This window comes from Ictidomys tridecemlineatus, chromosome X, assembly GCF_052094955.1.
Source record: "Ictidomys tridecemlineatus isolate mIctTri1 chromosome X, mIctTri1.hap1, whole genome shotgun sequence".
NCBI classification, from domain to species: domain Eukaryota; kingdom Metazoa; phylum Chordata; class Mammalia; order Rodentia; family Sciuridae; genus Ictidomys; species Ictidomys tridecemlineatus.
The window spans coordinates 37,753,750-37,897,928 of record NC_135493.1 but is presented as its reverse complement, the minus strand read 5'-3'; the positions used below and the strand labels follow the sequence as shown (position 1 = coordinate 37,897,928).

At 37.5% G+C, this 144,179-nt stretch overlaps 1 protein-coding gene across 4 annotated transcripts; it reads right to left on the bottom strand.

The window, feature by feature from the left end:
* Positions 1–31,580: 31,580 nt before the first annotated feature.
* Chrdl1 (chordin like 1) lies at positions 31,581–143,897 on the bottom strand. 4 transcript variants are annotated; one of them, XM_013357738.4, is made up of 12 exons: positions 143,517–143,897; positions 139,783–139,931; positions 120,551–120,663; positions 117,468–117,561; positions 77,859–78,004; positions 76,294–76,387; positions 58,370–58,437; positions 50,675–50,843; positions 46,764–46,958; positions 39,805–39,972; positions 37,457–37,546; positions 31,581–33,938 (listed from the first exon to the last, which is right to left on the bottom strand). In XM_013357738.4, the coding sequence occupies exons 1-12, from the start codon at positions 143,663–143,665 to the stop codon at positions 33,808–33,810; spliced, it is 1,566 nt and encodes a 521-aa protein (XP_013213192.1). In that variant the 5' UTR covers positions 143,666–143,897; the 3' UTR covers positions 31,581–33,807. The 4 variants fall into 4 exon arrangements, with proteins under 4 accessions (XP_013213192.1, XP_005323412.1, XP_005323411.1 ...); XM_005323355.5 differs by having other exon boundaries at positions 77,859–78,001; XM_005323354.5 differs by having other exon boundaries at positions 46,749–46,958; positions 143,517–143,896.
* Positions 143,898–144,179: the final 282 nt, after the last annotated feature.

Here is a 144,179-nt window from a genome sequence, read left to right as displayed (position 1 = left end):
TATAGGATATATAAAGAACTCAAAAAACTTAACACCAAAAAAAACCCCAAATAACTCAATTAATAAATGGGCCAAAGAAATTTAGATGAACAGTCTGAACAGACATTTCACAGAAGTAGAAATACAATTGATTAACAAATATATGAAAAAGTGTTCAACATCTCTATCAATTAGAGAAATGCAAATCAAAAACTAAGATTTCATCTCACTTCCGTCAGAATGTCAATCATCAAGAATACAGGCAACAATAAATGTTGTCAAAATCCCCCCAAAACAAATGTCACATGTTTTCTCTGATATAAGGAGGCTGACTCATAGTGGGGTAGGGAGGGGGAGCATGGGAGGAATAGACAAAGTCTAGATAGGGCAGAGGGGTGGGAAGGGAAGGGAGGGAGCAGGGGGTTAGCAATGATGGTGGAATGTGATAGACATCATTATCCAAAGCACATGTATGAAGACATGAATTGGTGTCAACATACTTATATACAGATATGAAAAATTGTGCTCTATATGTGTAATAAGAATTATAATGTATTTTCTGTCATATATAAATAAAAATATTAATCAAAAAAAGAAATTGATCCAATAAATAGAAGATTCTAAAAAGATTTTTTTAAAATGTTGGTGAGGATGTGGTGAAAAAGGCACACTCATACATTGCTGGTGGGACTGCAAATTGGTGCAATCACCATGGAAAGCAGTATAAAGAAGGCTGATTCCTCAGAAAAACTTTCTGAGATTCCTCAGAAATTTGGGAATGGAATTACCATTTGAACCAGTTATCCCACTCATTGGTTTATACAGAAAAGACTTAAAATCAGCACACTATAGTGCCACAGCCACATCAATGTTTATAGCAGCTCAATTCACAATATCTAGACCATAGAACCAACTTAGGTATCCCTCAATAGATGAATGGATAAAGCAAAATGTGGTATATATACTCAATGGAAAATTACTCAGCTTTAAAGAAGAGCAACATAATGGCATTTGCCAGTAAATGGTTGGAGGAGAATATCATGCTAAGAAATTAAGTCAATCCTACAAAACCAAAGGCTGAATGTTTTCTCCATTATGTGGATGCCAATTCACAATAAGGTGAGGTTCAATGGGGAAAAATAGCGTTACCTTAGATTAGGTAGAGGGAAGTGATGGGAGGGGTGGGGAGAGGATGTGGGGATAGGAAAGATAGTAGAATGAAATAGACATTATTACTGTATGTATATATGTGACTGCATGACCAATATGATTCTGCAACATGTACACTCAGAAAAATGGGAAATTATATCCCATCTATGTATGATATATCAAAGTGCACAAATGCATTCTACTGTCATGTATAGCTAATTAAAACAAATAAAAAATTAAATAATGTCATATATAACATTTTTGAGTGTATGCATTGTTTCTTAGTTTCATTTTCTTTAGTTAAAAATTTCAAGTTGTTTACAAATATTTTTAAGGATATTAAAATTGGTTCTAGAACTCCTAGACCATTTCTTCAGAATCTTGGAAAGAAACAAAAACATTTACCTACGTCAGTGTTTTCCAAACACCACTCATTTGCATATCACCTTTACTAATTTTGCTGTGTATATAAACCACCTGTTCCATTATTGACTTATATTTTTTTCAAATCAAGTCACTTTTTAAAAAAAAGTTGCCTCTTGAGTGATCCATTGTACAGTATGGTTACTATAGTTAATAACAATCTGCTGCATACTTGATAATTGTTACCAAGTGTATTTTAAATTTTCTTACCACAAAAACATATGTGGACATATGGAAATTAGCTCACTTTAACCATTCCACAACATATACATGTATCAAAATATTTTTAAACCATAAATATATACAATTTTGTCATTTAAAACATGTAGCTTCATCCTAAACAATATTCCTGAAATAATGGGTTTGCTACAATAGGTGTATTTTTCTAATTCATGTTAAAATAAATATATAAATGTTTTTAAGATTAGTCAGTTTAACAACTTTCATTTTGCACTCACCTATGGTAATAAATATCATACCTGTAGAAATTATTGTTAACAATCCAAATAAATCTATTTGAGTTTTTAATATGATTATGTGATTATTTTTTTAACATTCTGAATTACATTTTTAAGAAAAATTAAAAATTTTTAATTTTTAATTCAGAAATTATAGTCATACATAATAGTTGGGTTCATTTTGACATATTAACAAATGAATATAACATAATTTACTCCATTTCATTTTTTGTATTTTATTTGTTCTTTTTAGTTATACATGAGAGTAGAATATATTTTGACATATCTTACATACATGGAGTATAACTTCGCATTCTTGTGGAGTCACACTGGTCATGTATTCATTTATGAACATAAGAAAGTTATTTCTGATTCATTCTACTGTCTTTCCCATTCGCTTCTCCATGCCCTTTCCTGTAATGTTCCCTGTCCAATCCAATGAACCTCTCCTCCTCCTTCCCCCCCTGCCTATTGTGAGTCAGGATCTGCAGACTGGAAAAAAATTCAGCTTTTGGTTTTGGGTGACTGGCGTATTTCACTTAGGATAATAGTTTCCAGTTCCATCCATTTAGTGGCAAATGCCATAATTTCATTCTTCTTTATGGCTGAGTAATATTCCATTGTGTATATGTACCACATTTTCTTTATCTATTAATCTATTGAAGGGCACCTAGGTTGATTCCATAGCTTAGCTATTGTGGATTGAGCTGCTATAAACATTGATGTGGCAGCATTACTATAGTATGCTTATTTTAAGTCCTTTGGGTATAGACTGAGGAGTGGGATAACTGGGTCAAATGGTAATTCCATTCAAAGTTTTTAAAGAAATCTCCATACTGCTTTCCAGAATGGTTGCACCAATTTGCAATCCCACCAGCAGTGTATGAGTGTTCCTTTCCCCCCACATCCTCACCAACATTTATTGTTGCTTGTACTCTTGATAACTGCCATTCTGACTGGAGTGAGATGTAATCTTGGTGTAGTTTTTATTTGCATTTCTCTAATTGCTAGAGATGTTGAACATTTTTTCATATATCTGTTGACCGATCATGTTTCTTCTTCTGTGAATTGTCTGTACAGTCTGTTCAGCTAAGTTTCTTTAGCCCATTTATTAATTGAGTTATTTGGGGTTTTTTTGGTGTTAAGTTTTTTGAGTTCTTTATATATCCTGGAGAATAATGCTCTATCTGAGGTGCAGGTGGCAAAGATTTTCTCCCATTCTGTAGGCTCTCACCTCATGTTTTCATTTGTCTAATTTGTTCCATTTCAATCCCCAATACTTTCCCTTTCCTCCTCTCTGCAACTGATCCCCTGCCTCTATTCTACTTGTCTACCTTCTATTTGTCTATTTTTTTAATTGGTGCATTATAGTTATATATAAAAATGGAATTCATTGTGATATAGTCATACATGCACATAGCAGAATTTGTCAATTTCACTCCACTGTTCCTCCCCTTTCCCTTCCCTCCTCCCTCTCCCTGAATTATCTTCCTCTACTCCACTGTTTTCCCTTCTATTTTTACATGATCTCCTTCGTTTTATTCCTTATTTCTCTCTGTCTTCTATATATGAAAGAAAACATTCAACCCTTGACTTTCTGAGTCTGGCTTATTTCTTTTAATCTGAACTAGTTTAATTAACTAGTTTAATCAATTGTTAATTGATTTAGTGTCATTTAGAAACATCTTAATGCTGTTATATTTTATTCAAAATTGTCCTGAAAAACCACGGTGTGTGTAGAAAGGGGAAACAGATTTCATATGTAGAATGGGGCATGAAAGTTATTAAGATGTCTTGAGATTCCAGGCTTTAGGTTTTATACTAAAAGGAATCACAGAAAAATTATGTGGTAGTAGTAAATGACTTAATCTAAGAAAGTAAGAGTTTAAACTGTACTTTGTCTGGACCAGCCACAATGCAAGGCTGTCATTTGTAGACAGCATAATTACATTGGTTCTTTGGTAGGTAATGAAGAGTGGGAGAGACAGAAAGGAAGTAACTTCATTATAACTTAAGTGATACTAATCATGGATGCTACAAAAATATTTTCCTGATTATGATAGGTCCAGACAACTAATAATTTCTAGGGACAGCCCTATAAAGGGGACATGTATAAAAACCAGAAACTTTTTGAAAAATTTTCTAAGAAAAAAAAAGTCCCCGTCCATATTAATGTCCAAGTTGTCAAGTTTCTCATAGCATAAGTCCTCCTCAGTTCTTTTGTCCAGCTCTACAACAGATCAATAGCAAGAAACACCTGGGAAACAACCTGGAAATCCAGGAGTTGGCTAGTTCAGTTACCTTTTGATTTTGCCCTGTTTTATTCCACCATATGGAAGTCCCTTACCACACGTGACATTTGATGGAATGATATTGCAACATGATTCTTGACTATTCCTGTCTCCCTCCATCACTGATGTATAAAGATCCTTCAGACCAGGCAAGAAGACTGTGACCAAACAAGAACATTTTCTTTGACTCTTAGGGACCAAAATATTGAATTAAGAATCAAGAGAAAAGGTAAATGTTACCTTGTTACTCCAACTTCTCAGGCTTCGTTGTTTTGGTTTAGGCAAAAAATATTTCCCATTTATAAAGAGATGAGTTAATTCTGAAACCTTGTAATGTTTTAGTCACTAGGTACTTCAAGAAGGGACTTTGTCTTACCATGTGTGCTACTATTACATAGAGAAGGGGTTTCATGGACATCAGTTAAGGAGCTCAGCAAAAAAGTAGCATTTAACCTGTTAGCACAAGGATGTTTGTAAACCTGAGAAATTTCAATGAGAAATTTCAATGAGAGAATGGATAAATAAACTGAGGTACATTCTTGCAATGAAAAACTATAACCATAGTGCAAATGAATCAACTTTAAGTACATGTATCAACTACAAATCCAACTTGAAAACTTATTTACTATATTATATTATTAATATAAAAATTAACAAGATGTGCCAAGTATGGTGGCACAGGCCGGTAATTCTAGTGGCTTCGGAGGAGGAGGCAGGAGGATTGCAAGTTCAATGCCAGTTTCAGCAACTTAGCAAGGCTCTAAGCAACTCAGTGAGACCCTGTCTTTAAATAAAATACAAAAATATATTTTAAGTTTTAAAGTAGTAAGGGTTGGGGATGTGGCTCAGTGGTTAAGTCCCCTGGATTCAATCCCCAGTTACCACAAAGACACAAAAATATCAGGATGTAAACAATACTATATGTTGTTTAGGGATATATTCATAAGCAGTAAATGTATAAAGAAAGGACATAATTGTCTTCAAGGTAGAGGTTGCCTCTGGAAAGAAAGGGAGGAAAATGTAATCAGGGGTGGGTATACAAAAGGTTTGACTGTATCTATTTTCATTTATTAAGCTGAGTGATGGGGAACATAGGTGTTCATTATATTTTTCTCTGTATTGTTATAATTAGTTTTCATTAATTAAAAAACATTAATCAAACTTGCTAATTGGAACAGTCCATGTGACAGAGATCCACCAGTTCCAATGGTCAATCATGTGGACTGAGCTATTCCATTCACTTAGAGCTGGAAGTTTTACAGACCAACAACTTGTGCTGACCCCACCAAATGAAGGTCATTTAATGCCATACCCTCAAAAGTGGGCTTTCAATTGTAAATTTTCTGGAACATGGAAACCATTAACACCTTATAACTAATTCAGACAGCCACGACAGCTGGATGATAGGACAAAAGACATGTTGACTGGTTTTGAGGAGGACAGAGATTGTACTAGACCAATGGCCAATAAATTCTCTTTAATGGGGTTCAGTTTAGGAAAACAATAAAATGTTTATTAGACACCTTTTCCCCTTGAAAATATCTTTGTTGAGTTCTAACCTATATTATTCACATTAGAGGGTAAAATAATACCAATGAAATCATTAGTTCTGCACTAAAAAATTACTATCCAACCATATGTGAGGGATAGCTACCTGGAGGTACCTCTCTAATATTTCATCTAGAAATTAATTGTGAATGTATCATAAGATTGAGTGGCCATGTGAGGCCTGTGTTTTGGTGGGAAGCTTATCACGGGTCTAGAACAGGGCATGAAAAACTACAGCTCATGGGCTTTAGCAGGTCATGGTCTGTTTTGAAAATAGAATTTTATTAGAACACAGCCAATGTTTATGCATTGTCTATGATTGCTTTTGCATTACAAAGGCACAGTTGAGTATGAGAGAGACTAATTGGCATACAAAACCTAAAATATTTACTATGTGTCTTTTTTGAAATTTTATCAATCCATGAACTAGATTGTGAGGGACTGATAAGCAAGACAAAACTGTGTGGGGAATGGAGGTAAGAGATGGAAGAAACAGAGGAAATGCAGCTCAGCTCCCACTTGGTCATTTCTCCAATCTACCACCAAGAGCTCTATCTCCAGTGATTCTGAGGATGAGCCACACCATTTTCCTCCATAACCTATCCAATAAAGCCACCAGTTGCTACCTGTTTGTTTTTCCCCATGCTTTCAGACCTAGGCAAATGCAAATCCATTAATTATAAAACTCTTGATGTCTTCCCACCTCTCAAACACACTCCTCTACTTACGTTTGCCATCTCAGATGGTAGTAATTTGAATCTTCCAATTGTTCAGGTCAAAAGTCTTGCAGTTATTCTTTATTTCTTTTTTCTTTATTTTTTTTTTTTTAAATATTTATTTATTTATTTATTTATTTATTTATTTATTTATTTATTTATTTATTTATATGTAGTGCTGAGGATCAAACCCAGGGCCTCACACATGCCAGACAAGTGCTCTTCTAACTTACAACCCCAGCCTTCTAACTTTTTTCTTTTATTTTTAATTTAAATTGACAAATTATAGTTGTATATATATATATATTATGGGTGATGTTATGATTTATGGAAACAATGTAGAATAGTTAAGTCAAGCTAATTCACATATACATCACCCCAAATACTTATTTTTACAGTGAGAACATTTGAAATTTACTTAGTGGTTTTGAAATGGAAAATACATTATTTAAAAAAATATTTTTAGTTGTAGATGGATATAACACCTTTATTTCATTTATTTTTATGTGGTGCTGTGAATTGAACCCAGAGCCTCAAATATGCTAGGCAAGTGCTCTAGCACTGAGCTACAACCCCAGCCCTATAAAATACATTATTATTTACTACATTCACCACATGTGAGTCTTATAGAAAAACACCACCCATTCCTCTTGTCTAATTGAGAATTTCTACCCCTCATGAGTTGCCTAGCAGCCAGATATAGAAGCAACCTAAGTGTTCATCAGTGAATGAATGGATAAAGAAAATTGGTGTAATTTGGAACACTATACAACCATGAAAGTATGAAAACCTGTCATTTGTAACCACATGGATAGAACTGGAGATTGTTATGCTAAGTGAAATAGATCAGGCACAGAAAGACAAACATTGCATGATCTCACTTACATGTGGAATCTTAAAAAGTAAATCTCTGAAAAAGGAATAGAAAAATGGTTACCAGAGGCTAAGGGGATAGGGGAGAGGCAGGGAAAGGAAAGATGCTGATTAAAGGGGACAAAGTCTGTAATTTGTCTAAAGGAATAAGTTTTAGTGATCTGTTGACTTCCAACTTTCTTTCTTTACATCATACAGGATCAATATATTAGCAAATATAGTCAGCTCTACTATCCATATATATCAGAATTTGACCACTTCTCTTTTCCTTATTGTTAACTTCCTGGTCAAAATCACCATACACTTTTGCCTTGATTACTATAATTCCATCTTAATCATCTTCCCACTTCCTTGTATTCTATCCTTTAAGTAGCAGCCAGAATGATCCTTTTAAAACGTCAGTAACATTATGCAATTTCTTTATTGAAAACTTTGGCCTCCCATCTCACCCATAATAAAATTCAAATCCTTAGCTTATAAGGTGATCCACCATCTGGTCCTCTTCAACCTCAACTTTTACAACTCCCATTCCTTACATCATTTTGGCCATACTAACCTCCTTGATATTCTTCCATCATGAAAGGCCTTACCAGATGACCTCCCCTTTGCCTGAGATAATTTCCTCAAAGTTCTTCACCTAACTCAAGTCTCTGCTCAAATATCACCTTCTCCATGACAACTTCCCTGATCTGTATAAAATCATAACCCCCCACCAAGTCTAGGACTTTCTATTCCTTGTAGCTTTGCTTTATCTATTTTTCTAACATCCATCATTCTTTGATACAGTATTTATTTACTAAATTACCTGATTTATGGTCTGCCCCACCCCCATTAATATATAAGCTCAAAGAGGGTGAAACTATTTGTCTGCTTTTTCATGGAACTGGCCTAGGACAGTGTCTGGCACATAGTAAGCATTCAAAACTATTGTTTATCAGGGACCAGATTCTAATGGGAGCCCTATGGGCATTGAAAACCTCTGAGAACGTTTGATAATGCAATTACTATATTTTTTCCAAAAAAACATGCTTGCCCTACACATCTCTAAAAGTGAACATGTAAGAAACAGCCAGAATTTGGGGTTTCTGGGCCAAAGGCATGGTGGTCCTCTGGCATTAACTACTTTAGCTCAAAGTTAATGCTTGGTTTTGCTTAGCTTCTAGAGTGGTCAATTAGTTCCTGGGAGCCTATCTTCCTCCCTCTGCATACTCCTTCTCTCCAAGCTGGAAAGTTATGACTCAGTTTACTTCCTTGGTACACTCTGCCTCATTCAGAGTAGGTGGGGAAGTTGTTTTCTTTTTAAAAATTTCTTGATTCTATGTGAGCTTTCCCCCATCTAGTGAGTTATCTGAAATCATTTGAGAAGCTGTGGTGGCAATGGCAGTGACAGCAGAACACCAATGCAGTTCATTAGGTTCTTTATTGTTTTTTGTGTAGTGCTGGCGATCAAACCCAAGTCCTTATGACCACTAGGAAAGCTCTCTACCATTGAATTCCACTCCCAATCCATAGTAGGTACAATGAAAAATTTCCCCTGGAGCCTCATCTGTCAACCTTAGTCTTTTCTCCCTCCCAAGGGGCACGCTCTCTTTTATTCACCCCAAGACATTTTCTGGGGATAAAATAATCTGGGACAACTTGAAGTTGAAGCCAGCATTGAGGGATGAAATAGGTTTAAAATAAATATGTGAGGCTATAAACTCTTAATGATCTAATCTTTCAGCAGCCCTGAGATGCTGGAACAAATCCAGTTCGAAACCTCTACTCTTCAGTTGCCAATTCCATGGAGACAGTGGTCTTTTCCCCCCCTCCTATCAACCTGAATAAGTATGCTGTAGTAGTTGGGTCCTTTCATGATTTCCTTCCTTTAGAATCTCCCAGGATCAAGAGTAAGTCAGATGAACATAAAGGGTTCACTTGGCCTTTTCCACCTCAGAGCATGTCTTGCCCTTTAGGAATGATTGTTTTCAAATACAGTGGCTCTGATCAGGAAATGCTTAAGACGCAATGGATCTCTTGCTTCCTGAGGTTTTCTAGCATCAAGTTCATCATCACCATTTGCTGAGGAGATTGGATTGGTAGATTAATGACTTAGAACCCTGGGAACCAGAAGGAACATCAAGATGCCATGCTGACCATTCTCTTGCTTGTAGAGTACATGCAAATAAAAAAATCTGCTATTCAGTACTATTAAAAATATTATTATTATTATTATTATTATTATTATTTTGTGGTACCAGGGATTGAATTCAGGGGCACCAAACCACTGAGCCACATCCCCAGCCCTACTTTGTATTTTATTTAGAGACAAGGTTTCAGTAAGTTGCTTAGTGCCTTGCTTTTACTGAGGCTGACTTTGAACTCACAATCCTCCTGCCTCAGTCTCCCAAACCACTGGGATTTAAAGGTGTGTGCCACTATGCCTAGCTAAAAAATCTTGCAGGCAGTAGTAATTGTATGACCTTCTCTATTCCTGTGTTGAGAATTAAAAGTGTCATTTTCCTCCAGTATCAAGTATTTCAAACCTTTAGAAATAAGTCTGGCAGGTCTACTTTCCACTCTTTGCAAAGTCCATATAAGGTAACCTCCTAGCATGTGAACATCTCAACCAAAGTCATGAACTCTGAACTTTGCTGTATGACAATTATATCACAAAGTCAAGGTGCTATTGGTATCACCTTGTTGATACTTTTGTAGAGATTTAGAAAGCTTGTTTTCATGTCCCCTGGAGGATAGTTTTTAATCTGTTTGTCCATTCATTTACTCACTCAATATTTATTAAATATCTACTGTGTGTCAGGCATATTTTTAGATGTTAAGAAAATTCAATGGTGAGGATAAATTGACACAATTCCTATTTTTACTGAGAAAGACAAATGTTCATTAATTATATGAAAAGTATAAATTTTATGCTGTGATAAGTGAAACAAAGTTTCAAAGAAAATACTTCTTAACATAAGTCCTAAAAGATGAATAGGCATTAAATAAGTAAAGAGAATAGGAACAGGATCTCAGGCAGAGAAAACAACTTGAATAAAGGTACTGTGATGGGAGGGAGCATGGTAAATATGAGAACCTGGAAGAAATACATGTGTCTGGGGTGCATAGAGCCATGGGGTTAATCGCCCATCATGAGGTTGCAGAGATACAGGACAAGGTAAGCATCTATGGTACCTTCTGAGATGGCCCTCAAAGACCTCTACCTCTTGGGATTTGAACTCTTATGTAATCCTTTCCTTTGACTATAGACCACTGTTAATGATTCAATTCTAACAAATAGAATATGGCAGATGTGATTGTATGTTGCTTCTGACAATAGTTTTTTTTTTTATGGCTTACAAGAGTGCTCTCATATTCTCTTTAAAAAATAGTCATTGATGAACCTTGGTATTTTTATTTCTATGTGTTTCTGAGAGTTGAACCCACTGCCTCACACATGCTATGCAAGTGCACTACCACTGAGCCCCAACCTCAGCCCTCATATTCTCTTTTGGGTTACTCACCCTAGGGTAAGCTGCTGTCGTTCATGAGGCAGCTCTATGGGGAGGAAAACATGGGAGAGTTTAGCAGCAGATATTCTAAGCCTGTTAATAGCCATGTGAATGTGCTTAGTAGTAGGTCCTCCCTCAGTTGAACCTTCACATGAATGAAATCACTATTGACACCTTAATTGCAGCCTTATGAGAGTTGCTGAACCAGAATCATGTGGTTAAGTTTTTCCTGGACTCCTGATCCCCAGAAATTTTGTAATGGTCATTGTTGTATCAAAGAACATTACCAAGAGAGTTAAAACCAAATCATTGAATGAGAGAGAACATTTGTCAAATCATACATTTAATGAGGGGCTCATATTTAGAACATATAAAGAGCTTTTATAGTTAAATAATCAAAAAAAGCAAGCCATCCACTTTAAAATGGGTAAAGGATTTAAATAGGAATTTCTCCAAAGAAGCTGTACAAATGACCAATAAACACATGAAATGATGCTCAACATCACTAATCACTAGGGAAATGAAAAATAAAACCACAATGAGATATCTTTTCAACCCATTAGGATGATGATGAGGAGGAGGAGGAGGAGAAGGAGGAGGAGGATGATTATTATTAAAAACAAGAAAGTGGCTAGGTGTGGTGACACATGCCTATAATACCAGCAGCTTGGGAAGCTGAGACAGAAGGACTGAGAGTTCAAAGCCAGCCTCAGCAATGGCAAGATGCTAAGCAACTCAGTGAGACCCTGTCTCTAAATAAAATACAAAATAGGGGTGAGGATGTGGCTCAGTGGTTGCATGCCCCTGAGTTCACTCAAAAAACAAGAAACTGAAATAAACCTACAAAACCTCAGTAAATAACAAGTGTTGGTAAGGATATTGAGGAAGTAGGACCCTTGTACACTATTTGTGGGAATATAAAATGGTACAGCTATGAAAAATATTATAGTGTTTCCTCAAAAACCTTAAACAAAAGTGTTAAATGGTTAAGCAATTCTATTTATATGTATATATCCGAAGAACTGAAACCTGAGAACTGCATAGATATTTTTACACTATTGTTCATAACAGCATTATTCATAGTAGTCAAAAGACAAAAAACAACCCAAACATCCACCAATAAACTGTGGTCTAGACATCCAATGGAATGTTATTCAGCCTTAATGTTATTCACATTGACACATGGTACAATGTGGATGAACTTTGGAAACATTATGCTAAATGAAATAAGAAAGACAGAAAAGAACAAATAGCATATGATTCACTTGTGTGAGGTACCCCAAATAGTCAAATTCATAGAGACAGAAAGTACAATAGTGGTGGTCTGGGTTTGGGGAGGGAGAAGTGGATAGTTATTTGATGGGTACAGGGATTCAGTTTGGGGTGAGGAAAATGTTCTGGAGATGAATGGTAGTGATGTTTTCACAACAATGTAAATGTATAAATAACATATATTTTATGTTATGTGTATATTACCACACTAAAATCTTTCAAAAAAGTTTTCCATCTGCAAAAGTGTTTCCATCTTGGCACATTTGCATTGGTCTTATCCCAATATCCCACTGCCTAGGATTAAGCAGCCTCCTTCCAGTTCTCTCAGCTCCAACCCAAGTCAGCTAAATTGCCATGACACCAAGCCACTGGAAAGAATTTCTTTGTAAGGCTAAGTTTCCCAGAGATTGGAATGTCTGTAGTGACGCCACCAAGAATCAGAGCTCTATAGTCTCTCTGCAGACCGAAGAATTCCTGAATGTCCCCTAGCAAATCTCCCTATCTCCTCACATCCATTTCACTGTTCATTAAAATATTCATTTTTACCATTTGCTATTTGTATGGCATTTTAGATCGCACACAACACCTTCTCACAGAAATTTTTACATTTGGTAAAATCATCAATATTGACAAAATGAATATTTTGTTACTCCATTTATAGGTGAGGAAACTAAGGCATCCGTTCTCAAACTGACCTGCTCAAGTTTTCATGCTAAGTAGTAGAACTAGTATTTCTTTAATCCACACTTCTAGCCTGAGAACCCTTCCTCCTTAGCTGTCTTGTGAGCACATGGCAATCAACATATTGTAAACTTACCTCGTCAACTCCTCCCTCAACTTCACCTCTCCTCCTGTGCTACCCATCTTTGTGAATGGCACCAATATTCTGTCCAAAGCAGAAACACTGGGGTTTTCATTGATGCCGTACTCTCCCTCATTCCCAACAGCCAATCTGTAACCATGTCTCTGGAGTCTATTTCCTAAACTGATTTTTAACACTTATTCACTTATCTCTACCACCTCACTGCCACCTCCCTAGTGTAATCCACCATCTTCTTTCATCTAGGGCCCTATGTAGCATTCTAAGTGAGATCCCAGAAATTAGTCTTGCCTATTACAATCAATTTCCATGTAATATTCAAAACGATCTTTCTATAATCAAGTCTCATCATGGTTCATCTAGAGTTTCTGTTTGTATTGTTGGCAGTAAAGATTTTAAAATATAAAGCAGTATTTAAATAAACCCCTCTATCCCTCACCCCTTCTGTGTGTGTGTGTGTGTGTGTATGTGTGTGTGTGTGTGCGTGTGTGTGTGTGTGTGTGTGTGTGTCAGGAAAAAAGCAGAAGTGTTCTCACTGAAGTGACAGCCAGAGGCCTGGATCCTTGAATATTTTGTCTCCCACCTCCCCAGAGTACCTAGGGTTCTTCAGAGCAAAGGTTAAAAACCACTAACCCTACAGGATAAAGCCTCTTAGCACAGCCTAAGAAGTTAATCCTGGTTAAACCCTTGCTTACCTAACTTCATTCCTTACTCCTGCTATTTACTCTTCCCTTCTGCATTAGTTAGGTTAGTTAGTTGCGATACTGCAGCAACAAGTGAACAATTCCTAACTTTAGTGGTATAAAACAATGAAGGTTTATTTCTCACTCATGCCAGTTACCTATTGCCAGACAGCAAGGACATCTGCTCCACCTCATCATTCTGAAACAGACTGATGGAGCCTCCACCATCTGGAGCCTTGCCTGTCACCATGGCAGACCGAATATAGCCTTATGACTCTCATTCTGGCAGTTACATTCTTAGACTGGAAATGACAGGGATCATTTCACCGGCCAATCCTGGACACAGGGGAACCAGGAAGTACAATTTTACCAGTGGTCAGAATAATAGGGGAGGAGAGAAATGAATATTTGCTAAAAAGCATGAAAGACTGCCACACTTTCCTATCCTTATTTTAAGCCACAGTGAGCTATCTAACTTTTTGCAGGATGGGGAATGTATGCATTGATATTCTTTCTTTCCCTCCTCTCACTCCTTCTGGCAGGCTTCTACTTGATCTTATAGTTTCAGTTTTTACATCTCCCAGTTTTAGGTCAGTCAGTATGCCTGTGAGGAGCTTTCCTCTTTTCTCATCTACTCTTTTTTCTCCTTTCCAAGGAAATGCCATTTGCTCTTCCGCTGGGCTCCCTGTCACTCTGTGCCTCCTTTCAGCATGAACCTTAGCACGATCTCTGATTATAATTGTTTATACAATGAGCCTTTTTACCCATAAGACTGTGTATTGTCTGATAGCAGAGACTGTATCCACACTGTGTAGAATGTTTTCTGGCACATGGTATGAATGTTTGGAGCTTCCTCTTGATCCTAGGCCTTTGTCTGTTTGGCATACCAAACTGACTAGACCAGAGAAGGAGACAAAGCTAAAACCTGTTCCCCACTGTGGGCTAAGAGGATCTGGAATAGACCTATAAAGAAAGGATATGACATTTGAAAGTTAAGTTTAATTCATGAACTAATTCTGAGACATAAACTTCTGTTGGGTATGTAATATAGGGCTAATGAGGAAAAATGGCTCTTCAGACAGTTTTATGTTAAATAAATGAAAAAATCGCATGGGATTTAGACTTCTTCACCAAGCTCAGTTAAGGAGCTCTTCATAGCCAAGAGATACACAATTCTGGAAGTAAGATTGAAACTGATGTTCAGAATTCTTTTTCAAAATATTTTTAGTTGTAGGTGGACACAATAACTTTATTTTATTTATTTATTTTTATGTGGTGCTGAGTATTAAACCCAGTGCCTCACACATGCTAGGCAAGCCCTCTACCACTGAGCTACAACCCCAGCCCTGTTCTGAATTCTAGTTATCTTGGATTTCATAATTTTCTTTGCAAATTGGACATTATACAAACTTGTTCATGATTGTTTTTAGCTAGTCATGTGAATGTGCATCTTGGAGTATTTGTTTGGGCCTCTCTACTAGTACTCCATTTGCCTTTTTAGTCATAAAGAGCTCACCTCCAAACATAGGACTTGAAAAAAATGAAATCTATGAAAATGTGCTTAAACTCATTAATAATTTGATAAATATGAGTTTAAGAAAATCCAAGACTGGCAAAAATTAGAAAGCTGATAATGCCAAGTGTTGATGAGGATACAGGGGCAATAGAACTCTTATGTTCTCCACAATGTAGGCTGGTTCAAGTATACTCTGAACAAAAATATGGCACTATTATATTTCTTCAATGAATATTTTTTGAGCAGTCTTCATGTGCCAAGCACTGTTTTGTGTGCTTGGGATATAAACATTTGAAAGAACAGACAAAAGTCCTTGCTGATGCTGTCTACATTGTACTGGGGGAGACAAACAATACAAATGATAATGTAATAAAGGTAATATATTAAATGTACAATTTATTAGTTATAAGAGCTAAATTTAAAAAAATTAAAACAGGAAAGAGATTTGAACTGTTACCTGGGAGTTTAAATTGAAGTGTGGTCAAAGAAGACCTATTGGCTTGAGGGTAACAACTTAGATTAACTACAACCCAACAGTTTTATTCTTGAGTATATATATCTAGGGAAATGCTCACACAAGACCACAAGGGGACATGTATGGATATGTTTATTGAAGTGTCTTTTTGTAATGGTGCAAATTAGCAGAATTCTATTGGGAAACCTTGACTGAAATAGTAGATAGATGTATGTCAAAGAGTATTACGAAATAGTTGGAAGTAACAGATGAAATATATGCAAAGTAACATGGATTACAATAAAAATATAATGAATTAATAAAGAAACAGAATTTGTTGTATAACATGTACTACTTACGTAAATTGATATATGCACATGAAACCATACACTATTTGAAAGGACACATCCAAACTAAAATTCTACATGTTATGTAGATTAGAAAAGCTGAAGGGAGGGGAAGAAAGAGAGGAATAGGAGTGGGTATTGGGTTAACAAATTAGGTAAGATGAAAAAAACAAAATATATGAATTTGGTGTTTAAAGAATCTAGAATTCTACAACCTTAGAGTCAAATGTCTCTAACACTATGCAACAGTGCAGACATCCAAGTCATTTGACTCACCTGGGCTTTAGTTTCCTCACCTACAAAATGGAAATATATTCAGACTTGGCTATTCATCAGGGTTATTTCAAGACTCTTGTGTGCTAATGGATATGAAAGAGCTTAGATAAATTTAAAATTAACATACTTAATATAAGCAACAATTATTATTGCACAAAGTATACATTTGTTGTTTGCCTTTCCACCAGAAATTTCCACTTTCTCCCTTCTCAAGAATTCTGATTCAATTTGTGAAATACTTGTACTTTTGAGGTAGCTGACTCATGAACTTGTGGGACACATATAAGAAAATAAGGCCAGGCAACTCATTTTATCCCTTGGATCTGTGATTGCTTTGGGGTTCATATATGACCCAAGCTGTTCAATCAGACTGAATCTCAAGCCTTTTCCTTGGAACCCTGCAGGGGAAATGGTTTTCCTTGTTTCACATGAATGGTATATTTCATATTCTAGTGTAGTCTGTCTTTGAACCAGAAAGAGAGAATGTACCTGAGAATGGAACCCTCACCAAGGAAGTGAAGTTAGGAAAAAGAGAAAAAGAACAAGAAACTGAGTAAACAAAATAAACCTCACCCAAATCTAGGTTCCTTCTGAATGATGAAGTTATAATTTGGAACAGGTTTTCAGAGTGTTGCAAAAAAAAAAAATCCTAACCTGTCACTACATTGTTTATTTTTACCTAGTTTCTTACATATGAGCAAGAAACCTTTTAAATGTAGGAAAGAGGTATTCATAATGAGTGGGTCCTGAGGTTAGACTGGTATACATCTCTATACAGGATGGAAATATTCTCCTGAAAGTACCCTGAAATGGATTATTCAGGGTTTTCAGCAGTTGCATACTGCAAATGATGTCAGCTGCTCCTATTTTGAAAGAGGAAAAAAGATATCCGTTTTCATACATTTGTTTGCTGATCCGTAGTTGACAAGAGAAAGAAACCTGGAAGTAAAATTGTTGCAGGTGGCTGATGATTCCAATCCTTTAGCCACATGTGATGAAATGGAGATCTTGATTTGTAAAGAATGTCCCTCTAGAGGATCATGGGTTTTAGAATTGAACATTGTGAGGACGCATGAGGAGCCTCAGTCCACAGTGTCCTCTCAGCATAGCTCCTTCAATTCCCAAGGCTAGGTCTGTGGAGCAAATGCCTTTGAAATGATACAATAGCCAAAATGCTAACAAAGAGAGTTACATTCATCATCCAAACTGCTGCTTCCCTTCTAGAATGCCTTGTCTTCTATATAGAATATTTTAACACCCCCAAGCATTATTTTTTTTTCATTAGAGCATTGTAGTTACACATAGTAGTTAGGTTCGTCCTGACAGACTCATACACACAAGCATTCTTTAGACAGTTGGTCTGTGAAGATTTTCCCTTATTTAGGGTAGTCAGGTAGGAGGAGAGTAAGTCTCCAGAGTGGTAAATATTGCTACCAACGTCATCAAACTTGTCCAGAACACTTATTATGGGTCATTGCCTCAATCAGTGGGCATGATGAGGAATACAGACGTTTGAGACTTGGGCCATGCCCTCATGGAACACAGTGCTTAATTAGTAAGACAGAAAATACAGTGTCACTCATCGTGCGCCTTCTCAAAACGTTTTTTGCCTAATATACTCCTGCTTATTCTCAGCTCAAATAGCATGTCCTTAGAGGTGCCTTCCCTGGTCAAATCCCTATAATACAAACTTTCACAGCCCCATATAAACTCCTTTGTAGCACAGTCCACAGTTGGATCTTACATTTGTTTATGTGCTTTTTTGATTAAAGTCAGTTTCTCCCACTAGACTCTAGGTTCCTTGGAGGCAGAGATGGTCCAAGTACTTATTGTTTAACAAACAGTTATATAAGTTTTACTATGTGTCAGGTTATTTCTCAGTAGTTTACAAATGTTACCTCATTTATTTATCATAGTGATTCTATGAAATATTGTTATTGTCATGCATATGGAAGAAATGAGACACAGGCAAGTAACTTGTTCAAGTCCACATAATGAATAAGTGACAAAGCCAAGATTCAAACTCAGAGAGTCTGGTTCCAGAGTTCCATCGTTCTTGACAATTATGTTATGCTACTTTGCTTATCATTATATATCTCCAGTACCCAGCACAATCCTGGCAAATATTACGTACTCAATAAACATTTATTGAATGAAATAATAGATATTGTCCTTTGGAATTCTTTTTTAAAAATATTTTGTTGTAGATGGACACAATATCTTAATTTTATTTATTTATTTTTATGTGATGCTGAGGATCAAACCCAGGGTCTAGTACATCTAGGCAAGTGTTTACCACTGAGCCACAACCCCAGGCTCTTTTGTAATTTTTAACAACCTAAAATAACTTCATAATATCGCACTGACCTATAATTCATATTAATCAAATTTACACCTCATATATGATAAGTAAGTCATAGCCTCCTATATTTATTATTCAACATTTTACATATTTCTCTCTTTTCTTCTATTTTAAATTTTATTAATTTAAATTTCAATTAATGTGCAACTATTTTAAAATTAATTAAGTAAAATAAAATATTTTGCATAGTACTTTCAAATACTTGTATGGCCAAGTAAGCTCCCATCAGATTTAACCCACTTGAAAATAACAGACTAGAGTTTGCCAAACTATGGCCCATAGGCCAAATTTAGCCTGTCACTTGCCTTTGTAAGTAAGGTTTCATTAGAAAACCACCATACCCACTCATTTATATATTATCTATGTTTGCTTTCATGTTATGATGGCAGAATTGAATAGTGGTGACAGACTTTATGGCCCACAGATCTTAAAATATTTATCTAGCCTTTTACAGAAAATTTGCCATGAAATGCTCTAGATAAAATACAGCACAAGGTTTGGATTGTAAGAGACATCTGATCTGGAGTACCAGAGAACAGAGTTCTGGGCAACCACAGGGAGACTGACACAAAGATGAGGACCATTAAGTTCTAGCCAAGTCTATAATTTACCTGTGAACCTGTATGTGTGAGGCATATGCAAAGCAGAACAGCCAAATAATCAATCAGCCTTGGCAGCTTGAGTCCAATCAAGTTAATTTACTGCTAAAACAAAACTGTGAATACCTCTCAGAAGAATAGATGAGAATCTATTCAGAATGTTCAGGTTGCAGTACATAATTTCTTAATACATGAAGAACCTTGAAAATACGATCCAGTTTTAAAAATCTAATTACATCTATGTTAAACTTCTAGGTATGGTCTCATAGGACCCTCATAAGACTCAGGGGAGGCTTATTCAACATTATTTCTCTCTTTCCTTCAAATCAAGTCATTTTTTGTCACTCCCTATTCAAATTTACTGATTCTTTTATCTGTCATGTCCTCTATGATATTAAGATTATGCATTGTATTTATATTTTGTATAAAGCATTTTTAATTCTAAATTAGATTTCTAGAAACAGAGAAAAGTATGGGTGGGAAAATATTTGAGGACATAATGACTAAAAACATTCTAAATTTAGTGAAAGTGCCAATAAGCTCAGTGAACCCTACTGTAGGGTAAATACAAAAAAAAATCATTCATGGACACATCTTAGATATAATTCTAAATAACAAACTCTCATGAGATGGATAGAAAATTATACTAGAGGGAAATTGGGATATTCAAGAATGACAGAAGAGTGACAGAAATAATCTCTGGGTAAATATAATACACTATTCTTAAAGTTTGAAAAATCAGTTATAATGGTTGAAAATAAAAATTATAATGCAGATGGGGTTTCAGTATATATAAATGTTTTATATATATATATATATATATATATATAATACAACATATCACAGAGTTTAGGGGGATCATAAAGTGGTAAAATTTCTATATTCCACTTGAGGTGATGAAATATTAATTCCAAAATTAAAAGTTCTAAGTAAACTAGTTCTAAGTCCCTATAGCAATCACTAAAGATATGAGATTTCTTTAAAATTAAATGAAGCACAATAGTGAAGAATACCCAAATGATAGAAATAAAGCTGGAGGGTAGAAGCAAAGCACCAAACATAAAAATAAATGAAAATTGTAAACTAAATCCAAACATTGCTAATCATACTAAATGCAACCGATACAAAAGATACTAAACAAAAGATAGAAAATCAAGGTGACAAACACTCTTGTGATAAAAGAAACTGAAAAAGACAGAAAGAAACAGATAAAAGTAAAAGTATCTAGTGTTCATGATTGGAAGAATTAATATTGTTAAAATGTTCACAACACTCAAAGTGATCTACAGATTCAATACAATATCTTTCAAAATTCTAATGGTATTTTTCACAGAAAAAGCAACCCTAAAATTTGTATGAGACCACAAAAGCTTCCAAGTAGCTAAAGAAATCTGGAATTTTTTTTAAAAAAAGCTGGTCTGAAAATCTACTATAAGATTCTAGTAATCAAAACAGCACAGTACTGGCACAAAAACAGACACATAGGTCAATGGAACAGAGCAGAGAGCTCCAAAATAAATCCGTTTGTTTATATCCAACTGATTTTGACAAAGATGCCAAGAACATACCATGGCAAAAGAATAGTCTTCAACAAATAGTGATGGGAAAACTGGATATCCTCATAGAGAAAAATGAAATTGGACCCTTATCTCATGTAATACAGAAAAACAACTCAAATAGATTAAAAATTTAAATGTAAGACTTGAAACTATAAAAGTATTATAAGAAAATATAACATTTTAAAATATGCGTGCATTTAACAATAGAGCTTTAAATACCAGAACAAAAATTGTTTGAAATAAGGAGAAATATACAAATCCACAATTATTGGTAAAACTTCAGTACTCCTCTGATAGTACCTGGTAGAATGAGAATACAGAAAATACCAGAAAATACTATGAAAAACTTGGAACTAATTGCCATTTATACAACACCTCACTGAACATCAGGAGAATACACATTCTTTTCAAATGTGTGTGGAACATATACCAAGAGGGGGCATATTCTGGGCCATAAAACAAACTATGAGAAAATTTAGAATAGAAATCATGCAATGATCTTAAGAAAATTAAACTAAAAGTCAATAACAATGATATTCAGAAAAGAAAGAACTCATTTCTACATAACTCATGGGTCAAAGAGTAAGTCTCCAGGGAAACTTATTTTTAAAATATTTCAAGCTGAAAGTAAAAGTGTAGCATGTCATAGCTCTGAGACACAATTACAACAGCACTTAAAAGGAAGTTAATAATATTTAATGCTTAGAAATGAGTAAGGTTTCATTTTGTTAGATGAAATAAGCCAAACTCAGAAAGTCAAGGGTCATGTGTTTCTCCTCATGTATGGAAGCTGGAGAGGAAAAAGAAAAGAAAGTTGGGGGTGGTAGGGATCTCATGGAAATCAAAGGGAGATCAGTAAAGGACCAAAAGGTGGGAATCAGGAAGGGAGAGTGGAAGTGCTGGGGATTGATATTGGCTAAATTATATTGTTATATTGTACATATGTATGAATGTTAAAACAAAACCCTTCAATGTGTACAACTATAATTCACCAATAATAATGTAGGAAAAAACATTCACAAACCATTGAGGATTTTTTTAAATGGTAGAGCCATTATATTTGAGATTGCTGGTTCCATAAGTAGTGTTTAATCATGAATAAATACTATCCATGTAAACTAAGAAAGAAAAGGGAAAATTAAAAAGGAAAAAGAAATAAGCAAGGTGTCAAATCAGTATTCTAATATCCATTTTGAGAAACTAGCAAAAGAATAGCAAACTAAACCCAAACAAGAAGAAATGACAAAAATAAAAGCAGAAATCAATTGAAACTAAAACTTGAAAAGCAGATGAATATCAACAAAAGTAATAGCTACTCCAAGGAATATGAAAATCTGCCTGTGGACAAGGTGTTGTTCTCATTTTGAAAATAATATATCTCACACATACATTTACTATTATTTTTCAAGATAATATGAGTGCTATTCCAATTAATAGAGCATTAGATCTTTTAAACATATGGCTGAATTCCTAGTAATTTTTCATTGTATATATTCTCAATCAGTAAACACTAGAAGTACATCTATTGTCATGAAATAATCACTGAAAGTTTTGATTGACAAAAGAAGTCATGTGTGTGCAAAAAGTTGAGAAAAAACATTGAATTAAATATAGTACACAATTTCCTCACTTGGTAAGGCATCAATTTGTTAGCAATAATTAACAAATTAGTTTGAATTAGTTGGTTTGCTTCAGGGTAAGGTGTTAAACAATTCCATTCTAAAAGCAAAATGGTAATCAGAAATAGTCCTTAACAGTTCTGGTGAGTTCGAAAAGTCAGTCTTTGGGGTGCCATGTGTACTTGGGAAAATCAATTACTTTTGTATTTATGAGATTCACACTTCAATGGATGGATTATTGTTTGGTTGGTAGCATTCTAAAGAGCCAAACTCCAAATGTTCTACCAGTGTTAGAAAACACTCAAGGAGAAATCAGAGGATTCAACCAGGGATGGGGACTAAAAGGGTGAAGTAGGCCACCAAATATGCAACCAAGACTAAAGTTTGTTGGGAGGGCAAGGACAAATGTGTCCCCAAATTTTAACAAACTTCAGTCCAGAGAAGATGGTTAGGTTTCCTTTCCTTTTGAGGGTCTCCCTTCCCTTTGTTCTTTCCCAGAAGCTTCTCCTCCCATACTTGCTATCAAGCCTTGCCCATCTCATCAACCCAGAGTCACATTTTTCTATCCAAAGTCATACAGTTAGCTGGAATGGTCTTTGTTTTTCTGGAGGGGTTCACTTTCCAAAGTAGTCAGAATGTCTCAGTATTCTTGGAGCATTGTCCTCAGTTTCTGAAACTTCAGGGTTCCCCCCCCCCCCATAGGTCACAGTTGTGACTTCAAATGCACACTGACCTTTTCCTTTCAAGCAAACACACTTCTCCTTCCCCTTTGTGCATCAGAGCCTTCTCTCAAGGCTGTTGTCTTGCTCCAGGCATCCCCCTGACCACGGCTTGGGGTTAATATCTGGTCCTTTCCAATCCCACCCCATGTGATTATGCCTTTGTTTCAGATCCAGGAAAGTAATCATACTCAGACTGGGTCTTCACTAGCCAAATCAAAAGGGACATTTGAGGAAACAATCAGCCAGTCCTTGCAGAAGGGGTTTTTTCGGTTGCCTGACAACCAGCTGATTGCCTCAATTCTTCTCCCTGCCTGACATGACCTCAGGACCATAAGTGCCTACTCCACCCCCCTACCCCCACACACACACTAACACGGCAAGTGCACAGTGATGACTTCAGCTGTTTGAGAAGAGGCCATATCCCAAGAGGTCCTCCAGAGAGCTGATTTTCTTAGAATTTTAGAGAACAAGTCTCTTGAGAATTGGGCTGAAAATTCGCCTTTCTCCAACTTCTGTCTGACTGCCACCTAGTGGCATATGGGGGTGGGGTGGAAGTGCTCCAACAAGGTGCACTCAACTAATGGATGCATTGTCTGTAAATTCCAAAACATATTTAAAACAATGAAAAAAATGGTCAGAGTTTTATTACCATGCACCTACAATTCTATATAATATCATTGGTAAAACACTCCTCATTTGGTATATCGCTGTCCCCATCTCACACCTGAGTGGTTTGCTCATCCCCTTTGGAAAACAATACACTACATTAGACTGAGTTGTCAGGAAATAGTTTGGATTTATATCCTTTCACCCCATAAAATTTTCCTAGTCTTATGTCCCTTCTCCTTAGGGTCCTACTCTTTATTTTTTCTTGGTGTAATTACTTGGGAAGTTCTTTATAGGGAAAGGTTTGTAGTGGGCACCCATCTTTCCCTACTAAGGATACCTACATTGTAACAGGAGTCACCTGAAGAAACAATGTTTTAGTCCAACACTTTTACAAACCCTTTTAAATCAGCGAGACCCTATTTTAAAGTAAAATATGCTGTGGAACCCCAACTTCTAACTCTTAAGTCTCACCTTCATACCATTTACTCTGGAAAATCTTCTTTGCTTCTACAAGATGAAGACAAGCCCCCAAGACCTTCACTGTCATAGCACCTTGAACTTGTCCTTTTCCTACCATGTATCACATCTTAATTATTTGTTCAGTGTCTATATTCTCTAGTAGACTGTCACCTCTTTGCAGGTAGCTACTGCTTCTATCTGTTCACCACTGGAATCCCAGAGCCAAGCATAATGTTTGGTCCATTGGAGGTGTTTCATAAATACCTGATGAATGAACAGAAGCCAGCCCTCCTATTACTACAACCCCAAAGTAAGTGAACACTGGAAATAGCCATGATACATATTATACTGTGGGCTTTTGTTGAGATAATGGTTAATAATGATCCTCAGATAATGTTTTAGATAAAAAGGGCAATTAACCAGGTTTCCCCCACATTGTAGTCAAAAAATGCATTTTAAAAATGAATGTAGCAGCTTCAACTTCTGGTTTCTGGTGGGTAGATTTTTCCTCTTCTTCTTGGTACTAAAGTCAGATTCTTGTTCTAAGTCCTAGCTGAAAATCGCGTGTCCTTTTTTATACCAGGACCCCCAAAGGCTTCTCTGCTGGCTATCTCAGGTTGGCACTTCCTTCAAAGCCATGCTCAGGTTCTGCCTGAAATTAACCCAAGCAGAAACTGATTTCTCCCTTCTTTGAACTACTAGAGTTCCAGGACTAATTTTTAAAGACATTTACTGGACACTTGCTATCATGAGGACTTTACATGATCTTATTGAACCCTTACAAGAACCTATAAGACAGGGATTGTTCTTGTCCCCATTTTACAGAAAAGGAGACTGAGATAAAATAGAACAGGGAAAAAAGGAAATGAAACATTACCATGTATTAACTCTCTGCTCCTGGTTTCCTCATCAGAGTGGACTCCTCACTGGCTTTGCTCCCAAAATTCTTATTTTATTATTAATTTTGGTGATTCTTTGAATAAAAATGAAGACCTTAGGCTATAGCCTTTATAAAGCCTTTTCTTTTTCCCCTGCCTTACTTTCTGATGAAGAGGGTTCCCTACCGGAATACGTTCCCAAGCTTCAGAATTCCTTTTGCACCCGTTTCCTCCTAAGGCTAGAACAGAACCAGGTCCAAGTGAGTACTAACAGACAAATGTATAGATTGGTCTCAATAACCCAGCAGCCCCTTCCTCTTCATCAGAACCTCTGCTACTTCCCACAGTAAATAAACCCCAATGTGGGCATTTTAGAGAAGTAGCAGGTTCAGAAATAAAAGAAGGAGAAAGCCAGAAAAGCAGAAGTAACATTATTTTTTCTTACAAATGGTGGAGGTTAGGGCTACAAAACCAGGAATGATACATATAGCCTTCTTAGTGCTGCCTACTTTTCTTACTCCCCCAAACACACAGATACACACACACACACACACACACACACACACACACACACACACACACTCCTCTGCTGCTTTTACTGTCTGAAGGATCTCACTCACTTTAACTGTCTGACCGTAATTATATAATTGGGAAATTCAGCTTGAGGGTAATAAAGAATAATAAAGTCTTTAAAAGTGAAATGGTATCTGAAAGTTGAGTAACTATCATTCATTTCACTAAACTTGCTTCCTTCCTAATGCCAGACAGCTGCCCTGAAGAGATTCAAGGTTTGATTGGTGAGCCAGGTGGTTAATGGTGGTGCCTGTGGTTGTTTGTGGAGCAATGCAAGTGGGGTAGTTGGATCCATAGTTGAATTCAAAGGGTGTAATGAAACCACTGGGTACCTAGAGAAGGCATGATGAAATGGAGGAAGAAGAGGAGACTGTCAAGTACAAACTTTGTCTTTTTTGAGATTTTGCCTAGAGCCTACCCTTCATGACCCCTGCCAGCCATTCTACTCAGTAAAAGGAAAGGAAAATCCCTGTTCACTTCTCTTTTCACCACCTGCCACTGCCCCTAGCCCCAGGACCAAGCATAGGCAGGTACTAATTAGTAGTACATCTAACTTGGCTACATTTAGGATTCAAGAGGTTTGTGTGGACTGGCTTGAGAATCTGAGCATAAAATAGAATGGTGTTTCTATAAGAAAATGCATGCTTAATTGTAAACTTTTGGCTAATACTTCATTCCTAGATTAGGGTCTGCTTAGACTTGGAGACAATTCAAAACTCCTCTTGTCTACATTAACTTGAAGCCAGGCCTTGAGTCTCTTGTATGTGTAGTTTTGTGAAGGCTTCATACAAGTCAGCTTGGAGCCTAATTATTCACACACACACACACACACACACACACAAAGATACAGAGATATATAAGCATTCAAATATGTATTATAGGTATTCTAAATATTATAATATGGTATAAATAGCATATATACTATATACAATATAAACACAGATGTTACTTCTCAATCATAATACTGAAGTCATACCAAGAACCCTCCACAGCTGAGAATTGCTGTAAGACCTATACCAGAAATGCAGAAACATCTTATTTAGAATTTTAAAGATGGAATTTAAATTTAAAAAGTAAATCCAATATTTATCAGTTGTTCTAGATGACATTTTGTGGTAAATCATTAAATAAAGCAAGCAAGTAATTTTTCATTTGTATTTGTTAATACATATTTTATTGGTTTTCCTTAGAATAGGGTTAGAAAAAATATCCTGAAGGACTGCCTAGCCCCAGCATATTTAAGCATTCCCTGAGATGCTTTCTTTTCCAACTGGAGAAAGAATCTCATCTGATGGACTCTTCACTTGGCAAATATTTACCAAATGTCTGGAAGTGCTGAGCACTGGGTCTCTGCCTTCTCAGAGCTTGCCAATCTAATTAGGAAGACTGTGACTGGTCAAATATTTCACATTTTTACATATACAGTCATGTGTAATTTAATTACCAGGATATATTATGAGAAATGTGTTGTTAGGCAATTCAGCTATTTGTGAACATCATAGAGTATACTTATACAAATCTGGATGGTATAGCCTACTACACATCTAGGCTACATGGTATAGTCTATTTCTTCTTGGCTACAAACCCATATGGCATTTTACTGTACTGAATACTGTATACAATTATATCAAAATGATCTTTGTGTATCTAAACATATATAAATATAGAAAAAGTACAAAAAGAATATGATGGAAGATAAAAAATTATAGAAGTATATAGGGCACTTATCATGAATAGAGCTTGGACTGGAAACTGTCCAGGTAACAGTGATTGGGAGTGAATGTCAAAGCCTATGACATTTCTGTACATGACTATAGGGTTTATAAATACTGTATACTTATGATGACATGTAAATATTCATAATAATTGAACCTTAGATTACTGTAACTCTTTTACTTTATAAAATTTTAGATTTTTTCCAAACTTTTTGACTCTTTGGTAATAGCATTTGAAATATAAGCACATTGTACAGCTGTCCAAAATTATTTTCTTTCTTTATATGTTCATTCTGAAAGTTTTTTCATTGTTATTATTATTATTTACTTTTAAAACTTTTGTGTTAAAAATTAAGGCACAAACACACACATTAACCCTAGGACGACATGGGGTCAGGATCATCAATATCACTGCTTTCCACCTCTACATGTTGTCCCACTAGATCATCAGGGGTGGTAGCACCCAGGGAGCCATTATCTCTTATGATACAATGGTTTCTCCTGGAATACCTCCTGGAGAATTACCTAAAAGTGTTTTAAAGTTAACATTTTGGGATGAGGGTATTGAGAATCAAATCCAGGCATGTTCTATGCCACTGATCTATATTCCAAGCTCCCATATTTTTTATATAAGTAGAAGGAGTACATTCTAAAATAATAATAAATAATACACTATAGGAGCTGGGGTTGTTGCTTAGTGGTAGAGTTCTTGCCTAGCATGTGTGAGGCACTGGGTTTAAATCCTCAGCACCACATAAATAAATAAATAAATAAATAAATAAATAAATAAATAAATAAATAAATGTATTGTGTCCAACTACAACTAAAATATTTTTTTAAAAAAATACACTACAGTAAATGCAATAACCTATAGCAGTCATTTAATATCATTATCAAGTATTATGTACTCTATGTAATTGTGTGTGCTATACATTTTATGAGTAGCAGGTGTGGCAGCATGCCATGTTTTCTTTTACACCAGCATCACCACAAATATATGAGTAACACATTTGTGTACCACATTACAACAGCTAAGACATAACCAGATAATAAGATTTTTTCAGCTCCATTATAATCTTATGGGACTACCATTATATATGCAGTCTTCCATTGACTGAAAAATTGTTGTGCAGTGCATAACACAGCATGTGAAAGGTAAAAATCTTTAATATCTCCGTCTCTAAAATAGGTTCACAATGGTCCCTGCCACATATAGCTGTGGGGAGGATTAAATGAGAAATAATGAATACTACAGTGGCTGGTGCAGGGTAAGCACTTCTGTTTTTATTTCCTATGACACAGAAGAGGGAACAACTAACTGTGCACTGAGGAAGTGGACAAGATCTCACATGAGCAGGGTGAAGTCTTAAAAGATGAGTAGGTGTTCATTAAGTAGAGACATCAGAGGATGAATATTCCAGGCAAAAGGTGCTCTGTGTGAAGGCATAGAAGCATTAATGATAAATTCCAGGAATAGGTATTAACCTGCCATGGTTGGATGATATAGCACATAAAAAGGGAAACGACGGAAAACTACGAGGGGGAAAGGCAAGGCTCCACAGAAATGGTAATGTTTGGAATGGGTTTGAAGGTTAAGAGTGGAGTTTACCAGTCAAAGAACAGAGAAGAACTTTCTGGTGGTGAAAAGAGCATATAGAAAGACAAAAAGTTATAAATGTATGAAATATTTTGAAGACTGGGTGCTGTTACTGAAGCCCTGAATTCAAGGAACCACCTATACCATTTGGAGATTTTAAGTATGTCTAGGCATGTTGGTTAAATTGGTGAAATAGAACTTGAAGTTAGTTTGAATGAGGGTTTTGGTGAGAAACGGGAGCAGTACCTGAGCCCCAATGGGGAGAGTCTTGTAGAACAGTCTTATCTGTGTCTTGGAAGGATGTACTCAACACAGACCCTGGCAATTAATCCCTGAGAAAAGGCTGAACGTAGTATGTGAACGACTTGTTTCTATGAGAACTCTGTATAGAATACAAACTCCAGAATGATTTGATCACTGCTTTAATTAAAGTAATATGGGGTGAGGCATTCTCTCCACTTATTCACAGAATAAAGTGCTGCTGAAAAACAGAGGATTACAAAAATTCCAAGCACCACCACCACGGTGACAACTGTAGGCCCTCAGAAGAAATCCCCACCACCAACAGCACAGGAGGTGTGTAGAGATGAGGACAGTAAATGGGCTTTTTTTTTCTAGCAGTGCCTATCACAGAGGTAAGTGTTGGGGAGGAAAATCATCTTTTATTTTCTTAGGTGTAGTGATAGTGACCCATGAATTAAATTAGCAAAGGATGGATTAACAGAAGAAAAGGCACATCATTTTTATGACTATTTACATGTACAGAAGTTCACAAAAAGGAAGTAAAACTCAAAACTGTGGTCAGACTTAGGGGCTTAAATACCTTTTAACATAAGAAAGAGGATTTGCACTTCAAGGGATGATAAATTATGGAGAAGTTACTAGGAAATAAAATTCACATGGGGGAACTGATGGGAGATAAAGGCTGTTTCAGTAAGATTTGTTTTTACAAACTGATTCAGTGTTGACTTCCCCCCTTTAGTGATGAATCACTCTTCTCTCCTTGGTACAGGGGAAGGGGGACTGTCCTCAAAGGGAAATTTGTGTCCTCAGTCAAATAAGGAAAGGACATAGAACTCTTCCTGCAGCTATTGATTCTCATTTGCCTTTAGTTCAGAATAATCCTTATGCCAAGTGGCAATATTTTTTGAGTGGCAAATTCTTCAAGTCATATTCTTTGACTCTTCTCCAATAGTTAAAGCAAAAAATGAATAAAAGGGAAGGTAATATGAGAGTAGGCAAGACTTCCTGTTGAACCCATTTGAGATGATCTTTGGTGCTTCCTTGGAATCATAGTGGGGCTAGGTGGGTGAAGATGATGAGGTTGGGGAAAAGATCCTGCAAGAGGAGTTGATAGAGAAAGCCTATAAACTTTATCTCCATTTAGAAGACCTAATTCACAAGGCTGGATGAAATCTGGATGCAGCTAATCAGGAAAAGGGAAGAGGACAAATGAAACCAAGATGTCAAGGGAGGTGGACCAATATTGGGATTTATAGCTCATCATTCCAGAAGAAAGTAAACTGGATTTATAAACTAACAGATCAGTAGGACTAAGTGTACCTCAATGTAAGGAGTTGGTAAACAAAGGCTAAAATTTCATTTAAGTTGTGAGTCAGGAATTTTGAGTTCTGGGTGCACCATGGGGGAATGGCTCCTCACTCATCTCAGATACCAGGTTAACCGCCATTGCCCACTATCTTCAATTTTTCCTTTCTATTGTATTTCCCCCATATTTAAGAAAAAATTGCTTTTCTTTGACCTCATTTCCTTCTCTAGCTACTTCCTTCACCATACCTCTTTACACTCTGCAAACTCTTCTCCAAAAAGAGTTGTTTTGAGCTGCTAGCTCCAATTCCTCATCTTCCTATTCACTTCTACAATCCACTCCAACTAGGCCACTGTTTCAGTCACTCCAACAATACTTACTCTTTTTTACTAACCCCAACACATAATTTTGTCCGTATATGTCCTTATATTATTCGACATCTCAGTAGGAGTTGATACATTTGAGTCCTCTCTTGAAGCACTCTCATAGTTTGATTTCTGTCATTGGTCACATTTACCTGATATTGGAGGTTTGAGGGAATTTAGTCTGCATCAACATGTATGACAAAACTCTTCCCCTTCTCTTTTTACACTTTTTTTGTATAAAAATGACTAGCAGAGGACCAATATTGAGTTCCTTTTTTGAATACACATCAACAGCATAAAGGGAGATGGTCAAATTTAAATTTCATGCTATCCTTCAATATCTATGATCATTAACGAATGCTCATTATGTACCAGACACCATTCTAATCACTTCATATGTGTTGACTAAAGTAGAACTCACTATAACTTTGCAAGAAAAGGGTAATGGTACTACTATTATCCCATTTTCCAGTTGGGGAGACTGGCAAACACAGTCAGCAAGTGAAGAACTGGCTGAAAAATCCAGGTAGCCTGACTGCAAAGTTCACACTGTTAACCTCTATGCTATGGTATGAGAGGGGTATCAAGAGGACTATAAAACCATCAGGCTTACCCATCACATGTTACCCAGTCCCAGGTCAGAAAGTCAATTACTCACACAAAAGACTTCCCGGCAGATGACTTTTCAAAATTAAAATTTTATTAATTTAAAAATCCAGAAATACAGTGACTATATAAATAAGTACCATATTCAGGTACATGTCCTGTGAGAAGAGTGTAAAGATAATACTGTTATGTTACTCTTTACTTGTTTACATGAGTTAACTAGAAAATGGCTACAACTGCAAGATGGTGCTTATGGTCTTTGTTGTTCCAAGGGTTTATGATACAAATAAATACACAAGAACCACATCCATTCTTCTCTACTAACTACAGCTGGCCTCTTTTCTCTATATCCTACTCCCTACACAACACCAAATACTGGGGTTTCTACGTCGACTTAACACACCTCCCAGCTCAGGCTTCCTACAGCACTTTGGAAAGGTGTGTCCCAGAACTGGGAGCCTATTTAGGGAAGCTCTCTGGGTGTTCCCTTAAGGCTGAGCTTTCAGAGAATATCTGGGTGGGAAGGCTGTAGGGGGAATCATCTAGAAGGGGAATCACTACTTTTCTTTACGATCTGGTTACTGGCCTCCATGCTATCAAAACACTGCCACCTCTGAGAGAGACAATGGCTGCCTAACCACCCCTTCCCCCACCAGACACACACAATATTGTGTGGAGCATTTCAGCCCAGGATGCCCTACTTCCCATTCCTAAGGGGAATGTGTATGATGGGCTTGGTAAGGGCTTGTTCTATGAAGTCCTGGTCACAGGGCCCTTGCATCTCTTATGAGGACTGACTGTTATGCCAGGATGCCATCAAGACTGGACCTTTTATGTTTTACCCTACCAGTGTCAAAACACTAAGGAAAACATATTATCTCTCCTACGTTCATGGAATAGGAAATAATGGGATTTCTTGGTCTTTAATATTTCATTCATGTTCCTTAGAGGAGACAAATCCAGAGGGACAGCTTGAGATCCTTGCTGTGAAAAATTTACGTTTCCCAAAGAGATGATTTCTAAAGCTGGATCTCCGAATGGATAATTTATGTTCTGGTATTGGACTGCAAATTGACATTTTAGGAGTAGCCTTCCCTAGAATCCTCAATTCAAATTCACTCTCCTTAGTAGATAAGGCAAGGATGGTAGGAGGGTTTAATCTAAAGATCTTTATCAGAATTCTCAGCTCCCCAAATGCACAATAACTCAACTCTCTTAACTGAAGAGCCAGCATTCAGAAGCTCATGAGGGTTAAGCCTCTTTGCAAAGTAAAAAATAAACTCCTGTAACTTCCCTTTTAAGGAGCTTCTACAACTTAATAACTCCACCTCAATTTTCTGGCTAGACAACTATGGCCTTAAGAAAATTAGTATCACTCTATTAGTGGGTGAGTTTTATTGCTGTGAAAACAAAAATGACCTATTTTATTATTATCAATTCCTTTCTTCAACAATTGCTTTGTCTTATATTGATTTAGTTTCTGGCAATTTTACCTAATTCTAGCTTCTTTATGGAGACTCCATATGCTCAGGGAGAAAAGACAAAGTATATCATTAGGGAAAATTTATTTATCACTTCAAAGTGATTAAGGCCATGACATAGTGCTCTTATTCTTCACCCTGCCACTATTGTTGGTGACTTCAACAGCCACCTCAAAGGCCTAGAGGCAGAGCCTTTTTCTTCCAATTCTTTTTTGTTCTCCATGGGTACCAACACTCTCCAAGGTACTTCAGAGCCAGACTAAGGAAATAAGGGCAGAGTCTAGGCTGGCTTTGCCTCAGAGTGGACACTGTAATTTCACATGCGTGTGGTTGTAATATGTTTGTGTTCGTGCCTGTGAGTATGGGATGTAATGTTTTTATAAAGAACAAAAGACATTCTGAGATTCAAAGATTATAATTTCATACAAATAATTGCTCTAAACTCCAGAACTTCTACTAAGCAATTCCCTTCTCTTTCTTTCATTTGAATAACTTTCTAGATAGAAACCCTGGGGTTTTGTTAGCTCTTTAACCTGTAAAGAAATGTGATTCTCCAAGAAACTAGAGCTGCAGTGTGATCTTCGATCTCCACTCCTCCCATTAATCATTCAAGACTCTTAGAGTCTCTTTAGAGAAGATGTTTAAGGGCTGACACAACACTTCACATAAAGGAGCAAGTTATGCTGTGCATGGCATGAATAATTGACTGCATCTGAGTTTGGGGTTTGAGGGCACTGTTGACTTAAGCAAAATAAGCCGGCAGTCCAGCTGCAGCTTTGGTTGTCTTGCTTGACCCTATCCAATACTGTCTGTCTCGCCTAACAGTGGCCCTTTTCAGACCTCTCCAAGTACAGAACCTTAACCAAATCTTCAAGTTCTGTTCTGCACACACGACTTGAACACATCTGGCTGATCTGAGCTTCTCCTTCGGTGAATATCTTCCACTGGCCTAAAAGGCAAACACACAATGTCCAAGAGACTGTAAGAGCAGAGCACAGCAAATTTAGAATAGAACCAATACACACCCCCATCCTACTCATGGACCTACCAGGAGATCTGAAACACAAACATACAAACAGCATAGTATCAGCAAAAATGGTCCCCAAAACACCTTTCTGGGAGCAGATATGGAAAACAAGGCATGAAATTTTTACTTCAACACATGGCATTTGTAAGAATCCCAAGAATAATAGATAAATGCCTCCTTAAGAGTAAAACCTAAGAATTTTAGAGGGAATATTTATAGTATATTTAGCATTTGCAAATGCTCTACTATCTGTTAGCTATTTAGGAGGTTCATTTGGCACCAGGTCAGAAAAGGCACCGTGGAAAATAATACCTACTACATTACTAGTGCCTTGCTTAATCTTCGGGACCTTACATTCTGTTGTAGATTACTGGATTATTTGCCAACCTTTTCTTTATTCCTGAAATGCTTTTGTCAAAAGCCATTCACTTCTATTTCCTTCATATTCATGTGTTGTTCTTTATAATTCCTCAACCTCTTTAAATTCTGTCTCTTGGCTCCTTACAGTGTTTCATTCTCATGTCCCCATACCCCTTTCTACTTTAGGTAAACTCAGCTATATCCCTTCATTCCCTGTTGTCTCTGCCCACTCTGGAAATTCTCTTCATTCTTCATATTCCTGATTATGGTGATGATCCTGGAGAATCCCTAATCCAAGGTCAGAAAGCTCCTCTTAACCCCAAACCTTTTGTGAAACTCTTGCTTTCCTTAGCTACAATTGAACATGATTTCCTCCACTTGAGACCTGATGTCGTCTTTTATCCTTTCTCTCTTGGATTCCTCACTTTTCCCTATTCTCTTTGATTCAATGGGAAGTTAGAAGAGAAAAAGAAGGTCTAGGCAAGCAACCAGGCTCTGCTAAGTGCCCACTGTAAAGGAGTTTGGTTGATTTTTCTTTGTCCCCAGGTGACCCCATAGAATCATCTCAATATCTGTTTCCTTTAGATGCATACAGTTTGAAGCAAATACCATCTACCTCCATTGTACATTCTAAATCCTAATTGCTAAATCATCTTTTAAGTCCCCTGGAGCTGAGTACAGTACCTTAGTAGGTACTTAAATACATTCTTTGAAATTAAATGGTAATTTCCAAAGTCACATCATTGATCCTCGGATGCTAGACTGTGCCTCCTTTACTCCTTAAACACATGTAAGGACTCCCACCACTTTCATTCAAATTTTTATACTATTCATTTAAATTTCTATCAGTCCAGCAGAAGACTTTGGACTTAATTAACTCTATTTCCAGCTACCTATTAAATAACTGTTTTCAGATGATCCTCAAGCATCTTAATTTAAACATGTTCCAATTGATGGGATTTTAAATTAGTACAGTCACTATGGAAATTAGTATGGAGATTAAAAATAAAACCTATGAATGGAAACACTCCATATGACCTAGCTGTACTATTCCTTGGCATTTGTCCAAAAGAACTAAATTCAGCATACTATAGTGATATAAACTCACCAATGTTTTAGCAGTGCAATTCACAATAACCCAGTTATGCAACCAGCCAGATGCCTGTCAATACATGAATGGATAAAGAAAATGTGGTGTGTATGCCCAATGGAGTTTTACTCAGCTATAAAGAAGAATGAACTTATGTCATTTGCAGGAAATGGATGGAAGTAGAGAGCATCAGGTTAAGTGAAATAACTCAGACTCAGACAAGGGTCATATGTTTTCTATCATATGTCAAAGCTGGGGAGGAAAATGGAATCTCATGAAGATAGAAGACCAGTAAAGTAGAGGAAGGGTATCAAGTGGCAGGAGGAGTGGAAGGAAAGTGGAGGAACTGGGAAATTAAACTGATTGTTATGTGCATATAGTTTGTATGCCACAATGAATCCCACTCTTCTATATAACTATTATGCACTAATAAAATCTTTAAAATATAGATACAAGAGTTTAGCTATAATATAGCTTGTATATGGACTCTAATAATAATGATAATGATAATGAAATTCGTATCTTCCAAGTGAAACACACACACTCTCTATCTTTTCTACTTAATACCTGCTATTCTTAAGAGTTTCCTATGGGTACATGGAATTACTATTCTCTAAGTCTACGGAGTTGATAATATTGGAGTCACTTCTCTCTTTGACACTTATCTTGTTGATTTAACCTCAGAAATGCCCCTCATAGGAAGCTCTCCTCCCCTGCTCACCAAATTAAGAAAGAATCATAGCTTCCTAATTCAGACTGTTGCCAGCTCATTCACTAATAGTTCACTTCTCACTCCAACATCAAGGACATCTGCCTAAAAAACAGATCTGAACACATTCACTTGCTTAAGTGCTTCCATGGGGGTTCTTTGGCTTGCAGATCAAGTCTAACTTCTTAGCACAGCAAATTGAACACTTCTAAATTTGGCTTCATCAAAATAGGTGCTTAATGAATCTATCCAAAAGCCCAGAGACATCGTTCCAAAGCACCATTTTGATACCACTCGGCTGTGTGTACTTTGTGGCAACTCTCTCAGTTACCTGTCTTACCTGTGAACTTTTCACTGGCTTCTTCTAGGCCTGCTACTTCCTACCAACTCTTCTCATCTTTCAGTGTACCCTATGTGGCTTTGTGATTGTTCCTCACCCCCACCCACATTTCTTGTTTGCTCCTGTCTGAGGCTTCTCTTAGGCTGCACCCTCTTCCTGGACTGATTTCTTGACCTGGTGCCCAGTCACACCCTTCTCTTTCAAAACACACCTCCTCCCCGAAGTCTTCCCCGACTAAGCCCACCTGGCTCTCATCTCATTGTTCTTTGCAGATTCCCCTGAGCACTTAGGTATTTAACTCCTCAGTACTATACTAATTCATGAAGGCATTTTCATGTTCTGTCTCGCCCATTAGAATTCCCTGTGGATAGAAATTTTGTGCCTTTTATTCCATTAGATGTGCTCCCCACCCCACCTCCCCAATGCCTAGCAGTATCTAGTCCCTAGGCTCCATCTAGTGTAGAAAGTGGGAGAGTTGCAAGCATGTTTGAATGCCTGAATGCTTTTAAAGAAACATGACCACCCAGGGACATTTCTGAAGAAGTCAAAGAGCTTTGATACAACACAGGAATTGATATACATTCCTTTTTTCCTCTCATCTCCACCACTAGGGAACATAACCTTCCAGATGTGAATTGTTCACAGTTATACCAGACCTGGAATATTGGGAGGCTTTCTCCAACCCTCTCGAGACTTTGGGTTTAGCAGTTTCATAAAAGACACTCAGGGATGCTTGACCTGAGGTAACTTATATTCACACTACATCTGGGTTTGTATTCATCATGTCCAAGCTTTTCAGTTCACATTCAGAAATCTTATTTGCTTTTAAGTCCCCCAGGGAAGAAATTGAGCATCCTATAATTTCAATACTGCATATTGTTAATGTTCACTGGAAACACAGAGGGACTACAGTTGTAGCTATATAGAGAGATACTACTTACTCATAGTTGTCCTGGTCACCAGCTTGAAATGATGGAGCTCCTCAAACATCCTTTTGGAGATCTTCTCAATGTGGAAGTGCTGTAGAATGCCTGGGGCCGAGCACAAAGTAGGGCAGGTGGTCAGGCACTCTCTATGAGCATATCATCTCATTACTGGGGCTTAGGAGTATCGAGCTAGGCTGTGTAATGTGCTTAACCAGAAACTTGGATGGCTCAAAGGTTATAATTGACTCCATTTGTTTCCTTGGCTCACTGTCCTCTACTTGGCTTCTCTAGGGAATGGAGATAAGGGAGATAGTGCTGCTGACCACAGGACCTCCTCCTAGGGAAAGCCACATGGAATCAAGCATGGGTGCTGGTTGGAGCTTCTGCAGCCAAAGGCAGTATTAGAAATTCTGCCTTTGCCCCAAATCTGGGTAGACTACTATATTCATGCCAAACCACTGGGCTGCCCTCCTGGCTAAACAATGAGAGCCAACAGTAGGATAGCAGGCAGGTTATTTGTATAGACGGAGAAGCCACTCCTATTCCTGAACTCACTGAAGAGCACATTTATCTTTGAGAAATATTCACAGCTCTTTTAGCCTTTCTTTATTAAAAGGAATAGGGAGAGTTAAAATAGAGTAATCTGCAGTCTCAACCTGGCCTGGATAGCTTTAATCAGAATAATAGGTAAATAAGTGAAAACTGCTTATTAGTTAAGCAGCAACATGTCCCTAGCCCACTTAAATAAATCCTCAAGAGATCTACAGAGGGCAAATGAGATTAAGTCTGAGTTTTTCTCTGATCACCAACACAGACCTTGATGACCCAGCACTGTGAACAGGAGGCTATTTAGATGCTACACTAGAGAGTTGCAAATCATCCACATACCTTAGTGGGGAGAGAAATATGAGGTGACAAATACTGGGCCTACTGCTGGGGAAGCCAATAGACCAGTGCCTAGATGACCAGTTATAGACCCACTATGGAGTTAAAGATGGAAAAATTGACATGCCTACGTATAAAGCCAAAATAAAAATGGCCAAAAAAATGCACGTGCATTCTAGCATATTTATTTATTTATTTTAAGAGAGAGAGAGAGAGAGAGAGAGAGAGAGAATTTTTTAATATTTATTTTTTTAGTTCTCAGCGGACACAACATCTTTATTGGTATGTGGTGCTGAGGATCGAACCCGGGCCGCACGCATGCCAGGCGAGCGTGCTACCGCTTGAGCCACATCCCCAGCCCAGCATATTTATTTTCTAAGGGGTGAGGAAAAACATACCCTTCAGAGAAGCAAAGGCTGTTATGAAAAGGGAAAGAAAAAATCCCCTTTTTAAAAAAGTATACAAGCAGTATTCCTGAAAGTGTGGTTCAAGTGTCACCTGCATTATAATCATCAAGCTATATTTTAAACATGTAAATATTTAGGTCCTACCTAAGGACTGCCGAATATGCACCTCCGGGATACAGCCAGATAGCTGCATTTAAAACAGCCCTCTGCATGATGCTGAAGCACATCAAAGGTTGAGCACTTTCAAACTTTAAATGGGAGCCAGTGGCAGGAGGATGTGTAAAAATTTTCAACACTTGTGTATAATTTTCTACACTTGGATTCCTGGAAAAGTTGACCAGACTAGATCAATACCAGCCTTATACCTATAGAATGGTGTGAAGAGCTGTAGGATCTCAGTGAATAGAATGTGGCTTGTTATGGTTGTCACTGTGAGTAATCAGAAAAAGAACTGGACATCATGACTGGGATTGTTTCTCCAGAGAGTCTATAATCTTGTCAAGTCAGTGATGATGTTTTTAATTTCATACCCCAGAACATACAACATAGTTCTAGGGACTTAGCTTCACACTGAATAAATGGGTTTCCTGTTTGTTAAGCTTTGTATTGGAGAAGCAGAGCACAGTTTGGTAGTTTGCAATCCTGGCTGCAGATTAGAATCACGTGTGGAGCTGGAAGAACAAACACTGATGCCCAGGCCCTACCAAGACCAACTAATCAGACTCTTGGGGTAGAGCCCGGGTATTTGATAGTAAAACAAAGCAAAATAGAAAAACGTGCCCAGATGATTCTGATATTCAGCCAGGATTAAGACTCACTCCTTCAGCTTTTGGTGGCATGAGAAAGACCATAGGAACAGCAAGGGTTAATATTAATACTAATCTTTAGCACAGACCATGGTTAAATATGAAAAGCCATAATGACAACTGTGTTAGACATGTCAGTTTCTAAGTAATCAGAAAAACTTCTGATTCAAACAGAGAAACATGTTGAAGCAAAATTAAGATGAGTCTTTCCTTCCTTCTCTGCCTCCACCTTACAAAGACAAAAAGTTAATGTTATCTTGCTCACCCTTTCGAATGGTCCAAACATGGACCTCTACCTGAGGTGGTCTCTCTGTTTCCAGTGCTATTTTTCTGGTAGTCTCCCCATCCTCCATGAACACAGACTCATACACAGGCATTGTTTCTTCTCCACAAAAGTAGCCTTTGCTGTCAAAGTTTTGGCCTGGAAGTTCTTCTGGAATTAGGGAGCAAGTAGAAAAAGTAGAGTTTTATCATGGGTTTCTAAAACTCAAAGTGAACTTGTGCGTTTACTTATTTCACTGTTAGCTATAACACCTTAGATAATCAACAAGAACATTTTTACAGAGACAGATTCGACTCATATTTTATTAGCTCAGGCTACCCTTTAGCAATCACCAATCAGAAAGCAGCACGCAGCTATTGATTGAAATCCACATGATGACAGAACCCATAGTTGTATAGAACACTGGCCCATCAGCTAAACTAGATCTCCTTACCATCATCCTTGAGAAGCGGACTTTTATGAGGAAAAAGAATATAGCCAGGTATAAATATCTTTGGCACTAAAGGGAACATAGGATTTTCCATACTGGATCAGGATAATTCTCTGTCCAGCCCAGTGTTGCCAAGAGAGGCCCAGGGAATGGGCAGACAGAGGGCCTTGGTTAACTTCCCTGACATCATTTACGTATACTTAGAAAACATTCATGACACTCATTTATGTGCATATACTTGCCCAACGGATCTATCCAAATTGGCTTGACATTTCTGAATGCTCTTTGATTTGTTTGTAAGGGGAATGATAATACCGGATCAACACTAGTGCCAAAACCTAGATGTCAGATTAGTCATATGTATGCTATGCCAAATGAATGGTTAGGAGACACAAAAAATTGGTCAAATCCCTCAACTATGGATCATTTCACGTGTAAACTAAACTGCTGGATTTTAGCTCCCAGGCATAAAGGTGCCAGCCCCCTAATACGTCCCCATTCTACTTCACCCTCCCCTACCTCAGCCCTCTTCCCCAAAAAGTTCCTCCTGGTTGGTTATCAGTGAGTTAAGTTTCTTTGCTAGCTTCGTAATCAGCACCCTCTTCAGCTGCGTATTTAAAGTGTACACTCAAATCAGGAACAACAAAGAGAAGCCTTAGACATCCTGAAAACTTTGAGTATGTGCAGAAGCCATCTGTAAGAATGTCTGAATTGTCGAGGATGAACCCGCTGAGTGTTGAGTGCTTTGGAGCTGTGACTCTAATTGGGGAGACTCACTGTCAGCCAATCAGACACATTTGGACGGAGAAGTTGTAATCAAATTGCTATTGTATGTCTCTTGCTGACCTGATTAGCTTTCCCACCCCCACCACCATTTGGCACTGTAAGGACAAAACTATCGTCTTTTCTTGACAATTCCAGGTTGGATTACTCAATTTGTGGATTATCTCAGAATCCAGCTTCCTTTCTCTTTTTGTCTTTCTTTTCAGCTATTTAATTACTTGGCAGCCCAGTCTTTTTGGTGATATGTTAAGCAATTAAAGGATGTTTGCTAGCACTTTCCAAATGGGTGGAGGGAGGAGGTTACTGAGTTTACAGGGACTTGTATGTGTACAACTATCACCTTTAGAACAAAAGATAAGTTCATTTGTTAAACTTTGCTCATATCATTGGCTTAATATTGGCTATGGCTATCACTGATTTATGAAATTCATGATGTCACTGGAAATACCTGTAATATGCTCAAAGTCCTTGCAATATACTGAAGAGTCCTTCTACATCACCACCCTCTCCCCTCCAAGAGCTGAATTTATTAGACCAGAGGGATCTACAAACAACAAAAGCCATTAGTGACTTAGCCCTGGCTGACACTTGAAAATACTAAAGGAAGCAAAATTTGTCTTTAGAAGGACCTATTCAGCAACATCTTCCACTTTCCATACTTTTACTTGAAGGTGCTTTCTGACCACTGCATGCTCACCTTACTTTTATTTCCTTCTGGCAAGCATGCCACATTTGACATCACTTCTGACTATTCCCATTTCCTGTATGAATGCTCTTGTCAGGAACCCTCTAGAACTAAGAAAATAATAAACCATTCCTTATGGAAGTGGTGATGACTGATGAAGGAAATATGTTAGCTCAGCTCAGGTAAGTTTTAAGTCACAATGCGGCATTTTATGCCAAAATGCAAAAGGAGTATATAGGGAATTTCAGGTATCAGGGTGGCATAATGAATGTGAGGGGTGAGTTGAGGAACCTTCAGGAAGTTGAAATCATACCCAACCCTGTAGGTGACCACTGATGTGCAAGGCAAGGCCAGCTTCTCCCAGAGTAAAGGGAAGAGAGACAGGTAAGATACATCCTTTTATTTTGGTCCTTGTTCATTACTGGTGGAGTCTGCAATCAGTTGTTGCAATTAAACTTTTGGCTGGATTATTAGTGAATTTTATTTCTCTATTTACTTTATCAATATAACTGAATACACAATTCTTTGTCCTTAGATCTTCTTCCCTCTTCACTCCCTTGTTCTTTTTCCTCTATTGTCATGTGTCGTTTTTTAAAGAGGCTCACAATGTCGTGATCTTCCCATTTCTCATCTCTTTACATCATAGAAGACTCTACTCAAATATTATCTTTTTAGAAAAATCAGTCTTTGGAAAATGCTTCCTACCACAGTCACTATCAGTCCTGATCCCATTTGGATTTTTTTCACAGTGCTTCATCACAACCAAAAATTATTTTATTGATTTGGGTTCACTGTCTTCTCCACTAGAAATAGAGAAACATCTCTTCCCTCAGTGTTTATAAGTTTTTTGCACACAGTAGGCACTTAGCACTATGTCTAGATCAAATGTATATAGAGAGGCATGTCCCTTGGTGTTCTGTAGTTGATGAGTACCAGGAACAGATGCCCTATGCCATGTTACTGGGCAATGTGACTAGCAGGGATGATTCAACCTGGAGACAATCATGTCTGGCCCAGTGAGAAATACATCACCCAGAATGGGACAGAAATTCTCTCCTTCCATGTTGCCCAGTAAATCTATCTCCACACATCTGATCAGGATAGGAAATAGGAAAAGCAGGCCTTTTAGAGAAACTGGTTTAGTCAATCAGATTTTTCAATATATTGCCCACTAGCATTTTGCAGGCCAGGTTTTTCAATGTCTATTGATCATTTAAAAAAAATTATTGGTACTTTTTAGTAATACATAATAATAGGATTTGTTTTGACATTTTAAAAATATAAGTGCATGGAATACAATTTGCTCTCATTCAGTCCACAGTAGTTCCAGTTTCCCTCTCCTCTTCCCTCCCCTATTCCCTTGGCTCTACTCTGCTGATCTTTCTGATATTTATCTATTTATTTATTTATTTTTAAAGTAGTGCCTTGTGAATATACATGAAGGTGAGATTCACTGTGGTATATTCATATATGTACACAGGAAAGTGCAGGGCAGTTTTTAAAGTGATGACTTCTATTATCTTTTCGAATTTAGAAATACTACACATTTACTACTGAAAATTTAGAAAATACAAACAAAAAAAGAAATAAGAATTACCCATAATTTAGTTACCCACAAATGACCAGTGTAAACATTCTGCCACATTACCTTCCAGTTTAAAAAGTCTAAGCATATATGAGCATATTTATTTATATATAAATATAATCTAAGCATATATATGCATATACTTTCTTTTTAACACAAAAATCTGTGACCATACTAAACACTTTTGTAGCTTGCTTTTTGTACTTAACATATGGCAAATAACTTTCCATGCCATCAATTCTTGGTGTACAATTATTTTTAATGGCTATTTAATACTACATAGTACAACTACACCATAATTTCAACATTCCCATGATGGTGGATTTACAGATTATTTCCAATTTTTCACTACTATAATAATAGTACTGCGGCACAAATCCTTCTTTGTATATTTTTGTGTATCTCTGATTATTTTCAGAGGACACCTGGGAGTGGAAATGCTTATCCAAATATTTTAGTAAAATTACAAACCTGAGAGGAAAACTATTTGAAAAGTAATGCCTACCTTGTGTACTGTTCTCACAACTTTTAAGTTCTTTCTCTTTTTGTTTGAATCACCAACATCAATAAAATCCTAAGCACACAGTGAAATGTGATTTGGTCTGGAGGTCTGAGATTCAATTGAAATATTATATAGCACGAGGGTTTATCTTATCTTGGGTATTTAGGTAACTATTATATTTTGTCTGAAGTTATCTTCTATTACTATTTAAACTATAGATGTTAGACCCCTGACAGAAAATTATGTTGGTGGAACTACAAAAGATGATGCTAAAGATTTGGAGATCCAGTGAGACCACAGATGTGCAAGTCATAACAGGTCACCATAGTTGGATGACCTCAATATCCATATCATCCTTAGAATGTGCTTTCTCTCTCTCCCCCTAATAAGTATATTTCATGAATTCTTATTCCTTCTTTCTACTCTATGTCAGTTAGTTCTTATCCTTCCTATCCATTCCATCCCCCATTTACTCTGGAAGATTGGGGTCATTATATTGAGGAAGATTTTGTTTGTGCCTTAAATCAGCATCTCAAAGTTTAACATTCAGTAAATTAAAATCAACTGGGGATCTTGTTAAAATGCCAATTCTGATGTAGTAGGTCTGGGGTGGGAGCTCAAGAGTCAGCACTTGTAACTGGCTCTCAGGTGCTGCTGATCCACCAGCCACACTTGGAGTTGTAACACCATAGTAGTTCTCAAATTGTCTGCACATTAATATTACCTGGGGATCTTTAAAAATTTCCAAAGCCCAAGACGCACATCAAATTGATTAAATCATAATCTCTGGGGATTGGACACAGGTATTTTTAGAAGCTCTTGGGGGATTCCAATGTGAAGACAAGTTTGGGCACCGCTGGCCCACATGAAAATGCTTCATTAATATATATGTTTGCCTGTTAGTAAAGAGGGATTGCCTAAAGTGAAGGAATGAATGATTTAGCTCTCTGCCTACATTAAAAAAAATGTTTGGTTTCTCATCCGTGTTGATACAACTTATTTGTAGAAGGCATGAGAAATGAGAAATTCATGTGCCTGGGAGTAGCTACTTCATTGACTGTAGAATATTGGAACTGAACAGACTCTAGGATATCAGCTGCTCTAACCCTCTCATTTTGCAGAAAGGGAAACTGAGGCTCAGAGAAGTTGTTACTTGGTCTCAATCACACAGGAGACCAGTGGCAAGCCACGGTTAGAATACTTGATTACTCATCTCATATTTTGTCATTGCCAGGACTACTGATTATGTTTTTATTTAGCTCATGTCTTTAAAACAAACCACAATTTAAATAATTATTTTGCCTTTTTAAAAAATTAGTAAACATTTTCTGCTGGAGAAGACAATAGGGCTGAAGTTGACCTGAGTTACAAGCCTTGGTTTTTTTGTTTATTTGCTTATTTTTTAGCTTGGCCAGATTTACTTTTTAGTTATTTTTTTTATTGGTTCTTTTTAGTTACACATGACAGTAGAATCCATTTTGTCTTAATTACACAAGCATGGAATATATCTTGTTCTAATTCAGATCCCAGTATCTCTCCTTCCCCTCCCCTCCCCTCCCCCCTACTCCCTCCCCTCCCCCCACCCCCCTCCCCTCTACTCCCTCCCCTCCCCCTACTCCCCTCCACCCTACTCCTCTCCCCTCCCCTTCCCCCTACTCCTCTCCCCTCCCCTTCCCCCTACTCCTCTCCCCTCCCCTCTACTCCCTTCCCCCCTACTCCCTTCCCTCTACTGATCTGTCTACCATTTACACATAGTGTTCTGTTTTTATTAATTTATTGTGGGCCTTGGTTTTTGTTTTGTTTTGTTGGTACCAGGGATTAAACCCAGGGGTGCTTAACCACTGAGCCACATCACCAACCCTTTTAATATTTTTATTTAGAGACAGCATCTCACAGAGTTGCTTAGGGCCTTGCTAAGTTGCTGAGGCTGGCTTTGAACTCCATCCTCCTGCCTCAGCCTCCTCAGTGGCTGGGTTTACAGGCATGAACCTTGGCCTTGGTTTTTATTATCAATTAGTTGCATGACTTTGGTGAAGTCACTTTGTACATCTCAGTTCCCTTGTCTTTAAAAGGCAAATAATATAATTATAGGATTTTAGTGTTGGGAGATAGGGCAAGAGGGGAGATAGAGAGCAGTTAGATAATAGGTGCCAAAATACAGGTAGGAGGAATTGGTTCTGGTGTTCTACAGCATAGTAGTATACATAGTTAACAGAAATTTATGATGTATTTCAAAATAACTAGAAGATTCCAAAGGTTTACAATACATAGAAATGATAAATGTTGGAGGGGGTAAAAATGACAATGACCCTGATTTGTCCATTAGACATTTGATACATCTATCAAATTGTTATAGTATGCCCCATAAATAAATACAAATATTATGTCTCAAAAAAAGAAAATGCAAACACAAAAAAGAAAAGAAAGGATCCTAGAGATCAATTGTTCTAACCTTTTCACATGAGGCTGATGAGGCCAGGAGTGGATATGGCACATTTTTAAAGTCACACAATAACTTACATTTGAAGCTGAACCTGGTCTCCTACTATAATTCATCTATATTTCCTCCTATCTGAAAAGTGTAATGGATGTGACTGTGCTTTGATGAGCTAAACAGTAATAAAAGCAAGAGGTGCTACTGTTTTTCTTAACAATTATAATAACATAAACTCTCTGCTATTTATAAAAGCAAGAGTAAATATAGCACTTAGGGCTGTCTGGGAGGTGTGGTAGACAAGAGGAAATCCCCAGTATATCTCAGAGTAGTAAATTTCTTCTAAGTAATCATCTTATCAGTCCCTCAATTGAAGTTAATTCCTACTAGAACTATTATCATTAGAATTATATGAGAGGTTAATTATGTTTCTGATGCCCAATGAAAGTTGAGAGGAACTATGTGTGGATCTCAGTCAACCAAAGGCAGGGCCTCCAACCAACGCACCTTTTGCCTTTTTACCTGGACACACCTTGCAGCACTTTCCATCTATTTTTTGAGGATACTTGCAGGGATATCGATTGGGGCAGTGGATTTTCTTACACTCTTGCTTGGTGACATTACAAGTGCACAACACACACTCCACAATGCCAAATGCCCGGAGGTTTGGATGCCAGGACTCGCCATGAGAATAGGTCTTTCCATTGGAAACACATACTGGAAGAGAACATAGGACTCAAAATTAAAGGCAAAGGAGCTAATATGGGTTCCTATGCATGCAACCCAAGGCCTAAACTCCTTAACACATCGAGCATCCTTTGTTCTTGTCATGGGCATGGAGACACATTTACAGAGCAGTCTGTGTGACCAAAGCTCAGCTTGGGCCACATTCTATCATCAGTTATCCAGGTTCATCATCTGCAGTGGCCTTTGAATGCTCACAAATGGCCTAATACATATAGGCAGATAGTGAACATTTTTTAAATATTACTTTTCAGTTGTAGCTGGACACAATACTTTCCTTTTATATATTTATTTTTATGTGGTGCTGAGGATCAAACCCAGGGCCTCACACATGTTAGGTGAGCATCTACCGCTGAGCCATAACCCCAGCCTTAGTGAATATTTTTAATGCAGACATAAATGAACACATGAATGTGGAGTTCTATCTATCCTGAGCACCTGCTAAAGAGTCTACAGTAGAATGTGGTATTAACATCTACAGTGCCATAGAAGATTTGTATGGCACAAGTTGATACGTTTTCAGGCATGAAATTTCCCAAGCAAATGTGCTGATGAGGGAGGATAGATGCAAAAACTACTGCTGTTCCCAAAGGGCCAGTCTCTTCCAGACCCTGAAGCCAATCCATTCAAAATTTCAAATAGTATGAGAGTCTGATCCACCAATATGGGTGGGTATGGAGCTTAATGTTGCTGGTCCACTCTGTAGTGTAGGAAGGCAGTTGTTAAGAAAAGACTGAAAGGGAAAGGGCCTATAACTTGTGAAGGGGTGGCTTTTTATGTCTCTAAGCTTCAGGAAATTTCCTCAGTCTCCCTCCTTGTAGTGGCTGTAGAGATTTGGCTACAGTGAATTACTGCCCGCTCCACAGATATCCTTCATCACTCTGGCATTTGTTGAGTGAGAAGTATAGTTTGTTTCTGAAGGGCCTTGAAAGACAAAACACCTGGGCTGCAATCTGAGGTGCCTGTGAATGTAAAGGGTCACACAGGAGCATCCTTCCATGCAAATCAACTTAAAACTTATTAGGCTCCTACAGTAAGCCATGGACTTAAGCCTCAGGGAACAAAAAAACTGTACAGGGCTGGGGATGTGGCTCAAGCGGTAGCGCGCTCGCCTGGCATGCGTGCGGCCCGGGTTGGATCCTCAGCACCACATACCAACAAAGATATTGTGTCCGCTGAGAACTAAAAAATAAATACTAAAATTCTCTCTCTCTCTCTCTCTCTCTCTCTCTCTCTCTCTCTCTCTCTCTCTCTCTCTCTCCCTCTCTTACTCTCTCTTAAAAAAAAAAAAAAACTGTACAGGTCTGTGAATGGGGGAATTCTGAGAATGAGTTCTCTCCCCTTTATAAAGTGCTGAGATTGTGGAGATTTCAAACTATGAGTGGGTCTGAGTATGTTTTTCATTATTCCCATCACCTCATCACACCCAGAGAGACCTGTCGGCATCCCAATCAACAACATCTCTAGGGTGGGTTGTATCAATTTGGGTGGGGTTGGGGGGTGAGAAATAGGCTCACTTGGGGCGTTTCTAGGAATTGACTGATTTGGCTGCAAGACAACAGCTCAGGATGAATCACTGGGCTATTTCTTTCTCATCGAGTCCACTGGGTCACATTAAGAAATATGAATGATATTGGCTGCCTCTTACTGTCCTTTGCAAGAGCTGCTAGAATGCTGGGCACACTATGGGGTCAATCCATGTAAAGATTTCCAAGAACCTCAACATGAGTCAGAATACAGACTTGATACCTAAACTGGGGCTTAAGGCTGTAGACAGAACAACAAAAAACAGACCAGATGTGTTATTCTCTTGTGTGCCCTCACCTCTTGTTTCTCCTCAGAGAGTGACACTCCCTTCTAGGTAATGTGGGCAAGTGCATAGGTAGTCTGCTTCAAGAAAATTTAGGCTGGATTCAAGTTCAAAATGGTGGAGTACTATTGCTTCTCCTCTTTGGTTCCAAGAGGGAACCAATAGATATATCTGAAAGGACCACATTATTAGCAATAGGGCTAAGGAGAAGGGTGAGCCATGCTGAGGAGCAAGGCAAGAAGGTCTCTCAGTATCATATAGCTAGGTTCCCTCTCCTCTAAACACGTAGAGTAAGGGAATAGTCCAGACTGGGTAAGAGCCCACACTCAACAGTGGGATATGATGAGGTCAGTTCTCTAGAGGAAAACCCAGCCTTCTCCCCACCAACAAATTCTCAAGATGATTTTGAATCATCCAGCTGGGGAGTTGGGAGCTGGGGGTGGACACAAGTGATTCTCCAGTGAACTATAATAGAAAGGTCAGAAGAGAACTGCTGCATCCAAGTCAATGGGCGCAGATGAATAAATGTAAACCAGCTGGAGCTTTTATAGAACACAGAGACAATCAAGGGATGAGCCTTACCCTGAAAAAGAAGAAGCTTTATGGAAATTATGGGATTTAGGATTTTTAAAGTCCATTTCCCCACACTTGCTTTAAGGCTTTGAAATACTTTCAAAGCAAATGAAATCTACTAGGGGAAATTTGGATTGAAAAATAAAACTGCAACTTAACTCCTCCTCATTTCATAAACTGGTATCAAAATGTTTTAGAACATAAACATAGTAAGTTTTGAATCAAACATAGATCAATAGCAAATATTTCCAATTATTTTAATACATAACCATTTTATTAAGAATCTTATTTAGACTATTCTTTTAAGCTTGTAGGTTTCAAAAGCAATTTAATTTTTATCTATAATCTGAAATTTACATCTAACTAGTAACAGATGTGATCATCTAGCTTTGGCTTGACGAGTATTGTTGAGATTTATAGTAGGAGTTCTTTGTAATGGATTGTTTTTCACCCCTGATATTCAATCATTTCGTTTAATAATTTATTACTTTAACCCATTCAGAGAACTGCCTTTGATTTGTTTTTCCTTTAAAGGAAATAAAACATGTTTGTGGTTTGGTAAAAAGGAACCAGCTGAGCTGTTAGTTTGAAGAGCTGGTTGACAGGATGCCTAAAAAAGTAAGAAGCAGTCAATTGTTTGATTGAATTTCTCCTCCTCCTACCTCTGCTACTGGGGTTGGATCAGTGGAGGCCAGAGAATTCAGTAAAGGAGAAAACAGGCCCTGTGCATGTGTGTGGGTGGTTGCTGCAATCAGTTGGTCAGTTGAGTGGGCTGTAGGTCAGTGTTAACCTGATCAGTTGTCCTGGTGCTCGGCCAGGTAGTTTCTGGATTTTCCCTAAATTACTCATTTCTCAAGACAATCTCATATGCTCCACATTGAACCAGAATTTCTGAGCATGGGGCCTGGAATATTTAGCAAGAGCCCCAAGAGAATCTGGTTTGCACTGAGGTATGTGAACGGCTACTTCTAAGGTGTGTATAAGAGCTTCAGAATGTTTGGCACTTTCAATGTTGGGTGCCCTACTGAATGAAGACCCCAGGAATTTTCTCAAATGATCCATGGAGGCAACTGAAAAAGCATGGGGGGTGCTGTTTCAAAAGCACAAAGGGAATTTGTCCATAGTCCTTTAGCTGCATTTAGGGAAGTCCAAAGATTACCCTGGAGTCACTTGTTCACAACCACTTTTGTAGACTTGTGAGTGACCCACATGCAAATATGTGCTGTTGGTGGGAGAAAAGGTCCTTCCCAGCTTCAGCCCTTAAAAAAATATGTGGCTGTAGTAGAAAAGGAGGATGGTCCCTTACCTTGTCCGTGCTTGTGTTTGTTATTGATGACAATCTGCACGATGGTCCCTGATCCTTGCTGGGAATCCATAAGAGCTCCTCGGTGACTCCTAGCCCCTGGAAAGCGAGACAGACTTCCAGCCTGTCGGTTTGGTGGAGGATCATGATGAGGGCGGTGGTAAGAATGTCTCTACAAAATGATAAGAACACATTTTGTACAAAAAAAATCCTCCAATGAAGTGGCACAGATTGAGTTAGATACATTAGATGGCATTTGATGATTCTGATTTTCAGTGATGGACTCAGATCTTAACTGCATGTTTCCCTATACCAACAGAAGTGAAAATGTGATCATCTGAAAGCAGCACTGGCAATGTCTGAGGTTTTTCTCTTTCCTTGCAGAAGATCAGACTAGATTCAGAAACAAATTCCTGAGAGAAAAAAAACAACCAAAAAGGCTAAAAGTGTCTTTCCTGACCCTCAGACTCTTAAATTTTCCAGTTTCAGGGTTAAGATAGTAGTCCACAACACACAGCAGAGGTGATGAAGTGCACAGGATAAGTCTAAAATGCTGTGCAAATTAGGAGAAGAAAGAGAGCTGCTACTCAGGAGGGTTTTCGACCTGGGCCATGACGGGTGGGTAGACTTTTTACAGGCAGTTTCTGGGGAAAATTCCAGGCAGAGGTTTCCAAGTTGAGAAGGTGTAGCAGAGAACATAGAGTCCATAAAAGGGAACAGTTGAAGGATAACATTCCAAATGGGGGTTGGTGCTGGATCATGGAGGACTTTAAATGACAAGCTAAGGGGTGAGGACTTTATTTGGTAAACGATAGAGGTGGGAGTGTAAAACCATTTGGAGGAATTTTTTTTAAATGAGAGAAATAACTTGATTACAACTGTGTTTCACAGCATTGAACTCTGATTATTTGTAGAGTAAACTAGAGAGGAGAAGGCAGGAATCAACTACAGTCTTAATAAGATATACTGAGACTGTAAACACAGGCAAAATGGCATAAAATCATACAGCAGGCCATTTTATAGACAGCACAAGACAGGATTACAATGTAAACTCCAGAGAGTCAAGGATTTTGTTTTGTTCACTGCTGCAATTCCAGTGCCTAGAATGGTGTTTACCATCTAGAAGGTGGTCATCCAATACCTGTTGAAAGAGAGAAACTATGATCCTTAGGAAAGCTCAGAGTCTTGTAGTATAAGTAATCTAAACATTCTTTGTTTGTGTATATGTGTGTGTGTGAGGACTGAAACCAGGGGCACTTTACTACTGAGCCACATCCCCAGCCCTTTTTATATTTTATATAGAGACAGGGTATTGCTAAGTTGCTTAGGGCCTTGCTAAGTTGTTGAGGCTGTCTTTGAACTTGTGATCCTCATGCCTCTTCCTCCCAAGTTGCTGAGATTACAGGCATGAGCCACCATGCCCAGCTCCAAGCATTGTTCTTTCATCAGGGGTTCAAGACATATGGTGAGCTCAGTATCCTGCTACCTACTCTTCTCCCAGGAGTTGAAGCAGGCTGTGAGTACAGGATGATACAATGCGAGAAGAATAGAACCTTAAGGTTTAAAGCCTTTAAGATAAATAACATTAACTGTTATGAGTGAAGGAGGGGAAAACCTATTTAAAAATCTTTCATAGGCAATTAAAAGGGAAAATCCTTATATTTAGTGATAGAAATAGCAGGGAATGTTGGGAAGATAGTTATGGGGTCCTTTGACCCCTCCATCCATTAAAAAATGATTTCAGTTATGTGCCACAGACACACATGTTGCAAATTTAGCTTTGGGAACTAATATTGCTCTCTTGGCAGGAGGAAGGAAGAGTGAACAGGAGATAGAGTAAGTGGACCTAGCCTTTTGAAAGAGAACATTATTATCTGTATCTAAAAAGAACTCATTCTGGTGCATTGTTATAAAAATTCACACACATCAAATGTTACAACGGTTTGTTATCATGCACATGAATAGGATTTTCAGTGCAAATATTTCTCATTCCCACAATGGCTCATATGTTTTTTTTTTCTGCCATAATCACTCACATTCCACAAAGGCCATTACAGATCGTTCTGTCCTTTCTGCAGTTTGGCAAAGTTTTGCCAAAGTAACACAGAGAAAGTTTGCCTGGTGGGTGTCCGACTGATGCTAAAAGAAAGGAGTTCAACAGGGAGAGAATTAGAGGGAAGGTCACTAACCCAGGAGAAGTTGCAAGTACAAGAAGTTCTCTGATTCATAATGGTGAGCACAAATTGAAAAGCTGTTCTTCAGCACCAGGAACTGGTAGGGTGAGAAAATGATTTTGAGACAAAAAAAAAAAAATCTCAAGGATTTTTACAGAGGCACTGATGTAGACTAGTAGTCTCTCACAATTTCACCTTGTTGTAGTTTGTTTTGCAAGTAGAGAAATTGAGGCCAGAGAGGCAATTTATTCAGGATGACAGTGAAGGTTGAGTTTTTAGAAATGGTAGGAGAGTAAGAATGGGCGGAAGCAGAGAGGATGGTGAACAGGAGGAAGAAGAAGTGGAGAAAGAATGGTCCACAAACATTTGGCTAAAAGCTGCTCCAGAAAGAACTTCTTTCAATATAGAGCTCTTTCAGCTATAGTGTTCACAACCACTGGTTCTCCAACTTGGCTGCACAGTAGAATCGACTGAGGAGCTGTAAAAATACTGAATAATATGAACATGGCATAATAAATCCAACTATTAGGTTTAATTATAATGTACTAATAAAACTTTTTTTTTAAATGCTAGTACCTGGATCCTAATTCCGGAGACTCTGAAGTAACTGGTCTGAAGTGAGGCCTGGGCATTAGGATTTTTCTATAAACCTCAGGAGTTTAAAGCCAAGATGGAGAATCACTTACATATGGATTTTCTGTTTGGGGTCAGGGGTGAGTAGTGATGGTGTGTGGTTTTGATTTAATGGTTCTTTTTTGAGTTTTTCTTCTATACAAATGAAAAAGTCTTATCAAGGGCCATTCTGACTTTGTAACTTTGAGTGAAGGAGGAAAGACGTTAACACCTTGGAGTTGTAAGTGAAACTGTGGCTTATCATAGAAGTCAGTTGCAATTAGGCAACGTGCAGAGGCTGCTTGAGAGAACAGGTCAAAATCAGTTTGTTAGAAATTACCATCAAGCTATGCTTTGTTGTATTTTGCTCAATATTTTGGTATGTCTGGTTTACTGACTTGAAGGACTGAAAAAAATTTTAGGTTTTTGAAATGGCTCTAAAACAGTTATTTTCTGGTGTTGGAAAATACCCTCCACTGTAAAGGCTCCCCAGGATTTTTTTCTTCACTTTTCTCAGGTTTAAGACATAATAGTTGGGAAAATATGGGTCAGGGATGGATGGAGAAAGATCAATTAATAAGTACTAAGTTTGAATAGTAAGTACTAAGTTACAGTTGGATAAGAGAAAGACATTTTGGCTGGGCACAGTAGTATGCTGGGAGGCTAAGGCAGGAGGATCACAAGGTTGAGACCAGCCTCATCAATTTTGCAAGACCCTGTCTCAAAATAAAAAAATAAAATAAAAAGGGCTGTAGGATATAATTCAGTGAAAAACTAACCCTGGGATTACAATAATGTACCATTTTTTTCAAAACCTAAAAGAAAGGATATTGAATGTTTTCACAATTACTAAATGATATATATTTGAGAAGTTAGATATGTTTAACATGATTTAAACGTTATACAATGTATATATGTATCAAAACATCACATGGTATATGTATAATTTTTATTTTTGTATAATTTTTATATATCAGGTAATTTCTAAAAAGATGTAAAGGTTTTCTTGTCAGAGACAGGAGAACATCTGAGTCCAGAAAGGGCCTTTGCAGTGGTATCTTTGTACTATAGATTTGTAAGATGTTATCTTGGGGTAAAAAGTGGGCAAAGGGCATACAGATCTCTCTGTATTATCTCTTACAATTGCCAGTGAATCTATAGTTATCTTAAAAGAAAAATCTTTAATTTAAAAAGTGTTTTCAGAAAGTATTCTAATCCACATAGCCATAAAAGTATTATATTCTAGTCACTACTAACCTACAATAATCCCTGGCTGGAAGACACTTAGGCCAGTTTTCTTCTTAAACCACTTTTCTGACAATGTGGATGAGACCTGGATTTTTACCTCTTTTATGTTGTTTCTATTCCAAACTCCTTTTCTTTTTGAATAGCAAATTTCAGTGCAATTAACTGGGGGACAAAAATCAATCTGGCTGTTGTCCAAAAGAAAATCATGCCTGCTTTCATGTTTTAGCTTTCCACTCCTTGCCTCCTTTTCCTTCCTCACATCGCATGAGCATGCTCATGCTCATACACACACACACACACATACACACACACACACACACACACATACACACACATACACATACACACACACACACATCCCACTTTGTCCAGTGGCATAATGACCAATTTATGTAAAATTATGACCTGGAAGTAAAACAAAAACGGTTTCAGGTTTTTACAAAGGAGACACATTTGAACCACTGCTTCCTCTTCCTATTCACTTCATAAAACTTGGTAACCTGATGGTTTTCAGCCTACTTAGCAAAATAAACCAATCAGCTGTGTTTCTGTGGAACTGAGGTTTTGATAATTCACCATAAAATAGGAACAGTCTACTGGATAGAAAAAACGTTTTGGGAGCTGCCTTTTTGTTTTATCCCAGTGCAAGAAGTTGAGCCTGCAAAGGATATTCAAAAAGGATTCTCTTATCTTTTTACATTAGGCTGGGAAAAAGAAAATACCAAATTTAAAGAATTTCTCTCTGCCTTGAGACAAACTTATGTGCATTAAAATCAATGAAAAACCCCATTTCTACTCCAGCCCTCCCTCACGTACATTTCATTGCACCTTCCACAGCCATTCATTCAACATGAATTTATTGGGTGCGTGCTATGCACCAGGTGTATATTTTTCATTACTACAGATGATATTTATTATTCAAATCATATCCCATAATATCTATGCACTTTAGAACAAAGAAAAATATTTACTTATAATAAAGTGGAACCATCTGGCCATTTTATTCTGCCATTCCCAAATGTTTGTAACTCCTTTGAAAATCAATAACTATCTCAAGGTCCTGCATTCTATACATAACCTCTTTTGCTAGAAGAAGTCCTAGATGAAGTCTTTCCCTATCATAAACAGTTTAGAAAAATATTAAATCTGAAAGACCAGAGATGAGGTTTGTGTACAGCATAAAATAAAGTCAAGAAGAAAGGGTAATTAATAGCATTACCAGAACAACCAGTAAGGTGATCACAGTGCTTACCATGAACCCTAATAATTTCAGGTGACTGGGCCATAAATTTGGTTTGGAATGACATCTGATTCACAGCCACTACTTTAGCTACTCAGCTTCCTACCACAATAACAAAAATTCGGGGCTGAGATAAAGAGGGCATTCACACAGAAAACTGAGACTGATCCCATTTCCTGCCATGATCTGGAAGACTATCTTACTGTTATGGTTTATCAGATATGAGGTATCTTACAAAACCTCACATGTGATACAATGCAAAAGAGCTTAAAGTGAAATGATTGGGTTATGAGTGTCTTAACCTAATCACACTTAGTCTTAATGTAATCAGTGCACTGATCCCCTGAAAGGGATTAAGTGAGTGGTAACTATAGACAGGTAGGGTATGGCTGGAAGAGGTGGGTCATTGGGGGCATATCTTCAGGGTTTATATTTTGTTGTGATGAGAGCTCTCTCCCCCTGCCCCTGCTTTATGAACCATGTCCTAAGCTGCTTTCCTCCTCCACATTTTTTTTTCACCATGATGTCCTGTCTTGCCTTGGGCCCAGAGTGGTACAGCTGGCCATATAATGACTAAGACCTCTGAAATTATGATCCCACCCCCCAATTTTCCTCCTCTAAAATTGTTCTTGTTAGGTCTTTTGGTCATGATGGTGAAAAAGCTGACTAAAATGCTCACTGTAAAACAAATACAACTGGATGGAGAAAAGCTTTCCTCAAGATCTATATTAAATGGCAAATGGGGAAGCCCACCCTGTCCTGTGGGATGTTGCTTTTTTGAGATATCCAGAGGATCATTCTCCACTCCTGCCATAGTCCTTCTATATTCACTCAGAGACATCAATGCCTAGTAAACAATATCACTGGAGAAAAATGCAAATAGAAAGTATTTAATCTCACTGCTCAGGCTTTGGGTTGGGTGTTGGCAAGCAGGGGGCATGTAAATTAGATGTGATCCATGTGATGACCAGGAAGCACAGACTCAGCAACACTGTGATGTTTGTATTGGTCATTTGATTACAAAAAATCTTGACCCTTTCCTCACACCCTCACTATCCTCAGGTGTGCTCTATAATTCCCTAGGCTCCTATCTTACCTCCAATGCTTGCTGAGAACTGGTTCCTAAGGCTTTAGAAAATTAAATTTTATGCATTACAAAACTAATTCATGCTTATGGAAAAAGCATCAAATAATATAGAAGACAAAGTAAAAAGATAAATTTTACCAAGCCTCCCATTCTTCCTGTTCATTTCTACACTTCTATGATTACCATTCTTAACATGTTGGTATGTGGTCTTCCAAATCTTTTTTTTTTCTTTTCTTTTTTTAATTTGTTCCTTTTAGATATACATAACAGTACAGTGTATTTTGACATATTATAAATACATGGAGTATAACATAGATTCTTATTAGAATCCCTTTCTTGTGGTTATACATGATGTGGTGTTTCACTGGTGTCCAAATCTTTTTTACATTCATTTATATACATGCACACACAATTTTATGTAAGGAAAACACCTTGTTTTGTTAGATAATATGTCTCGGAGTTATCTCCCCTTGACTATATTTATATATACTGCATATACCCATAGATTCAGTGTATTTAACCACACTATTATTAATAGATGTTTAAGTTACTCCATTCTTTTTTATGAAAACAATGCTGAAATGAATGTCCCTGTACACTTTATGAATAGGGTGCAGTGAACACATTTATGTAAGTCCCTTCTGAATCAGAACATCTCCTTTTCAGACACTAAGAACTTAGAAGTGTTAACTCTTCTTACACATACATTTTTGTAAAGGGGTTCTATTTTGTTAATTATTTCAAAATACTACAAAGGAACAAAAGATAATATTACTGTATGTAGAAAGATGTTTACTTGTGTGGTTTATTCTAAGATTAGCAGTGATAGCAGAAATGAGATGCTACAGGGTGAAGGGAGGAGAAACTGGCCCTCATCTTTCCTTTATTTTAAACATCTGATTGAGAGCCTTAAGGCTTATGGAAAGATTTATATGAACAAGTCCAAATTGATCCAAAAAATTCCATCAAAAGGATGGAATGGGCTACTTTACAATCACACAGAAGATGCTCGTTGTTGAGGATGGGGTAATGACTTGCCTTCTTTACAGGGGACATAAAGATTTGGAGAATCATCCTGAAAGGGTATAAACTTCTGATATAGATGAAGGGCTGTGGTTTCTTTGTGTTTGTATCCTGGCCTCAGTTAACAATTATACAGTGTACCTAAATGGTTATAGGTTGGTGATGATGATGTGCTAATTTCTGAGGAAAAAGAAGAAAACTGGTGTTAAAAAAGGACCCCCCCTTTTTTTTTTTTGGATTTGCTGGGATAGTAGCCACAAGGAAAGGAAAGCTTGGCTGTGGAGTACTGAATTATTTGAGCTATTCACACTTACTGCTTCTCTGTTGGCAGGTTGCCGGAAGATATCACCATCAGAATGTTCCCACGACAATTCTCCATCCCCTGTTTATTAAAAAGGAATAAAGAAAAAATAATACATACATAGAAGGGAAAACTATCACCCTTGTGACCCCAAACATTTTTGGTAGTATGATTCCAAAGTTCTCAAGACGTTTTAGCTCTTGTGGCTACCCTTCAAGAAACAGTACTGAAGGATTTCTCTGGGTGTGCCTCATGGTTCAAAACAACTCTGAAGAAAGCTACCACTTTCTAAATAGATCATCTAGCAACATTATCGTGAGTTTGGAAAATAAAAGGGAAAATAATCACTTTCCATGTAATATCATTGTCACTTTTGCTTATTATTCCAGTGACAGTTTAGTATTTTACAGGTCATATTTAATTTGTGTTTAAACTAGCCTTACACAATGAGTTTTCAGAATTTGGTCTGTCTTGATTTGTTCAGTTCACTATTATGTCTCTGAGAAGGTATAAGCTTATTTGAAAGTTAAGATAAAACTTGCTGTGATTACAGTATTTACATAACAAATATCCAGAATGCTCTCATCTATTTTTGCCTGACACAATTTTCTCTAGGTCTAATATGGCCCAGTTTTTGAACAGCAAATGCCTATCATTGCTGTCTTCCAGAGTAAGTGCTTTTAACAGGAGGATTCTACTTTAAGCATTGAGAGCAACAAACATGCAACAGATATGAATATTCCTTAGCTGACTGAAGGTCAAAACAATAGGTTAATTTCCAAGAACCTTGTTTTATCTATGACCAAACAAACAGATGGGAAATGGTCTTAGAGATGGTCTTACAGATCTTTTCACCACTCTAAATAAGTACTATATAAATTATACATATGGCTGAAGTTAAACACAATATTCAATCAGATATTTTGTGGGATAACAAGAAATATGCAAAAGTATGATTTAAATTTTTCTTTTCTAATTAATCTCTCAAGCCTTTAAAAACCTAAAACTAAATATTATTTAGTTAATGGTTCAATCATTGTTCAATAAACTGTTAGGGAAATTTATGCAATATCATTGGCTTTAAAGGACTTGAAAAATACCTGAAAATTAGTTTGATGGCAATAATATTATCAAGTAGTCTCTTGTTACAAAGTATAGATTTAACCTTTCATAATTCAAAGATAATCTTATGGAAAACAATGATGAATTTTGAAGACTTAATTGTGAATGCTAATCTTCCTAAAATACAGCTTTGATTGTATAATCATATCATTCTCTGATCAAAACCCTAAGTAAGTCCCCATCCAAGACTCTCTACAATCAGCCCCTACTTCATCTTTATTGAATACCTACCTTCTATCCAATTACCTCAGCTACTCTACAATGGGAACCATTTGACCTCATTGTTTCTCATTAAATATGTTTAAATTAAATATTAAATATTAAATTAAATATTAAATATGTTTCTCATTAAATATTAGCTCATGTTCTTTTCCCACCCCTCCTCCTTTTATTTCTTTTTAAAAATATTGTTAGTTATATATGGACACAATATTTTTATTTTGTTTATTTTTATGTGGTATGAGGATCGAACCCAGTGCCTCACATGTGTGAGGCAAGTGTTCTACCACTACCTAGTGCCACAACCCTAGACCTTTTTCATTATTTTTTGAGACAAAGTCTCACCATGTTGCCCAGAAAAACTCCTGGACTCAAGTATTCCTCCCATTTTACTCTCCTGAGTAGCTGGGACTACAGGTGTGTACCACCTTAGCCAGCTCCTCTATGCCTATGAAAAGCAGTTATGATTTTCTTCCTCTACAAAGTTGTCCTCAGACACACATGTATTTCTGACTGCTTAAAAAACTTAGTGTTATGTAGCCTTAGAAATGTAGAAGATTTCAAGCATGACTTTGTTCAACAGATCCATTTAACAGATGGAAAAACCAAGGCTCAGAGAGGAGAAGTAGCCATTTACAATCAAATCTTTAACAGTACCTGAAACATAGTAAACAGTCAATACTTGGCAAATGATTAAAGCGGGAGGCTTTTTTGATCAACCTAATAAAATTCAAACCCACATCTGATTTTTTAAAATTCCTTCTTATTGCTCTTTCTCCTTAGAACTTGTCACTATCTTACATTTTACATATGTTATTGTTTACTGTCCTTTTTTGACATTAGAATCTTCATGAGAACAAGGACTTTGGTCTGTACTTTTTATTGATATAATACAAGTACATTGAACAGTGATGGGCACATAGTTGATACTTATTCAATATTTGTTGAATGAATGAATACTAAAACATTATAAATATTTTGTGCTACTAAATGTTTACCATGTCTGCCTTATCTCCCTGAGTAGAGTATAAATTCCTTGAAATGAGAGACCATGTTTTAGAACATCTCTATTTCCCCTCAATCACTACTTCCTTAAGGGTGGTCCCTACATGACCACATCAATGTTTATAGAAGCTCAATTCACAATAGCTAAGCTATGGAACAAACCTAGGCATCTTTCAACAGATGAATGGATAAAGAAAATGTGGTATACATATCCAATAGAATATTACTCGGCTATAAAGAAGAATAAAATTTTGGCATTTGCTGGTAAATGGATAAAACTAGAGACTATCATGCTATGTGAAATAAGCCAGTCACCCACCCCCGAAAAGATCAAATGTTGTCTCTGATATGTGGATGCTAATACACAATAAGGCTGGAGAAGTATAGAAGGTTCTTGCATTAGACAAAAGGGAAATGAAGGAAAGGGATGGGGGATGGAAATAGGAAAGACAGTAGAATGTACCGGACATAATTTCCTATGTTCATATATCAATACACAAGCAGTGTAACTCCACATCATGTACAACCAAAATAATTGGAAGTTTTACTGCATGTATATATAATATGTCAAAATACACTATACTGCCATGTATAAATAAAAAGAGAAAATTTAAAAAAGTGTGGTCCCTAGACCAGAGCATAAACATCAGTTGGAAATTTGTTAAAAATATAAAGTTTGGACCCCACAATACTGTGTCAGAAACTCTGGGGTAGAGCCAGTGATTTGGGTTTTGATAAGCTCTCCAGGGGATTCTGATGCATGCAGGAGTTTGAGCATAACTGTACTGGAGAATTGGCATATTGCTGGGTACATATCAGGTTCTCAATGTATGTACTGAATTAAACTGCAGTCAAAAAAATAAAAACAGAATTAAGTTTCTGGGCAGTCCACTCTCCTCTTCCTGGTTATTTCATATCTGAGGCAGACAAAGACTGCATGAAGACGTAGGAGAAACTTTGACTATGCATTGTAAGAGTGAAGATTACAACCTTTGGTTGTAACTAGAAAATGATGCCCATGAGTCCGTTAACATGCATTAAATGCCATATATTTGGAATGCCTGATATTGGCAGGAGGAGGACAGAAATCAGGCTGGGCTCTTGCACTCAAGATATGTACACCATGATTGGAGGTGACAGGAAACCAATATAGGAAACAGCCTCAAAACACAGGCAGATCATCAACTGGAAATAAAATTGGAATATGCATGCTTAGGAAATATTGAATAGGAAGATAAGCAGTCCGATATAATTGCAGAAATCTTCCTAACAGATCTAAGCCCCATTGTTAGAAGTAGATGTTGCAGGGCATAAATGGACAGCAATGTTGGGCAGAAAGTATGTCTTCTGAATAGAATGACATTTGCAAAGAATCAGAGCTTTGGAAATAGAAGTCATATACTGGAGGTAGAAGGCAAATTGTGGCTTGAGCAGAAACTAGATGTGAAAACAAGAGAAATGGGCTGTTAACTGCATGGGACAGAGAATGCAGGGAGAAGGAAGGAGAGAATGGGGTGGGCTGTTGAGATAAACAGGGGTAGTAAAAATCACCACATGGATTTAAAAAATAAGCTCAAGAATTCACATTTGCTCCTGTTATCAATTTTTAGGTAGGGATTCTTATGGTAAAAACAGAGTTTGGCAATGAAATGTAGACTAGTCAGGGAGCAAGTGGAATCTGGAAAGCCAACCAGGAGGCTGCCACAGTAATAGGTAATAGGCCATGAACATCTCCACAATAGTAGTGAGGAAGGGTTGATTCAAACTACTGCAGATAAGAAAAGTATAAGAACCTGATGGAGGATCTGATCACAGAGGAGAAAGGCAGAGAAGAAAACAGTATAAAATAACCTAGGGGTTGCAAATCTGGAAAGTTGGAAACTACCCTTGACAGTGATTGAGTAGGGATAAACTTAGATTTACTTGTCCCATTTTAGCTGGCAGTGGTGGGTCTGAGCCAAATGAAAATAGACTAGAGAAAAGATTAGAAACCAGGAAAGATTTAGCAGCAAATGGCAAAATGAAATGTAAAAGCTATAGGATGTGGCTTCAAGCCTAATTTAAGTAGCTAAAAGAAAGAAAACAAATTACCAAAGAAAAATCATACAATAGCTCTCTTCATCAAATGCCCTTTTTAAGTCTAGATTTCATGATTGGTATTGACACAAAATGTTTACATAGTATGGCCTTCTCAGAAGTTCAATTTAGTACATTTAGACAATGGAGTTTTAAAAAGGACTTTTAAGTTAAATAGTGTCTTTAAGTACTTATAATCTAGTCAGAATGTTGAAGCATTGTAGACTCATATAGTGTCTGTTACTAGTTAGCAGGATGGTAAGATGGCAAAACAATTAGGCAAGTCTGTATCAAGTATGGGAGCAGAAGATTAATACCCTGAAATGAAGGAAAGGGATGGGGAGGGGAATAGGAAAGACAGTAGAATTAATTGAACATAACTTTTCTAGCCTTGTATTTCAATATATGACCAGGGTAACTCTGTATCATATTCAACCACAAGAGTGGGATCCTAAATAGAATAAGTTATACTCTATGTATGTATAATTTGCCAAAATACATTATCCTGTCATTTATAACTAAAAAGAACAAATACAAAAATGAAAAATAAGATTAATACCCTGTGACACAATTCAGATGAATTTGGCACAATCTATATTTGAAAACCTGAGCACTTTTATATAAATTGAAACAATTTTACTCATTAAAACCACTAGAGCTATTACTTTTGAACACACACACACACACACACACACACACACACACACTCACGCGTGCGCGCGTGCGCCATCTCTTAGGAACCGATGAAATTTCTGTTACCTTTGAGCTTTTGAAGTCATTAAAGGACATTATCTAAGAATGGATGTTTTGTTAAGTAACACCTGAAGGTTCCAATATTTTAGTTATCCTATTTAAATTTAAACTATGGTCATACTGAAATGATCTTCTCAGATGTTTACACTTTTTATGCATATGAATGGCTCTCTAGACCTGGGTAGTATCTGTCTGGATAGCTGAAAATAGGTACTGTATGTCAATTTATTATCTTCGACATTATATCTTGAAAAAAAAAGCACAAACACCCTAAAAACCCTGTTTATTTGCTTTTTTTCTGATTCACTGGACAATTTTTCTTGAGTGAGATGAAACCTCTTTCTTTCAGCCAAGGCTTTTTGTAAAAAAACAGTGATTCTAATGGAGACAGATGGATTCTAGTTAATTCCGAGAAGCAACAAGATGTAATTTTAACCAATTTTTTAAACCAAAATGAAAAACAACTCTAGTGTACTGTATGTCAAACAATATTCATTTAACCTTAAAAGCCACATGTGTTGTTTATTCAAACCTCAATTATACTCTGAGTGGTACCCTATGGGGCTGGAATGGCTTGGCTTTTTGGTAATGGGAGAAATGGAGAACAAGTATTTGAAAAGTGGTCAAAATCTAAGCTGAAATTCAGACTGTTTATAACTCCCATGGCTTACATTAATCTCTGGTTGGCTCAAGCAGGTCAGGAAAGTAATTCCTGTGCTCTCAAAATGACCAAGTGTACAGTGAGATTCTAAGATGCCCACGAAGATAAGCCTTAGACAGCAAAACTACGCCAGCATGTGGCCACTTCTGAACCACACAAGACAACATAAATAGGACAGCTATAGGGCCTGATTTATTTGGGATAACTTAGTTTTATCGCCTATTTTTTTCTGACAGGCATAATTATTAAGATTTCCCTCTTGCCTTCAAAAGCATCTTGGTTTGGATGGTAAACTACTTAGTCATTCCAACCAGAAAGCAAATAGAAATGAAATGAATCCTCAAGACAGTAGAGTGATCTTTTCATTTTCAGAGGAATCAGTTGAAATCAGCAGAATTAGAGCAAATAGTGAAAGTCTTTTGAGGAAAAGTGAAAGAGAACAGAGAGGAAGAAAGAAACCCATCATGAAATCTCCACCTACCATGTTCCAGGTTCTACATGAGGGCACTTTATTTGCCAATACTCAGTAATTGAGCTGGAGATGAAGGAGCAGGTGGAAGCAAATGCCCTCAGGGTGCCCCTGCCAATCATCTAACTTTACAAATTCTGCTAGGAGGAAGCAAGCACACTGAAACTTGTGGGAAGCTTTAATGGACGCTGGAATAAGTTTCTTTCTTTATAGAAATAATTATATGCATATAGTAGTATAAGAAGTCTTCCAGTATCTTGTAAGTGGACAGTCATTTTTTTAGAATATACTTTATGGTCAAATAAAGCATTTTATTATTTGGTTTGTCAATACAAACTCTAGCATTTTAAACAAAATATTTGCAGAAAAATACTAAGAAACAGAAAAGGGATAACTTCCTGCCAGAACTAGCAAGCCAAATCTGAAGTATTCAAAAGTATTTTTCCAAAAAATGAGAAATACTTAATATTTTTTAAAAAATGCACAAGGGAGAGAGAGAGAGAGAGTGTGTGTGTGTGTGTGTGTGCACGTGCGTGTGCGCGCACATGTGTGTGTAGGAGGGAATCAGAAGAGAGTAGAAAAACTACTAGCTGGCTGGTATCCATAACCTACCCTCTGCTTTTTCAATGGAGATATGACTAAACAGATCCAAGTTCATGGTTAGAAATGGAGTCTTTCCTTTCCAGAGTAGTCCCAATGTATCTGTTAAATTGTTACCATATTTTGCTCCTGGGAACACAGTCATCACAAAGACTGTCTCTTCCAGTGGCCCTGATGAAAACAGTTCCCCAAATTGCTTCAATATCCCCAAGTTGAGAGATGGTATATGTAATGATTACAAGAATGGACTGGAATGAGACAGCCTGGGTCCAATCCTGGTTCTGCTACCTCCTCCTGCATGACTTTGAGCAAATGAATTAGCCTCTTTGTGCCTCAGTTTCCTTATTACTAAAATGAGAGACAATAATTGTTCCCTTACCTGGTTAGGATGATCAAATGAACTTGTGTATACAAAGCACTTCGAACAGTGCCTGGTACACAGAAATTATCATGCAAGTATTGTCTGTAAGTATTATTCCCCATTACCTTTTCTCCCCTCCTTTCCTTCCAGTTCTTTATTCTCTTTTATCAAAAATAAGTTACACATGGGGAAAACCCAGCTTAAGGGACTTCCACAAATGTGATAGGTGTTTCACAGAGGAAAGAGTTTAGATTAAATAAATAAAGCCTGCTGCAAAGAGCAAAGTTATGCTTTCACATAGAAAGGAAATCATTTTGTTTCTAAACCATCAGAAGTCAGGGTCCTAGAGACACAGATACAACAATAATAGTTACAGAGATTCCTTCAGCTCAGACCTTTCTGGCTTATAGTCTCTCATAATTATGCTACTCATCTCTTCATTTTCATCTTTTCAGAAAAGGAGTTAGCATTTTAATTAAACCCTTTTCTCACTTGGCTAAAATGAGGCTTAAAAGGATAGGTATCTTCTTCATTGAGATGCGGTTCAATTTACATAGTTATAAAGTAGAGAGTTAAAAATTCCAAGTACCCAAATAAAATTGAGTCCTGTGCCACCACATCATAAGCTGAAAATAAAAAGCAGGACAGAGAAGGGAAAGTCAATGATCTATCCGTGCTTACGGCCTGGTCAACCTAGAAAAGAAAGAGTCAGTCATAAGGTCCTTCTTTGCATGAACATGGTGTTGACTTTCTGTCCTACCTGAAGAGGATTAGATTAATAGGTGGAAGTAGAGGACATGAATCTGGTTTTAATAGCCAAAGCAAAGCAGAACGTGGATGTAGTCATACTGGTTCCTTGCTTGTAAAACAACAACAACAACAACAACAACAACAATAAAAAACAAACAAACAGATAATCAACTTCCCTTTTCCTGGACTGGGGAGATCCAGAATTTGTAAGTTCTAGTGTGGGTAGTAGTCAAATATGATTCCTGTGCCTGACAGTACTCTTCTTTCTCATGATTCTTTCATCTGTTTTCACTGTTAGTCAACAAATCAGATTGATTCAATCTAAACTCATGAGTTCTGTTCTAAAGAGAGAAATGAGTACATACAATAGTGCGTTTCTGGGCAGTGATGCCATTCCTTGAAGTGATCAGAAAGACTAAGTCTGAAGAAAGAGTGGCTGTTAATACCTGCAAGGAAATAATTGCTGTGAAATGCTTCAAAAGAAATTCCTTATTTTTATTATAGAACCAGACTCATACACACACACACACACACACACACACACACACACACAAACACACACACACACACACACCCCTCCAACGTTATGAACAGGGTAGGGCATTATTGACCCTGATAGGAGATTCCAAATGGTCAATTGGGAATCATGGTTATCAATTTGTTAAGTTCAATATGAAAGTCAACACTATCCCATCCAGTCTGATGGATTCTCTGTCTAGGAAGAAATATTCTAGACATAAAAGACATGCGAAGAAGGAACATGATGACCTCAGAGGGGTGGAGGTCCTGGGATAGTCAGTAAGCATGTGGAGATGAATTCTGAGCACAAGGGATGGAGAGAGAATAAAAACAACACAGAAAGTTTCCATGGAAGAAGAACAATTCTACTTAGAATTTAGAAGAGGAGAGTTAGGCAAGGATGGAAAATCTCTAAGATGGTCCCCTTTTCTGAACATAAATGATTACTAATGGTGGTCAGACTATTTTGAAGCTTTGAAAAGATCCAAATATTTCAATATATTTTGAAGCACAGGTGAGAACATATTTACTCAAATTTGAGCTAATTTAAAAATATTTATTTTACTGTGGCAAGAACATTGAGGCATGATATTATACAGTAGATCTCTGTAACTTATTCATCTTGGAGGAATAAATGGGAATTGCTAGTCAAAAGGCACAAAGTTCAGCTATGCAAGATGAATTTTGATTTTAAGTAGTAATTCTTCTCAATAACAAGGTTTCTTTCCTATCATTATGACCAGGAGATGGTGATGTTTCTGCAGAAAATGTGGGTCAATACACAAAGGATTCAAAATTGATTTATTAAGCTCTACATTTGGAGATGCTGTTAGCTCTTCAGTTTTCTTTGATTTAAAAAATCTGAAAAATTTAGCAGATTTTTTGATGTTTAGAAAACAACAAAGTATTTCACACACCAATTCCCGAAGATTCAAGCCGAGGTTGCATCTGAGGTGCAATTTTTTTGTGTTTTCTGTTTTGGGAAACAGAAATCAAGAATTGCAAGTACAATAGAAGTTGTTTGATACTGAAAAATTACTTTTAAAAGGAGCTTCCACTTTCAATTACCTTGAAGGAGTTAGCAGAAATATCTCAATTTCATAAAAAGAGACCACAGCTCCGTCTTTGGGCTCACTTGAGTTGGGTTGGATTAAAAAAAAAAACTGTGTTTAGTCTTCTGCCTCCACTGAGAACCCTATCAAGAGCTTTCTGTGATTGTGACTCTCTTTGATTTTAGTGTATCCGTCAGCAAAATATATGTTTTTTCCTATAATAGGAGATACATTGGGAGACAAGATGGTCCTTTACTTACAGAGGTTCCCAAATGAGAAACCAAGGTACACAAAAAAGATGGCCAATATAAGAAAATATATTTAAATGCTAAATTCTATTGCTGTCGTTTGGATGTGTTTTTTCTTTAAGAGGTATTATTAATGCTTTTCTTGGTAGACTGGATTAGTTCTTGCAAGAGCAGGTTGTTATAAGCAGGTTAGTTCTTTTGTTCCCTTCCTCTCTTCCACAAATACTTGTTTCCCTTTCCACATTTTTGCTGCATGGAGTAGCAAGCATATGGTCCTCACCAGAAGCCTAGCAGATAGGGCAGCCCAATCTTAAGACTTCCAGGCTCCAAAACTCTGAGCCAAATAAAGCTGTTTATTTTATAAATTTCCCAATCTCAATTATTTTGTGATAGTGATAGAAAATGGACTGACTTGTATGAACTAGAGTAAGCTCTGAAGGTGGTCAAAGAAGGGGATCAATGAGGATTAGAGTGATCAGGCAGGGCAATTAGAAGAGGTAAAACTTCAGTTGGACTCTTCAAAGATGAATGAGATCTTAATTATGTAGGAGAGAGAAGAGGAACTTTTCCAAGCTTGTGGAGAATAGAGCTGAAGAGAAAGAAAATGGGGAGAAACATGACAAGTTATAGGATGAAGAGATGAGCCAGCCAAGAGCAGGTGTGTGTAGTGATGTTAAAGAAATGACGATGGGGGGGGGGAGAAATTAGGATGGGTAGTGGATTAAGGAATGACCTAACTGTTTTACAGATGATGCTTAAAAACAACCTGAAGGGGCTGAGGAAGTGGCTCTTTGGTAGAGTGCTTTCCTAGCATGTAGGAGACCTTGGGTTCATACCCCAGCACCAAAAACTAAAAAAAGAAAAAAATGCATGCACATTGCAAATGCATTCATCAAATTACCAGAATCACTTAGTAAAGATACACATCAAAGAAAGAAAGAAAGAAAGAAAGAAAGAAAGAAAGAAAGAAAGAAAGAAAGAAAGAAAGAAAGAAAGAAAGAAAACAAGCTGAAGAATTTAGATTGCATAATATGGTAAGAAATGGTAGTAGCTATAGTAAATCAACATGACCTAGTAGTTCCTTATGAAGAAAATTCCTTCAGTATTGTGAAGAACATACAACGTAGAAAAAATAGCATAGAGACAAGTGTAGCATGGAGGGGCTGCTGGTTTCCTAGTTGGATGATAAGTTGGGGATCCCAGGAATATAACACTGCTACCAGTTATATCTCTCCCCTTCCCTTCCATTCCATTCTCTTCCCTCTCTGCCACCTTGTATGTGTACTGGTGATTGAACACAGGGGCACTTAACCACTGTGACACATTCCCAGTTCTTTTTATTTTGAGACAGGGTCTCAGTTGTTTAGGGCCTCTCTAAGTTGCTGAGTCTGGCCTCAAACTTGCCATCTTCCTGACTCAGCCTCCAGAGTTACTGGGACTAGAGGCATAACCATTGCACTCAGCTTATCTCCTTAACTTTTGAGCCAGTCTTTCCTCACCTTGGAGAGGGTGAAGAAGAATGTGTGAGGCTGGAGTTGAGACTGGAGAGATAGTCCTAGGAGTCTTCTTTTACCTCTCTGTCTAGGATGGCCCCCCTCAATTACTGACTTTCACAAAACCTGCCCTTTGTGTTATATAGTACCATTGCAATTTTTGGTTTACTTATATCATTACATGCTAAATATCTGCATTCTCCACTAAAACTTCATTAGAGTCAGTTCCATGTCTGTTTTTGTCTACCATTGTCTCTCCAGCACTGGCACAGTACCAGCTACTTAGAGGTTACTTAACAAATGTCTGATGAATGAAAGAAAGTAGATATTTACCCTTGAGACTCTTTAAGCCTGAAGACAGAGAGAGAGACAGATGGGATGAAAGTGGTCCCCTGTGGTTGTGAGGGGGAGGTTGAGGCCTTGATGTGGAAAGATGGGTAGTGCAGTTACTCTCTGAGGAGTATCTGCCAATCCCGATGTGCTATATATGTCTCTCCTCCCCCTTTACTCTCTTGCACTAGGAGAGGCCTTTATGACCCTGCTAATGGACTAAAACAAAGTTGTGTGGGGGTTAAGAATTTGGGACTCCAGAGTCAGAGTAACTAGGTTCAAATTTTAGTTCTGACACTATCATGTACCTTTGGGCAAATCACATAGCTTCTCTGCCTATACTTTGTTGTCTGTAGAATGCAGATTAAAATAGATCGTACAATTGTGAAGATCAAATGAGTTATTGCATACATAAGTGCTTAGAATACCCCCTGGCACATAGTAAGTGCATATCATTTAGTATATATAGTGTACACACACACACACACACACACACACACACACACACACACACACGTGCGCGCGCGACTTTCAATATAGTCAATGACCTACCAAAATAATATTCCCTTGTCTATAATCAAGTATATAGTCTTCCTCTTTGCTTTGGCAAGATAGACAGAAGACAGGCAAGCAGAAATGATAAATGGTTGAGAGAAGCTGGGTGTGGGTTTGGGTTTGAGGCCTGCCTGCCCAGAATGTGGCAGCAGTACAATCTTTGAAGAGATCTGGTCTTCTGATAAAGTTTCCCTTAAGGTTCTAGTGGCCGTTTATGCTCTGCTTCCAGTTCAGATGAGGTTTGCTGAAGTGCCAGCAATGACATGTACCCTGCCAACACTCTCTTGAGTGTCCTAGCCTCACAGACATGTCTAAACAACCGAGGCTGGGTCTGAGATTCAATCCACATCTAGGATTGCTGTCTGATCCAGGGAGAAAGGCACAAATTAGTGTTTGGTGACAGTGCAGAGGGGCTTTTTCAATGGGGTCCTTTATATGAAGGTTTGCAAGTTCAGCACTCAAAAGGTTATTTCTTCTCCAGTATTTGGCCTGCAGTTAGGGTGGCCAGCACAGGGGAGAAGTGTCTGGGTTCCCTGCTGTGTGAGTAATATGCTTATACAAGATACACCTTTGTAAAAACATCATTTCAACAGAAAAAAATAACTAGGTACTTCAAAAATGAGAACTTCAAAGGAGTTTCAACCACATTATATACAACTGAAAGATGTAAAGAAATGGGAGGCACAGAAAAAACAACAAATTTTATAAAAGTGTAGGATTTAGTCTTTATAAGGAAAGATGAAAGGAAACGGTGTATTTAGGCTGGAGAAGAGATGGCAAAGGAAGAATTTAATGAATTGTGAAGTATATGAAGGGACAATACATGGTCAGGAAGAACTAGCTTTCATGTTCTGCTTCTGAGAACAAAATAAAGGGAAAGAAATGTAAATTGTAATAAGAGAACTGAAGATACTTAGTCTCAGGATCTGTTACCACAATGAATAGAAAGAAAGTTCTATGAGGCTTAAATACACAAAAAGACAAAGCTACTGGAAATTGAAGAGAGGATTCAGTTCTGTTAATTCCAGGTTAATAATTACCACTTCTTAAGCATTTTTACAGTTAAGAAATGCAAGTTTCTAATTGGAATAGCTTGTTTAATGTAACTGCATTGTCAAATCTATGCGTTTCTGACTTCAGAACCTATATCCTCTGCAATTCATTGTCTCTTGAATACAATAACATGTGTTTTCATTGTTTCCTTTTCTTTCTATTATTAATTATTCTTCAGTTTATATTTCACATATCCTTTACTCAAAACAAAATAATCTTAGCCTAAGAACTGTATTATAGTGACCAGCTGGTTATATTAACAGCCAGATGTGTGTTTCTGATCAGTATGGACTATTTTCCATTTGGGGAATACTCAAATTAAGTTGCAGAAAAAGATAAGAAAGCAGGTGAGGAATAAAACATCTATTTTTTTTTCCTGAGTGAAATGTAATAACAACACTGTGGTACAGATATATATTAACACATTTTAAGAAACAGGTTTGAAAAGACCTGGGTCCTTACCGAATGAAGCATAAATCGAATTAGGCCATAACTGAGTCTATGTTAACTTTTAAGTGCTAGGACAAATCGCATATTAAGAGCTTTGTAATGTTTTGAACAACCAATAAAAAAATAAATAAATAAAAATAAAGGAATGAGCATACACTGATAGCCAAAACTGGGTGAGTTATTTCAGAAAGAAATATTAACTGTTGGGTCCTAAAGTGGGATGGAGGAGGAAAAAAATCTAGGGAGCAAGACTAACAACAAATCATTTCCTATTGACTATGAATTGATACATAGTCAGTAACATCTTCCACCAATGCTATATGGTGGTTTGTTCTTCAAAGTTTCCTGAACTTGGAGTGGAGTCCCCCGTGTTGCAGCATTAAGAGGTGGTGTGGAACATGTATTGGAGGGATTGCTTTGGAAGGCATTAAAATAGTTTTCATGAGATCCTGGAAGCTCTCCAGATATGGTTGCTACAGATAAGCAAGCCTGACCTCTTCCCTACTCTCTTGCCTCTTGTCTAGAGGAGATGTGATCTTTACCTCTTGTATGTGGTCCACTATCATACCATTTGCTATGAGGTGATGCTGTCAGAGGGGCCCTCACCAGAGCTGGTGCTTGGACTTGCAACCTCCCAAATGGTGGGCTAAGTAAATCTCTTTTCTTTACAAACTTCCCAGCCTCAGGTATTTTGTTATAGTAATGACAGACTGATACAACAGTCAGTAAAAACAATAATTATATGCCATTTTAGTACTTTAGTATCTAATTCAAGTCCTGGGCAACCTTCTAGTAATCTTTCCAACCTAGTATGCAGTCATTTAAATAGCACCTACTCCATGCCTAGTGTAGTGGGGGAAATAAACATGAACCAGAAAGAATTGATGCCTTAAGAAATTTATACATTAATAGGGATGAGAGACACAGATATAGATAATAAACGACTAAGATGACAGGTGATAAATGCTACTGGAGAGACACAGGTTAAGTGCTAAGGGACTGTAAATGTAGAGGCAGATTTACTCTTAGCTTGCAGGATTAAAAAATGCTTTTAAGTAGTACAAAAATTAGGGATAGAGGTGGGAAGGCAGAGAAGAGAGAAAGGCCTTCCATATAGTGTTTATCAAAATATGTCTTGATGATGATTAACTTCATTAGTACCTAATTAGTGCTTTGGAGATAGGTCTTGAAGGTCTGGCAGGATCTTCATAGGCTGGAATGAAGGGAAATAATTTCCCACTAAGAGGCACCATTCCCTGCTCCCACTCTTAACTTACTGTACATGTGCAGTTTTTACATAAGCGGTCATTCTATCTCCTTTTCCTCCCAGTTCCTTATCATAAAATGGCCACCACTCATTCACCCCAAACTTGGTTACTATATGATTGGAATTAGACTACCTGACCAATCAGAAATCAATATTAGTTACTTTTCTATAGTTTATTTGGGTCTCAGACTTTTAACAGGCTGTTTCAGCACACTAAACTCAGATACATAACCATGGTTCCAGGTTATCTCCAGTTGGTTATGTGAGTTTTGGAATGTTTTCTCAAACTGATAGTCCATACACTACCATTCTTCATCAGAATGATGATACAATCTATCAGATTCCTGGGCCCCAGTCCAAGGCCACTAGATCAGAGTACCTGCAAATATGTTCCAGAGATATGAATTTCAACACATTGTCTAGGAAATTTTGAAGCAAAATAAAATTTGAGAAACATTAAAAGAGGGAAGAAAGAGCAAAAGTACAAAGGTAAGAAAGCACAAGAACAATATGAGTGAAACCTGAAGGGTATGAATGGAAGAATATTGGGCTGTAGAGGTAAATGGAAGCCAGACCAATGGGGGATTCCAGCATCAGAGTCAGGGGCTTAACATGTATTCTAGTGGCAATAGGCAACATATCTTTCAATGGCAGAGTATCATGGTTAAGAGCTCAAATCTTGAGCCAGGCTTCCAGAAGTCAGCTCTTAGCTCCTAGACTCACCAGTTACTTGACTTCATGTAAAGTTCTTAAGCTTTCTCTGCATTGGTTTCTTCATGTATAAAATGGTATAATAATAATAGGACTCACCTCATAGAATTGTCATGAGATTAAATGAGTTCATATATGTGAAATGCATAAAATTGGGAGTGGCACATAGTAAATATGATGTGTCAGCATAAAGACTTTCGAAAAGGCATGTAAAAAGGTTAAGGCTATCTTTGTGGAAGGTTAAGATGGCAATATAAGTCACCAGCTTTTCCTTGTTGAGCAAACCCTATATTTCCTCTAACTCATGTTTCTTAGCCTTGGCTGAACATTGGAATCACTTCCTCCTCCTCCTCTTGGTTGGGGCAGAAATCCACCAAGACAGTTCTGATTTGCACCCATAGTTGAGAATCAGTGTTCTAAGTATATTTCAAATCTGTCTCCTTTCCATTATTGACTCCTCACTATATGCATCACAATAACCTAGGTTCTTTTGTTGTGTTATATCACTTAAATTTCAGAACCATTTTTGAGATGGATACTAATGTTATCCTCACTTTAAAAGATTGTTTGGAAGGTTGAACAAAGTCATCTAGCTAGAAAGGAATAGGCAATTTGATTCCAGAGGCAGTTTGATTCCAGAGGCACCACTCAAAACCACCACTTGGTACTGTGTCCCCAGTCCAAACAGTCACCCTTTCACACTAGAGAGGTCACCTCCCTGGTCTCTCTACTTGCATTATTGCATCCCTCCATTTTAAAATGGAAATTACAGCCAGTGAAATCTTTGATACATTAACTGGATAATGCCACAATCTTGCTCAAAAATTTCCATTGATTTCCCATGTGCTTAAAAGCTGAAATTAAAACTTCTTCCCATGGCCTTCCAAGTCATGTATGGTCTCACTCATCTGTCCACCTCTCCAGCCTCATCTCGTTGTCCTGCCAGTTTCAACCACAATCACCATATTCCAGCCACAGTTGTCCTCAGGCTCATTGTATGCTCCAAGCTTCCCTACCTGGAGCCTTTAAACTTTTTTTCCCTCTGCCTGGAATACTCTTCCCCAGGCTCTTTACATGGATGGTTCCTTTCCATCTTTCAGATCTAAGCTTAAATGTCATCTAGTCAAAGGTCTTCCAGACCTGTTATTTCCTCAGTCCATTATTTCTTTAATAGTACTTATTTTGTTTACATTTGGATATTTATTCATGTATTTTTTATTATTTGCCTGAATGATAGAATGAGAGTTCCAGAAGAGCAAAGAAAATATTTGTGCTGCCATGGATGCTACATATAGTTGCGTAGGTTATATAATGCATGAGGGTGCTGTAGCTAAAAATATGCATTCCCAAAGACTTTCTAGCAAATGGCAATAACATATCTTAATAAGGGGCCACTTTTTTGTGATACATATAATTCTGCCATATAGTCTAGGAGTACCCTGTATGTCTACTCCATTTACTAATGTATACCTACTTTTAGTACTTTGTTTTGCATATAGTAAATACTCCAAAAACATGTTGACTGGATATAAGGAAAGAAGACAATATTAGGATATTGCCAGTGGGAAAACAGAGGAACACACAAGATGGCTGATAAATTTGGTTATTTATGAAGAGGGAACAAAGGCAAAATTAAAAGTGACTAGTTCTGACCCTAGAAGCCTAGAGGGGAAAAGTGGTACCATTCTTAAAAAAAAAAAAAAAAAAAAGAATGGAACCCAAAGAAGAAAAGACTGGTTTGAGAAGATGACGATGATTTAATTTTTTTGTTTCATTTGAGAAGATGATGCCTCCCATTTTGTTGTTAGTGAGCTTGTCATTATTTTATTGCGAGATTTTAAAAATAGAACTAACTTTGGTCTGCACAGTCTTTGAAATGGTTACATTAATACTTTGCAAGGTCTGTTCTTCCTTTAAAGGATGTGCATGGAAATGGTTGTGTTTTACGATACAATAATTTAGGGACCAAGCTAGAAAGGATTAAGGAAGGAGAGATAAATATAATCACTTTCACATTAGATGACTCCCACCCAGTATTCCTTGCTGAACTCCAACACAGTTTCTTTTAGGCTGTGACCCTTAAAAATCAATGCTTTTATTCTTCTTTTGTGAAGCACTTCTGAAAACTATTATTACCTTAGCCAATCTCCTTTCCCTAAGAGAATAGAGAAATATTTTCCTCTTTTCTAAGTTCTGCTACTCAGGATGGCAGCAGCCCAGGTCTTGGTATGTGAAACACCTACCTCTGCATACCCGGCAGCAGGAATCTGGAACCGAGACTGGGAATGCACAAGTTAATTTGGGACAAGTCTTGAGACCACAATACACATTCCCCTCCTGCCAAGGAGAAATAGAATTAAAATCAGAATGATCTGGGATAATATTTGTAAAGGCTTATCTCAGTACCAAAGATATAGTAAGGACTCAAAACATGGTGCTGCTCTCCCATAGTCAGTTCTAGGTACTTCCTTCATTTCACTATGCATTTTTTTGCTTGCTTACTATTTCTCCATGCCAGAAATTAAGTCTGAGAAGAGTTAGCAAGCCAATCCAAGCATCCTGGTTGGTCCCAAGTGGTAGAAAGTATTCTGTGAGGGCTGATATGAGCCTTTAAACCATCAAGTATAGTCTTGCTTCTTCCTTCTTTGTAAACTACATCCCTTGGTTCCCATTACACCTGAGATGGATGTTGGGAGCATAAGGGCATGAAGATTTAGGTCAAAACTACTGTTTGTAACATTCATTAGAGTACCTTTTTCAAACCAGAAAAAACAGGCTCTCCTTGAGGTAATACAAAATTATACAAAATGGTCTGAATTATGCAGCTCAATCCAGTGCAAGACAAGAGAGAGGATTCAATTTGCTTGCTGGTTACATCTGTCCTTGCAATAATTTCCATTTCCTAAAATTCTATCTTTTGAATGGTGTTCCTTAAACCTTTCTCTTAGTTCTTAGAAGCATATCCTTCTGGGACTAGAAGGTTTGCTGAAAGCTCATTAAGAAATCAAGGTCACAATAAAACTCTTCCATATTACTGAGATACTACATGTTTACCATAAATCCCAAAGGAAAGATTCTAGAAATTTCCTTAGCTATCCAGTGCTTAATGCCCCTTACAAGTATTGAAGTTGTTTCTATACCTAACTTTATTCCTTAATGCTTCATTTTAAATATCCCTTTTGTACTCCATTTCCTAGTTTTATCTATGCTATTCTCTGGAGTGCACAATTAGGTAAAGACAGAATGAGTGTATTTTATTTGTGAACTATATGCAGTTCTTTCAATAAGTAATGTCACAAGAATTATTGTAATTAAGCATATATAGAATTTTCTCATTGTAGCACACCAGGAATTATCTGGTTAGTAAAATACTTTAGAGATGGTAACCAATAGATACCACATTTTTTTGTAAATTGGATCGAGTGGCCCTATCCAACGACAATGGCCCTAGAATGCCAGGGAATTTTCTACCAATAATATTTTCAGTGCTTCAAATAGTTATGACTCCCTTAGATGAAGGCTTAGGTGGTATAACAATTATCAAAAGGAGTGAAGATCAAGTCAAACAGATCATCACCCATTTAACCAGTCTTACAGCTTTAAGCCTGGGACAGAACTGGGCCTGAGCTCTTCAAAGGAGTTGGTAAAAATTGAGGAGTTTGGATTGGCAGGAAGGTTTATGATTGAATATAATTTATCTTTCATTCAAACATCTTACAATGTAAGCTCAGAGGAAAAAACACAAATAAAGAGGAAGCTTTCTTATTTGGGGAGGAGTTGGCAGGGACACAGAGAGGCAAGGTCTTACCGAACAGCTGCACTGGGTGCACTGATTGGGTTGCCGGTTCTGAAAGAGCCCTTCAGCCACGAACAGCTCCCCATGTTGATAAGTAGTCCCATTGTACTCACATGACTTGCTGGTCACCTTACTGTTCACTGGGGGTAAGGAGTCTTCTGGAACAGGGTGGAGAAAAAAAAAACACATAAAGTATTGAAAACATTGCAAAGAATTTCATAAATCCCAACAGCAGATGGGGCTGTACTACATAGAGGGAGTTACAGGACAATCCTTGCTTCAGTGGCTAATGATTTCACATAGCACTAAAACAGCCGACAAAAATAGAAGTTGACATCATCATCCATTCTTTTATTTATTGGTCATTTATTGAGCACCTACTATGTGTCAGGCATTGTAATAAGCATTATAGAGAGAACAGAGAACAAAGACAAGGTCCCTGCATTGATGGAGCTAATAGTCTTAGATAAATAAGATATTAACTTGCCTGAAAGGAAATAGTCCATGTTATCTCTTTTAAATTTTTTCCACCTATTCATTCAGAAGAGGAACAGTCTATTATAGCTACCATAGAAACTTTACCTTCTATTGTGTTGTTTTTTTGAGGTGGGTAACCAGGGATTGAACTCAGGGGCACTGGACCACTGAGCCACATCCCCAGTCCTATTTTGTATTTTATTTAGAGACAAGGTCTCACTGAATTGCTTAGCACCTCACTGTTGCTGAGGTTGGCTTTGAACTTGTGAATCACCTGTCTCAGCCCCGCCAGCCGCTGGGATTACAGGCATGCACCGCCTCATCTGGCTTCTATTGTGTTTTATATCAGTTCTTGGATGCTTGTTCCGGCCTCTGCAGGTTTTGCTTATTGTTAATCCCTCTACCAAGATTGCTCCTTCTCTCCACTCTCTTCCAGTTACTGAAATCCTAACTGATACAGGCTCTGCTCATGTTTCCTTACCTCTACAAAGTATTCCCTAATAATCCCAGTCCACCGTCAGGAACTCTCAGGGAATAAGATGTCTAAATCACACAATTCAATATTTGAATATTATTAGAACTCATTTGATATCTGAATAGTTAGAACTCATATTTGTGAATCACGGTAACCTCGAAAACCATTTACAAAGAAGCTTCACATATATTGTTATAATGGAGCCTCAACAATGCTGTGGATCAAGTAGGGTAGAGTCTTATATTTTTTCATTTCAGGGAAACAAGTAACTGACATTGAGTGACTTATCTGAAGTCACAAAGCTAGTGAATGGTGAAAAGAGGAATCAAGATCTGGTCTCCTGAATCTAAAGCTCACCTTCTATCAACCAATATATGCATGTGTATGTATTACTTTTTTAATTTTATTTATTTTTTATTGGTTGTTCAAAACATTACAAAGCTCTTGACATATCATATTTCATACATTAGATTCAAGTGGGTTATGAACTTCCAGTTACTAATAGGGCATTATGTAAAAATGTGGATGTGTAACCGATGTGATTCTGCAATCTGTATATGTATTACTTTTTAAGAACCAGGATTCTCAAATGTCTCTTTCCTCCATGGAGTCTACTGTAGGGTTACCATGTAGCAAAGGGTCAATATACTTGGTGAGTTAATTCTAAGTGAATGATCTCTACAAATCTTTTCACTGTGTTTCCTTCAGTACATGATACATGTATATGCACACACATCCACACACAAACATACACACACCAAATAATAATGAACATGTTCTAAGATTAAACTGATAATTGATTTATGAATAATCAAAAGGCACAAGCAGAACTTGGAAAACACCTGCCACAGGACAGTGAGAGAAGAAAACGAGTTGGTGTTTCATTAGAAGCTAAGAGAGTTGGAGCATCCTTGCTATCAATCAAAACTATGATGAATATCAGTTTAATTTATGTGGACAAATTATACCTCCATATAACTTCTTTTAAAAAACAAAATGAAGCCCAATGTGGTGGCGCATGCGTGTAATCCCAGTGACTTGGGATTCTGAAGCAGGAGAATTATGAGTTCAAAGCCAGCCTTAGCAATTTAGCCAGGCCCTAAGCAACTTTACAAGATGCTGTCTCAAAATAAAATATAAAAAGTACTGGAGAAATGGCTCAGGGGTTAAGTGCCTCTGGGTTCAATCCCTGGTAGCAAAAATTTAAACAAAAAAAATGAAAATAATTCCCAGAATGTAATGGAAATGATTGATAAATAGCAATAATTTCTATTTTATTGTGTGATAAATGCTAACAATACTTACAATACCCATAATAATAATATAACAATATATGAGCCCTAACTCAATGCCATGCACAATGGAGAGTTCTTATGCACACATTATTTCGTTGCACTTACTAATCATGTTCTAATGTAGACATAATTGTGCCCTTTTTGCAGATGAGAAAAATTAAGGCTTAGAAATTGATTTGTCCAAATTGATTTGTCAAATAACTTGTAAGTTGGCAATACCTGGATATTAACATCTGACTGATTCTAGAATTTTCCATCCTAGCCACTATCAAGAAGGGTACTGACCACTTCAAGTCTATAACAAGGAAGAGATCATTTAATTTGAAACCCAAACCAACAAAATGTGAAGGCTGTGTTGTCTCTCCACCACCATGTGGCCCCAGATATCCAGAAAACATATGCATTTTCCTTCAGTTTCAACAATTAGAGTAATAATTAAATTTCTATACTTTGCAGCATTTAAAAATTTTTCCTTAATTTTGCTTTAAAAAGAAGAAGTCTCCACTCCAAGGAAAAGTTTAACTTATACTAACTGTCCCTTTCACTGGGCTAAGAATTCTAGCTTCTGCCTATATGTGCATATATCCAGACAGCAGGAATGAGTAAAACTCATCAGAGAAAAGACAGGAGCGGGACCATTTGCTCACGGGATCTAATTATTCCAAATCTCAGACTTTTGTGATAAAGGAAAAGTATGATGATCTACAAAATAGTATTTGCCATGGCTTTGACAGGAGCCAGTAGATCTTTGGAATGCCCTCCTCCAGGAAAAGTTTGGAATTATTTAGCCTTAAAAAATGGTGTTGGAGAAGATAATGCTAAGTGAAGTTAGCCACCCCCCCAAAAAAAATGCTGAATGTTTTTTCTGATATAAGGAGGCTGACTCATAGTGGGGTAGGGAGGAGGAGCATGGGAGGAATAGACAAACCCTAGATAGGGAAGAGGGATGGGAGGGGAAGGGATGGAGCAGGGGATTAACAAGGATGGTGGAGAGTTATGGACATTATTATCCAAAGTACAGGTATGAAGACATGAATTGGTGTGAACATACTTTATATACAACCAGAGATATGAAAAATTGTGCTGTATATGTGTAATAAGAATTGTAATGCATTCCACTGTCACTTATTTTTTTTAAAAAAGATCAATAATTTTTTTTAAATGTGGAGCTGGTGTTGTGGCTCAGTAGTATAGCCTAGCACATGTGAGGCACTGGGTTTGATCCTCAGCAACACATGAAAATTAATAAATAAAATAAAGATACTATGTCCATCTACAACTAAAAATATATTTTTTAAAAATGTGCATCGATTTTTATAATTGGTTTTCCACTAAGGTATAAATGGCAGGGCAACTGTGGAGTGAGTTTTTCTACTGGAAGCAGAAAGTCTTCCTTAGAATAGTCTTGGGAGTAACCTGGCATTGGAATCTATTAATCTACTCAACAGGAGACAGGGAGAAAGCAAGGTAGGAAGACAAATGAGAATCAAAGAAAAATAAAGCAATTATGGTCAAGCTTACAAATAGTGTATGCAATGAAATTATCTTAACATCTTCTCACTTATCATTTTACTCTTTGAACATCCTTAACAGTGTAGGCAGGAAATTATGAAAGTGAGGCCCAAAAGATTTAACCTACATCATACAACTGCTTCCTAGGCACTCCTCTGCCTTCAAGCTTGTATTCTGTTTGCAGAATGGATGTGAAACCTTTGGGATAGGATCACTAGGTCATAACACTAGCTTGGGCACCAATTTCCATAAACTTGCACTTTACCTCTTTGGGGCTCAATTTTTCTAAGAATGGGGTATGAAACTCAATCTCCCCTTGCCTCTTTAGAGGGCCAACACAGTATGCTTCCCAACCACAGAAGCAAGAAAAGCCACCTCAGTCTCTACCCTCTCCTTTCCCAGATTTTCCAAGGTGGCTGGGCTTCTAACCAACTATCCTTGGAACACATTCAATGTTCCTGGCCAAAAACTGGCAGAAAGTCAGTCTAAAGCCATGCTGGCTCCAAGACCCCTCAGGAGAATGCTACAACAAAAATGACCAGGCTACATGATGTCTAGCCTTCCCATCTCCCCTGTTTCCGGTCAAATTCCCACAATGCACTATAAAAAGTAGAGGAGGAAGAACATCACACAGTAAGCAGAGCAGCAATAAGGCATATTAGTACAAATGTGATGAGAAAAAAGCACTTCCCCCAGGGGAGGAAATCTTATATGTAAGCAGAATGATTTCTGAGGTGCTCAAAAAGCACCATTTATTCTAACTATCTCTAATACCTTTTCTCTCACTGATGCCTAAAATGGCTGCTTTTTTACCATCAATTTTTGCAATCCCAAGACTTTCCATGAGAGGCTATGCACTGTCAGTAACATCTTAGTGGGAATAACCATGTTCTAGATTTTTTTTTGCTCTTCAAAGTGCCTGGAAATTTTTACCAAAAAGTCTGTGGTCTTACCCCACTTCCTTTGGTACATTATTCTTTCCTTTCCTGGTACTACCCTTATCCCCACTCACTGGAACCCCAAGTCTTCAATCTGTTTGCTCCTTTCCCCTTTCTCCCTCCACCCTCAGATTTCCATTTTCTCAATGGGATGGTTCTCAGCTAGTATACATCCAGTTCCAGATCAAGCTCCCATTATGACAACATAAATGAAAAACTCTCCAGAGCTTCGAGGGATCAGTTGCTAATTTCCTCAGTGCCTAGCTGTCCCTTCTTTAGACATTGAAATCATTGCTCTGGCTTCTACTTCACTTTTGATAGCTGAGCCTCATTCTAATGTTTATATGGTACTCTGACATTTTTACTAGTACATCTGCAATCAACTGGTGGGTGCAGTGATGGAGGAAGGGAATGGAGATAAAGGCTTGAAAGAAGAGGTTTATACTCCCTTTAGTTTCCTGTGAGGTACAGAGAGAGATGCACACGTAGATCCATCAAAATAGAATTGTATAATCCAATTGAGGAGAAAATTGTAGAAAGGCTGGGAAATGACCTCGTGGAGTAGGTCACTGCTTGCAAATTGTGTTTTTCAGCTCTGTGTCTCATCTTGATGCAAGAGAAAACAACTGAGCCTGGTCTCTGGGGTCTGCAAACACTGGATCTCTAGGATCACAGATGCTATGATCTGAATGTTTTTGTTCCCTCAAATTCATACATTGAAATTCTAACCCTCAAGGTGATGGTATTAGGAGTTGAGGCTTTAGGATATAAATGCTCTGCCTTCATGAAATCAATGTCCTTATAAAAGGCCTAAAGTGGCTTGTTTACCCCTTCTATCATGTGAGGTTTCAGAGAGAAAGTGTCCTCTAAGAACTACAAAGTGGACCTTCAGCAGACACTAAATCTGCTGGCAACTTGATCTTGGATTTCCAAGCTTCTATAAATGTGAGAAATTAATTTCCCTTGTTTATATTCTACTCAGTTTATAGTATTTTGTTATAACAGCCCAAAGGGACTAAAACATGCACTTTGGTATGTTTGTGATTTGTGATCCTGGGAAGACTACTTAATCTCTTTGCACCCAGGTTTCCTCACCTTAAATGTACTTTGATAATACCTTTGATAAGTCTGCCACAATGCCAGGTTAAAGCTACAAAGATAAAGAAGATTCTTCTCTCATTTCAATAGGATAATGTTCTCATTAGAGGAGGTTTTAAAAGGTGATAAATAGTAATGTATTTAAATAACATGTAAAGGTTCATAATAGAAGAAGTCAAATATTACAAACTGCCACATTATATCAAGTGGGAAAGAGTATTTTGGGATTAAAAATTCTATTTGTCCCTAATATATAAAGAGTTCCTAGAAATCCATTAGAAAAAGGCAAATGATCCAATAGTAACGATGTGCAAAGAATATAGACAAATGACAGAAATGGCTTTTGAAATAAGGAAATATGTTCAATTTCTTTTTAATTCCTTCCTCCCTCCCTTTCTCCCTCCCTCCCTCCTTTCCTTCCTTCCATGCTGAGGATTGAACCCAGTGCCTCACATGTGCTAGGCAATCTCTCTACCACTGAGCCAAAACCCCAGCCCCCAATTTCTTCTTTTGTGTTTTTTAGATATACATGACACTAGAGTATATTTTGTCATATTTACATAAACATTGAGTATATCTTAATTCTAACTGGGATCCAGTCTTGTGGTTGCCCCAATGTAGATGTTCATTGTGGTGTATTCATATATGTACATAGGAAAGTTGTATCAGATTAATTCCACTGTCTCTCCTATTCCTATCCTTCTCCCTTCCCTTCATTCACCTTTGTTTAATCCACTGAATGGAAAATATGTTCAATTTCATTTGTAAGATAAATATAAATAGAAATTAAATCTGCATCAAGATACCATGTTTTTCTTTATATCAAAAAAATATCCAGAAGTTTGAGTAATATACTCTCTTGGAAAGGCTGTGAAAAACCGATAAAAACAATATGGATGGCAATTTAGCAAAATCTACCAATTTGAAATACACATACACTTGACACAGCAATTTTTCTTTTAAGAATTCATTCTGCAGATATATTTACTCACATGTGAAATATATAGCAATTATTCATTACAGCATTGTTTTTACTGGCAATACATGGAAGCAATTTCTATATCCATCACTAGACACCTGGTTAAATTTGTGGTGACTCATTAATATAATATATTATGTAGTTATATAAAAGAATGAATATGCTCTCTATGCAGTGTGATAAAAAAATATATTATTAAATGAATAAGGTGTAAATGATATGCATAGTGTACTAAATTTTATATAAAAATAATATAATTTAAAAAGACTATGTATTCATTTTACTTGTATTCTCAAAAGAAGACCTGAAAGATACATTAAAATGTACTATAAGTTACAGGGGAGTTATTCTTGTGGGAGTAAGATAAGAATAGGTAGGATGTGAGGCAGTGGTGAATCAGACATCTGAAAAAAAATATATATATACACATATATATGTGTGTGTGTATACACCTATGAATATATATATATATATATATATATATATATATAAACACCTACATATGCATTCACATTCTTGAATTATAGAAATGTATTTCTCACTCAAAAATTAAATTTAAAAACTATGTTTGAAATAATTTTACTTGGAAGGTCATGGGCTAGACTACATGACCATTTTAGATCTCTTCTAACCATTAAAAAAAAAAAATCAGTCTTCCAAATCTGGTCATCAGAAGCCCAGATGTGTTCCTACTAGTCAGATAGACCATCATTAAGATTCTGTGTTCTCAGTCTTATTTTGATGAAGGGGTTTTCTCCTAGCAACACTATTTAGCACCTCTGAGAGAAGATTGGGCTATTGCATTGCTTTCTTAAATAGTTTAAAGTTATACAAATTTGGGCTGGCTTTTAGGCCTTTAAATGCAAGGAAAGTAGAAGTAGAGGTACTGCTTCAAATCGGTCCATCAGCTGAACTGGTGATGCCTACAATCTAAGTCCTTCTTTTCAGAGCTCCAACCAGCATCACTTCTTTTTGCCCCTTGATGTGATGACATAACTGGATCTACTTTTCTTGGGCAGAGTATTATGATTTCCAGATCTTTCCCAAACTTTCTTTGACCCACTACATTGAAGTCCTGCTAGTGGGCCTCAGCATTAGTCCCATTAACTAATTCATACTAGGGGTTAATGGAAGACAGAGTCATATTCTAGATAATTATATTGTGATATGGGCCTTTGAAAGTGCTTTATCCATATTAAGGTTGTAGAACACAGAGCAAAGGGTGTGAAACTCCAGAACTTAGAATTTATGTGAGAGAGCTTGCTGAAATTGTAGCTACCAAGATCTGTGCTAGTGAGGGGAAAGGCCTTACTTTATAATGTTCCATTTGTACTCAACTAACCTACTTAGTTATTGTTTATTATCTGAATTTTGTATTCAACTAACCTATTTAGTTATTGCTTCCCATCTTTGAGCTTCAGTTCCCCTGTCTATAAAATTGGGATAATAGTACCTGCCTCACAGGTGAAAGAAGCAAACAAGATAAGATACAGAATGGGCTCAGCATAATACCAGATACATATTAGTGTTATAGTCTATCATTTATATCTTATAGCTAGCTTTAAATATGGGATTTCTGGATGGAAGAAAGCAGACTGGTAAGGGAAGAGCTACAGGGTGACCTAGTCCTGTCAGTGACCATCCTTTTCCCACACTAGAGATCATGCTCCTGCATAAGGCTGATGCTGAACTCCAAACAAGCAATAACACATTTTAGTCAATATTCTGTATTTTAACTTAGAAATTCTCAACCCCTGCACCATAGTGACAGCAGTTTTCACCCTCATGCAGTCAATTATTGTTTCTCTGCCATACAGAAATTCTCAGAAATTGCCAGACCTTGAGTGGTGACTAAAGAGTCACTTCTGAGCCATCAGATTCATAATATGTGTTTTGGTATCACATTATGCTCCAGTTCTAAGTTGACACCATCTGTCCCATGCCCTCAGGTCAGCAGGAGGCCAATCAGGTGTGATTTTTTTTTTGCCCAGCATTTTCATTATGGCCAGAGGCATTTACCAAACTCATACACTAGATTCTGCTTTGGATTTCCTGGGGGCTCAGACAGGTGGACTTAAGGGTAAAAAAGGCCACAAACATTTGTGATTATGAGTGGTCCTAAAGCCAAGGAGAAGAAAGAAAAATTGAGCTCCTCAGACAACTGTCCCATTGTAAGTTAGCCATCATTTCCAATCTCCCCTACTGTTGCATGTTCTCCAAAATTGCTAAACAAAAGTGATTCTTGATTGGTTTAAGTTTCATCTGTTTTGATCAGCATCTAAGCTGCTTTTCAAAGAGGATTTTACTTTTTCCCATTTAGGATGCCTCTCCACTTCCCCATTTATCCATCTTGCTACTTCCCACTCTTCATGGTCCAGTTCTAGTTTCACCTCTGCAAGGAAGCCTCATCTATTTCTGCACATGATGGTTTCAGTGGAAGAAAGAAAAATGAGCAGTCAATAGAGCAGATTACTGCCAATATGGTAGAGCTTCCAAAGGCAGCAAGTTCGCCATGACCTACACTCTCTTCCTTTTGGTTCTACCAGAATGCCTGATATACTCCCAGGATCAAGTATTAGTTAGAGCATATTTTTAATAAATTTGTAGTAATGGGTACAGAAGACTGGAACAATTCCCTAATATAGAGCAATACCAGGTTAGGGGACCAAAATAACAAAACAAGATCCCAGTTTGCACCCAAATGCACTGGCTATAATGAAAAACAATAATAAGAAGCATTGGCAAAAATGTGAAGAAATTAAAACCCTCAAAAACTGATGGTGTGAATGTAAAAATGTGAAATAGTACAATAGCTTTGGAAAACAGTTCAGGTGTTTTTCAAAAAATTAACCCATTCAGGTATCAGAAGAATCAGCAATATCACTGTTAGGTACTTTCAAAAAGAATTGAAAGTTCAGAAACAAACAGATATTTGTATATGAATGTTAGCAGCAGCATTATTCACAATAGTCAGAAACAATCCAAATATCCATCAATGGATGAAAGGATAAGCAAAATGTGGTATATTCACATAATGTATCTATTCAGTTATAATGGATGAGGCTTGAAAACATTATTTCATTATGCTAAGTGAAAAAGCCAGTCATAAAATATCACATATTGTATGATTCAATTTATATAAAATGTCCAGAATAGTCAAAGATGTACAGACAGAAAGCCAATTTGTGGATACCAGAACTGGTGTAGAGTAGGCAATGACTGCTAGTAGGTACAGGACTTCTTTTGGAAGAATAATGAAGATATTCTGCAATAAGATTCAATATCTTGTGAATATACTATAATCAAATATACTGTACACAAAAGAGCGAATTTTATAGCATGGAGATTGTATCCCCATCAAGCTGATACCCAAAAAGTTAAACCACTAAACATTCTACAATACAGACAAAAAGCTATGTATCAAAATGGGAGGGGCATAGACACAATAAAGGTGCTTTGTAGCATGGTGACAGGGAGGCAGGTAAAGAAGGGAAGTTACAGGGCTGTGGTTGTGGCTCAGCAGTAGAGTGCTCACCTAGCATGTGCAAGGCCCTGGGGTCGATCCTCAGCACCACATAAAAATAAAATAAAGATATTTTAAAAAGGGAATTTACTAGCAAATCAAAACTACACTGAGATTCATCTCACTCCAGTTAGAATGGCAATATCAAGATACAAATAATAATAAATGCTGCTAAGGATGTAGGGGGAAAGGTATATTTGTACATTGCTGGTGGGACTGCAGACTAGTACAACCACTCTAGAAAGCAGTATGAAGAGTCCTCAAAAAACTAGGCATATAACTCCCATATGAGCCAGCTATCATACTCCTTAATATTTATCAAAAAAACCCTAAAATCACCATACTACAGTGACATACACCAATTCTTATAGCAGCACTAGCTGAATTATGGAATCATAATGTACCTAGGTGTCCATCAATGGACAATTGGATAAAAAATGTGGTATATATACACAATGGAATTCTACTCAGCCATAAAGAAGAATGAAGTTATGTCATTTGCAGGAAAATGAATAAAATTGGAAAGCATCATGCTAAGTGAGATAAGCCAGACTCAGAAAGTCAAGGGTCTTATGTTTACTCTCATATGGAAACTAGAGAGAAAAAAAATGAAAGAAAAGGGATTTATGAAAGTAGAAGAGAGACTAGTAAAACAGAGGGAGAGATTCTTGGGGAAGAAGGAAGAAAAGGAAAGGGTAAGCAAGAGAGAATAAAACAAAACAAAATATGCTATATGTTCATATAAATATGTCACAATGAATTCCACTATTATGTATATAATTATAATGAACCTATAAAATTAATTTTAAAAGAAAGAGAGAATCACAAAATGGTAGAGCGTCCAATCCTAAATCATAAGTTTGCTCCATGTCCCCTGTCATGGGGATCCACTTTGGAGGTGGAGTGGGTCTGTCAGACAGCTGAACTAAAGAAGACTGATAGAGGAAAGACTTTGCTGCTTGGAATATTCAAGAAGACTCTGTGTGGGCCCACACCTTCAGCAAGGCTAGTGGCTTCCCTACTCCTATCCCCAGCCCAACCCCCAGTGGGATCCCAGGCCAGGAAATTCTTGTAGCAGATTCAGCAGATCACTCTACAGCTAAACAGACAGACACAACATTCTGTCCCAACCAAGAAGGTGGCGAGTGAGAGGAAACAGTCATCTGATGCTCCAGCTGGAGAGAAGAGAGTAGGAGAGGGCGCTGAAAGCTCACACCCTGATCTGATCCCAGTTGTCCCCCTCCTCATCCGGACCCCATCTGCATGCTGTTTTTCATCCCATTTCCGTTAATGTTTCAGCTGCTGTCAGTCAGTAGCTGACCCTGCTTGAATATGCAGGCTTGTTAGGCAGATGGCTGGGAAGGATGGCTTGAGACATTGTGTGAGAAGAGCCCATGTCTCTGTGAAACCAGGGGTGTTTGCCAACTGGACCTAGATTTTTTGGCGGGGGATTATTTGTATTTTTGGTTGTGCCACTGCCTAGCTCTGTGATGAGACTCCTGTTATTTTGCATCTCTCTCTCTCTCTCTCTCTCTTTACACAATACCTTTAATATATATATATATATATTATATATTTAATATATATTATATATTATATATATTTAATATATATAATATATATAATATATTATATATATATATGTATATTATGTGGTGCTGAGGATCAAATCCAGTGCCTCACATGTGCTAGGCAAGTGCTGTACCACTGAGCCACAGCCACAGCCCCTATTTTGTATCTCTTGTCCTCAGTTTCTAAAGAACTTTCTGTATTTCTGAGTGTCTGTGTGTGTGTGTGTGTGTGTGTGTGTGTGTGTGTGAGAGAGAGAGAGAGAGAGAGAGAGAGAGAGAGAGAGAGTATTATGTTGGGATTAACTATTTTACCTGCTTCTACTTCACAGAGATGTAATTACTTTTTAAAAGGTTCAGGGAGTAACAGAGCCATATGCAACACAACCCATTGATTATGGATGCATCCAGATAACTAAGTGAATTCCCTATGAATGCAAAAATATTTATGATTGTGTCCACTCTGATCATCCAGGATTGAGACATTACTATGTTCCATGTGGACTGTGGCAACTTAGAAAAGGCCCTTGGCTTGGGATTTGTTGCCTTCCAGGTAGCAATTCTAGCCTTGCAGTGTCAGTCATCTGTCTGGGAGCAAGCACAAAAGGGCTGAAGACTCACAGATGGAGAAGCATCACAGCAAGGTTCAGCCAGGGTCATGAAGTACATCTCAAAGATGTCTCCATCAAAGATGTAACTCTTGGCTCATCAATGCTCTACCAGCTGGTCTGGGCCCCTGTGAGCTCCTTGCTAACTCTACTCTGACTCATGCGAGACTCAACCACCCCCACAGACTACCCTTGGCTTACTCATATCCTACTCAGACCCAAGAGTCTGTCAAACACATTTTGATATCTTACAGCAATTGTAATGGTCTATCTTTCCCCTACTATCTAGTGCCTGACAACAGGTGTATCTCTTTCTAAATTATTAAAACTCACAAAAGAGATACAGCTTATATTTTGTACTTCTCCAACTTCTGCTGACTCTGACACTAGAACAGAGCATAGCGTGGAGGAACAAACATGGTATATGCTAACATGTTGAGAGTCTATTTTTAGATTCAGTAAGATATAAACATAACTATACAGGAACAATGTGGCTTATTATTTAAGACCCAGATAGATGGAAAGAAGTAGTGTGACTCCCAAGAGTGATTGTGAATTGAGTTACAGTATTTGAGTGAAGGAGAATGTATACATAGACCTTCTCTGGGAAAAGGGTCGGTGGATTCTACAAGACTCTCAATGTGTTCTAGGATGCAAAAGAGGTGCCTTCCCTATTGAAATGCAAAGGTAGTACCAGTACCAGAGCTCTGAAAGCAACTCTGATCCATATTCCAGGGCTCTAGAGTTCCACATTCTAGGGCTCTAAAGTTATACAAACTCATTTTCAGCTTTCTGTGTGATGAGAGCACTTACTGGTGGATGTTTCTCACAATCCACTCTTTCAGAGGGAACCTCTATGTTCTTCCCTATCCAAATTTCTTCCACTCTACTGAACAGCTTTATCATCAGCTCCATTATTCAGCTCATGGACCATTCCAATCTCATTACATAAGCCTCCTAGGATTTCTCACATATATCCCCAAGAGAAAACTGGAAATGGTCTTCTCTTTTGACAAATCAGAAATGAGGCACCAAGATACAAGAGGGACACTATTCTTTAGTGCCAGAGCAAGAAATCAAATTTAGGTTTTTCAATTTTACTTATAGCCACAAAACATGAGAGTTAGAGAAGCCCAGGAAAATCCAGTCCAATAACTAAGGAAGATACAATACAAATCCCACTGTATTCAGAGGCTAAACTGCTCAAGCTTAAATCTTCATCTGACCTTGGATTATGTAGCCCAACAAAAAGAAACCCTTTTACAGGGGATCTGATAGGTCTGTATTATTCCTTTGCTACTAGATTATGGATTTTTTAAATTTCTAATAACCAAAAGGTATAACAAATGGACTTGTGATTGCAAGGAAAATGCTAAGTCTACTGTTCTGCATGATGCCTAATTGTTAATGACAGGTTTTGTGGTAACATGTGTCACTCATTGCCTTCCTCCTCTCCCTAAATAAATTAAGAATGAGTTCTACTATTACTTGGTTAGTTTTAATCCTTTGGGAACCAGGCTTTTTTTTGAAGGTCAATGACCCTTTGAAATGGACAAATTAGTCACTACCCTCAAGCAGCATTTACAGAAACAATGTGAGGCATCTGGATGAGACAGTGGGGAGTTCAGTGGAGCATTCCTTTGTATTGCCTACACCAGCATTTCCCAAGTCTGCTGTGCAGAGCACTAGTAGCCCACAAGATGTTCTGTGAAAACAAAATTCTGTGATTCAAATAGAGTTGGAAAAAAGATCCATAGTCAATGTTCACAGTGCCCCTCTCAGCATGTTAAAGGATCTCAAAAGTCCCAGAGTAAAGAAACCTGTTGAACTACAACTTAGCATTTTCTTTGACTGACTTTACCAAACCACTGGGAACTTTTTTTTTCCACCTGGGTAACAACTAAAAGGATCCCAGGACCACCCCCTTGGAAAGTGCTGCCCTGCACCACATCAAATAAGCAGATATTTTGAGGATATGGATATTTGCCATCTCATGGGCATTATTAACCAATGAATTGAGGATCCTGTTCCCACCCTGAATTACTCCACTTTCAGCTAAAACCAAACATTATTTCTAGATGCAGCATCTCTTGTAACTCTTCTCTTCTTTCATTCATTACCAAATCCATTAAATCAAAGGGGAAAGCCCCCTCTACTCCATGGAACACTAAATAGTGCTAATAAATGAAACCTCACATTTTGCCACCTGCAAGGATAGCCCAATGCTATCTACCACCTGGGGATACAAAGAAGTCAAGCCAAGGAGTTTCCATTTTTCCTGCATATGATGAGAAGTTAGTGTAGTGATTTAAACAGTGAAGTGATTTAATGAGATTTTTACATTTTTGAAAGAGTATTATGGGATGATTGGAAGAGACAATGAAGTTGGAAGCAAGACCTCCCAGAAAGTGATTGAAAAAAACCTATTGCTATCATATCACATACAAAAGGGAAGAAAAGAGGCATTCAGTACTTGAAGATTGACAAAAGTTATCCTCAAACATGTATTTTGTTGTGTTTAGAAAACTGTTAGCATCAGGCCTCAGAAAGTGGTCCCTGGGGGCCACTGGCAGAGTCTGCAGAGAGAGTAGTGGCAGAAAGGGCTCCAGACTGCTGGAACAGGGGGAATACTCTTAGGAAAATGCAATCTCCCTTTTCCTGGAGACAAAAAGAGGGGACACATCTGCCATGTCATGGAATTACTATAGAAAAAGAGAAAGTATCATGTTTATTCTCCTAGGAAATCATTTAAGAACCAAAACCCAAAGGTCTAATGTTCTCTCTGATATGTGGATGCTGACACACACACAATAAGGGGTGAGAAGGGGAGAATAGAAGTTATTAGATTAGACAAAGGGTAATAAAGGGAGGAGGGGGGAAATAGGACTAGGAGAGACAAAAGAATGAATCTGACATAAGTTTGCTATATACATGTGTGAATACATCACAGTGAATCTCACCCACATGTACAATTAGGACTGGGATCCTAATTAGAATAAGATACACTCCATGTTTATATATCTAAAAATAACAAAAAATAAAACAAGCTAACATATTTAACACATACATACATACATACACCACACACACACACACACACACACACACACACACACACACACATACACATAAAACCAAAGCCCCTGTAGGAGGGAGAATAATTTAGGTATCAACATACAATACAGAGAAAGGAAAGGAAAGGTGTTACAGAATTTAAATTCAAAAGAACTCCATTGCTGATTGCCATGGGATGGTGACTACTATTCCTCAGGAAACAGTAGTGTCAAAGGTGAAAAAAGTCAAAGATTAACAAAAATCTGAAACTCAGATTCTTCTTTTGGCAGCCAGATGCTCCTACAATGACCCAAATTCTCATATTAGTGCAAAGTTATTGAAGGGAAAAGTGATTGTAGTGGTTGGGGATTAAGCAAGTAAATAAAATGTGTTAACATCTTGGATTTACCAAGGCTGGAGAAGCAATGAGGTTCAATCATTGTTTTCAGACTGGGATTTCTCAAAAGGAGAGCAAGTAGACCAGAGACTAGTGAGAGTGGTTTCAAACTTCACATATCACTTCATCTTTCACTGAGAATCACATAACAGAATGAGAGATGTCACTGAGGAAAGAGCAGAACATGCAAATAATGTGAAGGCATAAAAGAGCTTGAAGGTCACAGTTCCAATAATTGCAGTAAACACACAAATATATTAACAATGAACATTTATAGACTCATGCTTTCACTGAGGAACTTCAAGTTCCTGTTCATTAGCTCTTTTCTCCCTACAGCAACCCTCTGATGTAGGTATTGCTGTTATTTCTCATTACAGATGAGAAAACTAAACTTAGAAAGTGGTCAAACCAGAATTGGTACTAAGGTCTGTGATCCCCAAAGTGGAGTTGAACTATATTGTTCTATGGATGTAGGCTGCATTATCTGAAAATACACGTAGGATAAAATAGCCACCTACACAGAATCTTTTCTGTCTCTAATGGCTTTTCCCAAGTTCTTTCACCTTAAATGGTTGCAGAGAGGGAGGAAGAGAAGGAGGAGGCTATATTGTCTTAGGCTGTACCCATGTCAGAATGGAATGACAAAAAGAAGGAATATTTAAAAAATGGCACACAACTGAAGTTACTGGGCTAATGGAATAACCTGAAACAGAACAATTCTCTTTTACAGAACCTGAAAATGACATCTCAGACACCAGCAACTCTCTCCTCAAAGTGTGGTACAGGGACTAGCAGCATTAGTGAGAGATAGTTAGAAATGCAAAACTTCACACATCCACACCAGACCTACAGAATCATTGTCTGCACTTCTATAAGACACCCAGTAACTCATGTGCACATGCAACTTTGACAAGTGCTATTCCAGGCCTTCTGGTTTTAGAGCTCATCTTATTCAGAACCTTCAGAGATGCCTTATAAAAGAGTCAGATTCTCAAAGGTTGAGTGAGTATTGAGAAGCCTGTTCTCCTATTTCTGGACACACAGATGCAGAGTTGGTTTAAAAAATGTCTCATTCTAGAGGTAACCTTAAAACTAAACTACCTGCTATAACTTTTGTCTCTAAAAGTTTACCCATCTCTGTAAGAAATGGCAACATGTATTTATCCACAGACTATTATCCTGGTAAAGTGAAGGTATCTAATCAAAATAATAAAATGACTGTAAAATTAGAGTGATAGTTCTCAATGGGGGACAATTTTTCCCACAGGAAACATTTGGCAATGCCTGGAAACATTTTTGGTTATCACAGGTGGGGGAGGGTGTTACTGGAATCTAGTGGGCAAAGAAACCCTGGATAGAGGAAATAATAGGCACGAACGATCTAAATATTCAAAACTCAGCTCAGGAGAAAGGGAGCCTGAAAGATCTTTCTCAGTTTTAACAGATTTAGATTAGACACTGAAGCTCTAGCTGCCCTTGAAGGAGTGATGTGCTCCTTTGAGCTTTTCTTTGACTTAAAATAATTCTTCAAAACTACACCATGTAAAATGAACTGCTCAGGAAATCATAATACACACAGAAAAAAATATCTTTATTATAAATACTAGTCTTCTATCTTAGCATCAAATAAAACAGGAATAAACAATACCTACATTTTCTCTTTTCTGCAACACACAGTATATAGCATGAAGTAATTAAAAATTAAAAAAAACCCTGAACCAAGAAGTAACTAAAATAAACACCAACCAATAAGGTTAATGTAATTATCATATTTAAGTGGTAAAAAAAAAACTCTACATGCCTATGAGCCAGGGCAAAAGCAAAAAGGGAAAGATTAGTTATATAGTGTATACACACACCCACACACACCCACACACACACACATATTCACCTTATTATGAACTTATATAACTTTATTTTAATGGCTTTTCTTTACTTCCTAAGAGTATTAATGGTTTATGAATGGTTCTAGATTCAGAATGAGTTGACCAGGTTCATTTCAATCAATGTCATCTCCTTCATGTTCCTGCCCCAAGGACTCACACTCTAAGCCTCTGTGTTAATAAGAATATAACTGGGCTGGAGATGTGGCTCAAGTGGTAGCACGCTTGCCTAGCATGTGTGAGGCACTGGGTTCGATTCTCAGAACCACATAAAAACAAAATAAAGACATTGTGTCCACCTAGAACTAAAAAATAAATATTAAAAAACAATATAACTGTCCTTACATACAGATCCAGAGAAGTATAAAACAAGATATGAGATTTGGGAAATCAGATTTATCTTTACTTATTATATAGGGCCTCTGAAGGCATAACTAGTCTCCTACTTCACCAAGGCCTATAATGCCTATAATGAGTGGCAAACATTTTAACATTGAGGTTATTTTGTAAAGATTTCAGTCTAAGATTCAGCCAGTCTCAATTCTTCTTATGAAGAATCACCCTGGCTTCAGATATTATAGTGGCATACACAATATTGTTTGCTTATCAAACCCAGTTTGGGACCCAGCTATATGACAATTCATTTCAAAGTTTCACCTGTTGTTAGGAGAGTCATGTGAATGAGTTCTAGTTAATGAAATTATGGTGAGAAATGGTGTACACACCTTAGAAACCTGACCCGTAAAATCTTCTATACAATATTGCTTCTCTTCCCTCCAAAACTGAGAGTCACATGCAGAGGATACAGTAGAGGACTATGAAGCCCTAGGGGAAGGTGAAGCCCCTCAAGTGAAAGGCACCTGAGTCCCTGAATGACTACATGGAGCAGAGTCCTCCCTTTCCATGGCCACCCAACTTTACCCTCATCATGTTTAGCCACTAGGGATTTTAGGATTGTTGGGCAATTGGCTTATCCTAATTATTTTATGGTTGCAAATGTATTCCCTTCTCCAAAATCATGGGCCCTAAGTTTCACTTCAGTCCATAACATTGCATTGATATCACCTATGATATCAAGTTCCATGTTCCTCTTCCATCCTGATAATTGTTATCCATAGCAGTAAAGGGAAGAACTGCCTAAAGTCAATGTGCTTAGAATTCCCTTTCTGATTCAAATTCCCATTAAAAGCAAATCAAAGTGAAATCAAAACCAGAGACATGGGAGGTCCAATTGTTGTCAGGCTTGTTGCCCAATGGCAATCAATTCTTGGATCCAATGGCATGTAGGACCTGGCTCAGAGGCCTGAATTGTTGCTCATGGCTGGTCTATACAGCATTTCAAGGAATAATTAGTATCTCAATGCTTTAGCCTCTATGCTATGTTTCCATATATTGAGGGCTAGAAAGGCTGAGGAAAGGCAGACAGAGTTATGCAAAAGAGAAAATTAGACCAGATAACCTATTGGTGAGGTAAGGAAGGACACAAAGAAGAAACCTAAGAGGGAGTTCTTGGAGCATTCTATCACAAGGGTTGTTTGTCAATACTCCAGTTCTCCCCTGTCCAAGCACGTGATAGTACTGCATTTCCCTATCCCCTAGAAGTCAAGTCATGGCCATATGACTTGTTCTCACCAATGACATAGGAGAAGAAGTAATCTGTGTCACTTCTGGACAAAGTTTTTAAAAGCCAGGGCACTGTTTACTATGTTCTCTCCCCATACCACTGGAACTAAATTCTTGATGGTGAGGATCTGTAAGCCAGGGTTCCTGATGAGAATGACATGTGAATCTGATATGGACATGTGGTCTAAGTAAGAAATAAACCTTTATAGTTTTAAGCCCTGAGCTTGGTGCATTTTTAATGCATTGTGATTTAGTCAATTCCAATTATTACAGAGTATCCAATACTTGATGAGGAATAGACTTTGTTATTCAAAATGGAAAAGGTGAAAAAATTCCTACAACTTCTATATCTCCTCCCAAAAGAACTATAAGGTAAGAGCAGTCTCTTCTTCAAAGTTATCCAGGTACTCTAACAGTTGAAATTGGATTATGATCTGCTAATTTGTTATATCTACAATAGGAGTTGTGGGCTAACTCCTCCAACCCATGACTTGTTTATCTAAATAAAGTTTTATTGGAACACAGTCACGCCCATTAATTTACATAGTCTATGGCTGCTTTCACACTGTAATGGAAGAGTTGTTGCAAGAGTTGCCTGCAAATGCTAAAATATTTACTATCTGGCCCTTCACAGGAAAAAAACTGCCAGACCCTGGTCTAGAAGAAGCCAAATGAAAACAGATCCATGGAGGATCTGGAAAAGAAATCCAACATGCACAGACACTCAGAGTAAAGAGTACATACTCTTGGTAGCCATGTAGCCAAAAGCAGACACAGATCAAGAGTTGGTACTGGCAGGATTTTTCATAATGAGCTTCAAAACTTTTGGAGGCAGAGAGGCAGAGGAAGCCCTAATTCATATGACTTCCAATAAGCACATCATTAAAGTTCTGTTGTTTATACCCCATTTCCCCAGAATCAAGATAGGGACAGTTTCTGAACAAAAGATATACACAGTATATGTCAGGATTAGTGAACCTGACAGTCCTCAGGATGACTCAGTGGAAAGTTGCTTAAGTGCTTGCTCAAAATGATTCACTGCCCAGAGAGTCCATGGCAAGTGAGATTCTTAGGTTAAACTGGGTGGTGCGGTTTGTCCACCTCCCTGAACTCAGCACAGGGCAAGCAGACAGGCCCTAAGTGAGGAAGCAGACTCTTGGAGGGTCTAATGAGGGTCTCAGCCTGCTGGATGTGGCCTTTGCTGTGGCCACTGGCTGCCCTCCGGGGGTGGGGGTGTATATGGTGTGGCTGGAATGCTAGGAATTCTGGGCTGGCTTAGCAGGCACTCCTATTGGCTTGGTATTCTACATGCTCCAAAGACTTTCTCCAGTGTCCTTGGCATCCAATGACTATACTTGGGATTCAGATTTTTAGGGCTGGGTGGGTCCCTGGAAGCCTTCTATCTCAGTACCAGATCACTCCTTCATTAGGTGGTACCAGCAAATGAGCCGGCCATTCCACTGCAGATGAGACACAGGCTATTTGCCTCCTTGCCTTAGCCTGGCTCTTGGCAGGGCTGACTGGAAGAGCCAGCTGCCTGGCTGAAACTCAACCTTTGGTGGCTGTTAACAGGTTTTGCTTCAATTTAGCTGTGTTACCGTGGGTTGGTTCTGGGTTGGGGCAAAGGCCTGGAGTAGCAAACAGAGAGGATAAGAAAGATGAAAGGAGAATGAACTTGAACCTATGAATTGAATTGTCTTCCCTTTTAGCAGCTGCTTCTGGGGTTAGTTAGGACTAGGTGTTTTCTCTTGCTTTCTAAGGTGACCAGATGGATATAGCTCAAAAATCTTTTACCTGTGGCATTTTTTATCCTAGGTTATTGTGGAAATGTAGAGAAGTGAAAGAGTTATATGATATCCCTGGTGACCATCACATGTAGAGAATTCAGAATATAAAGACACTCAGAACCCAAAATATTACAGCCTCTTCATCAGTCTGCCATGAAGATTCTCAGCATTCTCTAGTTTATACCTGAACACATACAGGCCAAGACTCTCTGGACTGAGACAAAGATGGCATGAGCTCTGGCTGACTCAAAGGCACTGAGACAGAAACAGAGTTTCTTGAAAAATATAACACAAAAGATAACAGACAACAGGGTTAGAGAATTATTCACTCCACAAGCATTTGCCCTGAGCCTACTTTATGCCTTGGCACATGAGGAGATAAATACAGACTTGGGATCCAAATTATTTCCAAATGTCAGGGGATGAATCTCAATTATAAGCAGTGAAGAAAGTAGTATTTACTCTTCGAAAATTTGTCTGCAAGGGAGACAAGGTACAAGAACAATCCAGGAGACAGAGAGACCTGGTTCTAGATTCACTTAAAGTTACTAAGGAGTACTGTGGCCTGCAGTAAGTTACAACCTTTCTCAGTTTCCTTTGTCAGACATGGGGAGAAGGGGCTAGACCAAATATCTATGGCTTTAGAATATGTGATTACTGTCCTAAAGAAGTTTATGATCTAATTGCAAGACACTTAAACAAACAGAATGTACAAAATTAAACACAACATTAAATTCAATGCAGCACAAATCATCCAATGAATGGGAGAGGATTGCATCATAAACTACAGTAGCCTCTAGTCATATGTGCCTAGTTACATTTAAACTAGTGAACACTAAATGCAATTTAAAAAGCAGTTTCTCTGTCTCACAGTAGTCACATTCAAGTGTCCAACAGTTACACATGCTAGGGGCTATCATAATGGAGAGTGCAGAAAAATAATATTTTCATCATTTCACACAGTTCTATTGGACAGTGCCGGTAAAGACACGTATCAAAGATGTCAAGAGAAAACAGAACTTCCCCTCTATGCCTTCTAGGTCCGGACTCACCATGGCTGTTCAGTTGTGACCAACTGCTGATCCTCTGAGATGGTGGTGTACTCTGTGTCTTATGACGGTTATTGTCTTGTTCAGAGAGCTGAGTAGCTCCACACTTTCCCCATTGTCTCTGTTCCTTTGATCTCTCCCTAGGGCCTTGAGGAATGCCATAGGCATCCAGTCCTCTCATGAAAAATTCCCTTTTAAGCAGATGTATGAATAATCTAGATAATCCGGGAATTCAGGCATCTTTTAGAATTCCCTGGGCTACTTTCTCAAGAGGTATTGTATGCAAAGTCCTACAAAGACCAGTTCAACTGATCAATAAAAGTCAGCATTACACTTCTGAGTCTGGAGAACCATGCATGGCCAGAACTGAGGAGAAAGTCCTTACATGCTCCCTCCACTGCACTATTAATAACATTGAAAAAAATATCCAATGTCATCCCAAAGACAGATTTCAAATCAAAACAAAGCAAATAAAGGAAAGGAAAACAAAAGAACAGCAAGACAAGCACAAGGGCTCCCCAGGGTATCTGAAGCTTGTGGGATGGGTATGGGTGTGAGAGTGTGAGAGTGTATGTGAGAGTTCATGTGTTCACGAGTGTACACACAAAAGTCACATGTGTGTGAGTGGGACTGGTGTAGGGGAGAGACTCAGAGGCTTTTATTAGGGCTAGGCAAATGTGCCTTTGACTCAGAGGAGAAGCCTCTGTTTCTCCTGGTAGGGAGAAGAGAATGTAACTTTTGTCAAACAACCTCATGCCTGTCCTTGAAAGGGGGGGCAGGGAGGACAGTGTCATAACACAGAGAGTGTTAATGGCTGCTATTTTAACAATCTAAACTTACTGCCCCAGGGCGCCAGTAGAAGCTAAACAGTCTTACTGCTAAGGATGCAATTTGTAAAAATCAAATAAATAGCTGAAGGCACACTCACACTGAACTTGTGCCCAGCTCAGTGTCAATCAACAAGTTTCCATTGAATGCTGGACAAACCAGCCCCTCTTTCAAAGAGAACACAGAAAACATTGTAAGTTCACTTTGGGGGCAGCTGGATGATCTTAAGTATCCTGTCCTTCCTAGTATTTTTCCCTCCCCTTTTGTTCCTTCCTTCCTTCTCCAGCTAAGACTTTATTTCTTAATGCAGCCCCTCCCAAGTTAATTTCTTTATAAGTTATCTCCCTGGCTCTGGAGTGAGTGGAGGGGTTCCCCTATTGGGTGTTCCTATAATGAGGACAGACCTGCTGACCTGGGCCTCAAAGCAGATCCTCACTTTGTAAAACAATAGCTTTTCACCCACCACACATTCTGGAATGGAGACAGAGTACACAAATGTACATAAAATGATATCCAAATGTACACTACATAATTTTCTGTCTCCACCTGGGAACATCTACATTCTGATAAGCCAACATGTTGAAATATTATATTGTCCCAGTGTTAAGATGTGGGCTTGGCACGTATTTGAAACTAGCCAGATACAGCTGCTAAGTCTTAACATAAAATCTTGATCTCCATTCTGGCCAGCATGTTCCCACTTCTCCACACTGAGCTCTCTGTCCCTGTATCCTGAAATAATAACAACAATAGCTTAAATTGATTAAGGGTTGACTATGGGCCAGGCACTGTGCTAAACCCCTTACATACCTTAACTTAGTCAATCCTCAAAATACTGTTTTAAGATAGGAGATAGTATGGTCCCACTTATCTCTCTCTCTCTCTCTCTCTCTCTCTCTCTCTCTCTCTCTCTCTCTCTCACACACACACACACACACACACATAAACACACACACACAATCTCTCCTGCTTGCATACTCACACATATGCTCATTTCCACTCATACTCACATTGAATTCATGTAAACTGAACCAAATCCTCCACCCCATCTCCTTGGTGCTCAGTACATCAAAGTCTCCTTCCCAAAGTCTCTCCCACTGACATCTAATTCTATCATTTGAGTATTCTTGTAGCTTAGCATTGATCCTTTGCTGATAAACAGAAAAACCTTCTGGAAGGAGTAACCCTGCCTCATCCCCATCAGATATGAATGACTGCTTGAGAGTTGAGTGGCTGGGAAGAGGCAATAATAGGAGAGATTACACAAGAGGAAAAAAAGGTACAAAGAAGATGTCTGGGAGCACTGAAGACAAACTTGACCTACTTCCTACTCCTCAAAATAATGTCTAACTATAGAACATGTAAGGTCCTCTGGAACTAGGGCTCCACCAACCAGACCTTTCCAGCCTCCTCCCTCCTGCCCAAATCACATTCAACTGCAGTCAGAATTCACACACACGCCTTTGCATATGCCCTCCTGATCTCTCTCTTTCCCAACTGGCAAAATCTCATTTATCTGTCAGAACCCAGCTTGAATGCTGACTCCTCTATGAGACTTTGCCTGGCTCCTAGCTCTTATAGATTGTCTTTAATCTCTTTCTGTCTCTACAGGCATTGTCAACACCCCTACAAGAGTACTCATCACATTGTGTTTCAATTTTCTTGTTATGCCTGTTACCCCCACTACACTATGAGCTCCCTGAGGCAGAGACTATATATATATATATATATATATATATATATATAGATAGATAGATAGATAGATAGATAGATATATAGATATATATAGATATAGATATATAGATATATAGATATAGATATAGATATATAGATACATAGATACATAGATACATAGATACATAGATACATAGATACATAGATATAGATATATAGATATAGATATATAGATAGATATAGATTTAGATATAGATATAGATATGAATAATCTGATCCAAAGTTTGTAATTCTGTAAATGTATATGACGTGGATGAGTAAATGAATGGATAAACTGCCATCACCAAATCAAGGTTAGGTGTGGACTGCCTTCACTGAATGTCTCTGGGTAAGGCTGCTGTCCAGTGTTTCTCTATAGGGTTACCACTGGAATTTTGTGTGGGACAATTCTATACTGCATTGTGTTCCTACTCATTGTGGAACACTTAACATCCTTAGTTGCTACCCACTAAATGACAATGACATTCCCCACTATATCACTGTGACAACAAAAACAATTCCAAAACTCTCGGAGAAGTATGTGTGTATGGAGATGATCCTCTTTGGTTTGGAAGTGGCACCACATCAGTGGCTCTTTTCCCTGATCTCATTGGTCTAAAAGGCCCCTTATAGTAGGATCATGCTGTGCTCCTTCAAGAGGTGCTAGAAGATGGCCTCTGACCAGAGCAAAAATTAGTAAGTAGGGACCAAAATATTCCTGATCAGCAAACAGGAATCATGGCAGCCTAATCAGCATGTAACAACACAGAGCAAACAATCCTGCTCCCTATTTTTATGATTTGGAAGAGGGATGGGTCATGCCTAGTCAAAAAAATTTAAAAATTTTTAAAAACTTCAAGTTTTCCAAGCAGTTCAAGGACTTTTTGCCTTGTCTCTGAGTACATTCTCAGCACTACCTCATGTTTCTGCTAAGGGCTTTCTCAGCTTTGAAAAGAAGGTTAGCATTATTGCATAGTATGTTCACTTAGGCACCTCTGAGAACTTACAGGAAAATAGAAAGGCAAGGCAGAAGTGATGCCATTTATTTATGTCCTCTGAGTAACAGTCCTTAAACTTGTCACACTTTCCTTTGGACTTTCCACATCTTTTTCCTTAAACGGGAGACCCATGTTCAGTGCTTGGTTATGGGGTTGCTATTGGTGGCATCCCTGGGAATGTGTATCAAAATGCCAAGGTTCCAGCTTTGCCCATAGTATAGATATGCCCAAATGCAATCTGGGTATGGGATTTAAATTCCCTTCTTTTCAGTAATGAACATTCTACCATGCGGCCTGTGCAATGGTTTCATTAATGAGGTTCTAGGCATAAAGTTAGTTAGAAGAGATCGAAATAAAATACACAGACTCAGTTACCTTATTTCTATTGCTAGGTCCGAGACGGCTCCCCTCTCTGGTTTGCTCCTCTAACCGCCCAGCAGGGCAGCAAGGATTACTCAGGGCTAGCAGGAGAGAGAGAGTTTGAACACGCCTGGAGTAGCCTTTTATTGGGAAGAAGAGATTCAGGGGAGAATTCCATCCAATGAAGGTTGAGGGGGGGCTGCACTCCAAGGTCAGGGTCAGTGATTGGGTCCCCGGGGTCAGTGGTCAGGCACACCCCGACACGGATGGGCTCTTTCATCAGGAAAGGGCCGGGAAAGCTTCGACACAGCCAAAGCGCCTCAGACCCTTAACGGGAGTCATCCAATCACGTGTCAGAATGGCTTCCCACAGAACATCATCTTGTTTTCATTTACCTACTTTTCAAAGCAATTTCCCACATCAACATTTTTGTTCACTGTCAATGCAAACCTTAGGAGAAGGTAGAAAAAAAATCTAATCTGTGAACAAACCACAGTAAACTGAAGAATCTCTTTTCTGGCCTCATATCTTTCTCAACCCATGATAGCACAGTCCACCCTTACCTAGAAGAGGGCATACATACCTGAAAGGATCAGAGTTCCCCTCTTTTCTAAAGGTGGCCTGATCTGCCTGACTTCTTTGAAATACATGGGCACTCTGGTCAGTGATCTAAGCTTAGAGCTAGATGGTTTCATCTATTTGCCAACTTACTATGCACTCGGCAGCTTCGAGACCAAATGCCTCAAATGACTCACATGCCTTCTTACTAATTTCAAGGGCCCATCTAGAGGACAGAGGGCACCCCATTCTGTAGACTTTGGTACTACTCTGCTTTGTACAAAAAAATAAAATAAAAAGACAAAACCAAACACCAGGAAGACCAAAACTATATAAACAACTACCTCACATGCAGTCAAATACATGTACAGAAACTTATGCTTGGTCACAATTTTTCAAGGTCATCTTTTTCATATTTTTAATTTTTATTTACATATTTTAATTATACATAATAGTGGGATTTGATAAAGTCTCTGGATCACCTTTGCTTCTAATCATAACTATCTCAAAAAAGTGAAACTGTTACACCACTGAAAGGATTCTATGCTGGAAAATGTTTTCAACATGAATGTGCAGTTGAACTGATGATTATAATGCAAACACCATGTGACTACCTTGTAGATGCAGAGAGCACATTGGCAGCCCCCCAGAAACCTTCCTATCCCACTGGAGGTCACCACCATCTTGATTAGTGTACTAAACATTTCCTTGCTTGTCATTGTAGTCTTATTATATTTACATACATCCTCAAACAATACAGTTTAGTTTTATCTGTTTTGAATTTTTTATTAGTTGAGTCGAAATGCATGCATTTGTAGATTTTGTGTGTCTTGCTTTTACTCAGCATTAGGCTAGAGCTGTAATATGCTAACTTTCAGATGACTCTTGCTCCCCTTATTCATGCCTAGAAGTACCTCCTTGGGAATAACTTTCTTATACTGAAGCTAATTTCTCTTCTATTAAAATAAACAAATGAATTACAATAATAAATGAATACACTACATCAACCCCTTTTGGAGATGGAAAGAGAAGCCATTTATTTTTCTGAAGCTCACTGAAGTCCTCCCTTTCTTTCACCAGGGTCAGTAATTACAGATTTCCTTCAACATTGCCTCATGGATTTGATACTCTAATCCTTTAATAATCTTTCTATAACAGAATCATATTGAATGGCTCCAGACATGAATTCCCTCATGAAGCAATCTCCGGAGAGGCCCTTTTAGAAGTGTACTTCTCCATATAAGGGAAACTGGGATGCATTTATACCATTATGGATTCCTCCAAAAATAAATGGCAAAAGTTGATGGTAATCAGCTCCTAAGAAATAATACTCTCTGACATACATTAATAAGAAATATGTCTGCTTTCAAAACTTAATATCTTAGGTCTTTAATACTATTTCCTGTTTGCCATATCTGCCATCGTCAGAGACAGTGTGGTCTCTGGAGTCTTCTTCATTCTATGAAAAGAGCACCGAAAACCGTTAGTTTCAAGATTCCACTAAGACCCTTTTGCTTGTCTCCTGACTTCACTTCCTCATCTGTATTACCAACCTCCTCCCAGGTGTCTTCTAATATTCCTTCCCCATTTAAAAAAGAAAAAAACATGGCATGGGTGAACCTTGATGACTGTGCTACATGACATAAGTCAGTCAAAAAAGGTTAGGTACTATATGATTCCACTTCTATGACATACTTAGACTAGTCAAATTCACAGAGATGGAAAATTGACTGGTAGTTGTCAGAAGATGTGGAAGGGGAAAAGATGGCAGTTTGTGTTTAATGGGTAGAGGGTTTCAATTTGAGAAGATTAAAAAGTTATAAAGATGGTTGTTGGTATTTTTACAAGAATATGAATATACTTGATGCCACTGAACTATACAGTGGCTTACACAGCTAATTTTATGTTGTGTATCTTTTATCTGATAAAATATTTTTTGAAAAGTGAATAAAATGTAGGAAGGAAGGAAATTAAGAAGGGAAACAAAATAAAGTAAGGGGGAAATAAAGCATGTTTCTCTGTTTTCTCCTTAAATATCATTTCTCTTCTATTAAAATAAGAAGTGAATACACCCATAAACCACACAATGGTGAGTATGGGCTCTGATTTGGCCTTAGATCCCTGAGAGCATGATCCTGTGAATTTGGATAAATCAAAGCTTATTGAATTTATTAAAGGAAATAAAACAAAACTTGCAGAGATAATTATTTTATCTTCATGTATTTTGAAAATCTCTGCTCCTTTTCTTCTCAATTAAACTAAAATCCAACCAAACCTCTTCCTACCCCTCCTGAATGCAACTTTGATGTATCTTAAAGGATACAGTACATATGTTTTATTTATAGCCTCTCTATAATTGTAGGAGTACAACTCTAGAAAACTCCTTATAAGCAGCCACATGTACATTGCTAAACTACTTCCCATTCTCTGGTTCTTAGCATGTATGGGGCAAACACAAGAGACAACAAAAACATCAAGACATTTATACAATTGAATACTTGGATGGCCAAAAATGGAGTCCTGTGAGGAGGTAGATTTTGGAACACATTTCAATAACTGACACCCTAAGTCTGTCAGTTTCTAAAGTCACTTTTAGGGAATAGCTGACGGTATAAAAATCTAAATACAAAAATCAGACAAAATCATTCTAATAAAGACTGTTATTTATCTTAGTGGCTACAAATAATCTGGCAAACCTTTTGGGTTATAGTTATTTTGCATCCAAAACCCAGAAGTGAAACCTTTTGGCTCTAGGCAACAGATAGCAAAGATATTTGGTTACTTCAAGAACATATTGGTTTTAAATTAATAACCCCAAAGTAAAAAACTTGAAAACTGGCAACTCATCCTAGAAACAACTATGTCCTCTGCCACAAATAAAAAACTTATCCTTAATATTGGGGAGAAGCTTGGTGCCCTTCAGGACTGTGGAGAAAGGAGAGCCTGATGCTCTAGTTTCTTCCTTTGACTCCCTGCTCCTCCATAACTCTTCCAGGTACCCAAATCCATCTAGCAGCTTCAGGACTTTTTTCTCCAATACCCACCTCCTCTCTCTGCAATCAAATTCTGTTTTCTAAATCCAGTGTTTAGATTAAGTTAAAATGATTACAGAGAGTTAAGTTGCCACTTCCAAGGTAGACACATGAATGTATCAAGAAGCAAAGCTTACGTGAAAAGGATGAAACTGTAATAATGACAATTGCAGGTGTCAGGCAACTTGGAAGAGAACTGGAGATGAGGCTGATCTGATGGCTCAATGGGTCTTGGAATCACAGGTACAGGAAATCAAGGTAATAATCATCTCCTCTGCTTACTCACGTAGAAATCAGGCCCTGGTTCAAGGGTAAGCCCTGCAACTAGGATGAAAACCCACTATAGGACATTTTCATAATCCTTTCCTTAAAATACCCTAGATGTGACTCTTATTTCAAACTAAGTTGGAAACAGACTAAGCTGAAAACACTGATTTTATTTCAAACTATGTTGATTGCTTTTCCCTTTGAGAGTTTCATTTGTTTATCAGCAGAAATTCCTGGGCTAATTCCGAGAAATGCCATTCATTTCTTGCCAACAAGTCATGAACAATGGGTGGGGTAGAAGGGGGAGCTCCCCATGGAGGGTCCTGCTTCTGGACATGACAGCCAGAGGCTGTGAATGTGCAAAATGGCAGAAGAGAAAGGCTTTGGATGGGATCCCTGGGAAAGAAGAGGAGGCAGACCAGATGGCACACTATGTACATGCTACTACGGTGTTGATCCTGGGGAAATGCCACACAAGCAAAATGTGTTTCTAGGGTGCCTATGCTCCCCATTATAACAGAAATAGCATTGCCATGTTTTCCATAGCCCTTTGCAGAATTTACAGGGCCCTCTATTCCAAGATATTGCCCAGGACTGCTCTCTCACATGTTCTGACCTCCATTCTCAAAGCCTCTCCTGGGCCCTATTATTGTAGTACATTCTCCAGTGTAAGTGATTAGAATGAATGTGGTGTTTTAAATGCATGGTACTCACTACAGATCAACAGAAGCAGAATTTCTAGCACAGAGCCTGGGAGTTAGCATTTTACCAAATTTACCTAAGGTTACCTTTGATCATGTTAGAATTTAAGTAACACTAGCTTCAAGTCTTGTGCAAAAGTGATATGCTTCCCAAATGAACATCTGCAAATGAAGTATGTACCTAGCTTATTGCTATAACAAAAATAACTTCTGGGAATTGAATGGCATAATCTAACACTTCCTAAAACACACTAAGGAACACTTATCCTACAAAGTGCTCTATTAAAAATGACTCCTAGGGCTGGGATTGTGGCTCAGCAGTAGAGCACTCTCCTAGCATGTGCAAGGCCCTGAGTAGGATCCTCAGCACCACATAAAAATAAATGAATAAGGGTATTGTGTCCAACTACAACTAAAAAATAAATATTCTTTAAAATGAGCCCTATGGCTGAATAAATTTGAAGAACACTGCATCATACATACTTCTCTAGCAGATTCATATTGTGTAATGATAAATTAAAGGCTCTGAGAAGTCCCGCATTAAAAGAAACCTTTTTAAGTTTCCCTAATTCAGAAACTCAAATTTATTTGACCATATAAATATTTTCCCTAGTAAACCCTAATACTATTCCATAAAATTATGTTCCTAAAAGCAAACTTTGGGAAACACTGTCTAAACTCTGAAAAGTAATTAAAAATAGATGTTTCTCTTGTATAGAAAGCAAGTGGAAGATTTATTCAGGACAAATGGAGGCCTCTTGATATCCCTCAGGCAGTGGCACCTCTTGCACCTTCTTGAGGGACCAATGTTGGTTAATATCTACTGAAAGAAATAGAGAAAGCAAACAGTTTTACTCTATCATAATGGAAAATTACATTTTTCCCAAAATCCTTTGTTTTTATGTGACACAGGACTTTAGCATATTAACAGGAAATCATTCTTCTTCATTCATTTTTATTGGTGTATTATAATTATAAATAATAGTGGAATTCATTATGCCATACTTATACATGCACATGACATAATTTGATCAATCTCATTCCCTATTAAATCACATTCTTTCAATGAAATCAAGTTATACGGTTTACTACAGGTAAAGATGATCTCACCTTGCAGGAGGCAAGTTAATTGCCACTTCTTTGGAAAAGGTTTTAACCCTTCATACTCTGAAAAATGTCCAAGGACCAAGTGTAGGAGAAAAAAATAGAAATAAGGTATAAAGACAGTTAAAGCAGTTTAAGAAAGCAGTCAGTATAGATATGGAGGATATAGTGATCAACAGTGAACATCTTCTTTGGCAACCCTCAACAATCAGTTTAAGAACAATGATAATAACAGCATAATGACTGTAATAGAGTAAAGCCTCTGCTATCTAAACATCAATATTCCAGGATCCTTAAGCTTTGGTTACCTTGAGTATCCAGAAAATACTTTTTTTTTTTAGAAAAGTGTAATCTTTTGCAAGCAAAGAAATGGCATCTGACCGTTTTGCATACTAAAGCTAGGGTAGTCACCTTACTAAAAATAATAGTCTATTTGACTGTTGTTGTTTAAAAGTATTGACCTTTTAATATAATCCTAGAAGCAATAGAATACAGAATTCAATAGAGAACAAAAGAAGAGAGGAGAAACTGAAGGACCATCAGATATGGATAATGACAACATTAGCAAATCAGTAGCAGCCATGACAATTGCAATCAGCCATCAAAGAGATGAACCAAAAGAAGATGGGATGGTCTTAAAACTGGGGAGAAATTATTTAATCAGTAAAACATAGAATTACCAAATGGCACAGAAACCTCACTCTTAGTTATATACCCAGAATTGAAAACACATGCCACAGAAAAATACATACCCAAATGTTCATAACAGCATAATTCACAGTAGCCAAAAAGTGGAAACAACCCAAATAACCACCAACTGATGAATGGATAAACAAGTGATCTAACCATGCAGTAGAATATTATTCAGCCATAAAAAGGAAAGAAGTACTGGCATGGGCTACAGCATGGATGAGAGCCTTGAAACCATTATGCTAAGTGAAAGGAGCCAGAAGTCAAAGACTGCCTACTGTATGATTCCATTTGTATGAAATATAAAAGAGAAAAATCTACAAGGAGAGAAAATAGATTAGTGGATGCCAGGAGCTAGAGTGAGGGGGATGAGAAGGGACTATGTAATGTGTACTGGGTTTCCTTTTGGAGTGGTGAAAAATATCAGGAACTAAATTAGTGGTGATGGTTGCACAATATCATAAATGTTCTTAATGCCACTGAATTGTACACTTTTAAATGATAAATTTTATGTTATGTGCACTTTACCAAAATAAAAAAAAATAAACCCCCTCTTGAACTTTTGCCCTTTGAAAAAAGAAACTTGAAGAAGCAAAAAAAAAAGTCTCTCTCTTCGATTACTATAATACAGGAACTCACAGACACACCATAAACCTAGATTCACCTTCTTGTATAAATAAACGTATGAGATGGGAAGAAAGGGGAACAAAATCTTTAAGGTCAGAGCAGAAAGCCCAAAAAATAGATACAGAATGGTCACGTGAATTAAAACATCTATCTACCCCAACTTATGTAGTCCATTTCTTCTATATAATGAATTTGTACAATGTAAAAATGTTTATATTTGTTTTAAATAAGAGGACAAGGTTAAGAGAGAAATTGCCTATGTTCATACATAATATTTCTCAGCAAACGATTATTCTGCATTACCAAATAACAGTAGCTAAATGCCAAGTACACTAACTCAATTGAAATCAGTAAGCATAAAGAGATACAGTAAATACTCTATCATATTCCCATTCACTCTACTACATTCTTTTTCTTGGTTCAGTTTGACAACGTGCTATCTTTTAAGTATATATTACATGATTCTCCTGTATATTGGTGAATTTTTCTCTTATCTCTATAAATCATCAGCCTTAATCCTTTCTTACATCCCCTCGCTTCCATCCAATATCACTATTTTAAAAGGTGAAGTCTATATTTCCTATATTTTTATTTATTATACAAGTAAGCTCTTTTCAAACCATCCTACTATTTTATTAGTATAGTTGTTTTTTAGTACTCTGGTTACAAACTTTCATAAGTTTTGAGTGGTTTTCTCCAATCTTGTTTTTTCCTTAAGTCCTATTATTTTTCAGTGTATAATTCTGCAGAATGTGAGGGTTTTCTGAAATGCATATTGTACTGTGGCAGTAATGCCTGTGTTTGATAGCTCACTCAACTCAAATACTACTGAAAGAGTAATGACCTAGGGCTCCCAGCCTTTCCCTTATGGGAACATGGCACATTGTTGGAATTTAGAAGCCTGGGCTCACCCCAGGTGCCTCTCTTGGCAAAACCACACTGTCACTATCCCTATCAAAACTATATGACAGAGCCAAACTTTTTCACACCTAACCAAAAGGAAACATTGTGGATTAAGTCTCTGGTAACCAGATCAAATCAGTTATTTTGGCAATTTTATAACAGCTCTTTAATAACCCAGGAATGCTGGAATCCCTCCAAGGGAACCCAAATTTATTAATTCTGAATCACAAATTCTCAGTGGAATGACCATAAAAAACCCTTAGATAATATTATTATTTAAGCTCCTGGTCAGTATAAAAGTCTCTTTGGTGATAAAATTATGTAAAAAACAAAAGGAATGAAGTTGTGCTGTTTCTCTGTAGTTCCTCTCTTTATACCACTTCATTCCACTAAAAGATAGGGAATTTCATTCCTATGTATTTCTAATTATCAGGGACCAAACAGAGTCCTACTAAGAAATCAGGATGAATTTAATGATCTTCGTGACTTGTGCAGTTTTTTTAAAAAAAAATGTGTATTGATTGGTTCATAATAATTATATATCATACTGGGATTCATTGTGGCATATTCATACAAGCACATTGTAACTTTTTCATTTAAAATGTTCCAGCCTCCATGTAGCACCAGCTTCTTTGGGCCCGGTAGAGCCCTGTGGTATGTGACCAAGACTTGACCTCTGCCACAGAGACTTGGACAAATGATGCTGAAAAAAAATTCATTTGCTGTTCATGGAAATTAGTATATATTTCTCTCTGGAAGCCCTGGAAATGTAGTCTGTATACTCTGGTTGCCATGGTTTAACCAGAGCTGCAGGAGTAAAACCTCAAACACAGGTGAAATGCTTAGACAATTCAAGGGTAAGGAGTTTAGAAAGTCAGAACTCCGAGAAACAGAGAAAAAATGGAAATAGACAGCTCCTCCACCTTTTCCAATGGAAAAATTCCTGCCTAAACATGGCATATAGGACTCCCCCCATCAAGTTTGTCACTATCTAGATAATGTTCCTCCATTATCATACTGCTGATATAGGACTGTACGTAAAAGGAGTGCCTTATATATGTCACTACTGGTTTTCTCTTTTGGACAGAAAATTCGTTCATCATCTTCGCTTTAAATACTCCTTTTTTAAGTGTGGACATTTTTCACAGTGTCTTCTATTAGATTAAGACGGAAAATGAGAGCCCCTTCCTTTGACCAAACATTTCTGTGGCCCTGAAGGCATGAGTTTCTTCATGCCTAATATTCACTGGGGTGGAAGGAACACAGAGAGTCATCACATCCATTGCCCTAGCTCAAATCAGGGCTGTGCCAAGTCTATCTCAGATGGGTGGGTATATTTTATTTCTAGAAACAGTAAAGAGAGCAAAATACTCTAGTCATTTATTGCAGAATTTAACAACTGCAGCCCAAAGGCCTTCCTTTATCAAACTCCATTCTTCTGTGCTATAATTTAAACCCACTTGATTTTGTTTTATCTTTAATAGAAAGATTAGTTGCATTCTGGTTCAACATGGCAAAGATAGTACATGAGAAATCTTTTCCAAACATAGAAGAGCAATGATGTGAGAAGCTGAAAAATTGAATGAAACTTTAAAACTGAAAAATTACAGAAACAAAATTAAACTCTTTGTGGAATAAAATATAGGTAGAAAGAAAGATCAGTAGTTAAAGGGGGTCAAAAGGCAGTTGAGGCTACATACAGATAGTTGGTTCTAAACAGCTCCATTGAACTACAGCCTGCAAGAGGCTTCCTACGTGAAAGTGGTATGATGGCTTAGATCTTGAATGTTCCCCAAGGGCCCATGTGTCCAAGGCTTGCTCATCATTATATGGCATTATTGGGAGGTGGTAAAACCTTCAGGAGGTGAGGCCTAGTGGAAAGAAGTTAGGTCACTGGGGGAGTGCTCTTGAAAGGAAATATTGGGATCCCAGCCCCTTTCTCTCACACTTTCTGTTTTTCTCTCTCTTTCTGCTTCCTAGCTGCTACGAGGTGAAATGTTTCCTCCAGCATGTGTTCCCCACCATGATATACAGACTAACCACTTACTCAAAGGCAAAAGGGTCAGCCAGTCATGAACTAAAATGAGATTATAAACTAAAATAAACCTTTTCTCAGTATTTTATCACCATGATAGAAAGCTGACTTATGTAGCTGGGTAACAGAGTCACACTTCTCATATGTAATAAGGGGTTGACATAGTTCTACCCACCCAAAGTTGTATCCTAAAGCACACTGATTGTCCAAAGTAGGCAGTTGTACCTGAGGTACCAGTCCAAGATCTTCGTTATTAGCGAGTAGCACTGCACAAGGAAACATGTGGAAACAGATCACCTAGGTATGAGGAACACAAGCTGGGACACTAATACATAACCTGGTTTAAAGCTAAGTGAGCCACAAAGTCAGAAACAGCAATTCTAGAAAGAAGGAAGGCTTATGCAAGACACAACTCCCAGAAATAATGAGCTTTTAAACAAAAACTAGAAAATCAAGAAAAAATTCAGAAGGGTTTCCAAGAATCACAAAAAAGTTCAGAATTTACATCTAAATAAATATATTAGAATGATATGAAGTACACTTTAAGTGAATTTAAAATACTATGAAGAAATAAAAAAATAAGATCCCCAAATAATGTGGAATTATAAAAGAGCAACTAGTAGATATTTTTAAAATAATTTGTAAATGTGGAGAAAAATATATTTATTGAATATAAAATACACAGAAAAACCCAACAGATGAACTAAATAGTATACATGAAAAAATACATGAATTGGAGTATAGAGTTGAAGTAATAACATTAAGTATACCAAGAAAGAAAAATAAAGTAAATATTAAGAGACATAGAAGACAAATTAAATGAGATACAAAGCATAAAATAAAACTTTGAGAACAAGAAAAAAAGATAGAAATTGAAAAGGGAATGTTTACCAAAATAATGACGACAAATTGAAGAGGAAATTATTTACTTTGACTGAAAAACATATGCAGAGCTGGCTAAACAAACATAAATCACATATCTACAATCTCACCATGTGCAACAAAGAAAGAAAAAAGAGAAAATATGAAAAACTAGACGAAGAAAACAAAAAGACCTACCAAAAATTACAATCGAATAGTAGTCTTTTATTAACAAACAAAAGAAGTCAACAAATCGTTTATTAATATCTTCAAAGTGCTGAGGGAAAATGAACATGCCCAATTATCATTCAAAACTCAACACACTTTTTGCATATAAGGATTACAGAACTTTAGCACTATTATTCTTAGAAAGATCTTGCATAATTAATAAGAAGTACAATGAACTGACAAGGAAGTGAGCTGCAAGAGCAGGAAGGAAAACAAAAAGAAAAGCTTGTTTCTATACTCTGTAAAATGAGATTTTTAAGTCTTAAAATAAAATGGTGTTCAATTCTTTCCATTTCCTGTCCTTTGGGATTTAGGACCTCAATTTTTATGGTTTTTATTGAGGAATACAACTATACACAATAATGGGATTCATCATGATGTGTTTTTGTTTGTTTATGCCTTTATTTTATTTATTTATTTTTATGTGGTGCTAAGGATAGAACCCAGTGCCTCACACATGCTAGGCAAGCACTCTACCACTGAGCTATAGCCCCAGCCCACATCATGAAGTTTTTATAAATGCAAATAGCATAATTTGACCAATTTAATCCCATAATTCCTACCCTTCTCTCCTCCTGATTCTCTTCCCTTACTGTATTGTTCCCCCATCTATTTTAATAGTATCCTCCTTTCCCATTTCTTCCTAGCTTCTATATATGAAAGAAAACATTCAACCTTAGACTTTCTGAGTCTGGTTTATTTCACTTAGCATGATGTTCTCTATTTTCACTCATTTTCCTGTAAATCTCATAATTTCATTCTTCCTTATGGCTGAGTAAAACTTCATTATGTATATATACCACATATTCTTTATCCATTCATCTATTTACTGGCACATAGGCTAGTTCCATAACTTGGCTATTGTGAATTGCACTGCTATAAACATTTATATGCTCAGTTCTTTGAATATTTTTTTTGCTTCAAATAATTGCTGGCCTATACTTTCCTTTTTTTTTTTTTTCAATACTTGCTTCCTACCATCTGCTTCCCAGGCAATTGGGGTAGGTGACAGCCATACTCTAGTTTATGCTTTACTAGGTTCTGTGTCTGGGCCATGCCATAGTGGTTTAGATAATTTCCTATAGTATTAGACCACATTTGGAGAATTCTAGGAAAGAAAGCTTTTATAAAGCAAGTTGACAGGTTGCATGGCAGGTTAAAAAATAACAACCCCAGGTAGCCATTTTATCAGAAATATTACTCCCATTTACCAGAGCCTCTCATATATCACACCCTTGTAATCCAGCTTAAGCAGCAACACATAATCATATACAAAAATAGTAAGCCTCATGTAGGCATTTATTCCAAAAAACAGTTTTCTGATTCATCATATGCCAAATCAATCTCTCATATCTTGAAGCATGTACTATTATCACCAATACTCAGAAGGATAAACCTGTGACATGGTTAAGATCTTTACCATCAGGGGAAGAATTGCCTTTGTTCATCAGAGTGTATTCACTGATGCAGAAAAGTATAATTTATAAAGAAATAGCAACAACAATGCCAAACTAGGGATACCAATAAAGCTATGGATCAATCATCTCTAAAAGAATTTTCATCTGTACATAGTTACACCAAAACTGCCAACAATTTTAAAGCATTCTCTGACTCCTTAAAGTCCACCCAGGAACCCAGAATTAAGAACTTTTGTCCTAGAGGGAAACAAAATTGACTTACAGGATGACAAGGCTTCTACTTCACAGATCCGAAGACTGTCACATAGCTTTTCTAGGACTGCTGTTGAGAGCACAGACATTCTCTGAATCTTTCCATGCTTCCACGCCTTTGGTGTGGGAACCAGGCTCCAGTCAGACATGAACAGTGTCATTGACGGAGTCCCTGCCTCAGAAAAACACCCTAACCACAAATCGTGAAAGTAGTGGTCCTAATGGTCTTGTGAAAAAAGTCTCTGCCTGGCTCCCCCCAGAGTTGCTCTTAACAGCATGTACTTAATAACCATGCAATGTGGAGGAGGTGACTATTCAACAGGCAGGCAGCTTTATACTGTCATAAACCTCACTGGCTCAGCTCCTTTGATTTATGAACAGCCCCTCATCATTTCGAAGCTATGCTTGGATGCAATTCCAGCACTAATTGCTGCAATGCTGCAACTCCCCTGGTGCCTGCTGCCCATGGCAGGAAGAGGCTGTTTATGACAGAAAATCTCTGAGCCACGATTCCCTTCCCCCAGTTGATATCCCCCTTCAAATGATTAAAAGCCCAATAAAAATTTGTTACTGGGTACCCAATAACTTATTAGAGCTTAGAATGTGTCCCGCTTGGGCTATAAACAGTATTTAGGGGCCAGTTTGGACTGCCTAAAAGTGTCCTACTGTTATTTCTGTCTGGCAGTTTCCCTTCTGGGGAACTTAGGGGAGATGGGTTGAACTGAGTGAAGAGGGAGGAAGGAGAACCACAGATGGGAATAGAGAAGCAAATTGGTTTACCTGGACAGCGAGGGCAACACAGATGAGGGATATGCACAGGAGAGAGGCAATGAAGATTTGGACATCTGACTCGGCTGCAAAGCACATTCCCATTCTGAAAGAAGGAGGCACCAAGAAAGAATAAATATCTTTCAAAGGTCACTGGGATCATGCCAGTTTGGAAAACATTCATGCAGGGACTCACCCAGACAATGAATAACATTCCCAAGAAGCTGAATGCAATCAGCATTTTCTTTCCTTTCTCATCACTAGCACCTTTTCTGGGTTGGTTGATAGCTTACTGGAATGTTTTTCTAAGGCTGGATCACTATTGCTCCAGTTTTCAAAGACTACCATTAATTGTGGGAAGCTTCTTCTGATCTGGCGCTGGGCATTTCTACCCTTCCCTAATTTTCTAGCTGCATGTCTTTTCTAAGATCCCACTCTGATTTCATAATCACCTATCCAATGCCATTTAAGGGAAAGGATGATGAGCAATGGGTCCCTCGAGTTGTTACCCTCTCCTGGGCAAGAAAGTATCCCTAACACATGGATTTTGGATTCTATGTAAGCCTGCCTTGGTCCAGTAGGCAGAATGACAATTCTCATTTCCCTTTGCAGCCAGAATGTTTTCTGAGAACAAGCTAGAGTTAGGAATTGAGCTATCTATTATGCCTGGGTGGGGCAATTAATTGGGTCTCTGCCTGACTTACAATTACATGATTCCAAACTCTGACAGCTCTCAGGCCATTGCTAGAACAAAGAAAGACTTTCAAAATACATTTCACATTTACATTTCCCATCTATAATTCATTTGAAGCAAGGGCTACTTGTATCTGTAAGGCTGTTGTGGAGAAAAGGGTAGTGAAGAGCATGGAGAGAGAGAAGATGCCTAGTGCATCAGCTTCTGGCATTGGGATGCTATTAACATTTTTACTGCCTTGCAGACAACAAAGCCTTGGCCCCCAAGGGTTAGCTGTCTATCTCCAATGTGTTGGATCAAGAATCTGATAAAATTATGACAAACCAGGAAGTTAATCAGTCCCCAGGTACTCTATTTAATGCATGCCCTATCCATTTAAAAGGGCAGGCTTCTTTTATACAAATTGTAATCACTTTACCACAACCTTTTTTCCTTTATTGTGTGCTTTCTACAATAAATTCTTGGGACGTTACATTTGGAAACACCACAGAAGTTTCTTATGCACCACACTTCTCAGAGACTGGTCATATCATCTGGAGATGAGATCACCAAAGCACACCAAAGGCACACTTCCCAGGTGAGATCTAAACTGATCCTTAATGCTGTGTACTGAATTGTGTTATAGGGTTAACAGTTTAATAATAATACTAACTACAATGATAATTATGATGACAGTGATGGCAACAGCAGTTATTGTTTCTTAGATGTTTATCATGACCAAACGTTGCTTTAAGTGATTTAAATGAATTAGTGATTTTAATCCTTACCACAGCCTCATGAACTAGGTAATATCATTATCTTATTTTAAAGAAGAGGAAGCTGAGGGAATCTCAGAGAAGTTAGGTAACTTGTTCAAAACAACATGACTCACTAGTGGCAGAGCCAGGGTCAGAAACTTTATCTGTCTTAAATCTAGAACCCATTGCTTCTTATATCTCCTAATATTACTTGAAGGTCAGGTTTCTGCATGCTTGAAATTGTTTAGTGTACAACCAGAGATATGAAAATTGTGCTCTATATGTACCATATGAATTGGAATGCATTCTGTTGCCATATAAAACATTAAAATTTTTTAAAAATTAAAAATTAAAAAAAATTGTTTAAATGGGTGAAAGGACTAGGCTTGGAAAGCCCGAATTTTTGTTAAATGGAAGAAAAAAACATGCCAAGCTTGCAAGTGTTCCTGCTCTAGCTTGGCAAGTGGGAGGAATTTCATTCCTTAAACAAGTCCTCAAGTAAGACAAGTAAGAGAAGGGTCTTGAATTTTTTTCCATGTGATCAAAATTCTCAATCCTTAAGATCTAGTGCAAAGCTTCCTTTCCTAATTTGCTTCATGCACAGGTCCTCCCCCAAGGGTAATTTTGCTCCCCAGGAAATTTGACTATGTCTGAGACTTTTTTGATTATCACAACTGGGGTTTGCGCTACTGACATTAAGTGGATTCACAGCAGAGGTGCTGCTAAGTATCCTACAATGCATATGACAGCCCCCGCCACAAAATATCTATCCATAAATGTCAAAAGTGCAGACACTGAAAATCCCTGGCCTACCACAATGATAGAAGCTTATTCAGGAAGATAGACCATGGCTGTGATCTTGAGTAAAGACCATGGAGAGAAGGTGAAACTACCTGCTTAATTTATTACAAAGATGGCATTTAAATTTCCAAACGCCTGTTTAAGTGATGTGACAGAAGCCAAGGCCAGGGCAAGAGAATTCTAATCCTCACAAGATACAGGCCAAGGTACCCCAGCCTCATTCTTAATTAAAGTTATTAGCTGAGACTACATAAAATATACTCTCCCAATGAACCAGTATATAATCTGTCCTAATCTCCTCTCTTAAGGCAAGGCTTGGAAATAGTTTCCAAAAAATATTATGTCTTATAATCCAGAGATTATATTGAGCTTTTTCCTAATATAAGCTCTTCTGCTTTCTACCACCATGCTCTATATTATTAGTCTAAAAGACCATAGATACCTGTCTATAGCAATTATTCAGAGATCCCATACAAATCAAGCCAAAAAGCAGTGCAGGAAAAAAAACACAGATATTTATTTTTTCTTGCAATCTGCTTCATTTCTTTTTCCTTTTTCTTTTCTTTCTTTCTTTCTTTTTTTTTTTTTTTTTGGTGGGGGGAACTAGGGATTGAATTCAGAGGTACTTTACCACTGAGCTACATTCCCAGCCCCGTTTTTGAAAAATCTGACAGTAAGTTACTTAGGGCCTCACTAATATGCTGAGGCTGACCTTGAACTTGCCATCATCCTGCGTTCCAAGCAAGCAACACTGCTCCTGGCTCTTTCTTCATTTGGTTTAAGCTTTTATCACCTATACTGTCTGGCCATCTGAGCATTGCTAAAGAACAAACTGGGAAATTTCATGTCATATGGGATTCTACCTCTGAGCAGATGCAGTTCACACAGTAAACCAAACCATAAGGTTCCAGGTAAGGATGCCATTTCTCACCCACTCTGTACTTCTTGTCTTGAAACACACAATATGTCTCTGAATCTGTGAGAAAGGAGATAGAAAAAATACCTGTTAGTAAACACGAACCAAGTCACAAAATCTAAAATCAATCATATATTCCATCCATTTTAATAAACATACATCAGGAGAAAAAGCATACCAAATATCAATAGAACTGTACTACTGGCTTGGTGTTTTACTGAATTCTCGCAATGACCCATAAAGTAAATACTACCAATAGCCTTTCTTTTATAGATGAGGACAATCAAGAAGCATATTATCAGTAACTGAAAGGGGACTCAAACCAAGATTTGTCTGAGTCTTAAATCTTAACTACTGTTCTGTTATAATGGTAAGAACAGGTAGCATGCTATGTGTCCTTTTTTTTTTTTTTTAAAGTTAATGTTCCCCTTGCTTTGGGAATGCAAGTTAATGTCTGCAATGTGGATGTATCAGAGCATTCTAAAAGCTGCTTAGTGGTAGTGTAGAAGCAGTGGATCACACAATTTGTGTTAGGTCTCTGTAAATGGCCTTGGCCACACATACTAACATCATCTAATCATTAAACAAATATTTGAGCATTTACTGTTTGTCAAGCACTGTGCTAAGTGCTAGGGAAAAAACGAAGAGCAAGGGGCCGTGGCTCAAGCAGTAGCGTGCTTGCCTGGCATGCGTGCGGCCCGGGTTCGATCCTCAGCACCACATACAAACAAAGATGTTGTGCACCACATACAAACAAAGATGTTGTGTCCACCGAAAACTAAAAAAATAAACATTAAAAAAGTTCTCTCTCTCTTTAAAAAATAAAAAATAAAAAAATAAAGTAGATTCTCACCCCACCAACCCCCGCCCAAGTTCAGGATGTGACTGTCTAGCACCTGCTTGAACCCAGGACTCTGGTCAACTGAACTGCAAAGCTAATTGCATTAAAAAAAAAAAGAGCAAAAATTTTTATAGAGAGTCCCTGCTCCCATTCAACTTATAGACCTCCTTTTGTATGAACAACTCCCAATTAACTCAAATCACACACTTCCCTTTGTTGGAAGAGAAATTTGGGCAGCCACAGCTTTGTAGCATAGCACACTTGAGCTCATACCATGTTACTTGTTTTATGTTTCATGGTTTATTTCTTCATCATAGTCCTCAAAAGTAGGCAACATTCGTTCTTTACTCTCTATCCACCACATGGCCTAGCACAGTGTGGCCAGTAAATGTAAATAATTGACAACTGATTGGTAAACTGAATTTCCAAATCAAGCAGTTTATCCTCTAACCCCATGCTCTTCTATCTCTTAATTTTCATGAAACAAGGTCAAAATAAACCAATACTCTTCTTGTAGCAAACACATTGCTTTCCCTTACTCTAGAACACATTTCTCTGATTATGGAAATAAAAATAGTTAAGAAAAGACACATAGGCAAGAAACTGGGAGAAGATATTTTCAATAAATAATAAACAAGGTAGTATTAGAACATTTTTAATCATTCAAATCAATAAAAGAACAATAAATTCAATAGAAAAACCATTTAAGAATATGAACTAGCAATTTGTGGAATAAGAAATGAGAACAAAAGATAAATATGAACAAATATTCAACCTCACTAATAATCAAATGAAAACAATACTGAGATAAAAGCTCCATATCACTTATTGGTTTAAAGACGTTCTATAAATCTTTCCAACTAGTCAAAGGTTGAAATTTACTTTTCAAAGTTTTATTTCCATTTTCTTTAGAACCTAAGGATTCCAAAGACAATAAAGGAGAAAAAGAGGAGGGCAAAACACATTTTAGCCTGTTTTATATCATTACTACTACAAATAGTAAACAGACCCTAACTTCTAGTGACCCTAATAAAAAATCTCATGCTAAAGGCCTATTTCCTCAGTTTCTTTTACCCAATACATCATGTCCAACTTTCAATCAAAAATTACAAACATACTAAAAGCCAAAAAACAGAGTCTGAGGACTTGATTTGCAAACAAATCAAGTACCAGAACCAAATTCAGATATAGCAGATATTTTGAAATGATCAAGCCAGGAATTTAAAATAGTTATGTTTACATTCAATCCCCGCTACTGCAAAAAAAAAATCTTTAAAAATAATTAGAATTAACATGACAAGGATTTTAGTAGAAAAGTGTATAATATGCAATAATATGAGAGTAATGAAAACAGTTGAAAATTCTAAGAAAGAATCAAAAGGAAATTGGAGAAATTAAAGATATTGTAATAAAAAATAAACAATGCCTTCGACAGGATCATTACAGACTGGAAAATGGGAAGAAATGATTGGAACATTAAAGAAATGCCAACAGAAAGCTCAAAAACTAAAATAAAATGGAAAAAAGGAACAGACCATCCCCAAACTGAAAGAAAATAACAAAACTTTTACAGATATGTAACAGGGATACCAGAAGAGAAAGAAACAAAGGAAAGGAACAAAAGAATATTTGAAGCAAAAATGTCTGGTAGTTTTCCAAAATTAGTGACAGACACCAAAGCACAGATCTAGGAAGCTTTACAAACACCAACTAGAATACATATGGAAAAAAAATCTACACCTATGTATATCATGTTCAAAGTGCAAAAAATATATGTTTTGCAAGAAATGTCAGCAGAAATTATTCATAAAGAATAAAATGACATATTTCAGAAACTTGGATCTACATAAAAAAGGAAGATCAGAACATGCCTCTAGTCCCAGAAGTTGGGGAGGTTACTGCAGAAGGATCACAATTTAGAGGCCTGGACAACTTAGCAAGACCCTGTCTCAAAATAAAACAAAAAGGACTGAGGATATAGCTCAGTGGTGAAGCAATCATGGGTTCAATGCCAATAAATATGTTTCTATTGATGAATCTACATTGACACATAACTATCACCAAGAGTCTATAGTTTATATTGCAGTTTACTCTGGCTATTGCACATTCTATTGGTTTTGAATAAATATATAATGACATGTATTCATCGTTACAATATCATGCAAAGTAATTCCACCACCCTAAATTTCACCATCCTTTTTTCTTTGTCTATGCACTCATTCTTTCCCCAAACCCTGGCAACCACTGAATACTTTACCATTGCCATAGTTGAACATCTTCTAGACTGTCATATAGGGAGAATCATACAGTATTTAGCACTTTTAGATTGGCTTCTTTTACTCAGTTATATACATTTACATTTCCCGTGTGTTTTTTATGGCTTAAATAGTTCATTTCTTTTTGCACTGAATAATATTCCACTGCCTGGATTTGCCAGTTTATTTATCCATTCACTCACTGAAGGACATCTTGGTTACATCCAAGTTTTGGCAATTATGAATAACTGCTATAAACATATGTGTACAGGTTTTGTATAGATACAAGTTTTCAATTCCTTTCGGTAAATACCAGGAACTCTTATTACTAGGTAGTGTGTTAAGTGTATGTTTAGTTTTGTAAGAAACCGCCAAAATGTCAACCAAAGTGACTGGACCATTTGGCATTCCCATCAACAATAAGTGTGAGTTCCTGTTACTCCACATCTTTAACAGCATTTGATTGTGTTAGTATTTTGGATTTTGGCCATTCTTAATAGGTAGGTAGTAGTATGTCATTTTAATCTGTATTTCCCTGATAACATGAACATGGTGTAGAACATTCTTTTCAATACTTATTTGTCAACTATATATCTTCTTTTGTATAGAGTCTTTTAAGGACTTTGGCCTTTTTTAAATAAATGGGTTTTTTGGTTTTATTATTGAGTTTTAAGAGGTTATTTAATATATTTTTTGAGTAAGAGTCTTTTTTATCAGATGTCATTTGCAAACATTTTCTTCCAGTCTGTGACTTGTCTTTTAATTCTCTTGATAATGTCTTTTACAGAGCAGAAAATTTTAATTATAATAAATTTTAGTTTATCTATTCTTTCTTTTATGAATTGTGCATGTGATGTTATATCTAAAAATCCATTGCCAAACCCAATTACATTTTCTCCTATATTATCTTCCTAGGAGATTTGCTGCTGTGTATTTTACATTTAGATCTTTGATCCATTTTGAAATTTTTGTGAAGGGTATAAGGGTTTTTTAAATCTTTCTTTTATATGTTTATTTTTATGTGGTACTGGGGATCGAAACTAGTGCCTCACACATGCTAGGCATGCACTCCACCACTGAGCCAAAACACATGCCCAGGGTGCAAGTTTTATGTCTAATTCTATGTATTTATTTATTTATTTATATTGAACCAACTTTATTTTTTTAATTTTTATTTTTTTATTATTGTTCAAAACATTACAAAGCTATTGACATATCATATTTCATACATTTGATTCAAGTGGATTATGAACTCCCATTTTTCCCCCGTATACAGATTGCAGAATCACATCGGTTACACATCCACTTTTTTACATACTGCCATATTAGTAACTGTTGTATTCTGCTACCTTTCCTATCCTCTACTATCCCCCCTCCTGTCCCCTCCCATCTTCTCTCTCTACCCCATCTACTGTAATTCATTTCTCTCCCATGTTTTTTTCCCTTTCCCCTCACTTCCTCTTATATGTAATTTTGTATAACAATGAGGGGCTCCTTCCATTTCCATGCAATTTCCCTTTTCTCTCCCTTTCCCTCCCACCTCTCATCCCTGTTTAATGTTAATCTTCTTCTCATGCTCTTCCTGCCTGCTCTGTTCTTAGTTGCTCTCCTTATATCAAAGATGACATTTGGCATTTGTTTTTTAGGGATTGGCTAGCTTCACTTAGCATAATCTGCTCTAATGCCATCCATTTCCCTGCAAATGCCATGATTTTGTCATTTTTAATGCTGAGTAATACTCCATTGTGTATAAATGCCACATTTTTTATCCATTCATCTATTGAAGGGCATCTAGATTGGTTCCACAGTCTAGCTATTGTGAATTGTGCTGCTATGAACATCATTGTAGCAGTATCCCTATAGTACACTCTTTTAAGATCTTTAGGGAATAGTCCAAGAAGGGGAATAGCTGGGTCAAATGGTGTTTCCATTCCCAGCTTTCCCAGGAATCTCCATACTGCTTTCCAAATTGGCCGCACCAATTTGCAGTTCCACCAGCAATGTACAAGTGTACCCTTTTCCCCACATCCTCTCCAGTACTTGTTATTGTTTGATTTCATAATGGCTGCCAATCTTACTAGAGTGAGATGGTATCTCAGGGTGGTTTTGATTTGCATTTCTCTGACTGCTAGAGATGGTGAGCATTTTTTCATGTACTTGTTGATTGATTGTATGTCCTCCAAATCTGTTCAGGTCCTTGGCCCATTTGTTGATTGGGTTGTTTGTTTTCTTATTGTTTAATTTTTTGAGTTCTTTGTATACTCTGGATATTAGGGCTCTATCTGAAGTGTGAGGAGTAAAAAATTGTTCCCAGGATGTAGGCTCCCTATTTACCTCTCTTATTGTTTCTCTTGCTGAGAAAAAACTTTTTAGTTTGAGTAAGTCCCATTTGTTGATTGATTCTTGTTTTTAACTCTTGTGCTATGGGTGTCCTATTAAGAAATTTGGAGCCCGACCCCACAATATGTAGATTAGAGCCAATTTTTTCTTCTATTAGTTGCAGAGTCTCTGTTTTAATATCAAGCTCCTTGATCCATTTTGAGTTAACTTTTGTGCATGGTGAGAGAAAGGGATTCAGATTCATTTTGTTGCATATGGATTTCCAGTTTTCCCAGCACCATTTGTTGAAGATGCTATCTTTTCTCCATTGCATGCTTTTAGCACCTTTATCAAATATAAGATTGTTGTAGTTTTGTGGATTGGTCTCCGTGTCCTCTATTCTGTACCATTGCTCCACCCGCCTGTTTTGGTACCAGTACCATGCTGTTTTTATTACTATTGCTCTGTAGTATAGTTTAAAGTCTGGTAACGCTATACCGCCTATTTCACTCTTCCTGCTTAGAAATGCTTTTGCTATTCTGGGTCTTTTATTTTTCCAGATGAATTTCATGATTGCTTTATCTATTTCTATAAGAAATGCCTTTGGGATTTTGATTGGCATTGCATTAAACCTATAGAGAACTTTTGGTAATATCACCATTTTGATGATGTTAGTTCTGCCTATCCATGAACAGGATGTATTTTTCCATCTTCTAAGATCTTCTTCTATTTCTCTCTTTAGGGTTCTGTAGTTTTCATTGTATAAATCTTTCACCTTTTCTGTTAGGTTGATTCCCAAGTATTTTTTTTTTCAGGATATTGTAAATGGGGTGGTTGTCCTCATTTTCATTTCAGAAGATTTGTAGCTGATATACAGGAATGCCTTTGATTTATGTGTGTTGATTTTATATCCTGCCACTTTGCTGAATTCATTTATTAGCTCTAGTAGTTTCTTTGTAGAACTTTTTGGGTCTGCTAGGTATAGGATCATGTCATCCACAAATAGCGATAATTTAAGTTCTTCTTTTCCTATCTTTATGCCATGTATTTATTTTTTGATGCAGACATATAATTGGCCCAGAAACATCTATTGAAAAGACTGTCCTTGCTCCATTGCATTTTTTCACTCTTTGGTTGAAGATTAGTTGATGATGTGTATGTATATTTATCAGCTCCCCAATTCTGTTCCATTGACCTATGTCTATTCTTTTGCCATTACCACATAGTTGTGATTATTGCACCTTCATAGTGTATACATCCTTGTATATCGACCTTTGAGTACAATGCTATTCTTAATAAAAAATTCTTAGAAGCAGATTTTTTTAAATTTTTTTAAAGAGAGAGAGAGGGGGGGGGAGGGAGGGAGAAGAGAGAATTTTATTTATTTTTTAGGCAGACACAACATCTTTGTATGTGGTGCTGAGGATCGAACCCGGGCCGCACGCATGCCAGGGGAGCGTGCTACTGTTTGAGCCACATCCCCAGCCCAGAAGCAGATTTCTTAAGTTAAAGATTTTGGATGCTTTCAAATTCACAATCTACATTGCAAAACTGTCTTCCAGAAAAGCTATGCTAATTTCCCTTCCTATTAACAGTGGACAAAGGTAGATATTTTTCAGTGCTTAAAACTTTTGACATCCAGGCATGGTGGCACACGCCTGTAATCCCAGTGGCCTGGGAGGCTGAGAGGATTGTGAGTTCAAAGTCAGCCTCAGAAATAGCAAGGTGCTAAGCAACTCTGTGAAACCCTGTCTCTAAATAAACACAAAATAGGGCTGGGGATGTGCCTCAGTGATTGAGTGCCCCTGAGTTCAATCCCTGGTACCAAAAAAACACAAAAAACAAAAAACAAAACAAAAAAAACTTTTGACAATTTCATGTGGAAAATGGATGGAACAAATATTTTTTATTAGCAAGGATGAATATATATTCATTTTAGTAAAATATTTTATTCTACCTTTTATATTACCATTTTATGTTATTAACATAACATATTACTATTTTGTTATATTAACATTTTATGTTAATCTATATTTCCTAAGAGTATGTGCTCAAGCTCATTAATTAATTAAAAGAACATAGAAAACTAAAGAACTCTTTTTAGGCAGAAATTCTGTGTTTTTCAGCCAAATCTGAGAAATATAACTTTCTTGTATAGACACAAACTAGACTTCTGCTCCACAATATTCTAGTAAGAGTAAGAAATAGTTTAAATATTTTAACAATCTCAGCATCTTGAACTGATGAGTGATGGTCAGGATATTCCCAAGACTAATGTCTAAATGTGGCATCTTTCCCTACCTTTGACATATCAGAGAGAGGAGAGTAACAGTCTATCAATAAATTTAATGTCTCATTAAAAAATACTGAAGTTATTTGCATTTCACATATACAACTTATTTTGACATTTCAGAAAAAATCTAAGTATACTTGGAAACAAATCCATGAAGGTGGTTCCTTCAAATGGCATTATTAGGCTAGCATAAATAGTAATAATTTCATGAGTCTGGAATCACTAATACTTTTTTTAATTCTTTCTCAATAATGTATTTTATTTTTTATTTTTTTAGCATTTTTAAATTTTTAATTTTTTCTAATTAGTTATACATGACAGCAGAAGGCATTTCATTTCATTGTACACAAATAGAGCACAAATTTCCATTTCTCTGCTTGTACATGATGCAGAGTCACACCATTTGTGCAATCATATATGTACCACACTCAGGTTGAAATCAGATCTACCTATTTAAAATATGAAATTCGATGAGCTTTGCTATCAGCTATATGATTTTCATGATTGGATGATGTACCCCTTTCTTGAAGAAATTTGATAATAGAAGATACATACTTCTGGAAGACTAAGCAATCATTAAAATAAAATAAGCTATAAAATGTGGATTCCATGTGCATTTGTACATTTTTAAAACTCTCATTCAACTTGTTAAAGATTCTAACATGTAGGAAAGGCTGATTCCCAAAAGACAGTATATACTGATGCCAAAAGAAGGGTATTCTTCATTACATGTAAGCAGGTTGCTCTTCTCTGAAATATTTTTAAAACAGATTATTTCACTGAATATTAAATAAATCACTTTAATATGTCTGAGTACACCATTATTCATGAAAAACAGGGATAACCCAAACAGCTAATTTCAACTAATATGTGCACTTTCCCTCAAATTCAGTCTATAAGGAATATTGTTAGACAAAGTGTGAAAACTGAATGATATAAATTTTCCTTCTCCAAGTTTGGCTCAAAAACCAGGAGATAAATGATTAGTTCCTAGAAAATAGACCTCAATGAAAATAATGATCATGGGGCTGGGATTGTGGTTCAGCAGTACAGTACTTGCCTAGCATGGGCAGGGCTTGGGTTTGATTCTCAGCACCACATTAAAAAAAATAAAAGGCATTGTGTTGTGTCCATCTACCAAAAAAAAAAAAAAAAAGACTCTCTCTCTCTCTCTTTAAAAAAAAAGAAGAAAATGATGATCATAATAAGCAAAAAACACCTAATATTTGTGAAGTACTTTCTAGGAGCCAGGCTCTTTTCTAAGGGCTTTACATATATTAATTCACTAAATTCTCACAATAATCCTACAATGTTGGTCCCATTATCTCAATTTTACAAATGAGGAATCAGAGGCACAGAGAGATGTGGAAACTTGCCCAAGTTGACATGATGAGTCAACTATGGAAATGGCATTCAAGCCTAAGTAGTCTGGCTTTAGAATCAATGATTATGGCCATTATATAATTGTGTGTCTTCTACTATGTAGTTGGTAAGGTACAGGTCACACATTTTTAGAACTTGAGAAGGGTTTCCACACATTCTTGTCTCATCTTTCCTCAAACATCCTTACACTTCACTTTTGACATATAACTTTGATCACCTTTCAAAGAACTGGTGTTGTTTGTAGTGAAGGCAAGTCATACTCAGACTACATCAAATGGTATAGAGAGTAAAGACATTATTTTGCATTTTTTTGTATCTATGTCAGTGACAAAACATAAAGTGTATGCTCATGCTCTCAAGGGGTTTGAAATCTTGTTGAGAAGACAAAATCATCCCCAGCTAAAAGTTCATTTTCATTCTTTTTAAAACAAATAGCATTTTCCTCATGTGTTACATGGAATTTATTCATCATATTATACCAGTACCTTCTAAACTATGTTTTTTTCTTAAAAATATTTTTAGTTATAGATAAACACAATATTTTTATTTATCTTTATGTGGTGCTGAGGCTCAAACCCAGGGCCTCACACATGCCAGGCAAGCACTCTACCACTGAGCCACAACCCTAGCCCCTAAACTATGCTTCTTAAGGATTTAAATATCTTTCTCAAACACTAAATGCTGATAGTAACCTGATCCTAATACAAACATAGTGGTTCTTCATCAAGTACATTGGTCTTTTTTTTTTTTACAAAATCTTTTTTAATTTTAGCTTGACAAAACATCTGTATTTTATTTACTTATTCTTATGTGGTGCTGAGGATCGAACCCAGTGCCTCACATGTACACATCATTGGTGCTATTAAACAATGCTTCTGCAATTACTGACAATAATATCTTTTCAAGCAGATGACACATGTAAACACCATAATCTTCAAAACCTGGTTTTGCATGGCTGTTTAAAATGGAGTGGTTAGTATAAATTTACTGATTTCTCTATGAACACACTAGATATTATCAATTTTCAAAAATTATGATAAAGTCAATTTCAGCACATGCTTTTAAGTTTGACCTTTTAAAATTTGTTTGGCTCCACTTAGCAGAGAATTTAGTGAGTTATATAGTATAATCAACCACACCTAAAGTTCCAGTATGTCACCTTGGATCAGTTACACAAATGAGATGATTTTATTGAAGCAAAGATATCTCATCAACTTTTAGGAGACACGAGGGAAAAAAAGTGATGTGATTACTTGCCAATACCTGAGAGATACCAGCTGGAGAATGCATGACTTTCTATTAAATAATGGTTCTCTGAGAGTAGAATTTGATCCCAAAGGAATTCCAACTAATATGTGAAATGGACCTTCAACCTGCCTCATCATAATTATTTTTCAAACGGTTCAGCTGGCATTTAATTAGAAATGGAAATCCCTGCTATTTTAGTGGCCCCTGTTAAGAAGAACAAAAATTCCAAAAAGTAAATAGCAAAAGGGATGAGTCATTTACCATCAATGTTTCGCCCAATCATTATTTCCCATCTCCCAAGATTAGATCAAAAGGTCAATAACCCCATCACCAATCCAAAAGCAAGAAAACATTCCATGAACTGTTTTTGATAAGAGCTATTACTGTAGACACACCATCATGTCAGTATTACAATAATATTTATTCTATTATAACACATATGGTCAATGGAGAAGGAGAGATGGATCTTTGCTGTTCATTATATGAATAGATACAAGTAAACAAATTTTCTTCTTTTTTCCAAGGGTTGAACCCAGGGGCGCTTAACCACTGAGCCACATCTCCAGCCCTTTTTATTTTTATTTTGACACAAAGTCTCGGTCAGTTGCTTTGGGCCTCACTAAATTGCTGAGGCTGGCTTTGAACTTGTCATCCTCCCACCTCAACCAGGGAATAAATTTCTTCTTTAATTATTTATTTTTTAAAAAGATTGCTGGGTTGAGGCTCAGTGGTAGAGTGCTCGCCTAGCATGTGCAAAGCCCTGGGTTCAATCCTCAGCACCACTTAAAAATAAAAACAAATAAAATAAAGGTATTGTGTCCAACTACAACTAAAAAAAGTGAATATTAAAAAAAAGTTTCTAGAGCAGTGAAGAAAACTAAAGGCATAAATACTTTTCTTCTGTTGTTTATCAGAATTGTATGAAGGGCAATATATAGTAATTGCATAATTTTTTTCTAATTTCTCTGGCATAGAGTTTCTAAAGTTGAAGACTATCAAATTCCCTCAGGACTTTAAGACTTCATTTCTAGGCTGAGGAAACCAGTGAAAAGGGGAAGCCAGAAAGAAGCCAAATTCTTCATTCTGTAAATACAGCTGATTCCCTTATCCTGGAATTAACTATCTTATTCCTATTCACTGGATCATTTGCCCCATATTTTTATATATATATTTTCCACTGGACATATATGTTGAGTGTCCTATTCACAGTATGGGCCTCCTATTATTCGTCTTGTGGCTATTTCAGTTTTTTGCTAACAGGTGGGCAAACAATGAAAAGAAAGGGGTTTATAATTCAAGAGGTTTGACAGTCAAGCAAGGTAACACCATTGGCTAAAATAAAAACTGGAGATTTTCCATGAAATTCCAATTCATTGTGAACTTCTATCTCTGATTAGTATAGCTAACTGATAGTTGATAGTATTCTCGTTAATTTTTCTTATAAGGACATGGGGAGATCCTTTCATAGAAATGTTACTTGGCTGATGTAACCTGACCTGAGTATATTTTTCTAGCAGAGATAATCTCTTCCATGTCTTATGGCCTAGGATTTTGGGCAAAAATACAAGCTCCTATTCAAAGACAAAACCAATTATTCTTTCTGTCTGCACCTCAGCTTCACAAGCTTCAGTTAAAGGACGCTTTCCATTTTGTCATGAATAGTTTCTTTTTCTTTGGTCAAGAAAACAAGTTGGACTCTTAAACTTTTTACAACAGAATCAAATTTACATCCCATGCAAATGTAAACCACCCAATTTCCACTATTTCTTCACCATCAGTGCATTTTAAGACTCCAATTGTGAATAGACATAATAAACCCTGATCTAAACTGGTTACAAGATTGTGCTTCATTTTTGTAAAATGATATGTATATATAGCTGAACTTAGAAAAAAGAACACACACAAATAACTGTGGTTGAGATTACTGCTGATTTTTGTTTTCCTTATAGTTTTATGTATTTTCTGCATGTTTAACAATGAGCATTTATTTTAAAATCATAAAAGATATTATGTTGATGTAAAGGTTACTTAGGGCATCTTGTAGGGTAGTTGACAATTCAGTCTAGTAAGCATATTGAACATCCATGTGTTTAAGAATACTATGTTGTATCTTTCAATTAACTAAGGTCACTCAAAGGTAAAGAACCTGTACTGCATTCCCTTACTGCTTGTGGAAAGCTGTTTATTAAGTTATAATTTAATGTTTGTATTCTTACTTTCACAGAGGGTTAATAAATAAATACAAAATAGATAATTCTTCTCTCGTCTAAGAAGCCAGGATTAAGGATGATTTTCTTGTACCACCCAGAATGTGCTTTATTCAAACATCTCATAATCAATCCGAGTGGTAGATGAGAGGTGGGAATAGTCTGTAACTGAATCTGCAAGTTTTCCAACAAGCCTGAAATTTCTATTTTTATCTTTTCAGGAGGAATAAGCCAAATTTACAGTGCAAATGCTATAATCTACTAAACCACATGCTAAATACATCTATTCTTTCTGCTTTCTTCAGATGACCTCTATTTTATTTCATCTTTAAAATCATTATTTTCCACCTAGAGTTTCATCTCTAAACTATATATAACCTTTTTTGAAACAACCAGGCTATAAATCTTGTTTTTAACTTTTTAAGTTGTAGGTGGATACAGTACCTTTATTTTATTTTTATGTGGTTCCAAGATCGAACCCAGAACCTCACACATGCTAGGCAAGCACTCTACCACTGAGCCACAGCCCCAGCCCCAGGCTATAAATCTTAAAGGAATAGAATTATTTTGCAATGACTCTGTGACAATATATAAAGTCCAGGTAGTTTACTTCAAGTACCCAAAACCAGGGCTTTGGTTTCCCTTGCCCCACCTCCCTATCCCCTATTTTGTTGTCCCTTAGTTCTCTGTCCAGGAAGCAAGAATTCTCAGTTTATAAGTAAAGAATTTTTACTTCAAAGGACACAAATGACTCAACCAATACCACACAGCAAGCATCACAGGACTGACCAAAAAATCAGGTCTCTTGACTTCAAGTGCAGTCCTCTTTCCACTAAACTACAGGGACATTCCAATCCTACTGAGAAGGCAAGGAAATCTAAGAAGTATGGACATAAAGGCACATATTTTTAACCTTCCTCACAACTTTCCTTTGGCTTAGATTCCTTAGGTTCCTGAATATTTTCAGTCCTAGTCCCAGTCTTTTAACTCCCAAATATTATACTGCCTCTCTTAGGAATTCCTGTTACAAAGTTCTTTATTCATTCACTTGGATCATCTCTAATGTATTAAGTAGCTACCATGTGTAAGAGACTGGGCTTCTATTCAACAGAATGAATTGGCTTCCTCAAAGAACTGCTAGAGGCAAATTGGTGTAGTAAACAGAACACTGAATTTAGAGACATGGATTTTGGTTCCTGACTCTGGCTAGGACTTGCTCTTTGTACCTGTATGGTCATTTTACCTCATTTGGTTTCAAATATCCATCTTAAAATTAAGGGTATAATATCATTTGGCTTGTTGGAGAATTGCTCTAATAGCTACCATTTATTAAAAGCTACTATGAAGGATGGGTTGTGGCTCAGTGGTAGAGCACTTGCCTCACATGTGTAAGGCAGTGAGTGTGATTCTCAGCACTGCATATAAATCTGAATAAAGAAAAGTCCACCAGCAACTAAAAAGGTAGTTTTTAAAAAGCTAACTATGAGGGCTGAGGTTGTAGCTCAGTGGTAGAGAGCATGCCTAGTATGTGTGAGGCCCTGGGTTCAATCCTCAGCACCACATAAAAATAAATAAATAAAATAAAGGTTCACTAACATCTAAAAAAAATGGTTTTTTTAAAAAAAAAAAAAAGCTTAATACGACCAGGCACTGTGCAAAAGCACTTGGTATACACAATTTCATTTATTCTTCAAATTACCATGATGATAATCACTATGCTATTGTTTCCCCTGTGCTCTGGTAAGAAAACTATTGCTGGAGTGGATAAGTAACATTCCCAAGGTACATAAGACAGTCATGGAGCTGGGAGCTGAATCTAGGCTAACTTCAGAACCTCCATGCCAAGCCACATTGTAGTCTCCCAAAATAAAATAATAATTAAGAATTTACTTTAAAAAACATGAAACTATCTATTTTAAAATATAATTCCTTTCTTCTACTTCCAACTACTTAAACTTCTAAGATGTGACTAGGTCTACTTTTTTGCTTGCTTCTTATTATTATCCAATAATCACCTTAAATGTCCAAGAAGAACCTGGAAAACCCATGCCTTTCTGGCCGGCTTTCACAATAGAGACAGAGAGGTCTGGTGGCCTCTGAAGATGGTACTTCACATATCTCAAGCTTTCTAAGTATCTTCTTCCTTCTCTTCAATCTTTTCCTGGCCTTCCTTTCGTGAGAAGTCCAGAGGCCCACTTTAAGCCAAATACGAATGTTAGAAACTTTTTTCTCTTAAGGAAAAAAATGAATGAGAACCAGGTCCCTTGAAGATCCAATCAACTCACCTTATAAAGCAGGGATAGACTCCATGAAATAGATATGTGAACAATTTCTCTCTAAGTCTTTGCCAGACTTGGCACAGGCTGGCCCATTAGAAATACATAATAGAATATTTTTAATAATTCAATTTTCAACCTCACTTTGATCAATAGTTCATTACCTAAGTTAGATCTGCCAAACGGGATGAACTCTTCAGCCCATTTGTCCCATATTTGCATGAATATTATGCTGTGAATGTTACGCTCCTTTGAACTTCAAAAGAACTTCCTGGCCTCATTGACTACAACTTTAACAACAGAACATAATGGAGTTACAGAAAGATCTTTCCCTGGCTAAAGACCTCAAACCTTGCTGGGGGGTGGACAGTAACAAACTTTTACATAAGCAACAAATGGCTCATTCATCCATTGAAGTGCATTATCAGTATTTCCTGGTCTGGGAAGCCTGTCTTCTCTCTTATGAAAACAACTGTAACTGTGGCTAATTAGCTAACAGCAAGTGGCAGCACAAACCTTCCCCATTTCTTGTCAAAGACCTTTCCTCAAATAAAGCATTTTTTCCAGCCCTTGTCATATTTCTCCGTTCAATTGAGAGAGCATCTTTCACCATAAGAGTATTCCACCTACATTCCACCATGATGCCCCAAATAGGAGAGCAAACAGATGACAGAATCCCTTCCTTGACTTACAAGCTTATATTCAAACCAGCTCCAGAAAATATTTTGGGTTCCTTGGGTAAAATGGAATGAGACCACAAAGAGAGATATAAAGGTTTATTTCTCGTTTTCCCAGTTACTTTTTAAATTTAAAAAATAAACCTGCTTGACCTTCATCAACTCCCATACCAACTACCCTTCTCCAGAACTGGACAGTAAAAACATGAGAAATGTGATATTCTTTTACTTTAAAAGACTTTTCCCTGATGAAAAAGCCATACTTGCCAACTGTGGAAACTTTGGAATAGATAGAAGCAGCACAAAGAAGAACAAAAATAACATTCATAATCTTAGCATTCCGAGATTAAAAAAATAGTTCCCTATTGCATACCATGCATGAATATAAATTTCAAATGGAATAGAAAAATATGGATAAACCTCTAAATTTTGGCAGCAGCAGAAGAAAATATAAGACTATAGGTGGGAAAAACCTTAGGAATAAGAATTCCAGCAGCCATACAGGAAATGAATGATATATCTGAATACATAAAATTTTAAAACTTCAATATGAAAAATACAACTTATACAAAGTTTAAAGCAAATGACAGAATGAGAAAAATAATATATGTTATATAAAAGGCTAGTGACAAAATTTGAAATAACAAAAGGTTAATAAATAAGCTTTTATACATAAATAAGATATGCAGCCCAAATTAAAAAAAAACAGGTAATTCACTGAAGAAATTTAATTGAACTAAAATATTGTTGAAAAGATGCTACAGTAATAGAAAAATCAAAGCAAAACTAAAATATGATTTCTCATATTAAACAGTCCTCTAAGTACAAAGATTAATACTCTCCAAAGTTATTATAAATGGAATCCCATAGACAGATGGTGAGATTGTAAATTAATACAACTTATTTGAGGAGAAGTTTGGCAGTATTTACCAAGATTAAAACTGAACATTTTGAGGTTGGGGCTGTAGTTCAGTGGTAAAGTGCTTGCCTCATATTTATGAGGCACTGGGTTCAATCCTCAGTACCACAAAAAAATAAATAAAGATACTGTGTGTTCATCTACAAATAAATATTTTTTAAAAACTGAGCATGCACTTTGTCTACAAATTTCTCACAAATACTTTCATTAGTGTCTAAGATGTTCACTAATGCCTTGCATTTATAATGGGAAAAATGGAATCAACCTTAATATCTACAAATAGAGACTGGCTAAAAAAATCATTGTACACATACACAATTGGAAGCTATAAAAACATTAGAAAGTATATGGCACTGTTATATTGCAATGTTATGATATCAAAGGATATCCTACTCATATTGTTGAGTAAAAGCATGTTACAGGAAAATGTGTATAAGCTCCAATTTCTGTGAAAGAAAAAACCATATAGACATGTGTGTATGGTTTCTGAACACAAAGAAAAGTTTTGAAGTGCATATAGCAAATTACTAATTATGTTTACTTTTGGAGAATGAAATGGGAGTTAAGGGGTACATGTTCTTTATGCAGTTAGATATTTTCATTTTGTTTTAAATAATAAGCATATGTTAATTATAATTTAAGAAATCTAAAAATAAGTTAATATATACATTTTCTAGAACCACCAAATTTTCATTAAGCAGTCCTTTCAAATGGTAGTATGATATTATATTACTTTGATCATTTACGTAACCAATCCCCTATGGATTGACATTTTTGTTTCTAACTTCTCATCATTAGAAGTGCATTGTCTCTGCATACATACTGTGTGTGTGTGTGTGTGTGTGTGTGTGTGTATGTGTCTGTGTGTATGTGTGTTTTAAGTCAACTTAATGGAACACACACTTTGAGGTTTCCTCTTTAGTAGAGATAACTTTGTACATCTTTGAGATAGTCAGCTTGGATGCAGCCACACAGAATGAGGCTCACTGAGGGAATGAACTTGGACTCATCTTATGACTATAATCCTGAAATATCAGACCAGAACTGGGTGCTTTAGGCCATATGTTACACAATTGCTTTTATGCCACCTGGATATTAAAATGGCTGGGGACAAATTCATAGGCACTATGAAACATTAGAAAATACTAATTTGGGTGCATAAGTATTTTTAAAATTACATCTCTCTTTGGTTTTTCAACAAAGCTTTAAGTTTCATGAACTATGTTCTTCAATACTTCTTAAATATCGAAGGCCTCACAGAAGAGATGGTCTAATTAGAGGTCCATGCTTTCTCCAGGAAGCTATCAGTAATAGGCCATAATGGAAGTTTCTTTCTAAGAGAGGAGGGATGTTTAATTCCTGATGATTATAAGTTGAGCTACGAATAAATCTACAATATTTCTATCACATCCACTTAAATTAAGAAGAACTTTTGGAAGAGGAAGGCTCTGAAGATGGACTATGTTCAAGCAGAATCTGGAGGAGGTAGTTTAAGGAATACAAGGAGAGAGGGGCATGGATCCAAGTTTCCTTATTGAGATCATGCCCTGATAAACTTCTTTTGGTGTCCCAAGCTTACTAGATAGCACTACAGAGCACTCATGCTTAAAAGCCTAACCAAAATCACTATTTCTCCTGGGAAGAAGATTAAGTTTACTATGAAAATCACAGTGGGACAGAAATGCATTTAACAATGGAATAAACTTGGCACCATCCTCCCTGTCAGCAAGCCTTCTGCCTGATATATTTAACTTATGCTGATAAAGGAGATAAATGTTTAAGTGATGGGCTTCAGATGCTGCTGTGCTGCAGCTCCTACCAAGAATATTTTCATAGCTTCTTCTCATGAATAAGTTCAGTGGAGCAGAGAATGCCCCTCTTGGACCAATTCCACTTTGTGCTTCTTTCTGATGCAGCCATAAAGGGGAACTAGAGCTATGGTTTTTCCTTCAAATATAGAGCAAGCAGCCACCTCAGAGGTTGCTGCACTTGGCCTGATGAAGGTAAAGCCCATACTATACAAAGGCAGCACGAAGCACCTAACAAGAACAGAAATGTCAATGGTTCCTCATAAATCTCCCAAATGTGGTGGTAAGGAGGGTTAATTATCACCCTCTCCTGCAACTCTCTGCTTTCTCCAATGTGTTAGCCCATCACACGGATCGCTGACTTTCTAGAAATATTCCCTGGCTTTGCAGGGACGTTCCTTTCAATAAATGGCATCCAATTTACTAACGGTCCCTGGAATCTCAATTTCCTCAAAGGATTTTTCATCTGAATCCAGTTCATGTGAAGGTTTCTTCCTTCCCCGTTTTTCAGCACAAGGAAACAGGGAGAGCCTGCTTTACTTTTTCTTTTCTTTCTTTTTTCTTTTCTGTGTTATTCTTTTTCATAAACTGAAAACCTTTGCTTCAGTATCTAAAATTTGGGAAAAAATCCAGCTCATCTGTCAGATATTTCTAGAGTTACGTAAAATGGAATGGGATTTGTACAGTTTAGAAAAGGTAAGGGGAAATAGGCTAATGTGTCATGTGTTCTATGAAATGAAAACTATATAATAATCAGAAAAACAGCACCAAACTTAGTTAGCCTTATTCAAAATCCTCATTATCAACTCATGAATAAACCAGTAACATTCACTTTATTCTTATAGAATAGCAGAATGGCCACATTTGGGTTAAATCACAGTCCCTACAGAATATAGCCACATTTGCAAAGAAATTATAAGAAAGTATATTATTTTTAAACTCAAGACACTTACGTTTTACTTGTTCTGCTTTGCTTCCTTCTAGGAAAAGAGAGAACAACAGGAAGGAAAAGATGTATTTCATGCCTCCCATTTTCCACTTTTTTCTCATTTGAGTTACTGCAAAATGTAACTCAGAATCTTCAAGGAGCAGTGTACTCAAGCTGTTGGAAAGAAGCAGAAAAAAAGACTTAAAACAGATCTCTTGTAACGGATAGGGATCACTGATGCTTAGGGGTCTAGCTTGCTAGAAAAGAAGTGCTGGAGAATTTACATGAGTGCAAGCATTGTTTGCCTGCATAAGAAAAAGGACTTCCTCTCTGGACTTGCAAAGATGTAAGAGAAAATTCAAATGAATGAGCATGCATCACTATCCAACACTGAACCTAATTTTTTACAAGCAAGTCATAGGAAAATAAAAAAATAAATTTTGAAATCCTTCTTTCGAAGGGAATTAAAGTTGATTTCTCAAGAGATTTTTTTTTTGAGAGAAAAAAGAAACTGGAGTTTGCAAAAGGGCTATTTTGGCAAGCAAGGTAAAAATAATAGGCATGAGACTCAGGCAATTTCTGAAATAGAAGTTAATTAATCTAAGCTTCAAGACTACTGTTATCATTAATACTTTAGGGATCAATTACAAATTGATCAATATTTCTCCAGTGTCCTCTATGAGATCCATAAGGATCTTCTGTTTGGCTACTTACATTGGAAGAGAGATGTAACAAGCAAATGGATGCAATTCAACACCTGAAAAGTTTTATTGCTTAGAATGGTTCAGACATATTCCTACCCATAAAGTCCACTGTAAAATGGAAATTTAAAATGGCCCATTTTAAGAGAAGTTAGACCAACCTAAAACAGGTCATTTATTCACCTTGTACTACCGTGCTAAAGACCATTAAAAGAACTGCAATTCTTTAAAATATGAGATTGGCATTTCCAGTCTAAGGGGTAGAAATCTTAAGCCTTTTGAGCCTTGGAGCACAGAAAGTTTGCTGTAGCTCATACTCAGTCACGAGTCATTTCCATGGACTTCAGAGTTTGCAAAATTCTTCCAATAGGAGATTGGAAAATATTTAAATAGTCAAGAAACACAACACTCAATCTGGGGTTAACCCTGACTAGGAACTAAACTCAATGATCTTTTCAGAAAGTCCAATTTAAATATCGGGCATGAAGAATTTGAAGGAATGCAAGATGCTCATTTTGGAGCACTGAATCTCTTTGGGTTCTGAAGTAGATGCCACAGCTCCAACTTTAAATGCTAGGAAGCTGCCAGCATCATTTAACATCCATTGTTTCAAATTATGCATATGTAACTGAAATAAACTGATCATAGAGAATAATTTATGCTATCGTGCAGGATTTGCAGTGGCCCATCTGCCTTCTTTCTCTACCTTTTCCCAGCTCCTTATAAAAGAATCAAATTCTCTTAAGACACTGTTCCTAGTTTCCAACATCCTGGATTCTGAAGTCTTAGTCCTCTCCGAGAGTTTATGGTCCAATTTCAATCCCTCAGAATATCTCTGTACCCTGAGAGCTACCAGGTTCCCCTGAAGCAAGACAATTGCATGAACAGTTAAATGTAGTTTCCCACCTTAGTGAGAGGTTCTTCCTGAGTCTACTTTTATAAGCTTATACCCCAGGTTTCCAAAAGAGAGAGCTTTTAAACTGCTGAAGTCCAATTTATCACAATCATATATAGATCTCAGGGGGTATTTTTAAAACCATGGCTTTTGGGTCTCCCCATGCAAGAATCAACAGGGTTGTTTTTCTTGTACAATGGTTGGGCGATTTGGTGAACAGTAGCATTGCTTCATAACTCAAGCTGGCAAGAAAACGGCCCTTAGAATTTTTTGCTTTTCTTGGGTCCCAGCTAATGTTATGAGCAAATAGAAAAGTTGGTGACTAGAGAGCAATTAATCTCTTTTGGCATAACTGTCATCTGTGTGGCCTCCCAGGCGGTGATGGAGAACATCAGAAAATGAATCGCTTTATAAATATTCACTTTTGATTTACAAGATCCTGAAGTCTTGCCTTTGTATTCTGTGCAGAAATATGAACCGAGAAGAGTTCCCTTCCCAGGTCTCCCTACCATTCAATTTCTCTTTATCTTTTTAATTTTTTTATTTTTGGGGAAAGGGTGGTTCAAGGCATTTGTTGGGACTGCAGGAGTAAACACAAGCAAGCAATGCTCAGCAAACATCCGACTCTTATTCTTGCAAAGAGCCAAACTGTCCTTAATTTTTCAAATTATACTTTGACCCAGTTAACTGGAGTTATTTCTGCATTAACTCTCTGTCGGCTTCACACAAGCTGTTGGGCCATCAAACTTGCACTGACTCTTTTACAGGTTACTTAGAAATGTGACCATTGACAAGTTTCAGGGGGATCCAGGACCCAACACGAAAGCAACAAAGAAAACAAAATCCTACAATGAATATGGGGGTGAGGGCTGGTCCGGGAGGGTTGTAGAATTTATAAGAGAACAGGAAAGTGCCTGTTACTAAAGGAAAGTATTGATTAAGGTGCCTGCCTGAAACAAGCATTCACATTGTTCCTTTACATCAAATGAGGGGACCAATGCTCCTTGCCCAGCTGTAACTGCAGAGTAATCTGGGCCATCAAGTGACAGGAGCCCACACTCAGAATAGGTCTCCTGGGTAGAACAGAACCAAAAAGACATTCCCAAAGGAAGGCTAAGGGATGAGCACATGTTAGTCAGTTCTTCATACCCCACAGTGTCTCTTTAATCCTCCGGAGAGGCTTGACTGACCTTGTAATCTCACATTCACTATCATCTGTGGGATAGCCCCTAGGGTAGCAATTTTCTTTCTGACAAACAATAAGAAAGACACTAGAGTCTCAGGCCCTTGTCCATCAGCTGAAATCCTCTCCTCACACTACCACCCAACAAGAAAAGCTCAGTTAACTCCTGGTGGTCTGCCACCAAAAAATGTCAGGGCTTAGCCCAGGATACCTCTTGTCAGAGGCAATACCTTCCTTGCTGCTTAGGAGTAGCAAAACAATGCCTTGTATTTGTCTTAAAAAACACCTTTCTATCTGTCATTTCACTTCATTCCACAAACCGCCACCTTCAAAATGGGCATGGAGAGGGCGACAGAGTGGGGGACAGAGAATTCAAATAAATTGAGGTAGTGGCAGGGATGGGAGGGACTGGAAGGCAGGTTTTCTAGGCTTGTGTTCTAGCAATATCACTGTTTCCTGAGCCTAGAGTCTAAGTTCTGATCCCAGTGGCCTGGCCAGAAAATGAGGCAGATGTCCAGAGGAGAGGGAAGCCTCTTGCCCCTCCACCCAGTTTCATTAACTTTAACACGTATTAATCAGCCACCGGTCCAGGACACCAATCAATGAGAAAATAGGCTCTTGGACACATGCAGAATTATGGGGCCTGCAGAGTCCAGTTAGGCAGTTAGGCAGTTCCGCAGGGAGTACCCTAGTGGCCTCTGAAAGCACCAGAACACGTAGAAACATAGGCCGAGTGAGGAGTGGTGAGTTGTGAGTTCAAATCCAGAGCCCCCAACCTGCCTGGGTCCAGTGCCTTGGGCCCCACCTCCATCTCAGCGGCTGGCAGCTGGATCATAGAACGACTAGGAATGGCAGGTCTCAAAGTTCAAGGCTCCCTGGGGGAACTACCAGGGATGCCTGCAGCCAGCAGAAGGCACCCCACCTGTGCAAAGGCTGGAAAGGGACGTGGGGGAAGCGGGCGCCGAGCATCGCTCACTGACCTGGGCACTGGCCTCCGTCTGCCACGCGTGCACGCGCTCTGAGCTCCCTGGGACGCTCCTCCGAGGTCTGGGGCTCGCAGGTTGTGGCGAGAGCTACAGTGCGCGCGAGGGGGGAGGGGGGACTCAAAAGTGGGTGGGAGGAAAAACATCACCGCCCTCACACCACGAGGGAGCAGCGGCTCGCTCTGCTCCCGGGGGCAGAGCCAAGGCGCGGGCGCGCCGGCCCGGGGCCACCTGCCCGCTCCCCACTTGGCCCGAGAGGCGGGCCGCTCGCGGCTGGCGGGAAGTCCGCAAGCACGCAGCCCCTGCAAGCACGCACAACGGCTTTATTCCTGCTTCCCCAACCCGAAAGTTTAAAAACCGGGAGAAATGTGAGGCTCAGCCGGCGACTTTCCCATCACGCAGCGCCCCCACTACACCCCCCCTCCTTTGGCTAGGCGAGCGTTGGGGTCTTAAAGGGACCGCACATCTCCTCCGACCCCTCCTCCCCCGTGCACTGGATGCACCTAGGAGCTTCCCACCGCTCGCGCGCACCCTGAAGACCCTAGCTACCTTCTGCCTTCCCTGCCTGGAACCCCCTCACCCTTTCTCGCGAGGCAAAACGACTTTTGCAGGCGCACCTGGTACAATCCTGGTGCACTGTATACAAGTTGGGCTGGCCCA

Bases quoted from the DNA above. Each gene is read 5' to 3' on its own strand.
- Chrdl1 (XM_005323354.5), bottom strand. From the start codon at position 143,665: ATGTTTTTCCTCCCACCCACTTTTGAGTCCCCCCTCCCCCCTCGCGCG. The intron at 139,932-143,516 runs GTCAGTGAGCGA...TCTTTCCAACAG, and splicing joins AGACGGAGGCCAGTGCCCAG to CTTGAGTACACTGCTCCTTG. The intron at 120,664-139,782 runs GTAAGTGTCTTG...CCTTTCTCACAG, and splicing joins CAAAGCAGAACAAGTAAAAC to ATTCAGAGACATATTGTGTG.